Source organism: Antennarius striatus, chromosome 6 (genome assembly GCF_040054535.1).
Source record: "Antennarius striatus isolate MH-2024 chromosome 6, ASM4005453v1, whole genome shotgun sequence".
Taxonomy (NCBI): domain Eukaryota; kingdom Metazoa; phylum Chordata; class Actinopteri; order Lophiiformes; family Antennariidae; genus Antennarius; species Antennarius striatus.
Window position 1 is genome coordinate 9,241,982 of NC_090781.1, and position 124,724 is coordinate 9,366,705.

General features: G+C 39.3%; 4 protein-coding genes across 7 annotated transcripts; 2 read left to right on the forward strand and 2 right to left on the reverse strand.

Moving 5' to 3' along the window:
* Positions 1-7,251: 7,251 nt before the first annotated feature.
* LOC137596235 (rho guanine nucleotide exchange factor 26-like) lies at positions 7,252-32,661 on the forward strand. The gene is made up of 15 exons (XM_068316551.1): positions 7,252-7,424; positions 7,877-9,366; positions 9,930-9,981; positions 10,574-10,716; positions 12,599-12,655; positions 13,278-13,438; positions 15,925-16,077; positions 16,223-16,352; positions 16,916-16,990; positions 17,859-17,948; positions 18,991-19,145; positions 23,927-24,136; positions 30,472-30,542; positions 30,697-30,801; positions 31,000-32,661. The coding sequence occupies exons 2-15, from the start codon at positions 7,972-7,974 to the stop codon at positions 31,140-31,142; spliced, it is 2,940 nt and encodes a 979-aa protein (XP_068172652.1). The 5' UTR covers positions 7,252-7,424; positions 7,877-7,971; the 3' UTR covers positions 31,143-32,661.
* A 41-nt stretch (positions 32,662-32,702) lies between these two features.
* Positions 32,703-55,408, reverse strand: dhx36 (DEAH (Asp-Glu-Ala-His) box polypeptide 36). The gene is made up of 26 exons (XM_068316550.1): positions 54,858-55,408; positions 53,965-54,122; positions 53,742-53,855; positions 53,358-53,577; positions 52,017-52,055; positions 51,688-51,858; positions 51,452-51,531; positions 48,676-48,750; positions 47,358-47,524; positions 47,172-47,253; positions 46,913-47,053; positions 45,498-45,603; positions 43,106-43,193; positions 42,186-42,241; positions 42,011-42,075; positions 41,351-41,494; positions 40,860-40,977; positions 39,945-40,043; positions 37,951-38,124; positions 37,765-37,851; positions 37,603-37,686; positions 37,376-37,475; positions 37,150-37,240; positions 34,282-34,402; positions 33,207-33,359; positions 32,703-33,117 (listed from the first exon to the last, which is right to left on the reverse strand). Exons 1-26 carry the CDS (start codon positions 55,101-55,103, stop codon positions 32,887-32,889), a joined length of 3,210 nt encoding a protein of 1,069 aa, XP_068172651.1. The 5' UTR covers positions 55,104-55,408; the 3' UTR covers positions 32,703-32,886.
* A 4,552-nt stretch (positions 55,409-59,960) lies between these two features.
* On the reverse strand, positions 59,961-75,757 carry LOC137597261 (probable G-protein coupled receptor 149). The gene is made up of 5 exons (XM_068318316.1): positions 74,798-75,757; positions 72,354-72,534; positions 71,740-72,230; positions 61,413-61,556; positions 59,961-60,473 (listed from the first exon to the last, which is right to left on the reverse strand). The coding sequence occupies exons 1-5, from the start codon at positions 75,755-75,757 to the stop codon at positions 59,961-59,963; spliced, it is 2,289 nt and encodes a 762-aa protein (XP_068174417.1).
* Positions 75,758-94,757: 19,000 nt separating this feature from the next.
* On the forward strand, positions 94,758-124,416 carry LOC137596815 (neprilysin-like). 4 transcript variants are annotated; one of them, XM_068317574.1, is made up of 23 exons: positions 94,758-95,096; positions 98,035-98,211; positions 99,577-99,612; positions 100,717-100,878; positions 110,662-110,784; positions 111,366-111,461; positions 111,537-111,655; positions 111,803-111,871; positions 112,359-112,493; positions 112,960-113,061; positions 113,166-113,302; positions 113,463-113,556; positions 115,674-115,802; positions 120,808-120,906; positions 120,989-121,066; positions 121,281-121,384; positions 121,742-121,800; positions 121,879-121,998; positions 122,324-122,457; positions 122,793-122,858; positions 123,345-123,440; positions 123,553-123,629; positions 123,709-124,416. In XM_068317574.1, exons 1-23 carry the CDS (start codon positions 95,054-95,056, stop codon positions 123,806-123,808), a joined length of 2,355 nt encoding a protein of 784 aa, XP_068173675.1. In that variant the 5' UTR covers positions 94,758-95,053; the 3' UTR covers positions 123,809-124,416. The 4 variants fall into 4 exon arrangements, with proteins under 4 accessions (XP_068173675.1, XP_068173676.1, XP_068173673.1 ...); XM_068317575.1 differs by having other exon boundaries at positions 110,662-110,742; XM_068317572.1 differs by lacking the exon at positions 94,758-95,096 and adding an exon at positions 97,302-97,422.
* The last annotated feature ends 308 nt before the right edge of the window (positions 124,417-124,724 follow it).

Here is a 124,724-nt window from a genome sequence, read left to right on the forward strand (position 1 = left end):
CCAATTCGATAGAGGGCTGTTCTCCATCATCTACTTCCTGCAAAGGTTTCAAAGAAAGTGGCAGCTTTTAAATTTTATCTCTGGAGAGGCAAAACTCGCAATTTATGTGACCAGGAAGAGGAGAATTGAAAACAATACTGTTCAAGAAGCAGCTACTGTTTTTTGCTGTAACATCAGATGTCGCTTAAAACTGGAATTTGGTTTCTATAAAATGACAAAAGACCTGAATAACTTTAGGAACATCTGGTGTCACAAAAATGTCCTATGCACTTTAGTTGATGATCAACTCACTTTTTCAAACTTCCTGATATAATGCACTAATTTTTAAATTGTATTTCCTTTCATTTATTTTTTCTTAGTGTTTTTGAAGCACTTTAGTACTTTCAACTAATGAAAAATTGTAAAGTTTCTGAATGTGATTGAAGTTTTTTGCAAAAAAATCTTTTTCTTCTTCTGAAGCACTTTAGTGCTTTCATCTAATGTAAAATTGTAAAATGTTTGAATGTGATTAAAGTGTTTTTGCAAAAATAAAAAATAAAAATTTGCAAAGGTTTAAGCACCAAAGTGTATCACCTCTGTTCCCATTAAAATTAATTTTACATAAGTTCTCTCATTATCATTTATCTTCCTAATTCTCTATCTTTTGTATGAAGAATTAATCAAATACTGTAATCAAAAAGCATATAACAAGTACCCTTGCCTCACCGTAAAATACTTAATTTCAGTTAATTACACAGTATTGTAACATGATTATATTTTGACCTTAAAATGTTCAAAAACCTTAATTTGTTCTCTATCTTTTTTGTGTCTTTATGTACCGATCTTTATGCATGCCATTTGTTGGTATTGAGATATTTTCTTGAGATTAGAATCTCCATTATTTTTATTTTTTTTCAGCTAAAATCTATTGAACTCCAATTTGCCAAAAGCATGCAACAAACTCACTATTATTACAACAGTGTAGCAGCAGGATGGAGTGTTGTACTAAATGTGTGATACCTTGTTTGACTTTTGGCAACCACAGTAATTATTTTCTAGGAGTTAGATACCAGAGGATCTGGAAATCCTAAATTTTAAATGTAGTGCATAAATGCATTTTGCATGACAAGATGCTGTTACAAAAATGTATTTGCCTCAGAAAGATGGATTAATCAAAAGTGGAAAATTATCCTTTAAACATCACAAATTGCAAATTTGAGCAGCACAAAATATGCCATGTCTAGATTGTGAGTGTTATATTTATTAACTGAATATCACTAACAGTTATATTCATGCGAGCATCAAGAACCTTTTTAAGCTCTGACTGTCAGAAAGCTAAAATCCCCTAACTTTACCATCACATTTCACCTCCAGCTTTGATAAAATCCTGCTATTTCTGTTCATGCCCAGTAGTCCGTGTCTCAATGTTGAATTTTCAGCCACACATGATGATGATGATGTCATCATTCTAAGGCACACAGCCAATAAGAATCTTCGGGGTGGGGAAGTCAATCACAGGTCACCAGAAAAAATGTTGGCCGATTAGAACCTATAGCTTTAGTGATCAGCTATAGTTGAAACATGTGAAAGTGCAGCAGATGTGGGTCTAGTTAACCTAGACCCACATGACACATGCATTCATAATGTATGTCATGTTTTTTTCTGTTGTTTGTACATCCTTTTTACAACCATTAAAACTTATAGGAATGATAATGAGAGTTTTTGGCTTTCCTCTGTATTGTTCTTTGAGAGGATGGATGAGGACATGTGTGGGTGGCAGTGAAGGGTGAGGAGAGGGGAAGCAAGGACACTGAGCAAACAGCACAGCTGAGAAGTACAATGGACTGAGTCAAAGGAAAAGGAGGAGAGAGCAAAGAAAGCAGATAGGTATGACGTAAAAAAGTTAGTGGGTGTAGCACTTTCTCTCAATATTAGAGGAGTGAGACAGATCAGGAATGTTGTGTACATGCCTCAGCGCTTAGTGGCTTAAATATTCATATTCAATCTGCCTACTGGAGCAGGTGAGCCACAGCGGACAGAGGAGAGGAGGTTGCAACATGGAAATGTATTCAATGATCGACAATTTCTCTCCTCAGAAACATTTAACTTGTGCTTGACATGTAACAGAACTTTTAATGTAAAGACTTTGTCTTTATGCTTATTTCTCACTGCTTTGCATCATGATTACAAACGGGCACAACGGGTATGCACAACATTCAAACAGTATTTGAATAACATTCACTTTTATTTGCTCAGGATTTCACTGGAGCTTCAATCGCAGAGTCAAACCTACTCCAAGAATCGTGGCTATGAAAAACATTCATCCGCCTCATTGGTGAACTGAGAGCAGTTCCACATCAAGGACAGCTCCTGTAGTGTATAGAGGTTGTTTCTTGCTCTGACACCTAATTACTGAATAAACTAAACAACTCTCAGGGAGTGCAAGCTTCCTCTAAGGCAGTGCAGTCGCTGCCATTACGTCTGAAAGGAACACTCCTGTGAAATTTTAACCCCTACTGTGGCCATAAATACCTGCCTCTCAAACCACATTCATGTCATTGTTAGTTTGAGGATCAAGAATAGTCTTTTTAACTGATGGCTGGTTTTCTCAGGATGCAACTTGGTAAATTTTGAAGATGCACATATGAGTCAGCAGAGTTTAATTTACAGTTTTAATGTTCAGTGCGGGTCAAAGGTTACTAGTTAACTCGAACTAGGTCATTTGTGTGAGGTTTTTACATTTAAACATTTTGGTTCTGGCGATCATAATTTGATGTGAACATTTTGAGACATCATTGTGTAACTTATCCAAGCATTGTGAACATTATTCATGAGATCATGGTATGGAAAATAATCTTTATAACAAATCAAGACAATGATCCAGATCTCAATCTAATGTAGTGGATTATTCCTCGGGCCGTTTCCTACCACTCCAAACATATTGCATTAAATCCATTCATAACTTTTTTTATCTTGACAAACAAACAACGCCTCCTCAGCACAGGAAAATATTTAGTAATATTTCCTACTTGGAGCGTTTAAGACATGAGAGAGAGGGGGAGAGGAAACAGGCTTCAGTGACTCAGTGATTGTCTGTCACTCAACCCTCACATTCACTGTGTCCTCTCAGTGAATGAATCACCAAACACGAGCCATTTGCTCACAGTGAAAGGATCTGCCTCGATATTTCTGGTTTCACCAGGCAGTGTAAACCCCTGAAGGAGTGAGAGCACAGAATTTCCATGAAGTACCAGATAATGCAAACTGATTAAGGTTACACCTTCTTTTTCAGGAGTTCTACGAACTTATTTGCTTTGATTTCTCCGGTCCTTCTTTCACACTGTCTAGACAGAGATTGATTATTTTGCTTTAAGGTATGTGTCATTTTTAAAAGTTTTGAGACATACAGTATGATTTTGACAGGTCTGCCACCAGAGTTTTTACAATGAAGATAAATGCAATTTAATTTATGGCATTTACTGCTTTGGAAAATGAGTTTCTTAGAAACAGCAGCAGACTTTCATTTTCAACACAATACATTTGTTACTATCTCTTAAAGATAGTCTGTTCTGTTTGTTCAATGATGTATTTGTTTTTCTCTACAGTGCAGGTCTAATCATTCTGCTTTTAATTCTATTGAAGCAAAAGAAATAATACGCTACAAACTTTGATTTTTTTGTGTATTTATTTTAGAAATTTTGGATAAATGAGGAAACAGACCTAAACTGAGTGAAGTGCATTTGTTCACATTTCAGTCAGAAATGAAATCAGAGGTCTTTGTGTGAATAGAATTCTAAACAAACTTTCATTTTTCAGGTATTTAAAGCTCCCAGAAGACAATCGAGCTATTTAAAAGACAGATTTCAGTGGAGAGCTGCTGGTCATGTATTTCCGGCATGGTCTGATGCATTTTAATGCAAATGCACACAACAGTCATGAGCACATTAAACCTCACAGGTTAAGCAGCTTAACTACAAAATAATGGAGGCTAAGGCAGTAATCCCCAGCACTTGGTTTAACAAGATATTTCTATTCTCCCCACAATTTGCACCATTTTAGGCCCTTAGTTGTGATAAAGTGAACATGTGCTTGCTTTCAGGCCTATATGTTTGCTCTGTTTTCAACTGGAACAAGTAAAAAAACACATTTTCATACAAGCAAACAGCTCTTGATCTTATTGGCAGTCAATAATTATTTGAATGTAGCTATTCTTATTACCAGAAGAATGGAGTTCTCTTGCACAGTCCTAAAAGGAGCACCAGACAACATTTCCATTTAAAATCTATTCATAAATGGTCAAAGGGTGGCAGTTTCAAACATCAGTCAGTAGCTTGAGTGATAAACTAGACCAGTGGTTCTTGACAATCTGAAGTCAAGGACTTCTTAACCACCATTCAGTTTCGTTTATTATGATTTGAGATGTTTTACTCCAGAAACTGCACACAAATTACCCCCAAATAATCCTATTTCACCACTGCTTCTCAGTGGAATTATTGTGAAAACAGATTAATCATCATGGAATAATATCATTAGTCTGTTCAGTAGCTGATCTCATCTCTGCAGCAAATGTTTGCGTAACTAAAAACATCCATCCATTTTCTACCGCCTATCCGTAGTCGGGTCGCGGGGGCAGCAGCTTCAACAAAGAGCAGCATACTTCTCTTTCCCACATCCGCCAACTCTGTCTGGGGGATCCCAAGGCGTTTCCAGGCCCGTGTTGAGATATAATCCCTCCACCTGGTGCTGGGTCTGCCCCGAGGTCTCCTCCCAGCTGGACATGCCAGAAACACCTCCCTAGGGAGGCGCCCTGGAGGTATCCGCACCAGATGCCCAAACCACCTCAGCTGACTCCTTTCCACTCGATGGAGCAGCAAACTCTAATCTTAGCCTCTCTAATCAAAACCGTGTAAAAACAATGCTGATAAAGCCCATATGCCAACTCACCACCACCATATGCCTCAAACAACAACACCTCCACCAATTAATATGTGTCAAAAATATATATTTAAATTCTTCAGTACGACCTGTTTCCTTATGTCTACTGCAGAAATCCAAATCCTCTCTGATGTTTTTGTGTTCTGAAGTTCAAGTTAACTTTGCTGCATCAAATAGTTGAAAATGAAGTCTCCTCAGATTTCCCTGTCTCTGTTATTTTCATTGTTACTATTCTTCTGACCCATCAGGCAAGACTTATCAAGAGTATTTCAATCAGGGCAGACTTTCTGTGGTTCAGTGAGCTCACTTTTGACTTTCCATTTGGAGTTAATTTTCTTTTGGGGGTGGAAGCATCTTTTGTTGTAACCAAACAACATGAGGAAATGTACAGTACATCTTCTTTCACATCAGGGTCCTGGACTTCCTCTATAGGACACAATGAGGATTGACACATGGTGTCTGCAGTACAAATACTAGCATGGCAATTTTGTTGTGGTCATAAATGCTGATAGCTAGATTAATATGAATTCACTCCATGAACACAGTAAGCTAATTTTTTTTTTTCTCATGGCATCAATATTTTCAGATGTGAGAGTAATTTATCTGTGTTGTATACACAAGGATAAATGGAAAAAGGCCATTTTTGATATTATTATAAAGTAATATTCTTTGCTCAGAATGATGGCACAATTAAATCAGATATATTATCCGTTTCTGGTCTATGTTTACATCACATAAATATTTCAACCTCCTGATCACCTTATAGCAGGGGTGTCAAACGAATTTTCACCATGGGCCACATCACCATAGTGGCTGTCCTCAAAAGGCCAGATGTAACATATTAATGTAACTCCATGTAACTCAATGTAATGTAACATAAAAGTAGCTACTCCTTAATGGAAAATAAGTCTGAATTTATCAGTTATTTAAGTTACAAACATTACAGTTACACAGAAAAAAAACAACAACATGTTTGCTTGTTGTTGTGTTATAACAAATTATTTTAATTTGTCAGTTTAAGAAACCTACAGAAATCCATCAAGTCAAGGATCAAACTATCCAATAAATAAAGAAAAACACAAGTTAGGACATTAACTTTGTTCAAAACGTTTTTGTCTGAGTTAAAACGGGCTTGATTACTGAATTGTGGGAATGTAGTTTTGGTCAAAGCACACTTTTGACCTATGTAGTTTTAGAAACTCTGACTCTTTATGCTCTCGCGGACCACATAAAATGATGTGATGGGCCACATTTGGGCCCCGGGCCTTAAGTTTGACACATGTGCCTTATAGCTTCAAATCTTATCAAATATTCATTTATATTTTCTGATTGCACTGCAGTGACAGAAAATGTGACCAGTGGACCCAATTTGTATGTTAAACATGCTATTTTGTAGGAATGTTCTCAGGTCTCATCCTCCTGATATAAAGAAATAGCGGTGATTGGTAAAAGTTAACATTGACGCCCCAACAGATAGAAATAGTGGCGCACGGAGGCCACACGGTGGCGCACAAACTGCACAACAGGGTATGTCATTCTGCTCTCTTCAAAATAAAACTTAATAAAGGTGACGTCTGAGTTGAATGATGGCTTATTTGATGAGAAGATGTACACTCGGAACCAATCACAGCCTCATGTTATACAAAACAGGTGTCTTTCGAGGTATATATATAAACTTTAAACTATTTTTTTCCCTTTACTCTTAAATGCCAACGCCACTCCCAAAAAAGATGTCTACAGAAATATTTGGTGAACACAGCGTGGTTCATCAATAATTTCACTTTTTTATAATTTCTTTCTATTAAACTCCTATTGATACGCAGCCATTTACAGCTTGGATTATTTGTAGGCTCGCATTAATGTGAAATCAATAAATTACTACGTTCATCATTGATTATTTTAAATCAGTATTGAGGACTGTTGCAATTAAAATATCAACCACGAGGTGGCGCAGAGCGACAATTAGTCGAATTCGAATCTCCAAAAGCAATGACGTATTTATGCAAGTGTTTTCTCAACTCGCTTGATATTCTAAGATTTTTTTTTTTAAACCAACCTGAACGATTGACCTCATGTAAGCGCAACAGGACGTCATGTGATGATTATTTATTACAATCAGATGATTATGTGGTTTACATGAGATCATGTAATTTTAAAAAAATAATTGGAAATGCATTTCCCCACGTTGATCACCACAGCTTTAAGTACAGCAGTAGTAGTGTCTGCATACTTGGGAGTAAAGTTTCCTTCTCACTTCCATCGCCCTTCTCCTCCTCCTCCTCCTCCTCCTCCTCTTCCTCCTCCTCCTGCATACAAACTGCTCAGCGCTGTCAGCGCCGCTTCAAACGCGCACGCTGCTGCCGACCTGAGAACTAACAGACACACGGATTTAATCCCACTTCATTCTCTTTCTATTCCGCTTTTAATGAAGACTGTCAACTTTGCCAAAAAAGGGATTATTTTACAACAGGTGCAATGATCGCGTTCTACAAGAGCTCAACTGATTAGAGGTAAGTTCTGGTTTCAAACCCTTTAGAGAATTAGTTTAATCTGAAAAATAATTAGTGCTATAAATATTGACTTGTGTGTGCCTGGTTGATACAAATAAAATTCAAGAGCAGATTGTTTAGGGTATTCAAAAAAAACCCCCAAAAAACAGATCTTAAACTCACCACTGTGGCCCGTTTTGAATACACTGTTTGAGACGTCCTGCAAGCTGTGTTTTTGAAATAAGGCCAGTTCACCCCAGTGAACATATACAAAAACATTATGAGCTGTCTCTGCTTGCTTGGCCTCTGATTTTTTTTTCTTTGTAATTCAGAAACTTTTGCCTCTCGTGTTCATAAATTCAGCTGCCAGTATCTAGACTTAATGTCTGTTAATGAGTAAACTTTGAGAATTTGGACACTGCTCTCAGCTGTCTGACACTGATTGGTGTCCCTGTCGTTTGTTTACCCTTTAGGGGGAAGATCAGGTCTCCTGAGGGGCTACAGTGCTTGCTCTGTGAACTCAGAGTTTGAACAGAGCTGGTGAAGAACACACAGACCCTCTAAGGTCATGGATATCGGCAATGATGTGGATTTGTCTAATCCTAACATCACCCCTTTGTGGAAACGTCGCACAGATTTACATAAGCCAAGACCCCTCAGCTACCACATGAATGGGGTCACGACCACAAGCTTCCCTGTGGAGGACATCAAGTCCGCTTTTCCGTCGAATCAACCTGCTGAGGGACTGACGGTCACACCCCATTGCCTGGAGAAGAACGCTGCTGTATTGAAGCATGTTTTGCACAAACCGACAAAGAAACCCAGAGTAGTCCGGAGCATCAGTATCAGGCACTTCTCCAATGGAATTTTTTTGTCCAAATTTAGGTCTGATGATAGCAAATCTGCTTCCCTGGACAACAGAGTGTATAACAGAGACCGTGACAAGGGGGAATCCAAAAATGGGGTTACACTATTACCTGATAAGCAACACCAGGACTCCCAGAAACCACTCTCCAGTCCAGGAAGTCTCAGGTCACAGAAAAACCAGAGAGCATTTGAGATGAGTTCTTCCTCGCCTGAAGCCACTCGTCTTAATGATTCTCCTCCTGCCTTGTGTCCATGTCCGCCAAACAACAGCAACTATGATCACAGTCAACTGTCCTTCATTCCATCAGCATCCAGCCCCTCTCCTCCACCCCCGCGTACCCCAACCCCCTCATGCAGCTCCACATCTAGCATCCCCTCCCTCTCATCCCTGGTATCCTCAGACCCCCCGACCCCACGCTCCCCGTCACCTGCAGACGGAGGACAGGCATCTCTCAGACAGTCGTCTGTCTCATCTGCCTCTTCACAGGACACTAGGCATGCCTCTTCCTCTTCCTCCATCTCGTCGATCTCTCCGTCAGTTTCCCCAACTATTTATCCCTCTCCCTCCGTCGTCCTCAGCACAAACAGCCCAGCTGCCCTGAAAATGGGCACCCACCAGCTCATTCCCAAGGGCTTAGCGTCGGATATTCGGCAGAGCAAGGCAACGCCTCCTGGGCTACAAGGACAAGGCTTGTCAGGGTTGTTGGGGTTGGACAATTCAAAGAGGGCATTAAAAACCCTGAGCATGGTGGAAACGGGAGCCTACTTTTCTACAGGTGGAACTCTCAATGAGTGTAGAGATACAGAAAGTGACAGTCCTGGGTCGCTAAGAAGAGGGCTGAGGAGTAAGTCCTATAGGAAGGCAGTTGTAAGTGGAGTAGACTTAGAGGAACCATCGGTTGATCAGAAGGCCAGTCAGTTGTCTCAGCTTGTCATTCAAGGGCCACACAGTGATAACCCAGCTTCAGCAGTCAGCCCATCAAGTCCTGACAGGGTAAGCCTCGACAGCCCTGGAGCAGCCCAGCCTGCAAGCCCCCAGAGTTCAAAGCCCACCAGCCCCAGGACAGACAAGTCAAACACCACCGGCCAAATCAAGGTGGGTGAACTAATTTCTTTCTCCAGAAAAGGTAATGGTGGCAATTGCTGATTTTCAGAATCAACACACTTTTAAATACTTTGAGGTTTTTTACCTTGCTTCCTTGGATGGAGCAGATCAAGATTTACTGAATAATTTAATCACAATCCAGCTGATTGGTTGGAGATTGGTTAATGTTTATGCACAATGATTGCTTTCAGTTTTCAGTGTGGTGGGATGGAGTGTACAAAGTCCAAACTGAACAATTAAGACACAGACTGAGTATTGTGGAACAAAGTTAGCAGCAGTTGCAGTCCTGACAAAGCCTTACAAGGAAACAATAAATGTGACTGTGGGAATCCATGACGTAATGTGACACCATGCCTACAAGTACACACAGTTATACACGGTGGCTCTTTAATTAGACAGGGGTCATTGACGGAGGTCACCAGAAAGGCTATAGACAGGTCACAGACAGGTGAAATAAGGACACAGGCCTTTTTGATCAGTGTGTGCCTCATAATTCCCTTGGAGGTTATCTAGGTCATCACATTTGTTTCATTTGTGTTTCACTTTTCTTTCAGAGTCCAGATAGAAAGAAGGTACTGACCACTCAACGGACTTTTGATAGTGAGGGTGAGACACACTCATCTGTTTATTTTCCACGTCTTTTATTTTATCTCTATGGTGTCTGTTATTCTCGCCTTTTTGTCTCTCACTCATATTTTCAGGTCCTTTCACAATTAAAGGCCAAAACCAAGGATCAGGGTTTTTTTAAAATTTTTACTATATTTTGTGTGAGTGGTTGTTTGTCTTTTGTGTGGCTTTGTGATGCGCTGACAACGTGTCTGGACTGTCTCTCCACAATACACTCCAGCAACCCCCGTGACCCGCAAAAGTAAAAGAAGCTGTTTGAAAAATGAATGATTGAATTATAACATTACATATGTTCAATCCAGTTAGTTTTGATGTTATAATTTAATTTTGAAGAACTTTTCATGACAAGCTCATATCCTGTTGTCACCATTTTTGGTCCCTTTCACTTTTAGACACCTCCTCTCTTTCTGTCTTTACTGTATGTGCTACTGTGGCTTTTAAGTGCTTCCATTTGTTTCTTTTACTTACTGATGACAGTACCCTGCTGTAAATTCCTGTACTTGGTGTAAAAATCTAAGTCATTAATAACGAATGTTTTCACAATGTAAACAAAATGAACACTGTGTTTCAGAGGAGGAGCTGTATCAGAACTACCAGGAGAAGGCTTTACATAATGACTCAGATGAGGATTCCTGTTCCAGAGAAGCCAAACCTGATAGTGGCATTGTGGTGCAGTTCAGACCACTACGAACCTCCTGGAGCCAACTCAGTGTGGTCAGAAATAATTCCTAACTCTTTTTTTCTCACCTTTTCCCTTCTTCCAGTACAGACAAACATACAGTATGTGCTCTGTGACTGGCCTGCGTACTCTTGGAATGCCAGTGCTTTGAGGAATGTTACCATATCCAGTTTGGCAACAGTCTCATGCCCATCCTCCCACTGTTACTGCCCTCCTCCAATCCTCACATTGCTAATCAGGTAGCACAGGAGCAGTTCTTCTTGGTCTTGGGTGTTCAGGGAGGCCGACAGTCAGCCAGACCCACAGGAAGTCTTGAAAGTACTGCTGGGACTGATGCCAATGTTTTGACAAAGTCAGATGGCAAATATGTATAAAATGTTGACGCTACAGAGGAGAATGGTTACTCTGTATTGCGTAATCTAGTTAGTGATCAGAATGGAGGGAAAGAAGAATACAGAGTGACAGGGGAGTGAGTTAATTTGGTTTTCTGGCAAGGCATTCCCATCTGTTTGTTTACTTGTTGAAAAGGGAGCAAAAATCGTACGGATGGAGGAAATTGTGATTAGTTTTTTTAAGGGTAGAGAATGTGGAAATCTTGTTTTGCTGATTCAAATGCCAGACTGACCGGGACTCAGTCAGTTTTATTATTTTCTCCACAGCTGCTATACAGCTGTTGATATGTGGGCCTGAATGTGTTTGGACAGACAGCACATGATCTAACACCGCAGGATTGTTCCTCTGCTTCTTACGGTGTCTTTTATAGGTGATAGATGACACTGGTGTGATGGGATCAATTCATGTTTAAGCGAAGAATTAGATAGATTGGTCGCCCTCATTTGCATCTTGTCTGATATTCCTGTCTTGTGCAGTTCCTGTCTCCCCATTCCTCATCATTTAGCTTTTTGATTAAATGCTACAGCGTAGAATTTTTATATTTCCAGGAATTTTCAGAACGTACATCTGCTACATCCTCCCAAGGGGCTGACATTTCCTGACATGGGTTTTGTTGTGCTTCATAAAAGGAAACAAGCATTCAAACTTCATTAGATTGCTCTTGAATAGTAATAAATTGTGATTCATGTTCATCCATTGATGAGGAACAAAACAATTTTCATTTGGTTGTAAGTTCACTAAATTCTAAACAGCCCTACACTGATAAATTGTTTTGCTGATATTGGGCATTGTAAGAGGAGTAAGAGGAAGATAAATGATAAGCAGCTGTACATCTGAGAGGATGTTATATTTGTTCATATAATTTGCTGAGGGTTGCCAAGCAGGTGCTCAAAAGAAGGAGGGCTCCTCCAGGAGCAATGTCACCTCCTCGTCTTCATACAAAAGCAGGATATGGAACTCAAGGATGTTAGGACAGATCTCATATTGGGATTTTTGCCTTCATAAAAAATGAAAATGATGAGACAAAGGCATTTTGAACCTGGGTTATTTTTGCAAAATTGAAAGGTCGCTGAATTCATTAAGACTCACTGTCAAGTCCATCCCATAGGAATTGTTTGTTTCAGTATTACTGAAACATCTCTAAACATCAACATGTAACACATTCTTTTCTTTGAAATTAACATTTTCAGAAATTCATAGATTACTGAATACACTTTCCAATTTCTACACCCTTCCTGTGCCTCTTTAGTTAGTGAGGACCTTTCTTTTCCCCTTTCTCTACAACAAATGCATTAACAGTCTATTCAGTGTGGTATGCAAGTGCTTTCCTTGTGTGCCAGAACAACAGGCCGCAAACGTACTCACACACACACACACACACACACACACACACACACACACACACACACACACACACACACACGAAACTTAACATGAAACTCTTTTGACTGGTCAAACAAGTTTGCTTTGACAAGAAATCCTTTTACAACTTTAATATCAGTCTATATTGTGTTTACTGTGTAGGTAAAGAAAAGCGGTTTGTCTGACCGGATGAGTCAGGAGGAGCGCAAAAGACAAGAGGTGGGAATAATGTGTTTTTGTGTAAGACTCAGAATAACCCAATGTTTGCACTGCATACAAGATACATTAAGATGTCCAAGCAAAGTGGGCGGCTCTCATTGAGATATTTAGAGATGAACAATGCATCTCCACTTCCTCCCACTGTACCAAAGCTGAGCCAAAATATTCCAGACAGTGCTGCCATCTTTAGTGGAATCTTCACCTTAATGATAAAGAGATGGTTAAGTGTTCATGATATTTCAGTCTGTCTTTATTAATTAATTAAAACTGTCCAAAAATTACAGAAACAGTTTTCAGGAACAAATGATCAGTATAGCTTATATTTTACTACCAATGATCGGGACCAATATAATGACATTAAAGGGTGTAGCATAAATCATGCATCACTGATTATCATATATCTTAAAAGAGATGTACTATAACATTATGTCATTATATTTACCAGTAGAGAAAGCTAATGTACTTAATGTAAGATCCCGTAAAATGAGCATGTAGAGTCACAAATTGATACGAAACAAACAAATAAGCAAAAGCACACACACGAAAGTTGTCACTTCTTTTCAGCCTTACTCTTTTGTTTTCCTCCATCTCTTATCCGTTGCTCTCTCTTGCATTCCATCAGGCCATTTTTGAGGTGATCTCTTCAGAGCACTCTTATTTGCATAGTCTGGAAATCCTAATACGCATGTTCAAGGATTCTGCAGAGCTTAACGGGGCCATGACCAAAACCGAACGCCACCACCTCTTCTCAAACATCACTGACGTCCGTGAAGCCAGTAAAAAGTAAGTGTGCATTTTGTCCTGCACTCATGTTTAGTACTGTATGCAAGTGATTTTTTTTATTTTCATGGTGTGTTCTGAAGTGTTGACTTTACAGGCTGTTAGATATTTCTATGCACGAGTCCAGTAGTGTTTGTCACTGGTTTTGGCTTTCACGACAGTTGGAAGTCTGCAGTCATTTCATGTGAAATCCGTCTGTTAATATTTACTGAATGGTGGCACAGTTTTTTAGGCTAATGCTCTGGCTCCAGTCAGGTTGTTTCCAGTAACAAAGGATGTTGGTTATGCAGCCTGAGCAGCTCTCTGTCTACATGGGAGGTCACATGCACACAGACAGAAAACAGAGCCTGGAAGGATTGAAGAATCAAATGAACATTCTGCTTGAGGAAGAACAGACCTGATGTATCAGCTGTTCACCAGTTTTTATATTTACATCAGTGTAGGAAAAATGCAAAAATCAAAAGTTGTTGCCCTGTGTCTGTATTTTTCTCTCATGATCATTTATAATGCATGTTTAAGACTGTTTAATTGCATTCATAGCACAAGAAATGACATTTCAAGGATCCCATGAACTGACAGACAAGAAGCCATAGCATCATTGATGGAAATATTTCTACAAATGATAGACAGAAGAAATTTAGCGGGAAAAAACGTCATTAATTAAACATTAATTTGACAATGTTCACAAATAAATCTTTCTATAACAACAGAGATTATATTTACAAAGAAGACCAAAAAGCAGCTGAAACAAATTCAGTTAGTTGTCAAATTTAACTTATTTCAGGAAGTTATTTCCAGAAAACTGGCACACGTTATGTAATGGTTTTTTTTTTGTTTAGTTTTTCTTTTTCTTTTTTTCTGAATAGCATACGTAATTAGTGATAATACCAGTGTGATTCCATGAGTCATGATGAGTCACATTGTTGCTTTTAGGTATAAAGACATCATGGAGAAATTGAGCTGCTTTTCAATGTCCAAGTCAGGCCAATCAGTAGATGACACAACATTCCCCCAGGACCATGCTGGAAAAGGGCTACATAAAAAGCACAGTGTAGGATGTGTGCAAAGTGTGAATCAAGAACTGTCTACAAAAACCCACCTGCCAATGTAACATTAAAGTAGTGTGGCACATACGTGCACAGGCTTATCTGTGTAAGTGTTCATGAAATTTACTCAGATTCCATAAGATTGTAGCCCCCTTCAGGAAAATATTTCCCAGCTGCTTACAGGATACAGTCTATACTTGGCTTTACTACAACATCAGGGAAGAAAAACAGCATCAACAAGTAGCACTCCTCACTTTTTGTGCTTAAAATACACATGCATATTTGTATATTAATTTATGCCGGCATTCCCATTTTGCCCGTCTATCCCGTTTCTTATTTCTATACACAGGCCACACCCATTGTTGTATAATCCCCCCTCCCAAATACACAGACATGCATGTCTCCAAGGAAGAGCAAGGTGGCCAAAGAAATGCGAGGGTAGCTTTTAAGATAAAGCTGGGCCTGTAGCACAGGTTTTGGGAGATGTTTACCTGAGAACAGATCGTCTGGAATTGAATTATATTCTCTCAAAGAATTAAGCAGTTATCCCTGCAGCTGGAAGCTCTGCTGTTTTTTTGTACTGGGAGGGGATGGGAGGTTGGTTGTATATTTTAAGAGCAGGCATATTGCTGATTGTACTTCATTTGCATCCTTGGGATATGACATACTGCCTTTGGTACTTTAATATATTTTATAATTGTAACAGAGGCTCTGAGGCGGTAAATTTATTGTCTTTTATTTAGATTTTTAGTTTGTGCAGCTTAGCTTTCTGTGAATCCATTTTTTATTAGCTGATATAAACTCCTCCCTTGCCCTCTTTCTTTTATGACAACATGCTGCTATTGGGATTGCATTGTGGCGCAGAAGGAAGTACGGCCATAAATTGAGTATCCTTGACATTTTTTAATCCCTGAACGTGCCTTAACGGTCCTGGGTTCAAGGACAGGCTAGCATGGGTGTGTGTTTTCTGTTAACCTGATCATTACAGACCTGCTTTGGAAAGGTGCAGTTCAAAGGCTATGGGGTGAAGGATGGACAAGGCTCCATGTTCACAAAAAGAATTGTTTCCTATAGATAGTCTTAGCGGTGCTTTTGCAGATGAAGTAGCATCCTGTATCAATACGACGGCTTCCTGTTTGTCACTCTGGATGATCCTTGCTGAAACAATTCTCTTGAAGCTGGATATGTGTTGTGATGTTAAAACATCTGTCTGAGCCGCTCAGGAAAAGGAAAGGCCTCTGCGTTCTTTTTAATGCTAGGCAGTCTATTTTAGGAGGCGTGGAGTTCCTCTTTCCTCTTACTGGTTTGGATGAAAGATGCTGGCTGTGCTTCCTGCATGTATTCCATGTTCTCCCCAGTGTGGGATGACTAATGATGGGATGTGCCTTACTCAAGCTTTGGCCATTTACCATATAAATACTAACTGTTCATTGCTGTGTTCAGGTTCTTTAAGGAACTGGAGGAAAAACACCAACAGAACATTGTGATCGATGACATCAGCGACATTGTTTGCAGGCATGCTCAGTCTAACTTTGATCCCTACATCACATACTGTTCCAATGAGGTCTACCAGCAGAGAACCCTACAGAGGCTAGTGTGAGTGACCGAACGGATGTTCTTATCATATCCAACATGGCTGTTCTGACACCAGGGTGCTTCACTCTACCTCCCACTCATTTTTTTTTATCTTCTTCGTCTCTTAATGCACATCAAAACTCCCTTCAACCCCCTGAACCTGCAGGTCCAAGAATCCAGTTTTTAAGGAGGTGCTGACCAGGATAGAGGGTGACCCAGACTGCAAGAACCTCCCCATGATCTCATTCCTCATCCTGCCCATGCAGAGGATCACTCGCCTGCCACTGCTCATGGATGTGAGTGCAGTGAAAATGTCCAATAGCATAAGCTTTTGAATTTGAAAAGATTTGGAAATCTTACTCAACAGTTACTTTTTTTTTTTTTGTTGCGATGATTTATTCTACACGGGCGGTTTCCAGTGTCAAAACTGCTTGTGTGATCATCAGACCGTTATTCCAGAATCTCAACTGAATTAACTCTTTCCTCCTTTGGATGTTTTTATTTGTAATTAGTTTCATGTTTCCTTTGGTTCCAGATTTCCCTTCCCCACTGTGCCCTTCTGTCTTCTTCTCTTTTCTCTGCTTTCTTCCTCCTCTCTCTTGTCTTCTATCAAGTCTTTCCCTCGGGGCTTTGGGGTTTCTGCTTGTACATTCAGAGGCTTTTGGATCCTGGGAAAGTTTGGTTTCACTTCACTTATTCCCACAGCTTTCTTTAGACATCAATATTTTATACTGATGGTCTTCGGTGAACACTGATGCAATGATTTGTTTGGTATTGTTGAGTATGACATTGTGTTATCTTTGTATTTTTGCATCGGAGATGAGTGTAACTGATCTGTGACATCATCACTTTGTTGCAGACAATTTGTCAGAAGACTTCCAAAGACTCAACACAATATGAAGAGTGTACGAGGGCCTTGCAAGCAGTCAGCAAGGTGTGTGGGTTGATGTAGCCATAAATGTTTTTAGCTTCATGTCTGAGGATTCAAAAATATCTTCCAGTTTGAGACGAGGATATACCATTGAGTTCTGTCTGTAGAAATGCCATGCTACATTTCCAGAACTTAGCTAAAAAATGTTTATTATATTTTCCACAAATATTGTACACACAGTAAGCAAGTACATAAAGGATGCTTTTTGATTTTTAGGGACATTTGTTGTTTCTAATTTTGCTGTTTCAGTGGTTACAAGCGGACATGGGTCCCTAATGGTTGGGTTCATTTTAAGAACAGATCCATAATGCTATTGAATTTACCTGTACATAATGAAATTGTAGCTTTTGATATTCAGAAACTTGTTAGTTGTGTGTGTGTGTGTGTGTGTGTGTGTGTGTGTGTGTGTGTGTGTGTGTGTGTTTTAATTCAAGGTTTCTTGAGAAAAACCTGAAAACTGCATAGCTGTTGTTGTTTTTTTTACAAACCTTTTTATGTACATATGTCTCAAGCACTGGAGATGTGGTTTTTGATATTATTGGAAGCTTTATGTTTGTTTGTTTGTTTGTTTGTTTATTCATTTTTTCGTTCATTCATTTGTTCTTTCATTCTTTTCTTCATTTATTTATGTATGTATTTATTTAAAAAATAAAGCAAGTTATAGGTGTACCAAGCCCGAGGACACTAGTGTCTAGAAACTACAAACAATTTCCCATTACATGTTACACATTTTTACAATGTCTGAAATATTTTTCTGCATAAGTGAGCAAGATGAAGTTGTAATAATGACAAGGTATTTTTATGTGCTAACAGGCACTGTGTTTATGCATGTGTATGTTCGTGGCATGTGTGTTTGTATGTGTGCGAACAGGTTGTACGAAAGTGTAACGAAGGAGCTCGCACAATGGAACGAACTGAAATGATGTATACTATCAACTCTCAGCTGGATTTCAAGATCAAGGTATTGATCTGGTGTAAAAAAGGTCAAATATCACACACACACACACACACACACACACACACACACACACACACACACACACACACACACACACACACACACACATACACACACACACACAAACACATACACACACACACACACACACACACAAATGATCCTCAAATGCATATTTTGACTTGCTCAGAGTTAGATAAGAAGATTGATAACACCCTCAGATAATGCAAGCAGCATGTTAGCTTAGTATAAACACAACAGTTATCCTGGCTCCGTCTAAAGGAATGAACCCATACTCACCAGCAAAGTATACTAATAATCTGCTGTCCTATGAAGGTTTTTAGTTGTAAGGAGTATATTTTTGTGGATGTGGTTCTTGAGTAATGCAAAACACATTCCTACTCAAGGTTTGGTGATAAACATGTAGAATGAAAACCTCAAAAAACAACTAATAGAAAAGGATGTACAGTTTCAACAGTCCTCAAGGATGGACGGTTGGTGTTTCTAAAAGACAACGCTACAGCATTAGCATAAGAATATTTCTGTAGTCTTTAGAAAAAAAATGCTGTGTTTGCTGAATCCACGAATCTGATGGATTACTGTTACCTCTTGTCTCCCAACACTCACGCTAAGCTGAATTTTGTAGCTTCATACTTACAGAGTGTTATCAATCATTTTATCTGACTTTGCTGTAAGAAAAATGGGTGTGTTCTTTCTTATGTCTGCTTTCATGTTAAAAGTATGTTGAATGATTTTATGTAGTCATGCTGCATAGTAGTTATGCTTATGTAGTCATGCTGCATCGTAGTGATGCCTATGTAGTTATGCTGCATACACACATACAGCAGATATACAGTATCTACACAAATAATGCACACAAGCCTTTGCAGTCGTCACCATTTCTTAAGTTCTAAAGGAATTAATTGTTACCACATTTGGTATTCATAGACCTCGATGAGACATATTCTCACCCTTCATTTAGCTAGCTGTTCATTTACTTATTACCGCTTCCTGTTAAAAGCACGTCCCCTCTTCTGTCCTCCAGCCTTTCCCCCTGGTCTCGTCCTCCAGGTGGATGGTAAAGAGAGGAGAGCTGACCGCATTTGTGGAAGACAACGGTATCTTCCTCAAGAGGACATCGCGGCAGCAAGTCTACTTCTTCCTCTTCAACGATGTCTTCATCGTCACCAGGAAGAAGAGGTGAGTCTTCTACTTACCAGGAGTTGTAGGCGGAACATCCTCTTGAATTGGTTGCTGCGATTGCGTCTTTTTGTGCACATGTTTTTGCTTTCTCTCTCCTGTTGTAACATGTCGAGTGTGAAAGCGTTAACCAACTATCCTTGCGGTGACAACACAGTGGTTGTGTGTATTCCTAGATGCAACCCTGACCTTGAGTTTAGGGCGTGTTTTCTCCACTCTCATGTTTTAACTTGTTGTGAGAATCAAGAATCTTTGGTTCTGGAGGCCCTGCTGAAACAAACATCACAGCGTGAAGAGGGTTCATGCAATTGCAGAATTTGAACATAAACCGTTTCAGACCTTTACCTTAAATGTTGACGTGTTACTCATGAGGAATTGCCCATAAGTCAGCTGGGATAGGCTCCAGCAACCCAGGTGACCCACAAAAGTGGAATAAGCGGTCAAGAAGTTGAATGAAAGACTGAAAAAAATATGTTAAAGATCATTCATTACTATTTCGACATTGCTATTTATTGCTTGTGCTGTGCTTTAACATTCGTTTTCAAAAGTAGGTTATCATTTGTAGGTTATCATGTATATCAGAGGTTATCAGAGTCCAATAAATTGGACTCTGATATAATTATGTTGATGGTGCTCTTAAATCTAACTTGTTGGAAATGTATAGAAAATTTGCTGATATCTTTGCCAAGAATAAAGGAACAGCATTCCATAGTTAATGGGGATTAACGCCTACGGATGCAGAGCACAACAGGTGCCGTTTGCTGAACCTGTTACAACATGTTATCATGAACCTGCGTGTGATTTTCTGGTGTCTGTTGAAGTTTGAACATGCCCCTGTAACGTGACTCATCTGGAACAAATTGGACTGCTTATTGTCAACCCTGCCAGAGATTCCGCTGTCCCCTTCTCTGTTCTCTCTAGTTTTCCACAAAACTATGAAGCAAACTGTGGAGGTTTTCCACAAGCTTCTGTCATTTTCCTTTCTCTGTGTTTTTGTGGGTGTGTCTTCCCTTCCATCCTCCTTGGGGTCCTGAACTCATTTTACCACCATGTGCTGATAAAATGTTCCGACAATTTTTTTTGCAATATGAAAAATAACGTGTGGAATTTTTAGTGAGTGGGCTCGTGGACATCAGGCAGTGCACTGTGTCTGCCGTGTGTTTGGAAGAGGAATTTGGATAAGGAAGGCTCTGGAATCATGTATGCATGTGTGTTCTTTTGAGAGGGAAAGGCGATTATGTTGTTGGGAGAGCAACCCTGCTGCGATGCAAAAAATGATGACACTACATCCAGTAATGATAATAAAAACCCAAGAGCTTTACAGGAAAGTGGCCAGGTCCCCAACCCTCTTGAGATAATGGTGTAATTTGCTTTTACTTGCCATCGGGACTGAGTTTATGGGCAGATTGCTTACCAGCAGTTAACTGGATGTTGCCAAATGCAGTAACACTGTGTGCTTGAATCCTTTTGGCTTGTTGTCTTATTGTTCAGTAGTATGCATTCCTGGGAACACCATGAACATCAGCAGGAAGGGGTGGAAAAGTCAAAGCCACAAAATTTACATAGAAGAGTGAAAAACTGTGACCTGAGGATGCATTCCTCAATATTCAAGGAGAAGAGCGCACATTTGTCTGCTTATCGTATTATTATAGGAGTAAGTCATTTTTAAGACCACAGAACATATTTGTGCTCCTCAGCATTATGTTTTGTGGCTGTTTTTAAAGTTCTGTATGAAGTACCTTTGATTTTTGAACAATTGGTCTGCAAAGAACAATACATTTTACTGTCCCTCATATTTTGGATTCTTGATATTTTTTTAATGTCATACATTTCAATATCATAGATCATAGAAAATCAGTTTCAAATCTAAGAAGTACTGGCATGTTGCATCCTTTATTAGATATGCAATAGACAAAAAAAGGAGGTCAGTAGACACTGATCTTCACAAAATGTGTTTATTTTATTGACTTTGTCCTGTATCCAAAATGGACTTGGACTTTTGGAAACCAAAGTCCAGAGTGGACTTTTGTCACGCAGTGGGAATGGGTTTATCTGCTGCCCTCAATGTGACTCTTACATAGCAGCGAGTCTACACCAGCTGGTTCCTCTCTCTTCTTCACTTCCTCTTATTTTCCTGTACAGTGTTTGGAATCATCTAAACTATCGGTGATAGGGATTTGCATTTCTCTCTCTCCCTCTCTTTCTCAGTTTTGCCATGTCTTTAAATTGTTGTGAAGATCTTGTGTGTTTTTGTCAGTGCTATTTATTGTGTGTGACAATCTATAGTATAATCCAACCCAACACTCTTTGGCCCAATTCCTCTTGTCTGTTGCCCTATGCTGTAGTCTCAACAATCTTTCACGAGAATATTTTACCCGTATGCCTCTGTGTGTGTGTGTGTGTGTGTGTGTGTGTGTGTGTGTGCGTGCGTGCGTGCGTGCGTGCGTGTGTGTGTGCGTGTGTGTGCGAGTCAGTCTTTGTGCTGTCATGAAGGTTCCTGGAAGCTTGTATGTTGAAGAACTGGTTGTGGAATAATCAGACTGTAGCTGCTTCACTGACGATGGTGTGTGCGGTTAGATGTTTGTGTTAACTGTATTCAGAATGAACCCTTGTGTGTTTCGGTTCGACTAATGTGTGAGACTACCAATTAGTTACAGTTCCCTTCCATATTTTGACAAACATTATCTCACCACTGTGTCTCTGTTCTCTATCTTTAACAATCCATCTATTTAAAATTTGAACAGTATTTGAATCATTATCAGATACATTCTGAACTCAGTCTTTAGGATTTCAATCTTTTTCTGGTGAAAATATTTATTATAAGATTTGCTTTCCAAAACTTATCCAGATATTTATGGCTCAAACTGAGGCTGTAAATTAAATGATTATTGATTCTTAAATGATGAGTTTATGTTACCTGAGCTTGACCCAGGAGTATACTCCCCAAAGGCTGCATTGAACCCAGCAAACTTCAAAACTGCTCTTATGTGTCCCTTTAATCACCCATTTTCAGTTGCCCTTTTATGAAACCGTTGAATGATGTCAACAAACTATTGAAATAGAATATACATGGCCTATGTCACATTCATTTATTCATCTGCTACTGCTTTGTCCACTGTTGCGGGGAGCTGGAGCCTATCCCAGCTGGCTTACGTCGTGAGGCAGGGGAAACTCCGGGCATGACTGCAGTGCACCGCAGAGCCACACAGAGACGCAGACAAACACGCACCCACATACTCAACGGTCAATTTGGGACTGTCATAATGATAGAAAAAATGCCTTGAATTTGCGCCGTGATCTGGATTCCTCTGAAAACCTAAACAACTTCTGTCCATCCCAACTCTCTGCTAAAGTTCGTTGAAGTCTGAGATTTTGAAACAAACAGTGACAACAGCAATCTGTGGATGAACTGAATTGGTTAAAGCAAGTTGAAGGTAGAATCTAAATCATAAATGACTATTTCAGATGACCTTGATGTGAATCCTGGGATTTTTGAGGGTCATTTTTCTACATTCATTTTTTATTTTATTACATGTTGTTAGAATTAGGGATAAGGGCCTCTTAAAATTTGTGTTGAACACAAGTGCCTTAAGAGACGAGTGACACACATTAGAAATAAACCGGAGACTGTGTCGCAAACCATCTCTGGAATATTAGTCTAATTACTTCAAACATATTTTAAAATGTTTAAATAATCAATTTTAAAGATTATGGATACATTCCATTGATTGAAAGTGTTTATCTTGCCCTTCCAGAAAATGAAAGTTTGTGGGTTTCAATGAAAGCTTGTCTTAGTCTTCCCCATAAATAAGATCTTTTTTTTTTTGCATGTTAAGCAAGTTTCAGGTCAGTTTGTTCAGCCTAATGGGCATCACACCTTGTGCTCACATTCCTCCTAATCTCATCCATTTTTATAGGTTGCTGTCTTCCAGTATTTTCCTCCTGTAAGTGGATCAAGGCAACCTGCTGTAACTTGATTGATTGTGAACAAAAAAGGTTTATGGGTAACAGCTAAACCCTTTTGAGAGCCTCCGAACCATTATTCTCCTACTAGTCGTGGCCTTTGTCCTCAGTGTGTATGTGTGTGTGTGTGAGTTTGTTTGTATGTTTTGGGGGGTGGGTGGGGGGGTTAAACTTCTACAGATTTTGTCTGTTCACTAAATAACTAAATGTGTTTATTAACCGTCATGTTCAGCTCTGATCCGGTAGCTGTTCGGCTCTGCTGCTGTCTCTGTCTCAGGTTGATAAAACACACGCAGGCTGGCCTTAAGCTCCTGTTTTTCCATGCACGATGAAAACACACACACATGCACACTTTCTCTCAAGGCTTCAGTGCTGCCTTAGAGATATCAATTTCACAATCAGCTCCAGATGTTTCCATCGACTCCGTGCTCTGCTAGATGCTGGGTCATGCTCAGGTAACGTGTTCTCATGAGAAATGTAGGCACGCACTAAAGAAACAAGGTGGCAGCTGAAAGAGTGTGGGGATATGTAGACAGCTGCATTCATTCAGGTGATTTGGATAAACTTTCTAACCTTTCTCTCTGGGTTCGAATATCTGAGGTCCAATGAAACCAAAGACGTAGAACAGTGATCTTAAACTTGATGTCACTGGGAGTGGGTAGATTTGGAAAGGTAGTGGGTACACTGTTTGATGTAACTGAACATGTGCCATCTGCATTATCCCCTTAAACCTGAATCTTCAATAGCCCACTGTGATGGTGGGATACTACCAAATTATAAAGAATGACTCCTTCATGCAAAGTTTCTGTCTCTTTCAGTGAAGACAGCTACAACGTGATAGACTACGCTCTCAGGGACCAGATCTGGGTGGGATCCTGCCAGCCGGAGGATCTCAATCTATCGCCAGTCAGAACCACAGGGAACATGCTGAGCTCACGCCAATCTGGCGCCAACCATCTTTTCCGCCTGTGTTTCCGCAGCAACCACTCCAGTGAAAAGGTGGTCATGATCCTAGGGACGGAGTTGCTGTGAGTCCAATATTTTCATAACCTTTGTCCCTCTTAATGCTGCTGTTTCTGCTTCACTTGTGTTTGAGTTACAAATTCACCTGATCTTGAGTACCGCCGTCTGAAAACTTAATGTTAAACCTGCAGCTTTTCCCAAACACACTCGGCATGCAGGGTGGCGCTGAGTTGATATATTCATGTAGAGCCAAGACAGCACAATTTTCGCTTCTTTGTTGTTTAACGGTGGCTGAGTGGAGATAGCTCAGGTTCTTCTCCCAGAAACGTACTCCTACTCCCTTATCTTCCTTTATGTGATCTAATATGCTTTTCAACCTCAGATAATAAAATCTCACTTCCTCTTTCCGTCGGCTCTTATTTCTAAACCTCTTTCGGGACCTCGGGTCACAGGGATATTTTCTTACACCTCCTCTGTTGTTGGATCCTGAGCCGGACTGCTGTTGTTTGCCTGAACCTATCAAATGCAGTCCATCAGTCCATCTTACAGTCATGTGGTATGTAGGATGCTGCAGATAAATGTGTTTTCTACGGAAAACCTGCTGGTTGCAGCTGAAATTTGTTGCACATGTAGACATTTTTTAGAGCAGTAAAATTCATGTCTGTTGCTGTGTTTGTAAAGCTTAGACCAAGACTTTATCTCCCAGAATCCATCTCTCTTTGTACAGTGAATGGAGCGAAAGCGAGGTTGTTTGAATAGATTATATAACCCGTACAAACAGAGAGGATCTGTCACATATTGACTTTCATAGAAGGGGTGTTTGTTCTGGTTAGCATTGGGATTTATAGCCTATGTGAGCGCTCATATGCGCACACGCATGCATGCACACACACACATGCACACACACGCACGCACGCACACACACACACACAAAGTTTTTACTATAATTAATTTCTGGGTTTCAAGGCTTTGCTCAGGAGTGTATTCACGGGGTCTGTTCCTACTCGTAACCCTGAGTGTTATTAGTCAAAATCTCCGTTTTCAGCTCTGTTGTAGAAAACATTAAATGATTATTAGATTTATTGTTTAACTGTCATCTATTAGATCACAGTTAAACAACAAATTGCTGCAATAGATCCATATCTAAAAAAGAAATCAGAGGCCTCAATGTATGAAAGAATTAAGAATCACTAATTACTATTGGGGGAAAAATAGCAAAGATGAAGACATTTTTTTATTATATGATACCCAGGAAACACTCCTGCGACCCATCACCCTGTGATCCTCTTCGGGCCTCCACTGAAATACATTCCAGCTCCCTGTTGCTTCTTTACAATAAAGCTAGCTTTACTGCTGAATAGCTGTGTCGCCTGCTGATGTTTGCCCTGTGATGTTACTGAGAGAATCAATGACAAAGCAGCTGCGCTAATAGTCTTACTTCTATGGTCTTGTGTAGGAGGGACATGAGCTGAGTTTTATATACCACTCATGTATACATGAGGGGGTCTCCTTCTCTGAATGCCCTCTGGTGTTTGTGATGTAATGGAAATTCCCTATACTCCCTTCTTTGGTAGCTTTAGGTTTTGGGGCCCTAGGCTTAGTTGTGTGTGTGTGTGTGTGTGTGTGTGTGTGTGTGTGTGTGTGTGTGTGTGTGTGTGTGTGTGTGTGTGTGTGTGTGTGTGTGTGTGTGTGTGTGTGTGTGTGTGTGTGTGTGTGTGTGTGTGTGTGTGTGTGTGTGTGTGTGTGTGTGTGTGTGTGTGTGTGTGTGTGTGTGTGTGTGTGTGTGTGTGTGTGTGTGTGTGTGTGTGTGTGTGTGTGTGTGTGTGTGTGTGTGTGTGTGTGTGTGTGTCTAATGTGTAGCACTCTACTCACTGTAGTCCTGAATGATTGCTAGGCTTTGTTAAAGCTGTTGCCTAGCAGTACCCCCATTGTTTAGTGGGATGTTTCCCACGACAGTCCCCACCCCGACCCCCTGATTCCCTCCACCCGTTCTTCCACTCTCTCTGACTCTTCCTCGCTGCCCCGTGTCTCATCTTTTAGACAGCAGCCAATGTCTGCTCTTTGTTTTGTCGTGGCCGCAGGATAACTTCCTCCTCTGGCAGCCATTCATCCCAAATTAGTGATCTAACCCAGCATGACACATGGAAGTGGTGTAACATGAGTCAGCCTATTTTGGTCCTCTGTCACATTGAAAGGAAGTTGGGTTGACAAAATTAGTGATCAACTAAATGACAACACAAGACAGATAGTATTAGGTTAAAAAGTATAGCTGTTGCCTGTAATTGTTTTGGGTTTTTTTTTTAACATTTGATCCTCATGATTATACAATTTAGGATTTTTATATATCAATTCTGCAGAAAAGATAAATAGACAACACTTGTGGGAGGGGATCACGCAAAGCAGAAATGACTATGGACGTGAGTGTTTACATTATGTGCATTCTACTCAGTGTTATCATGTGATCATCAGTTGATGGAGTGGAGAATCCAGGGTACACACATGTTGATGTCACCACGATGCTGCTGGATCTAGAATCCTAATTGGTTCTCGATTCCTCAAGATTCACCCTCACACAAGATTTATTAAAATAAAATAAAAAAATAAAAATAAAATATATTAAAAAGTTTTACTAAATGTTCTGTTGACAAACAAGAAACACAGAAAAAATAGGAATCTACAAAACATGCACAGCAAAAAAAAAAAGCCTCACAAGTTGTAGCCCTTTTATAGCCCTTTTTGGGCTATAACTGACCGGCAACAGTTGTTATTATTGATTCTTAATTTTACAGTGATTAGTCAACATAATTCCAGAAATCATGACACAACAATGTTGACGGAAAATGCAGTATTTTTTTCTTCCTCTTCTGTTCAAAAATATAGCATTACTTTGAGTCTTTACATTTAAAATTTTAAATTAAATGACCAGAAGTGTGAAAAGCAGAAATTCTCAATATGCTTAGCAAATGTATAATGATTATTTTATCAAATTTCTTTTTGTTTCAATGGAATTAATTAACGAAACAGTTCATTAGACAAAGGTAAATTATAGAGACTATGAATACTGAGTGTTGTTTCTTTTATAATCAACAACAATTTAAAGAAAAATTTCATGAATTCAACTTCACTGTCGTATGCTTTGGTTCATCTGAGCTATCATTTCAAGCTACTACAAACAACCGTAAGCTGTGTTAAATCTCTTCTAGAAGCAAATTACTGAATTAATGGACAACCTTGGTTGACAGATGCAGTATGAAGACACCCATACTCTGTTTTTGAGTCTTTACTATGTGGACAGGAAGGCATGGGAAGGAATCTGTTGAATGGACGTAACGGGACAGGTCTGTGTCAAGCATAGATCAGGTATGCTCTAGAGGTCAGATTTACTAGGATGCACCACTGGGGAAAAAAAGTGACTGTATTGCATATTCATCCCTGCTGTTAAGTGCAGCTTATGTTGGGCTTCAGTGCGAAATTCCACACATTCTGACTTGAGGTGGGTCTATGTTTTTCTGGTGGAAGCTGAACTAGAGAAGTTGACTTTTACTCTTGTCCTGCAGTGTGGGCGTTTCTGCTCTCAGTTCCATCTGTTCCCCTGCCTGCTGACCTTGAAGCTGATTCCTTACCTGCATCTGTGCATCGATGTGTGAGGTCTTCAAGAAAATAACTGCAGTGAAATGATCTTTGACCACAGCAGTGATGCAATAAGTCAGGAATTCAGACAAGACAGCTGTACTGAAGATGGCACAAGGACGCCTGTGTGGATGCTTATCTGGCATAGTTTGTCATTCTTCTCTTGTATATGTGTTATTATTTTAATCTGTATTCTATCTTTGCTGTCTGCACACCAGGAAACCTTCCAGTGACCCTTAGGTCATGTCTTGTCTGCAGTCAGTGAATAGTTCTTCTCTGTCAGTGGAACAGAGCAGCCACAGATGTTTGCAGCCAAACAGTCCAGCTCATAAAATATGCAGCTATAACACAAAGCAGCACCGGTTACGTAACAGGAAGAGGATTCTGTACATCTGTTGCACGCTTATGCATTGTGACCCCCCTTCCCAGCTTTGATTCTGTTTCATTCATTGTAATTGATTTTCTCATTATGTCTTTTTATTATATAACAAGGAAAAAATATCTCTGGCTTGACACCTGGGCAGAGAGATGTCATGTTTTTGTCGGATGAGAATTGCAACCGAATGCCGTCCTGACATGGGATGGACTCATAGGAGTGAGGAGATAGTACTGGGACTTAATAGAGGGATGAAAAGCAGGCTACTGCTGATTTAAAGAAGAGGGAAGAAGGTCAGACAGAGGCTGGCATTGCTTTTTATCTACTTGTGTCAGATATTTTAGTCAGCAGCAAGGCCTCTCATGTCAGAGGTGACACAAAAACTTGATAATAGATTTATAATTCTGGCATTCGTGGCATTCTCTTACACATCGTGATGACTGACAAATGAAAGAATGACTAAGGATGGTGGAGGGAGCTTTACTACCATGAATGGACTGACCCTGCACAGACCTGTAGAATCTAAAAGGGAATAGAGCAAACAGCTGTTGCTTAGACATGTGTGCACAGAAACACACACTCCAGGTTTGAAGGACTTTTTTATTATCTTAACCTATTTCGCTATGTGCGTCGCATTCCGCAGATAACCACTAAACACCTATCAAACACATGTGTTTGCCTGCTTGTGTGTTTGCTAGGTATGCAGAATGCATTTATGCTCAGTGTTTTAATAAAGTATTTCAGCTGTTAAGGGATGACAGCACAGACTGGCATGATTGTGTGATTGTGTAATGACACTGTCTGCATGTGTGCAGCTGTCAAAAGCTCAAACATCTGACAGAACAGATTAGACTTATCTCATCTCTGTTTCGGTCTATAGGTACCAAATTTTCAATCTGTAAATTAGGAAGGGAAGATAAAAGTAGTACTTTCTGACAAGCTATATTAAAAACTGGAAGCAGTGTAAATCAGATTGTGCACCAATTTAGTTTGGTTGTGACATGTTGTGAAAGTTTGCATTTTTTAGCTTTGAGTAACATAAATGGATGATTTGCAAGAACTTTTATAATGCCCTGACATTAAGACAGGATAATTTGAAGTTCCACCAAGAGATGCAAGTGAATCAAGTAAAGCTAAATCTTCATTGTAAATGATATGTTAAAATTAGTCAAAAAGTTATTTACAGTTAGATTCTGTGAGGACTGTGACTCAATAGCATCTAGTAGCAAGATAAATTACTGCACCTCTGGAGCCCAGACACTGGTGGTGCTGCTGTCTGATGACTCTACTGAACCTGAAGAGGCAGATGGAGTAAAGAATCACATAAATCTGAGAAGATTGAATAGCTGCCTCTATTCGAGCCCTTGTTTAATGTGCATTGCTGATTAATCTTGGTGTACCGAAAAGCTGAGTGGGCCTCACAAGGTAGTGGTGGAGCAGGAAACATTAAAAAGGACTGTAAAATTTATCATTCAATGCCAAAGGTTGCATTTTATCAGGGATTATATTGTAGTATTGTGGGTGCACTAAATTGCTGATGTTGCTCAAAGTTATGGTTTCAAAGGTGATTGATGTCATGAATGCAATTAGTTGTACAGGAATGACATGACCTCATATTTTACAGCGTGTGTGTCCTAAAAAAAGACACAAACTGTGCACAATCACAATGAGAGAACACAAATGCAGTGTGACTCAGGGGGCTTTTCTTTTTGAGGTTCATATGAGGCTATTGTGACGTGTCTGTGACAGACTGTTCATGTTGTATTCGTCTGCATGTTAGGCTAACAGCGCTGATTCATGAGGGGCCTCCGCGGGCCCCTCCGGTTCATTTCCTGAACTCCCCTTTGTCTCTCTCTCCTGTATTTTCTAAATCCATAGCTGCCTTTAGGAGCAGATGAGAACAGGTGAAATGAGATTTTATTGGAATCTGACCTGTGCAGCTCCACCCACAGTCTTTTTCCCATGAAACTGTGAGAGAGACAGAGAGAGAGAGACAGAGAGAGGGAAAACCAGGTCTGTTCCCTCCTGAGAATCAGCTTTTGTGTTTGATCTCTCCCACTGAAAACACACCTCTGTTCTCTCAATGATGGGAGGACATAGAGGTGGGAGGGAAAACAGAACTTGCTGGATGAATAATGTATTAAATGGCTCGCTAGTTTGTGCTTGCTAAAAACCTGCATGGTTTAAATGTATTTTAACTAACCTTTTCAACTGTAAGTGTTCTAAGAGTAACTATGACAGATCTTATCCCACACCTGAAATACAAAATCAAAACCATTTTACTCCTTCAGCTCAGGTTTTGATCAACTGTGACCAAATTATCAAGTTTTGATTATTTAGTAAAACTGTGATTGGTAGTTGTACATTTGAGTGTGTCTTCATGTGTCCTTGTAGGAATGAGCGAGCTCGATGGATCAGTGCTCTGGGACAGAATGTCAACAACAGCAAGTGTCAGGACAGAACCAGTAAGTCACTGTCATGACTATTGTTAGTCTCTTGCTCCCCCGTGTGGCCATTTGGTGAAACAGCTTTTTCCCCTCATTCAAATTTTTGAATTCACATAATAGCGTATAGAAATGGGAAATACCAATTTAATTTGACTGTTCTTTTGTATTTCAGATGTCATGCAAATGGAAGTGATCAGAACGTACACATCCAAGCAGCCAGATGAGCTGTCTCTGCAGGTGGCTGATGTGGTGTTGGTTTCACAGACCATAGAAGATGGTATGTTTGCCTTTTCACTCAAATTCTCTATTTTTTTCCTGTGAATTTGTCAGTTTAAATCCACAAGGTATTTCCAACTTGTGACCATGGAGACTGTATGTCATTATAAATGAACAAAAAACACAGATCAGAGGCAGTGATCTCGCAAAGAAACAACACATTCTTAAGTTTTCATGTGGTGAAATCTCTCCTGGTTAGGCTGGTGTGAAGGTGAGCGACTACGTGATGGCGAGAGAGGATGGTTCCTTGCCGAGTGTGCCCAGCCAATTACATGCCAGGCCACCATCGAGCGCAACATGCAGAGGATGGACCGCCTGCAGGGGTTAGAGACAAATGTTTGAGCAGAATGACTTGATGATTTTTCATCATCTGTTTAAGAGAGCCTTTTACGGAGCAGTGACCTAGAACTGCAACAGTGGTGGTATAAAATGACCCAACTCCAAGGACAGTTCTGGTCCAGTCCTGAGTGGGCAGGTCTACTTGACTCTTTACATACGGCTAAATATGAAGACTTCCTCTCAGCCCCCTCTATGTATCAGGCAAACTCAGATTCAAAGCCATGACTGCGCTACACAAATGCAGTGGCAGACCAGCGTTTTCCCTAATTACTGATTGGTCTCTGTGCGTGGGATGGAGTGAGTGGGATCTGTCGCACTCCTTTTTTTTTTTTTCCATGGTTGGATAGAAAACTTCACACCCACATCCAGCCACTGCTTTCAGCACCCGGCTGCATGACGATAGGTGTGAAACTTGTAAAATGCAAAAATAAATAAATACATAAATTATACAGGTTTCTTAGATGCAAGTAATGTGACTACACAACCAGCACAAGAAGTAATCTGAAAATGAGCACAGCCTAATGTGTGCTTTGGTAATTAGGCTCAGATCCTGTGATTAAGAGCTTCTCCAGTAACAGAGTAACTATGAAGACTCTCAAAGTGATGATAAGGCAAGAGAGCATGGTTGGCAGCTTTATTATCTTCTGAAAACTTGTATGAATTGTATCTGTTCGTTGTTACAATATGTACAGGAAAACACAATAGGGCTAAGCTGCAAAAGAAACAAATGGATTGTTTGAATCTGTGGCACTTTGTGTAAATATCAAGACTTAAATTACTTGGATAATGAATTAAAGTCAACTGGATGTATAACTAAATGTGTAATTAGCAGGCTTAGCGTCTGCTCTATGCTTACTGTTTGTCACCACAGAATGTCAACAACATGAATTATATCCTAGATTTGTGTCACAGACGCCATTTTTCTCTTCATTCACTCAATGATTTGGACAGCCTGAAAATATCACACTTTGTCAGCCGGAGGTGTTTATATTAATTTCCCCCCTCAGGATTTATATCTGTTGTGTTAAAGAGAGGAGCTGAAACTGTGTGCGTGGCTGATGGTGAGATTGGAAGTAAAAAAGAAGCCCTGCTCTTAATGTGATTGTCCAGTGTGAGTCATCTTTTTACTGCTGCCAAGCTCAGCCAGAGGAAATAAATGGCCCGACCAGCGTGCGATGATAACACCATCCATCAAGCACACCGCTCTGGCCACAGTCCAAATGAAGACCACAACTGTTGAGACACGTGAAGCGAGGTATGAGGGCGACAGGTAGGAAGTCCGGTGTACAGAGCCTGGAGAAAGCAGACGAGGCTTTGCATTTGCACTGAGGGGAAATTGGCAATGAAATATCTTGTAATTGCTGTGAATAATCTATGTACATGTAAACATGTAAAACAAGCTTTAATTGTAACATACATTTTTTTCTCAAATACAGATGTATTTCACTGAAAAATATAAGCTTAATTTTTTTTAGGATGTGCTATCAATAGTATAACTTGGAATAAAGAAAAGTCACTTTTATTCCTCTGGTGATGTTTGGAATTTCAAACAAAAATATCTGGTGAAGGTGGTACATCTTTTCTTTATTGTGCATTTTATTTAGTAGCAATGCTGACACAAGAAATATACAAACTAAACAATAAAATAATGTACAGCAAATATTTGAGCATGAAATGGTCCTAGCAAAATGAATAAGTCATTCAAGTGCAGAACTCCCTTCATAGCCAGCCAATGAAACGGTCATATCTAATCATCGTCATCGTCATCACTGTTGAAGTAAACGTGTTGTCCCCTCTGGGCAGATGGTCGTGTCCTGTCATAGTCTTGAGCGCTGGCTGCAGGCTTCTCTTGAGTGGTGATGAGGTCCACGATGGCTGTGAAGACTGCACAGTCTTTAGACTGAGAGTTTTGCCAGTCCACAGGGGCGGGGTTACGAATTTTGTCCTCCAGTCGAGAATCCAACTCTTTCTTGAGACTCTTTTGAGAAAAACATGAAAGAAAGGTTTAATGAGCAGAAATGAATTAATATCAATGTGGTCGGAGCTTTGTTGATCTGCATGAGCTACCTTGACAAGATGAGCAATGCGTGCCGGGGATCTGAAGACAATCCACTGGTCCACTGCCACAGTCTCCTGGCCGTCGTCTCTTTGGATTGTGATGTCTCCCCCGAAGAACAGAAGTGAGAATGGGGACACCTCTGTGCAGTCGTACAAGAAGATCTGTGGACACATAGATGCGGATGATGACGAGCGATGAAACATGCTCACAAACCCTGTGACAGACAGTGGCATTATTATGACACAGCATGGCTCGCAGCGATTCTGTGCTGTGGGCTAAAAACACCTTATTAGTGAGGAAGGTTTGAAGTGTGTTTCCCTGCCTCCAGCATGAGGAGAACTGTAACCGTACACTGAATATGAACCTTCCAAATGCATCCTGCAAAGCAGATGGCATTTCTTGTTGATAATCAAATGAAAACTACATTTGTCACAAAAAAAAGAGATATAATTACATGCAAAAATAATAAAAGTAATAACATAATAATAACAACAATAGTGATATAATAAGATAATAACAAATAATAATGATGATAATAATAATAATAATAATAATAATAAATAATAATAATAAACCACCCCGCTCCAAAGAAACAAATTAACTGTGGAAATAACAATGGTGAAATCCTACAAAGCATTTTTTTTTTCTCATAAAAACAAAGAAAGCAAAGTGAGAAAAGCACTGGCAGTAATCAAAGACGACATGAAAAGTGTTTTGCTGCAAAATGGCAGCATTCATGAAGAGACAGTGCCAGGAGAACAAAGAATGATGGAAGGGAGGGGGAGAAAAAGAAAAGAGACAAACAGGACGGGAGAGTAGAGAGGGTGGGAGTCAGGCAGCTACCTTGACCATTTCCACTCCACTACTACCTCCTACATTGTGTCTGCAAGCTTTGAAGCACAAGGGCTTTAGAGAAAAGTTGAAAGGGAGCGTTTTCATCAAAAATTCATTCCATGGAAGCTGGCGTGGCACCGCTGCTAACCTTTAACCACAGGTCCCTCTTTCCACTGAGATTCAAAATCAAAAACATACAGACATATGAACTGAATATGAAAACACACAACTGTCCCACTGACAACTCACACTGCTGGTTCTCATCTTCAGGTGGTAGATGAGCCACCGATAGTTGAACTCGGTCTCCTCGGCATTGACAGACTTTGGGTGGATGCAAACTTTTCCATCAGCTTGGGTGTACACCTTCACCCTGAGAAAGAAAAGATGTTGGCATTTCAAGTGTCTGGGACTTCAAGTTTAGGATACCGGTAAAAGTAAAATCCCTAAAACTGAATAAAAACAAAGCAGGACAGGCATTCATAATAGCTACCTAAAGAACACAATGAAAAAGCATTTGTCACAGTTGACAAGGTGAGAAATGAGAACATGCACCTGTAACAGGAACAGATCTCTTTAAAGTAATCCAACGTAAGCTCTCAAAATGGATGTTTGAATCTTACTGAAGGTGACGAAGAATATGTTGAACGTAAAATGTAGTGATTAACTGTTTACTGTTTGTCATTAAAGAAAATCGTCAGTTTTAATCTGACATGAAAGAAGAAGTCTAGAAAACGTTTCATTGTTTTACAATTGACAATTTATTGACTATTAATGACATAACTTGTTGAAACAATGAAAAACAAACTCGTAACAAAAATGTCCATGATGGATTTTTCTCCATCCTCTTATTATTACATCCTGCTTCAAAGCAGTGCTGTATTGTAATTGACAGATAGATAATTTAATAATCCCGGAGGAAATTGCACAATTGTGAGTGTTCGTTTGTCTGTTCGTAAATTCGTTTGTCCACCAAATATCTTCGCAACCGTTGAAACAAAAAGCACATTACTCGGGCGGCAAGGGGATGGAAATGAGATGATGACCTTGACTTTGAGAAAACCAGGTCAAGGTCAAATTTCCACTTTTGTACACTCGGGAACCGGAAAAGATAGAAAGACGGCCAGTTTGAGTAAGACCATAGATCAAAGCTAGTTCTTTGATCTACCTATGCACTAGCTTTGATCTATGGTCAAAGCTAGTGCATAGCTTTGACCTACCCTGAAAGGTCAAAGCTATGCACTTGTCACATACTACTTTCAGGGTACCCTGACCTACCCTTTGTGGGATGTTGCAGTCTCTGACTGCCTTGTTGTTGTAGTTATTGGGGAGGGACAGTCCGTCTACAGGTCTTGGGTACTACTGTAGAACTTGTATCATCCTTTTCCCACATCAGCCTATCTTCTGTATCCTCCTGTCTAACACCGACTGCCCTCATGTCTTCCCTCACTACGTCTACTGTATGTCCTTTATCTTTGATCTTCCTCTCTTCCTCTCATTGGTTGTTCCTCTAATGAACTAATTCTTAGTCCTATCCATCCTGGTCACTCCTAACCAGAAACTCATGTGGAAATAAAAGTGGCATAAAGACTTTTGAGTCTTCAGAGGGAGATATTCTCAGGTACAGAGAATATCTGTACCTGAGAATATCTCCCTGTGATATCATATATTTCAGGGTGGCACTGAAGGTTTCATTTTCGTCGAAATAATTCTACAATTAAATCCATCAACTAGGGGCTGTCACTTTAACGCGTTAATTAGATTAATTACGCTGCAAATTAACGTACTACAAGAATTAAAGCAATTAATCACCAGTGGTAAATTTAGCCCATTGAGGGACCCGTAGGCTGCAGTGACGTCTCTTCCCACCTGCACCACTAGTCAAAAGCAGGGTAACTGACAGCAGAGATGGACGCGACACAGGAGAGCGAGGCAAGCCCACTCGGACCTTTGGGTGGAAAGTTTATTTCTAAAAAGAACAAAGACGGGACTATCAACAAAAACGCAGTGATTCTGCGCTGCCAATCTGCGCTGTAGACGCCTCCGTCAGTCTGCCCCAGGGCAGCTGTGGCTACACACGTAGTTACCATCACAAAGTATGAATGAGGAGTGAATGAGTAATGGATCCGATGTGCAACGTCTTTGAGTGTCCAGAAAAGCGCTATATAAATCGAATCCATTATTATCATTATTATTATTATTATTTGTGGATTTTAAATCTTCTCTTCTTGGTGTATTCTATTGATTAGTCATGCACTACAATTTTGTAATGTCCTAGAATTCAAATCCCTTATTTGGGGGCCTTTAGCAGGTATGAGATTAAAATGCGATTAATTAATTACAAATCCTGTAATTACAAATCCTGGCAGCACTACTATCAATGTGCTTTTGCTTTATAAAATAAAACAAAGTTGTTTTAGAAGCAAACTATGAGGTGCTTACTTGTTAATCCAAGCACAAAGAATGCCTCCTGCTACTTTGGCACAGTGGGAAGTAAACAGGAATCGTGATGCAGTCAACAAATCATCTCTAACATGAAAGTCACACCATGTTACAAAGTCTTCTGTGTCAACCAGACCAAAACAACCGCCTGTCTGAAAGGGAACAAACTGTTTGCACTGCGGGACAGATTTGATGTTGTGGCCGACCTCAGCAGCAAAAGAAACCCCCCAAAACACAGACAATGCTTTTCTTAAGCAACAAATCCTTTAAATACTGCAGCCATGCAGACTGTGAATAAGTGAACAACAATTCTGTATCCCTTATGCAGAGGAAATACATCTCGTAGTTTCACAATGCAACCGAGTCTGACGTTGTCAGCCTGACAGAAGTGTCTGTCTCCCTGTTGTTTTCACCCATCTTGTGCACACAGGTCAGAGTCGCTTCCTTTGACAGCAGCTTTATGAACACAGTATTGATCTTCCACAAAAAAATAACTTCTTATTTTGACTTTTTTTTTTTAAACGGTCGCAGCAAACCCCGAGGATCCAAACAGATCTCAACAAATTGGCTATTTTCAATCTAACATCACTAAGATAATTACTGACGTCTGTATCTTGTGCAGCCCTTCTCTTCCCTTTCTGTCTTTGTTTCTCTCCCACTCAGAATAGGTAGACTCACCCCGGCCTCTTTTTGCTGTAAGATGGTCTGATCATGGCAACCTTCGGGTAAAGCCCAGCTACAATCACTGCCTTGATTAACTTCTCATTATCTGAGGGTTGAAAAGAGAGTAAGAATGAATGATAAATGATAAATTCTTTGCTGTTCCATAACGTGTATTTAAGCATATATGAGAAATAATTTCCATCGCCTTAGTCACAATGGAGAAAAGCTCAACTTTTGTTACCTGAGTTGACGTTAGACTTGGGGTCTTTTGGATCTTTACTGCTGACAAAGCCTGTATGCATTAGATGCTCAGCAAACTGATCCTTCATGTTGTGCAGCATCTGCGTGATCAAAGAACAAATTAGTGCAAAGAGGCCTTACCCAAGATTTCAAGGTTTAATCATGTATTCATTCATGACACACTTCAGCGTGGAGCTCAACAGCGTTTTCACAATCAGTCTGGCTCACCTGGAGCGTGTTGGCAGACAGGAAGTTATCCCAGCAGTAATCCCGCTCATACCTGGCACCGCATTGTTTTGCTTCCTCCCAGCCCTGGTCAGTGATCGGATGATAAATTACTGGATCAATTCACACAGCAGAAATGACCGAAAAAGGGGCAGACAGCTGTACCTGGAAGGCATTGACAATAGTGAGGTGATCACTCTTGGAGTTCCTGGACAAGGCCTTTCTTCTCATGTCTGCCATCTTCTCCTTCCCCTGTAATGAGCAACATAAGTCTGACTTTGCAATAGAGGATTAGGAGGAATAATACAGCAATGTGATGAAGCCTTCATGTCTGTCAACTCAGTACTCCACCAGGGGTATGAAGAAAGGGTCTTTGAAGCTGAGTGAGGCAGCGATGGTAAGTACAGGGTTGAGGCAGCCCAACAAAGCCCCGAACAGGATGAGTTTCCCAATGTGAGGTTCCACAGGCAGGCGAGCCAGATGGAAACCCAGCGCTGTCAGGTTCTCTGAATGGTCCAGGGCATTCTGAATACACAGCAAACACACATTCGACATAGCGTGAGCTCAAACCAGTATTCTTCTTACAAATATCCCCATAAAAGGAAATCCTCCTAGATTTAAATTAAAACTTCAAACGTTACAGCTTTGTCTTACTTTTAAGCGTGTTAACTTCATTAAATTTGAAGTGAGTTTAGTGTCAGGTATCAAACAGGGCTACTAACATTCACTTTTGATGCATTAACCTTGTTATAATTAGCACTGACTTCCATCTATTTCTTCCACCACAAGCAACGTAATACCAACATTTGATCATGTAAGAGATTCAAGACAGAAGACCACACGCTCACATTTCCCAACTGGATATTGTACTTTTCTTGCTGACTGTATAAAGAGATTCTGCCGATTAAAGCTGGAACAAATATTCAATGGATTAACTCATTGATTAGTATATAAATTGTACAAAACTATTTTGCTAAACAATCATTCTTTCAGTCACCTTTCAGGCAAAAAACCACAACATCCAACTTCCAAGTTCTCATGTCTGAGGCAATTTTTTATTCTTTTTGTTTTAGGCAGACAGATTTTAAATATGGACTCAAGTCATAGACAGAGAACAGAGACTAGTCTTGGAGTTGAGATTTGGGACTCAGGCAAAACATTATAAATGTTTATACAGAAATGTTCATTTCTGACAAATTATCTGACAAAATGCTTTGGGAGAAAAAGAAAAAAAATCATTTCTGTTTGTTATTTTGAATCTAATTGCCCAACATACTTTTATTTATAAAATATATCTTTACATTTGTTTAAAGTCAGTACTATCCTGGCAGGAAGGTTTTGCACTTTTTTTTAAGGCCAATTCCTTATGATTTACAGTTTCTATGTTTCTATGCTAACCTGACCTATGTTTGAGAACACCTTTCAGATTGCCACATATCTGGTTCTACATTGAACTGTAGGGGTCTGTCGTATATAAAAGGCTCCCTAAGTGTTGACTTTTTTTCCCCATATGATCAGAATATAAAGAAATATCTTTTCAAGATATCATGAAAACGATGCATAATAACACCTCGCCATGTTGAAGTAAATGAATAGAAATTCCTTGGTCTGGACCCTGATCCTATTAATACGCCTGCCCTCAACATGTGATGGATTTGTCTCGGTTCCTCCAAGTAACATTATGAAATATGGTTTATAACCAATCAATCAATGACAGAACAAAACAAAAAAAACCAAAATACTGCTTCCATACTTCATCACAGAGAGCACTGGCTATGGTTAGCTTGAGATCTACTCCTTCTCCTTCATCCACCTTTATCTGTGGGTCGTCCATATTTGTCTATGACTCACTCTATCCAGAGTGTTTTGTCAGACTGATAAATAGCAGGTGGTTGTGCTGGCTCTTCCTCTTGCCCTTAGGTATTTGGATATGTTCCTTCTACCCAGCTCTGCTCATTGTCCCTCTGTTATTCTGCATAAGCTTTGTCTCTGGTTTCTCCCAGCAGTTGGTTCTGTTGGAGAATGCTAAAACTATTGTGCTGCACGACTGAGAGCTTCTGGGCTTCTGTAGACACAGTGGTTGGCCGTCATTTCATCCTATCCTATCATAAAAGGCAACAGAACCCAACGAAACCCTCCAGAGTAAGCACAGGCGACAATATCGGAGAAAAGTAAGTGATCACGTACTAAGAAAGCAACAGGACTAACAGAAATAACACTAAGACAGCCCATTGTTTAGAAGGTTACCACAGAAGACCTAATCAATTAAATAATATGCAGAAGATGGTCTTAGTTCAGTTTTAACCCAACACAATGTTGTTTTCATGATCTTTACGCAATCTTACCAAGTCTGTGAGGTTCTTGATGGCAAGGCTGACAGCCTTTTCAGTGGGAGGGTCCAGGGCTTTCACCAGGAATCGAGCTATAGACCCGAGTTTTAATATCTAGGCAAAACACATCACATTTCATGAGATATAAATGTGCAAAGGTATGTAATTATCTCTGCCGTAAATTCACATCTGTTGGTCCCATGTTTTACTGTTTATGCTGTTTAAACCAATGTTACAGATTCATTTTTTTAAGTGCTGAGCATGAATAACCACGTTTTCTAGATTTAAAGTATATTCACATCCAAAGCAAGAGATTTCTAAATGCCCCAAACATCTCCCTGCAATAAAGAGTGAGGAAGCACCGACGCTCCTGTCTGACTGATGCGTTGGCGGTGGAGTGTTTGTGTATCAGAGAGCATGAGCTCAGGGTTAGCATGTTGTCAGTGTTCTCTCACTTTAAGGACAGACTGATCCATTAGTGAGCCTCTTAACCATGAGCTTGAAAAACCCCGCAATACACAAATACTTGAATACATTAAACTGAACTGCGGGAACACACACTAACACATATACCCACTGGTGAAAACTAACACAGCTACCCTACGTGAACTTTAGCTTTATCTTCCATTTGCATTGTTTGAAATATAACTGCATGGAGCAGACTATTTGAAACCGAATACTGTAATGGCAAGCAATTAAAGGAGACAGCGACCGTTCATTTAAAAGAGAGAGCTCTCGAGTAGGAGCCATTATGTTCCTGGTAAAAAAACGCTGGGGAGAACGAGCCAGACGAAAACATTCACCAGAAAGTTTGCATGAGGCAGAACGCGCTGTCATTTGACATCAAAGATCATAAACAGCCTCAGTGCCTTTCTGCCCATGCAAAACTCATTCAGAAGCATTCTTCTAATTTCTCTGCACATGCACAACCTTGATATGGAGGCAGAGCTCCTCCAGTGGCGTCCTCATGATTTCAGGTAGCTGATAGGCATCCAGGAGGCTCGCTCTGAGACCATTGTACAGATGATAGCACTTCCCCGGACACACTCTGAACATATGCATAGAAGAGAGGTTGTTGTAGATGTGTTATACTGTATCCTTCTTGTGACAAGAGCTTAATCTAAAATCAGTGGGATGAAACTGCACTCGAGAACCAGGTCCTGCTAATTAGATCCTTGTTCCACTTGGATTTCAGAGCCGACAGGAAACAAGTGGGAAGTATGTGCTCTTTGGCTTCACTTGTGTGTAGAAATGGGAAAGAACAGTTAGTGCACTGAAGGGGAAACTTACAAAAGTAGAGATGACAAAACTCCTCCTAGATTAGGATCGCATGGCCAAAGGCAGTAACATATAGGGTGCAGAATCTCACACACACACGCGCACACGCACACACGCACACGCACACACACACACACACACACCTGCCAGCTCGTCCTTTCCTCTGTTTAGCATTGGCCAGGCTAACCCACTCCTCTGTCATGGTGCTGATGTTGTTGTTGATGTCAAAGTTGGTCTCCTTAATCTTGCCACCATCTATCACGTAAACGACGTCGTCTATAGTGATGCTGTGACAGAGCAGTGAGACAGTAAACAGCAGAGGCAAAGGGGAGAGTAAGGGAGAGAGGAAAAAATAGTGGATGGAAAAAAAGAGCAAATCAGATGGAAAAATACTTCAAAGAATTCCATCAGGAAGACTTGGCCGAGGCAGACAGACACTCTCATTGAGAAATAAAAATTGAAATGAAGGGTCTATATTTAGTGCAGTGATGTGAGGGGAGTGCAGGCGAGGCGGCTTCTCTTAATTTGCTCAGCGCTTTGAAAGCATTAACAAATTGCCTGTCAGAGACTCAGTCTGCTCCGTTCAAAGCAGTATGACAGTGTTCGTAATCAATCTAAGAAATGCATGCTAATTAGCCCCCATCCCACTGCTGAACACAAACATTCAATTGAATGAGAGAAGCATTTCTTTTTTTAGGAAATTCACTGAAGGTAAGAGCCAAAAATGTATTTTCAGAATGAAAGCACACACCAACGCATGCGCACACACACGCACGCACGCACGCATGCACACACACACACACCTGGTTTCAGCTATATTGGTGGCAATCACGATCTTTCTAACTCCAGGAGGAGGCCTTTTGAACACCTGTGAGAGAGAAATATGTGATTGGACTTTTATGATACTGAAAAGGGAATAAAGACACAAACCAAATGATCCGGAGAACGAGCAGAAGACAGAAATGGTAGAATGCTGACCTGCGTCTGATTGACGGTAGGCATGAGGGAGTGCAAAGGGATGATAACAAATCGATCTGAAATGCAATATAAGACAAAAAAAAAAAACCTCAAACAAAGTGCTGTGTGCCAACAGGAGACACTGCTGCTAGTGTTGGATGCTGCACGACTGTCTAAAAATATGACCTCAGATGTCCTCATAAATGATGACAACGCGATAATTCATTGACATTTTTCATGTCACTATATTGCTGATATATATATTGTTAAAGAATAAAAGCATAATGATATCATTTTATCATGGTACTAAATAAAGTCCAATTAATCAAAACCCTACAATGGAGATTTATATTGTTTTTATTGGAGTACGAATCTGTATGATTCACCGACAAAAACATCCATCTACTTGTCCTCAAAATACACAATTTATCATTTTAAAATCTGCTCTTTTATTTTATACAGCCTTTATTTAACCAGGAATAAACCAAAGAGTTATTTTACAACGGGGACCCGGACAAGAACTGCCGCATTGCAAAGTTACACATAATCACAAAAATTAAAAATAAAGATAAATTCAAAGAAGTTAGGTATATTTATAAAATGTCAGGCAACAATAAAACCTAGTGAATGTTCTAACCTTCAGATAATCGTTTAAGGGTGACAACTTTACATCCATCTATCCACCCATCCATTTTCTTGTAGACGAGATGATCATAATCATGCACTCCAGACAAGACACCAGCTCATCATGCGGCACAACTACACATACTGTACTACTGTAAATTGTATATTGGACTAGAACAGAGTCAGGAGGATAAAGTGACAAACAAAAACATGTACCGTAAATATGTTAATTATGAATGATCTCTTCTATGATGCATTCATTTTCAGGTTTGTACTTCACTTTCAGGTATTTTTCAAGTGTGTTACAGTGTTTGTACCTGATCTGAACATCTGCTGAGCCATGAGCAGGTCGTTGAGAGAGCTGATGTTGTCCCAGCCAGGCAGAAAAACCAAGATCGCTCCTTCCTGTCAGTCAAAGATATGTCACAACATTTAGGAACTGAAAGGCAGCCTAAAAACCGTCCGGAAGTCAGAAGAAAGAAAACAAGTATCAAGATCAGCAACAACTGAGTTTGGTGAGCCTGATGTCCTTTGAACAGCTCCCTCACATTCAGCCAGTCAACAGGGGCAGACATATCATGGCAACTTTATAGCATTGCTTCTCAACTAAGGGACGGCCTCTGCTTCAATTTATCAGTAATAGACGTGATTTACAATTTTGTCTCCAAGGACACTGATACCCCCACTCCTGGAAAAACTCCAGGAGTGGGCCATTCTGCTATCAAAGGTGAATGTGTCCTCAATGCATCAACATTTAAAGTTTTACAATGAGCTGACATTAGTTAAAGACCTGAAAAAAAATCCTGTTAAAATTAGCAAGGTTTCCTCTCTTTCTAATTCAGGGCTGGAAGTATTCCATCACAGGAAGTAATAAAAGTTAACTGAGATTTTATGTTATCATAAATAGGAAAAGGTATAAGGAAACCCTTTTCCAATAAATCAAGGACCTAAATTTAAACAAAAATATTCCCAGGATAATATTAAGCTAGTATAAAATAATCATCATGATAAAAAAGATTTGTTATTCATTTCCTGACAGGGTAAGGGAAATAAAAATGGATATATAAAATAGCTTCAGAGCCTTGAGCACCAGCACTGTTACTTAACAAATTACTGTGTTATTACCCTGCTGGTGCCCACATGGGACCGCATGTATGTGCTTTTGCATAGATAAGAGAGACAGGTAGCATGCCATGTTCCACCTTGTTCCAGGGTGTTCACTTACACAAACACACACACACACACACACACACACACACACACACACACAAACACACAAATACAGTGAGCCCTGCTGGCCTACTGTTCAGGATGCACACATACATTAGTTGCAGCCAGTGGGCATTCATCAATGCATGCATGTCAAACCCTTGGTGTCTAATCACAGTCCCCTGCAAGATAATTAAGCAATCTTCACAGTCAAAAGCCTGGCAGATGGCCTGCAGCCTCGCTTCAGAAACTGTATAGACGAATCAGCCAGTTCCCTTTCAGGCTTTTGATAGTGCCACAGTGAATCAGCTGGTTGACTGGTTAAGGGTGGCCATGACTGATGTAGATTATAGTTTCGTAGGGGAAGGAATAATTATTCTGTCTACCTGCATTAGTCACTCCTCATTCTGGACCTGTCTGCTCCTTCTGCTCCTCTCTCATATACATTTTTCTTTTCACAAACACAGATACTGTACATAAGTTCCACTTTGCTCTTAAAGATACACAAAAGTGAGGGTAAAGTGTTTTCCATTTTTTTGCTCCATCTAATCCAAATATCAAACTTATTGACAATATGCTGGAATGACTGGTACCATGTGGCTCCATTTTGTCTTCAAGTTGTAACGCAAACAGGGAATTTATTTAAATGTTATATGACAATGTTTTAAATTTGACTAGATTCCTGCTATGGAGAGAATTATGCTCTTGTTTCTCTCGGTCACAGAAAGAGTAAAAGTGTTCACAAAAATGTTTGATCTCACTAAGTCGGCTGTTCAAGCAAAAGACCTGCAGTCAGGCTTTGTGTTATTTCCTATTAGTTAAAGTCACTGTGTGTTTGAAATTTAGCTTTCCTGTTCATCTTAGTCAGCCTTCCTCGGAAAGTAACTCTCTCAGTTTCCTTATCAGTGTCAACAATCAGTTTATACCATTAGTTACTGCACCAACAATCCTCAGTGATGACCCCAGGATCACAGGGTGTTTCAAGTCTCAGATCATCACACACTCTCACCTGTGTGACTCAGCCAGGAGTAATCAGTCCCTGGCTTGTGTATGAGGAGTGTGACACAACAGATCTCTCCTCTTGATCGACTGCAACCTTTGCATTTTTATGTGACCCACTCACCGATGGTTCTGGTTGCTGTTCTTTCCTGCAACTCTCTGATCTGAAATCATCTTCCAACTGGACTAGAAGTTGTAAATGAAACTCTGATTCCATTGGTTGTCAAATTTGGCCATCGGAAATACTAAAATTGATCTGATATAACTGCCAATCAAACTACATAATATAACTACAATCAAAATCTTACGAGACATCACACTACGAGAACAGAAATGTAAAAATTTTCAGTGAAAGAAACACTCAATGCAATTAGATAACACACATCCACAGAACAAGTTCCAGTCATTCCCACTTTAATCTCAGAGAATTAAAAGTGAACTGGAAGACACATTATTTCTGCAGGTGGTACCTCAAAATCAGACACACAAAATGAACCTCACCTCTTCATTGAGGACAATGTGACGAATCAGTGCATGAATGAGTTCCAGATCAATCTTCTCATCATTGCCCAGCATCTCCACTGTCTTAATGGTGCCGTCAGAGTATCTGTTAAATGAAAAGAAGAAAAACAGTTAAAAACATTTTTGGTGAAATTCTATGGAAATCGTATGGAAGGCTAGAGTCCAAGGAATCCAAAAGACTTTGGTGGTCTTCCGGATCAGTTTAACATTGCAGAAAAGGAACGATAACATTTTTTTACTTAACATCCCCATAACATCTGAGACACTTCTGTCTCATTTGGATCCAAGTAACATTCCAGACTTGGTTATTCAGAATGATTAAATTTACAAATGTCACAGAGCAAATATGAATGGTGCAGACATTTAGTTAACATCAAGTTGTAATTGAAACTCTGATTTCATTAGTTGTCTAATCTCTCCAGCAAAAAAAACCAAAGTTGATCTGAAGTAAGTGGTGTGGAAAAAAACAAACAAAAAACTGTTATCAGATGTATCTGAAGCTAAAGTGAATCATCTGAACTCAGAGTTGGACAAATGGTTTTACTAGCTGTAAATATGCAGTCTTCTTATGACCCATCTATACCTCCTTTACAGCTCATCTAAGAAGTATTGACCAAACAAAGAGGGGAAACTATCCAAGTTAAGGACTTTGACTGTGGAAATGACACATGTGCGTTAAACTCAAGATAGACTGGGCAGCTAGATTGTGAATTACTACAGGAAGAATAAAGATATTGCGATGTTCATATGGACAGCTGACTATTTGTATAAGAGAGACTTGTCTTATTAATCTCTTGTAAGTCACGACTTTTAAGCTGAATGACTCTTAATGAACCGGCTTCCAGTATATGAAGAAAGAGTGGATACACAATTAACAGAATTTCTGCTTTGACCATCAACTGTTGTCGTGCTTTCAAAAAAAGTTTGTAGCGTTATACATTCAATACACCTGCAGTAACAACGGTGACACTGACTAGAAATTGTGTTAATAGGTGAATGTCGAAAAGAAAAAAGGAAGTCACCTTCAGTGAAGTTAGTTCGATCAAAGTATGGATAGGAAACTGCAATCCACAGTAATTGCTATGTTTGTTGATCACTTTAAATATACATGCGCTTGATCAACAAGAGGAGTAAATAATATACAGTAATGCCTTTATGTACTCAACTCTGCCAGCCACCCATGGCGTAGATAAACCTCTTCAGTCAGGGATGCATGAATAAGTGCTTACTTGACAAATCAAGTGCTCAATTGTCTCTGTACTCGGCTTTTAGTCAACTTGACGTTCATATTCAACGTGTGACAATAATTGTCTCATTTCCCAGCTAAACAACACAACCACCAGTCTGGTAGCTTCAATGCCAATTTATATAATCTGCTCTCCTTTCCAACTCACCTGTCCTCCAATGTGCGAGCATAACAAGGCCAGCTTTCCTGATATTCAATCTCTTTCTCCTCCTTCTCAGGTCTGGAGTTTCGTCCCTGCCAAAATTTTTTCTTCCATGAAGGGCGACGGTCCTGATTCTGGGGACGATACCTGACAGAAAACACCAAGTAGTTAGCTTATTGACTAATAATAAAAGGAGAAATTTTAATGATAGCACATGTGTCAAGGCTGTGACTGTCTTTATGAGAGTTTGGAAGCTGTGATCTACCTGGTTAGTTCCACAACGTCCTCAAGAAGGAACTCTTCAACTGGAAATGTCAATCCAGGAATGTGGATCATTGGACAGTGGTCTATAAGCAGTTCAACAGAGGAAGAAATGAGAGTGAAGATCAATAGTAGCCACTTACACTGTATGATTTTTGCCACACTGGATGTCATTTAGTAAGTAATGTACCAAAATATTTTGAAAACTTCTGTGCGTTGAGGGTGGCGCTCATGAGGATAACCTTGAGGTCATCTCTGAGGTCGAGTAGATCCTTCACGATGATGAGCAAAACATCTGATTGCAGATTTCTCTCGTGAATCTCATCCAAGACCAGATGGCTAATACTGGACAACAATCTGATGACAACAAGATTCACTTAAAACCTTATACATATGAATGTGTTCAAATTAAACGTACAGATTCATAATGACATCACTCATGCAGTGGAAGGAAAGAAACAATCACACTAACACTGACAAGTATAAACATATCTGCATTCCATATAAATCCACATCAGCTGGTGAACTGACTGCCATACACATTCACTAAAGAATAGAAGCAAAACACAGACAATGAGGTTTCACTTAAAGGACATTTGGAGTGCAGTGGGTGCACACAAGGAGACAATAAAAAGTGTGTATTTGGGTGTTCAATTCTGTACCTATGAGCATGGCAACCCATACTAATGCTTCTTCCACAGACAGTAGAGTCAACCACAAACAAGGCAGTCAGAGACTGTAACATCCCGCAACACCCCTGAATTCAAAATTTTACCCTGACCTACTTTCATAGGTCAGGGTCATTTAATAAAAGACACATGATCCAACATGTGACTAGTGCATTCTATTTGTCATGAGTTTTCAGAGATGTATACCTAAAAAGGTATAAAAGTGAAAATGTGACTTTGACCTAGTTATTCGAGGTCAAGGTTTTGAATTTTTACCACCTTGCCCCCCTGAATACAACGCCTTTTGTTTCGTCTTTCTATCTTATCCAGTTCGTGAGATATGTGTAAAAATAACTCAGGATAGAAAATATCTCAGACCATATATCAAAGCACCAGCTTTGATCTAAGCACCAGCTTTGATCTATGGTCTTACTCACATTGGCCTTCTCCCTCATCTTTTTATCTTATCCGTTTCCTGAGGGTACAAAAGGTGAAATTTAACCTTCAACTAGTTTTCTCAATGTCAAAGTCATCATCTCATTTTAATCCCCTTTGCTGCCCGGGTAATATGCTTCTCCTGTCATCTTTCTATCTGTAACGGTTGTGAAAATATTTGATGGACGAACACACAAACACTGACAATTACTATACAACACGGCTTCGTGGGATGTAGTCAATGAAGATAAATGAGAGAGACAGTGCAAAGACGAGAGAGGAAGGACAGATAGAACAGAGACACAAAGAGGAGAAGAAGAATAAAAATGGAGTATATATGATAAGGATGAGGATGTAGGGATGATGTTAGAGGTGACAGTGGAGAGGTAGTGGTGGCAAACTCACGGGTCCGAACGAAGCCATTGAAGAATGATGCCTGTTGTACAGTACAGGACTGAACCTTGTCTCCGTGGTAACCGGCTATGAGAGGTGGGAGGGGAAAAAGACTTTTAACACAAAACACATTGCAGCTTAAAAACACATTTTAATCTCCCACATCCACATTATGATCTGAAACATCACGATTTGTCCATGCCACCGTATTTTTATTCTGAAGAGCAATTTTGTCTTTTGTTTCAGAATATCGTCAGAATTTTAAAACGCCCAGAAGCACCACTGTAATAATATTAAATACACAATTCAGAATCTGCGTCTCTACCAAGGTCTATACAATAATAAGCAATTGAATAAGTATTCTGTGCAAAATGTCCAGGCTTTCCATTCATTCATACTACAAGGAGATTTATTGCAAGGTTATCTGATTAATCACATATTAAGTAAATTGAGGTGCCTAAGCACAAACTTGCATAAGCACATTTATGTTTTATCACAGCGATTCCCTTGCAGGCACAGCCTGAAGGTCGGGTATAAAAACAGCAGCAACCCCAAGGCTCTCAGCAGGTCAGTTATTATTCTTCGTAGGAACATCTCCCAGAAAAAATATTAATAAAAATAAGCAATAAACATCACACATTGTGCTTTCAGGACTCTGAAACAGTTGTATGCTTTGGCTCATTTATAATCTAGACACACACTTGCCGAGAAGGTACGACAATTTCAGTGTTGTGTGTTTAACTAAGGTGGTAACAGTACAGTATTTTGTTCTTTTCATACACAGACCTAGAAAAATTACCCGAGTCTGCAGGAGAGGCATATAAAAACGCATCATCTCACATCTGTTTAACAAGCAGAACCACACAAGCAGAAATGTGATGTCCTTCTTACCCAACTCTGTTGGCTTTACATTGCCACACTCAATACCTAAACGCGAGAAGTGAACTTCCAATATCCTTCACAGATGAAGTTGTTGACATAAAAGGTAACACAGCATCCATTATGTGGAACAGATTTGGGTATCTAAAAAAACAGCAGTCAGAAAAATATGCCAGGGAACTCTAAAAAACTTTTCTTTTTCACTTGAAAAGACACAATCCCTGAGATCGACCATTATGACCAACCAAAGACATTCAAAGATTTTTTATGAAGCTTGGTGGAAGAGTTGGGCATGTGACAAGGAAGAACATAATCAAAACGTTTTAGTTGAACTTTTTTGAAATTTTTTTTAGAAAAAATTCACATTTGGGCGTCAACTAATTTAAGATTGAGGGGTGTGACATGAGCTGAGGAAGAAATCATTGCTTTTTAAAAAAATTTTCTTTATCATTGCAAGACATGCTTTATCCACCTTGACTGTCTACCTATTTACTTCTGGCTCCCTGCATCAGTCTCCAATCATATCACACCAACCCCAGTTGCTCAATTTCATCCCTTTTTTCCACATCAATCATCCCTTCTAGACTTCATTATACAGAACTCAAACTGCTGCACCCTCTGGTCTCGTAGCTCTCTGCTCACTCACTCCTCTTTGCCTTCATCCATTTCAAAATGGACGAAAGCAAAGAGGCAACAGCGAAACTCCTGTACACTAATCCTTCAAATGAAAATCAAACTTCCTGTGTTATTCATTCATCCTGTATAATTCAATTTTTCAATATAATTGAAACCATCCATTAAGATATCTCACATCTTGATACACGTAGCTGAAGCCACATGTGGCTTTATTGTATAAACATAAAGAGAATAACTAAATAAGTTCAAAACTGCCATTGGAGATCACAATAAATTAGCCTTTGTTCTATAGACTGCATGTGATCATTTTAAGCCATATGCAGTGCCTGTAGAGAGAAATCAAACTGACAAAAAACACCTCTATCCAGGTGCCTGACTTAATATCATTTTTAAACAGCTGGTAGGCACAGCCAGCACAAGCAGCACGAGCAAGCTGTGGCTTTAATAATGGTGATGATGCAATTTGATTTTTATTTGTCTCTGAATGAAAATAGAAAGGGGACAGTAACAGAAAGCTAGATAGATCCCATAATGAAAAACACAACCTTTCGCCTCATCTATTTGTTTGCATGATATCAATACGACTCTCAAAACATCATATGTTACAAAAATATGAAATACCCCAAATTTGTGGGTGAGGCACCATTTCCCTCTGGGGGCAGGAAGGCCTATCCAGACGATCTGAGAGGTCTGGATTGTTCAAATTAGAGCACTAAACCAGAGATGGATTTTCACTCTGTACAAATCAGCGATTTATGAAGTTTTATCTAAAAATAAATTCTCTCTCTCCCTCTGAACTGCAGAATGAAGACTGTGACTGTCTAACGGCAACTGTCTAGTGGACGTTGACCCATTGTAAGACAGTATTACAGTAATGGAGATGAAGGAAGATAAATGTGTGGACAATTACTTCTACACTCTGCTAATGGTACTTTAATTTTTTAATAAACTCTAAAGTGAGTCACATCCTGTAATGGAATAAGTCTTGGGTCTGCGGCTATACTAGACTTGCTGGCCCAGTTTGCAGGCTGATGTGACGTAAACAGACACTTTCAATTTTTCTTTGGTTTTAGAGCTGTTTTATCTTTTGTTTCATCTGTTTATGTGAAAGAATTTTAGCCCACTTATTCACAGCACATTGTCTATTATTGCATGGAACCACAGCTAACTTTTGGTATGGTTATATAAACACACCTGTCTTAAATAGCTGTTGACAGCTATTTATACAGCCATCCTTTCACTATATGCAAGATGTGTAACAAGGCTTCTTTACCTTTGCAGGCGGATTTGGTAACCGCAGGAATTTCCATTCCCTACACTTTCTGCCCTCTCTGCTGCTACACGCTCTGCTACCTGAAAGAAAGCACACGCAAGCAAAGATATACAAAAAAAAATCACAATTTTGTAAAAAGACCGACTTGCATGACTAAACAAAATAACAACATATACACTGTATGCACATAGAAACGTATAATCCTATGCAGACAGACCCAAAAATAGCATCCATACCGAGATGGCGCTGATGCGACGAGGCTGAGTACAGACGACACGACACATCGAGCCCATGCCTCTGTTGATATAGTCATCCAGGATGAATTGTGTGACCTGAGTGGTTTTTCCACAACCCGTTTCCCCACTCACCACCAGCACCCGGTTTGAGTTGATTAGCTGCACTAGCTCCTGAGGACGTTAAGATGGGAGCAGGGGAAAGGAAGAGGAACAGGTAACAAATGAAATAGAGGATAAAAATAAGATTTCAAGTATGAAAAGAAGAAGCTCCGTTTTACCCAAAGTGGTGAGGTACATGATAAGAAAGAAAGAAGCAATCAAATACCTACCTCTTTCTTACCATAGGATGGTAGTTGTTCTCTAAATTTCTGAAGACACAGAGAGCAAAAATTGGTAAAACAGCTTATCACGGTTCTGCATCAAGGACAAACACACGCTCACATTTCTGGACATTTTGGAGTGATCAATTCACCTAAGCTGCTTTCTTGGAGGTGGGATGGGCCCGAGAACCCAGAGAAAACTTAGGCAGACATGGTAAGAACAAACAAACCACACAGAACCTTCTCGCTGTGAGGAAACAGTGCTATTCATTGTGCCATTTTAATTTTGAGGGGAAAAACACAGCCATGCCACACAACTATTATCTAAAATGCCAACCTTTTCCCTCAATTCTGAGGGAAATATTATAGAATTGCCCTGAAGAATGCAGCTCAAAAGTAAACACCTGCATTGGATTAAATCTGTTATTTACTCTGCAGTTAAAGAGTTTCACACCTTGGGAAGCTGTTGTACCAGCAGATTGACAAGAATCACAGGTCTAATACGGTCTAATGTCGTTGACACAAAGGATAGGATAACAGAACTTGTTGAAGGTTCACAGAATGCTGGAAAAAGATGTTGGTTGTTTCCAGTCATCTTTGTTGAAAGTATTAACAAAATGAAAGGTTGTAAAAGGAAATAATAGTGGGAGACCTAATAAAACATCATCAAGAAATCAAGAAAGAAAACTTAAAGCAATATGTCTTGGAAAGATAAATTGCACAACAAAACAAATTAGTTTGAAATGTGTGGAAAATGAAGCGAGTCTTTGAAGACATCCCGTAAAGAATCGCAAAAGCCAACCAAAAGCTGTCCTTATCACCTAAACAGAGCTGTGAAACAGAAAAGAACAAGGTTACAGAACGCCAGAGTAAAGCGATCAGACTGTGGATGCCTGAATGAAATTGATTCTCAGATGAATCTGCATTGGTCAAGGTAATGATGCTGTAACTTCTGTCGTTGTATCTTTAATGAAAGTGTAAGATGTCTCATGGTTACAAGGCCTTAACTTGCAAAGTTGATCTGGTGACAGCCAAAAAAGACAGTTCAAGCCGGACTGATGAAACAGAGTGACGACATTTTGATTAATGATAATTCTGTTGCATGTCCGTGATTACTTTTTTACTACAACATCAAAGAGTCGAATGCACATCCTGTAAAATGGTGATTCCAGCATGTTTTGTATGTATGAGAAATATAAATCAAATTTTATGGACAGGGGAGCCCTGGGGAGGGGAACCAGTCATTAAGATCCAGTAACTGACTTGCAAAGCTTTGCTTCTGACTGGCTTGGTGTGACAATGATGATTCTCAGGAAGACAAAGTTCTGTTTTAGTAATCATTATGCTCACCAGCATTTCTCTGTACTTGGGATCTGATTTTTTGTTCTGCATATCTCTCTTCAAACGGTCATCCAGTGAATTGTCTCTAACTACTTCTTGAAATAAAAACTCCACATCCTTGTCATTCCTTCTCATTTTCTCTTTATCTTCCTCCTCCTCCTGCTGCTGCTGCTCCTCTTCATCCCAGTTTTCAGGCGGCTCATCTTTAACGACTGCAGCAGAGAAGTACCTAAAAAAACAGAAAAATGAGCATGAAATTGTGAAAATATCCACAAAACAGCTGGTTACAGGAAAGTACTGGATGTTTGTGATAGCTCAGAGCAGCATTAAATATTTAATATTCTTTGGAGAAAGTTGTGTTTTTTCCAACATTGTATTTGTTTGCCAAGTTACCGTTGTGTTTTGTGAGTAATCTTCTTCTGGTCTGGATCAATTTCTTCATCCTCATTCTCATTTTTAATGCCAGTCTTGAGTTTATCTTCTTCAGGTGCATCCCCATCAAAATAACTGCACATATATGAGTTAAATTGAATGGTAAAAATTAGTCACGGTTGTCAAAATGAACACAAAGCCCTTTATGCTAAAAATTACATCATTCTCTGCATGCCGTCCTTACCAGTGGTAATCTCTATTGACAGCTGCATGCCAGTTTCCAGATGTGGAGGTTCCTGGATTCCTGTCATCTCTCTCTGGGCCAGCTTGATCATTCTGGACTGAGTTAAGCAGCTGAGTGATGTGCTGCTCTCTAACCTCATCCATCTGCACCACTGCACGCTGCATACAGCCAAGGGAAGATAAATGTTCAGCAATGAATTTGGAAGAAAGGAAGCAGTGTTTAGAACTGACTTGTGTCAAGCCTGCTAATTACCTGCAATCTAATAATGTTAATGCTTAAAATTATATGGGGGAGGGAAAAAAAGATAAAATCAATGGACTACCTTTTGTCTTGTCAATTTGTCAAAACAATTGAGAGCTTGTGTTTGTTTTCTTTCTGTATCTAGCAGAAAAATGTTAATATGTGCATTCACGTACCACACCTGAAGTTGTGTTTCCTACCACATGGCATTTGCATATAAGTACAGTGCAATGATGATCCCGAGTCAATAATACAGCAACTCCGATATAGTTTCTATGTTGTGTAAACTACATGATAGTAATTACAAGGTGTTTACACGCCAATGAATTTCCTTACATGAATGAAATTTATTTTGTGATTTCTACTCTATATACACAAAGCGGCTTTCTTCAGTTCTGTCACTCACATGTACATAGGCCATTTAGAATCCAATACATCAACTGAATGTTTGAAGTTTTCCCTCATTTAAAAAATTAGCATCCATGGAATGGCTATTGCTGGAGTATCTGTATCAGATGTATTAGATGATGCGATTTATTCCTGTCTAACCTCTCCCTGCGTTTAAGGTCTAAATCAATATCTATAACAAGACATATTTACATCCAGCCATGTTTCACAAGGTGTACGAGCTTGGAACAAAACGCAATCCATACCGATCTTCGATCAGCCTGTTTTCTCCTGACGGCTCCATATCTTGCGTACCACAGACCAATCTCACGGCCCTTGAGGTGTGGTGGGGGACGGTCCCGTTGTTCACCAGCTCCTCGGTTCCTGTCAGACTCGGAACTATGTCCTCTGGATCGTCCTGCGCCTGCTCCTCTCTCCCATCTATCTCCGTTTCCATCTATGTACCCTCGGCCTCCCCTTCTGCCTCTTCTTCCACCTCCACCATAACTCATAACGCCGTATGATAATAAATACCGCAGGTAGTTAGCACTCGGGTGCTGTCAGGATGAGTAAAACCGTTGTGTTGTGCCACCACTGACACGGACACGCTACGTAGCTAACTGTGTTAGCAGTGTTGAATGAATTTGCGAACTACCGACTACAGTTATAAACATGAAGCTACACCCACGGCTTCTGAACACTGACTTATTGTTAGTTAAATGTACACCTAATTTATTTTGCGCCAAAAAATTGACCTGTAAAAAAAAAAATAATTATCCTATCAAACAGTAAAAGTTCCGTCGCTTTCTCGTTTTCATCGTCGTCGCACAATGTGACGTCACGATACTCGTTCCTGTCGCAGCGGCCAAGGATTGGTTGACGCATATTTCTTCTCACACTGTAATAACAGACTGACAGACTGTAGTCCATCATGGGGATGACTCATAAGGCGACAAAGAATCGTTCATGCTTATATTTACAGCTACATTTGCGTGCAAAATTATTCAACTGCTAACCACTGCGTACCAGCTGTTTGCAATAAACAAATTTGACAAGGATAGTATAAATAGCTCCATACAATAGATATTACTACTGTTCTCCCCAAATTACTGATTATAGCATTCAAAGTCATGAAGACAAACATTTTGACGACCGTGTTGTGTCCCTTAGCTGCTATCCACTGCTGCAAACGTGATATATAGCCAGACAATAGTTTTTAGGAGGAAGACAGAGAAAAAACTGCCCAAAAGGTGTAAAATAAACAGCTGGTGACCAGTTTTCATAAAGTGTTTTGGTAAACATCATAGACGATAAGTGATGGATGTGTTCTGGCAGTATTCCTGGAAAATCTCAACCCATTCCCAAGAGGGCATAAGCCTCCTATAATTTGATGTCCCCAGATGTGGATGTTAAAACCACCCTGTTCAAATTTCACAAAAGATTTTCTGCAGCAGGGGTGTCAAATTCATTTTCACTTGTGGCCCTATCAGCATAACGGCTGTCCTCAAAGGGCCAGATGTAACTTATAAATGTAATTAATGTAATGTAAAATAAATGTAACTTCGCCACAGCGAATCAGTTGCCCCCATCTAACCCTGTCTTTTGCATCCTCTTCTCTCACACCAACTACCTTCATGTCCTCTTTCACTACATCCATAAACCTCCTCTTTGGTCTTCCTCTAGGCCTCCTGCCTGGCAGTTCAAAACTCGGCATCCTTCTACCAATATTTTCACTATGTCTCCTCTGGACATGTCCAAACCATCTCAGTCTGATCTCCAAAACCTCTAAACCACCATCTTGATCTCTTCTCCCTGTAACCTCACTCTTCCACTTGGGTCCCTCTCATTCACACACATGTACTCTGTCTTACTGCGGCTAACCTTCATTCCTCTCCTTTCCAGGAAAAACCTCCACCTCTCTAATTAGACTTTTAATTACACTTAATGGAGTTATTTAGATACCTCATATTGAGGTTCTTAATCAAGCAAATGCACTGAATTTGTCATTAATTATTCTCTCTGAAACCATCATTTTATACAGTGGTATTCTTTTTTCTCAGTCCAAATTCCCATGATTCAGATATTGTATATTTATATTACAATGAGCTTTGTTAAGAATTATTATTTAGAATATGATTATGAGGCAAACAATGAAGAACACGAGCGCTACTCTTACTGTGCTTAACTAAAGAGAGTAGTTGATAGTGTCAGTCACAGTTCATTTTAATTTGTGGGATTCCTAAAAATAAGGGGTAATAATCTAACCTTGCTGACTTGAGACATGTCTTTTAAAAAAATTGTATCGTATAAAAAATACTTACATGGGTGAACACAATTAGCAGGCGGCAAATTCATTCAGTCGGTTCTCTTTTGTGTTTTATTTCATAATTACTTTTATTGTTTCTATTAGTTTAAAGTCTTATTTGAATTTATAATGAATCATGTATGAAAAACTTCTCATGAAACCACCTTTCAGCACAGGTTGTTTGAGATATACAGACTCATTAATGATGTATGTATGATGTATTAAAAACAATGTCAATGGTGATACATTCAGGCTTACTTGCACCTGATTGTATCATCACCAGTCAATCAGTGACAGGAAAGTTATTTCACAGAAACAAATACAAATTGGCATAGTTTCTAATAACTCTCTTTTAAATATTAATTTAAATCAGGCTTTTCTTTATTTTCCTGCTTTGGTAGTTGATTTATAATACCTCTCCCTCTGTTTTTCATCCAATAACATCAGGTATAATCTCCAAATTTCTGCATATACACAGGTAAAATAAATAAGATACATTAGGAGAGGGCATATCCCCTGCCCCCCGCAAACTGTATTTCCATGAAAGATTCTTTCATCTTTATAATGAATGACGTATCAACATCATAATAAGAAAACAAGTGCATTTGTATGTATACCTGTGGTTGAAAAAACCCAAACAATTTGCTAACATAGAAAATATTTGTAATTTGCATTGTTTTAACAAGCAAAATAATGGATTTTGCAAGATGTGCTTCAGAAGTCCTTCTCACTCTTTAGTCGAGAATAGGTAGAAATTATTGTCATGGAAATACAAAAAAAATTTAACTGCATAAAGAAAAAAACCCACTCCACCATATGGTGGATGTGTATGCCAAGTTTTCCTGACTAAAATCTGAAATGGGCTTTGAGTTATGACATTGATAAAAAATGTTTTAAGAGAGTCAAAGTGAGTGGTAGCTGGAGCCCCCCACTCCATTCTTCCCACCTCCACCTTCCCACTGATAAGACCTTGATAGTAATATCAGAATTAATTTGGATTAGTAACATTACTCACATCCTAGGGGAACAATTAAAAATGATGACTGCTAACTCTCTGGACCAGTCATTTTAAGTAGTTAATTATTGTACTTTATTTCCTTTTACCATTGTAGAGAATCCAGTACGAGTAGTTTTTTTAGCCACCAGCTTTCAGTCCAGATGGTTTATGTAAATTAGTACACATCCAGACACTTGCTGAGCTCGTTTCCAAGTTCCAATTTCTCACCAACATGTTTTAAAATGGTTTATTGATCATGATTCTGAGAGCTCCAGAGCAGGTGCTGAACAGCAGCTCTTCTCTTAACAAGTATAGAAGATCTAATTGCTTCCGCTCTGTTAGGCTGCTGAGATGAAGTTCTGCTCAACTGTAAACCACTGGCACCATTAGTAGCTGAAATGCTTCACAGTGATTTCAGCTGGTATCCATTATTAGTAGTGTATATTTTTGATGTGTAAATATAACTGTACATTCTGATATATGTTAATGTTTACAATATTTGAATATGTAAATTTCATATGTTGCAAATGTACATATGTATATTACTTCTGTATTTATGTATGACCCCCCCCCCCGCTGCCACGATCGCACAAATTTCCCCACTGTGGGACAATAAAGGTTTATTATTATTATTATTATTATTATTATTATTATTATTAATTATTATTGCTCATATACAGTATATAATTTTGTTTTATATTTTGCCGAGTAGCACTTGAAATATAAATGGCTTTCTTTGGCATGACTTATTTGAGCTAAATCTTTAATGACGTTATTAGGAGGGATGATGAATGGGTGGCGCTAAAGGATGATTCAAAAACTGCAAAGTGCCAAAGATGTGTTTTATTATATGGCAAACAAACAGTTGACATAAAAAAGACACAAGATAAAACAAATATAAAAAACTTTGTTATAACATCACTCTGAAATACCTATTCTACTATGTTACTGAAACTATATGGCACAGATGTACACACAACTGTTCATCTGAGGAACAGATATGTTGATGCCACCTAATTCCAGCTAACCACTTCAAAATGACACTGAATGATAATACAGTCTATTTTATTCACATCCTACATCAATGCGTGTGTTTGACCTAAGGTGAGAGGCCATGGCAACTCAGTGATTGGATGAACACTACATTGAGTACGCAGAGATAAACCCCTAAAGTGGTTTCGGAATGTACAATCATACGCTGCCCATATACTACAGTAAATTATGCACGCTGGCCTACATGTTAAAATTCATTGAATGTATCCTGAAGCCAGAAAGCTGCTCTGCATAAGTATCCTGTTGACATTCTCTTCATTTATTACTTGCATTCTTTTTTATTTCCTCACTTTCCTTTCTTTTTCTACCTTTTCTTTTGCATTGCTAGAGAACCGACACAGACATTGCTAAAGGGCTTTCTCTCTTATTTGATGGCACTACTGCTCATAGTGTAATACATGGTAGACATAGCAAAGGAAAACCTAGTGTATATAAAGCAAATATATGCAGAACAAACACTTTCAAGGAAGAGAGATATGAATATGTCTATGGTGCCTGGCATCATAAACCTTATATTATCCTTATATATGGCTATCTCTCGCCAACAAATATGCGCATCAACCAAGGGTGAGTCAGACACATGGGTCAAGTGACTCCTTGCAGCTGAGTCATCAGTGACGTATTTGCAGATGTCAACAAAAATGGACCTCTGCTCCTCCGTTCCCACTGAGTTTTTGCTATATCTATTTCATGATAGCAGGCTGCCCATGGCGAATGTCTGACAAGGAATGCAGGAATGCAGATGGTCTACTATGTTCCTTTCTACTCTCTTGTTCCTTTGACTCCTCCCTTACCAAATACTTATCCCTCTTTCTTTACAGACTTTTCTATCTACATGTGCTGTCAAGATGGCATCTGACAAGAAAGTACAAGAATAACAGTCTTAGTTAAGTCACCACTATTTCAACTTGAATGGTGATCAGTAGGAAGTAATTGTGGAAGGACTGGGAAATTTGTTCGTTTGTTGTCATAGATGTTCCTTCAACTGCCTCTGTAGATTTTGTTACACTTTTGTCACTCTTCTTTCTCCACAGTTTGCTTTCTGTAGGCCTCATTGAGTAGTTGTATCTCCTCACGATAACCTGAGCTCTCCTGTGTCTGCCGTCGGCTGTTCTGTCGGTGCGCCTCTACAGTATCGGGTATAGTGATATTGATGGTCTCTGCCTCTGGGTTGCCACTACCTGGGATGAGCAGAGAGTAAGAAGCTGTCTCACCCAGGTCACAGGAGACAAAGCGGTTTTCTCTCCGAGAATATCGCAGAGAAGGTGAGCGAGCATGGATGGAGGACTGGCTGATGTTGGAGACAATGGAGACGGTGTCCATGGCCTCCTCATTGTCACAGATCTCCAGGACCTCAAGGTGGATCTTCACATTGGTGTCCCCCACACTGCTTCCTATACCCATACCTATTCCCATATCCATGCCCATCCCTACACTGCTATTATTCCCATCTGCAGCCTGGTCTCCGGAGGCTGGGTCATCTGCACTGGGCTCATGGCCAACTGATTTAGAGCGATACACGTCCACCTTTGAGGAAACAAGAGAATTATTCATAAACAAGAGGGGACAAAACTTTTTTTGGAACTAAAATTCAATCATTCATTCATCTTCCGTACCGCTTTATCTGCCATAGCGGGTCACGGGAAGCTAGAGCCTAGCCCAGCTGGAGCCTAGCCCAGCTGTCTTAGGGCGTGAGGCGGGGAAAACTCTGCCGTGGAGCCACACAAAGACAGACAACCTTGTACGCTCACACTCACACACAACGGGCAATGTGGAACAGCCAATTAATCTGAAGTGCATGTTTTTGGAGATATGAGGAAGCCGGAGAACCCGGAGAGAACCCACGCAGACACAGGGAAGAAAATGGAAACTCCGCACAGAGAGGAACTCGAACCCGGAACCGCAAATTATTTTTTTAAATTTATATTTTATTCAGTAAGCTCAGTTTCACTTAAGTAACATTAAGTCAGCTCATATTTCATTTTAGAATAGTGTGAACACCACAAAGTCTTACTTTACATCTAGTCAAACCAAATCATCCCATAGACATTGTATAAGGCCGGTTGATGTATTATGTATGATTCACCTCCCGAATCATTTCAGTTAAATCTTACATTGAGGTGAGAATTTCAATAGACAATAAAACATGTGGAAAGGTGCAGTGAGTCAATATTTATGACAGTTTTTCAATAGATATCATTGTCATTACTAACAAATTAATTAATTAAATGTAATTGATTAAATTGCCATATCTGTGTATCAGTGACCTAGAAAAAAATTAGCTGAGATTGGCATAAAGACTAGCAGCAGATGTCTATTCAGAGTGAAAAGAAATGACCTTCTAGCATTGTTGAAACACTGTCAATAGAATCTAGATAGATTTATGCACAGCACATGCAACATGAAGCATTTAAACAAAAAGTAGCTTGGACAAGTTTGATTGTTTATGTTTAGGAAGGCTGTTACCTTCTTGGCATTGTTAGGGGAGATTTTGAGTCCGTCGCTGCTGACCTCATAGGTGGACAGGGAGAGGGTCTTCCCTGTGGGCGCTTGCAGAGAAACGGTGCCTTGAAAGGCACACAGGGGGATTGATAGACCACCTGATGACCGCTGCAAAGGACAACCAGAGAAGACAACAAAGGTTTAGTCAACATCAAGAAAAGCATCTGTATTTTGTGGAGAATTTTATTTCAGATTTTACTGAATTTTCTTTTGGCTGTTGCATCATGCCATTTTCAGTTCTGTTCCTGTGCTCAAAATAATTACATCTGGTGATGTATTGTAATTGTGAATGTCTGTGTGTTCGTCCGTTAATCCCTTAGTTAGCTAAATATCTTCACAACCATTGGAGATTGAAAAATGACACAAAAAGCACATTACTCGGGCGGCAAAGGGGATGAAAATGAGATGATGACCTTGATCTTGAGAAAACTAGGTCAAGTTTAAACTTTTGTACACTCAGGAACTGGATAAGGTAGAATGACGAGGGAGAAGGCCAGTGTAAGACCATAGATCAAAGCACTAGCTTTGATCTATGGTCTGAGATATTTTCTATCCAGAGATATTTTTGCACATATCTCAGAAACCGGATAAGATAGAAAGATGAAACAAATAAAAATATTCTCTTCTTTTCCGTTCGGCTCTTCCCTTCTTGTGTGTGTGTGTGTGTGTGTGTATGTATATATATATATATGTATATGGCTGATTCATCTGAGTCCATTTTTAGATTTTTAGTCATATTTCTTGTTCCTCAGTCTCATTATTATCACACAATGCATGAAAGTGAGCGACTATAAATATGATGTGCTTAAGAAAATACATATGCGAGTGTAATTGTGAAGGATCAGGGAGGAGAATGTGGCAGGTCCCATTAAGCATTCTGAATTATTTACATTAGTTCAATACAGTGAACTGAATCTCACGAGGATTCCGAAGAGCAACAAGAATGGGGCCAATCTAGTACTGGCCATATTCATGTTCCTGTCCTTACATCATTATGAATAGAGCTAAACAGGAAGGATGATAGATAATATCATATTGTTGAATCATATAAATTTCAGAATGCATTAATGTGATTTCCAGTTTGTGATGGGTGTTTGTGGGTTCTATTGGCTTTTTTATTTCATGCAGTAAGATTTATTTCTCAAAATATGATATACTGTGTACAAGTTTTGTAAATATTTTTGATTTTGCAAAAGTAAAATAGTTTCATAGTTGGGGCATCAGTCAGCTGTTGGTCAGATTTTGTTACCCACATCCCATACTGAACACACCCCCTACCAAAAAAGTCTCGCCTATATATTTGAATAAGCTCACTTGAAAACCTCGCACTGTTACGCTTTTAACTCCAACCACTACCTGTCAATCAATTGCCCAACCAATCATGGCGCATCTGCCAGAAGGAATCACTTGAACAATATGGCGTAAGTCATTGGGCAGCTTTTTGTTGTGGTTACGTCTTTCGTCCACACGACAATGCAGATATCCGGGATGAAAACGCTGGCTTGTCAGCGTTTTTTAACTGAAACTTTTTCTATCCGGGGGGCGTCTCCCTGCAACGAAAACCACTGTGACATTAGTGTGTGACCCATGTCTACGTCTACACACAGAATGGACGGGGTTAAAACTAACTAACCATCACTAACTATATACAGTGATACCTCTACTTGCGAATGTCTCTACTTACAAAATTTTCTACTTACGAAATTCCTCAGCAGGACAATATTACCTCTACTTACGATAGAAATTTCGACTTACGTAATGTAAAAACACAGTATCGGCTGATACTCAAATCTCCCACAGGTTCCTGAACGCAACATTCTCATAGCTACTCTGCCATTGGCTATTACGTATCTTCCTCGCATCCCATTGGCTAAGAGGGATGCCACTCCACCTCTGTGTGGAGCTAGAACGGTGCTTATGAAGTGTCTCGGCATTCGGCACTCGACCCGTGAGGTAGTCTGATAGTTTTGCACAAATATAATAACTTTTTGAGTACGTATTCGCTATGGACCCCCAGAAAGTGACGGAGAAAAGAGGAAAAGAAAAGATGAAGAAAATAGTTTTTTTGTCCATACAAATAAAAGCAAGAGATAATAGAAGAGCATGAGAAAGGGATGCGTTTGGTTGATCTCGCCAAAGAATATGGCCGTAATACATCTGCAATTGCCACGTTATTAAAACAAAAGGAAGTTTAAGGAGTTTAAGGCATTTCGTGGGTGGTTGGAGAAGTTCAAAAGGAGGACTGTAATTCACTCTGTTGTTCGGCATGGTGAGATAGGAGCGTATGAACCAAAGAGGGCAAAAAACAAAAGGGACAACTGTTAAAAGGTAAATGACCGTCATTATTTTTCTTTACTCTATTTTTGTTTTTTACATTATGCACAACTCGCATTTATTGTGTAATAATCTAATCATAACATGTATTTGTTACATGATTTGATGCATTTTTATGCTTTATAAAACATTTATGTCGGAATTTTTGTGGGATTGTGGCATTTGCATGGAAAACGTGTCTCTACTTACGTATATTTTCTACTTGCATAATTTCTTCCGGAACCAATTAATTTTGTAAGTAGAGGTACCACTGTATAGACTACCCAGTCAACATAATTTTAGAGTGTCATAACTGTTCCAACAATTTTCACGTTATTGAGCAGAAAGTCCAAACAGCAGAAACGACACTGAAAACGGCAAAGAATTCTGAATGAAACTAGCTGGTTAGCACTAACAGTCTGTCCAGCTATGGTTTCCGTTAGGAATGGGACAATCGATGTAGTATCCAAAATGCTCCTCAGGCATTCGAGAAAAACGTTCTTTAAGTAACTACATACAGTTCTGTTCATGTAGTCAGCTAACAGAACTATCACTTCTCTAAAATGGCTTTTCCACATGCTCTTTTGACAGGTGCCTTTTCCTTTAACGTTAGCTCCTTTCCCAATCTCACCATTAGTTAGCTTTATTAATTATGATTAATTAGCCTGCTAACATTCATCTACGTCTTTGCAATACCCACCCAGCGCAATCCATGATTTACCAACACAAAGTCGCTACGTCACCATGTTGATACTTGACTACGCTGGGTGCGCTTGGTTTATAATACCAATACATTTGTTTTCATGTTTGATATGAAGTCTGAATTTCCAGTTTCCTGCTAGTTAATACATATAAACTGATAGTATTCTATCAGCCTCAGCTGTCCATGTGTGCAGTACTAATTAACAACATTCTTGCAGGCTAATGAGCTGAATAATATGGTAATCATCATAATGGCATCATTTGATCATGTGAACGTTAGCATGCTACCTGTAATATTAGATGTGCCATATAATATTAAATAATATTAAATGTGTCATATTGTGGTGATACATTGACCTTAGTATTTTTTCTATTGATTAAGGCTGATTTATTTTACTGCATTGAAAAAATCTCATTTCTTAACATTTATTTATATGTTTTTATTTTTCTGTGTGCTTGCAGGAGGTTGAATGAGATTCACCATCATTAATTTGAATGCGCATTAGATCTCCACTTTGCCTTTGGGAGCTGACTTGTGAATGCCCCTCCAGCTACGTGTTTCTTAAGAGAAAAAAAGTATGAAGTCATGGAGAGGGTTAAGATGTCTTTAAGCTCTAATTCCATCTCTCCCTGTGGGCGCTGAAGGCCACAGGGGCTGACAGTAAGGAGGATAGACGCTGGGTAATGAGATCTAGCCTGCTAACAAGGAACAAAACACATCCAGGAAATGCTGTAAACCACAAATTATATAGGTTTGGCTTTCATCTGTTGACTGTGTCTGGGCTATATGTGCTTGTGAGATCTATAAATCGTACTGTGTTTGCAGAAGCGGGAGATATCTATTTGTAAAAGCGATGTGTGACTGCACCTGAAAACTTTTATCTTACTTGCTTTTATATTCTCGTACACAATCGAATGAAACCTATGGGACGGTAGCTAGTGTAGAAACTAAGAATTAGACTACACACACACACACACACACACACACACACACACACACACACACACACACACACACACACACACACACACACACACACACACACACACACACACACACACACACACACACACACACACACACACACAAGCTGTGAGCATCTTATACATCAAACTTATAAGCAGAATATAAATATATGAGAACAATACAGAAAGTGTGTACATTTGCATGTGTGCACATGCATACTCGCATACATCCATACAGTATTTGTTTCACATTTTACAAGCTCATAGTGCTCTTGCTCTAAAAGCCAAGCCATCATTTGTGAGGATAATGTCTGTGGCTGCTGCTCTGAAACAGAGTGATGATCTTTTTTTTCATCTGTGTTGTTATCTCTGCAGCCAGAATGCATTATCATTATGCCTTTACTGTTCTGCTTTTGTATAATTGTTCAAACAGATCTGACAAAATATAGAAAAAAATCAAGTTTGTGGTGTTACAGGAGCACAGGTGGTCATCCACAAAGAAAGAGATGTATTAAAAATGGGTAGGTAGATAGTAGTCCATGTGCCTAACAAGCTGTGTTGTGTATGTTTTGTGCTCTTAGAAGTGGCATCTAAAGGAACTACAGAGTGACTGAGCAAAAAATAAATAATAAATAAATAAAATAAACCATTTTGTGAGCCGAAGTTAGGGTCCTGACAGACAGCCAGTACTACATTTTGCGTACATAGTATTCCTTTGGTTAATATTGAATTAAGATATGACTCCAAATAACCACCATGCCCAAATCCAGGCGAGCTAATCGTCGGTGGATAAAGTCACATTAATGCCGACGGTGAAACCTTAAACACTACCTATTATCTTATCAAACCTGCTAAATTGATGAAATTTTGTCCCAGGTGAGATGGGCAGATTTGCGAAGTCTTTCCAGCAGCACTGGATTAATATTTGGCTCTGAAAGACAGGCAAGAGACAGCTACTACACATGCTAATAAAATACAATGACTGCTGATCGATTTATTTACACTACTACACCAAGCCATATCAAAGGTAGCATGAAGAGAGGAGAGATTCAAAAATCCCTTTATTCCATACTAAAACAAAACAAAAGCAAAACAGTCAACCAAACATATGTCTCTTGCGCAATTCACTCTCCATCTTCCCCCACAGAGCACAAGCCCCCCCCCCCCCCCCCCCCCCCAACACCCCACACCCTACTGAAAGCCTGTCCATCAAGCGATAATATGAATGTTCCACTCTTAGGCGAGCTGGATCCTCACACCCAGCACTCAGAAAACTGTTCTTCTTTGTCAACCAGTTGGCCAACTTAGCAGTTTCTGACAAGAAGTTCATGAGTGTATGCACCGTCTTTTTTCTTGCATAGTACTTTGGACCAAAGATAAACAAATCAAACGAAAAAACCTCCCCAAGGTTCTGAAACCAATCTCTTTGAAGTCCAAAAAGTGCTACCAATCGGGGACACAGAACAAATAAATGTATTAATGTCTCATCCTGAAAACAGAAAGTACACCCCCCACCCCACCCCCCCTCAGCTCTGGATCAAGGTGTGCTCTGTATCTGTTTGTGGATATAGCCCCATGTACAACCCTCCACTGGAGGTCTCCCATCCTCTTTACAACGGGCGGCTTGTACAGGCTCTGCCAGTTGCCCTTCGGGGAGATATCTGGATCAAAAATTCAGACCACCTCAACTCCTTTACCCCCACCAAAAGTTGCAGGTTCAACACCTTAGTACATGCACTCTAGATTTCTTTTTTCCCAGCATCCTGAAGTTTATCCAAGTGGAGAGTGGCAAAACACAACAGCTGACCTCCTCCTTGCTGCCACTCTCCCACAGCTGGGGTGACAGACACAGCCGGGAAGCTGTAGTTCCACTCCTCACTCCATTGGCTCAACATAGTCCGGTTTCCTGCAAAAGTTCTCATTGTTTCTGGCAGGGCAGTACATACTTCCTCCACCACCCTGTTGATCAACCTCATAGAGGTGATTTTGCTCCTCTCCCTCAGGACATCCAAAGAAGTTGTCATCTTCATCAGGTGGACGAGTTTTGTGCAACCAGCCACCCTGACACTGGCTCGCAGGCTGGCAGACTGCAGTGTCTGAGTCTTTGTAAAGTTATTAAAAACAAAAGGTTCCTCAAACAACCACATGCCTGGAACATTGCTTGTGGCACGTGTGATTTTAAAAATCTGTCATGCCAGCAGAACAGAGTTGTAGAAAGGGGTTAATCCGTTAGTATCCACGTCTTCAGGTTGTAAAAGGAAAAGCTGTTTGTCGTATCCCAATCTACCAGCTCTCCTCAGGAACAGTCTAGCTGTGTTGATCCAGCTCGAGCCACAGTCATACAGAAGTCTTTCGATGGTCTGGACTCAAAAAGAGGCAATTTTAGATGTAATGTGTATCAGACCCTGCTCCCCCTCTGCCATAGGTAGGTAGAGAGCTGCTGCCTAGACCCAGTGCTTACCATTCCAGAAAAAGTCCTGGATGGCTTTCTGAAGTTCGTCTATCAGGCCTAGCGGTGGTGTCAGAGCAATTAGTCTGTGCAAAAGAGTCGAGGAAACCAGATTATTTGCTACCAGAACCCATTTACGACAACTGTGGTAGCAACCATTTCCATTTAGACAATCTGGCACACACTTTTTCCTTCACTGCCTCCTAGTTTTTTGCTTGAAAGCCCTCAGTGCCCTAAAAACACCCAAAACGTTCAGCCCCTCTTTCTCCCACTTAAGCCCTCCAGGAAATGTAGGTATTACCTGGTACCTCCACTGCCCTAACAACAATGCCTCACTCTTTCCCCAATTAACTCATTCAGATGAGGCCCTTTCATATGAGGACAGAGTATGCCTCAAATATTGAACATCCTCCTGTGTGGACACAAAAACACAAACATCATCGACATGAGCAGATGCAATAGGAAGATGCTCAAAACCAATGGATCCAGGTATCGAAATACCACTGAGTCGCCCTCAAAATCTGCACAGCAAGGGTTCTAAGGCAAGGCTGTAGAGTTGTCCAGAGATAGGACAGCCCTGCCTAATCCCTCGCCGCACAAGAACCAGCCGACTCAGCCCTGCCCCCACCTTCAACAAACACTGTGCACCGCTGTAAACTGACCCAAGACATAAACCCATCACCAAAACGAGGTCCGCATAGAAACCCATTGCATGACTCCTCATCTCTCCTGGGTCAGTAGATCTTCCTCCTGGAAGCTGAAGGTAGGTCATTCTCTTCCACCAATCTCTCCAGATTGAAGAATAAACAAGCTTGGGGCATCCATGTCCTTCAGCTGCAGGAAACGGGACCGGACCGGCGCCCCCTTCACTATTTCTTGGAGGACAGAGCTGAGCTCCTGCCTCTTCTACTGCAGCAGGTGTCCTGTATTTAGTCCTGTGCCCCGAAATAATCCCTCTTGTAAAAAACTAATGTCCGCTTCAAGCTGTTTAACAATTGTCTTGAGTTTAAAAGTTGATAAAGCGGTGTACTGCTGGCAGAACACCCAAATCTGTGTTTTTCCTACCTCCCACCAGTTTCATTGAATTAAAACCAACTTTTTTCCCCCTACATCTCTGCCAGAAGACCTCGAAACTCATACAGAAATTTCTGTCTTGTAGGAGTATTTTATTAAAGCACCAGTAAGAATTAACAATCCCACCTGGTGAAATGATCATATCTACACATATGAAATGGTGGTCTGTAAAACCAACTGGGGTTATTCTATTATTGGCTAGCAAGGAGGTGAGACACTGTGAAACGTACAGCCAATCTAGTCTAGGTGCACACCCTATCATTGATGACCTTTAACCATGTGTACTGTTTGGATGGTGGATGTGTGACCCTCCATGCATCCACCAGATCTGCCAGGTTGATGATGCTCTTCAAGTTTTTCAAGGATAGTCGATGAGTCTCTTTGCCAGTTCTATCCAATGTAAAATCCAACGTACAGTTAAACCCCCCCCCCCCCCCCTAAAATTAGCTGTTCTTGATGAAGCTCCTTCAATCCTGTTCTAGCATATTGAAAAAAGCCGTCCTATCTGTTCCCTGATTTGGAGCATAGATGTTAGAAAGAAGAAGACAGAATTATTTATTTCTGCTCTAAACATGAGGAGCCGTCCCTTCACCACCTCAGAAGGCTATAAAACCTTTACGTTGTCCTTGAATCTAAAATCAACAGCTCACACCTGCGCTAAAATTATTGGCATGGCTGAGGAAAGGGACCCCTCCCACCATAATGCCCAATCTGTTTTATCAGAAAAAATAGTGCGAGTCTCCTGGAGAAACATCACATCTACTCCTTTTTGAGTTATGATCTTAGACACTAAAGCTCTTTTCTGAATATCTCTCCCTCCATTGATGTTCAAAGAGCCGATTTTAAATGTCTCCATATGGAAGACATGCTGTACATGGCCATTTAAATTGTCTTACTTTTTTGACTATTTTACCTGTTTTTTCCTTTTGCAGTGTTATGATGTGGTTTTTTAAATGATAACGCTTTCTTTCATCCAACTGATCAAAACCTTTCCTTCTTTTAAGCACATTTACTGGATGGATGATTTTATAGGTGTCATCGAAATAATCACTTATTTCTGTTGATCTTTTATAGGTTTCATCAAGAAACTGAACGATGTCTTCCAAAGAGTACAGATCCGTAAGCTTGTTGGAAGACTCACCCACAGAAACTGTGTGTGACTCAATCATCGTCCTTCTCGTTCTCAATTGACTCGTTGCTGTGAGACACAATCTGTATGTCATTCCCATTTGCATTTACTGCATTTGAAGTGGAAACAGCAGCATCAACCGTCTGAGAAAAAACCTGAGTGATCTCAGCCTGGGACCTGCTGCTGCTGGTCTCCACAACCGACAGAGTCCATTTTCTAACAACTCATTCGGAATAAATGGTGGAACACCTGATACAGTGATCAGCGTGGATGGTGCCGACAAGGGGGACACCTGAACAAACAGCTGATTGACGAACACACCACGATGTCTATCACCTGATAGACACTCTGTTCGTCCTTTAGGAAGACAACAATGGTTTTATTAATCCTCGAGGCAAACAAAACATTGTCGTGACCCACCTGCTCACCTACCACCATTAGAACATCCTCCACCGACACGGTGTTATAGGGAGGGACAGAGGTGCCGGAGTGTCAGAGGTGGTGGCTCGGCAGGCACCATTGCGCCCGAAAAGCCCTCACAACATGAGCAATTACACAACTAACAATCACAAATGAAAAAAAAAAAAATTAAAACACTTACCTGACCATGTACACAGTACAGAAAAAATAGAGAGGGTGCACAAAGTCTAACCACAGGGTTAGAAAACATTCAAAACTTCCGCACCACTCAATCCACTACGCAATCACACTCAAGCAAACTGGAAACAGGAGAGGAAAAGAGAGGAGAGGAGAGAATACAGGAAACCAACAGAGTCAAAGACCATTAAAGGGAGTTACTTTAATTACTTTAGGAGATTATGTTACTTCTCTTTTTTTGCTTTTCCTGCTAATTTAGTATTAGCAGGAAAATATTAAATTACTCCTTTCAAATGCTTGAAAGATACTGCTGCTGTCTTTGTGACTGTACTCAACAGTTGGGAAACAAGTATGGAAGACAGGATATCCAAAGACCTGGAAATCCCGCCACCACTGCAGCAACTACAGAACAATTGAGACTGAAAATGCTATCTGGCCTATCTGCCACTCTTTCTCTCTGTCTCTCTCTCTTTTCCTTGGCCTGTCTCTATCCCCAGTATATTTCCTTTCCCACCCAACCGGTCAAGGTGGATGACCACCGTCCAGAGTCTGGGTCCTGCCCAGAGTTTCTTCCTCATTGAGAGAGTTTTTCCCCACTGTCGCTTATGCTTGCTGCTGAGGGTTCTGATGGGTTTCTCTGTCTTTTAACGTGCTTTGAAATGTCTGCTGATGTGATTAAGCGCTATATAAATAAAGGTTGATTGAAATATGTGCACAATAATTTTGAGTCTGGCTGCATAAGGACAGCATTCTCCATGGGCTGTGTGTATCTTTATCTCTGTAGAGGTGTTCTGAAATAAGACAGCACCTAATTTCCTTTTGAACCAGATTGATAATCTGTTCATTTTATAGTCCTGAGAGAGGACTCTATTCTAAATGGTGTTTTCTAGAGTGCTTCACCATATGTTTGATGTAAATGAAGCAGTGGTTTGACTAGTTCAAGTAACCAACATAGTATGAATGTGGAAAATCAAGACAAGCCAGCCATAAATAGAGAATAACAGACACAACCACTTAATGACATCAGATTCATGAAGTGATAAACATGGACAATGCTCTACCTGTCTGGGTGTTCTCTCTGATTTACTCCTGCACCACTCCCAGTCAGTCAGTTCGATTTTCCGGCACGTTTCATGCGACAGCCTCCTCTCCGACCCCTCAAACACAGACAGCATGTCGGTGAGATTGCAATCCTGCTCCTGGTCATGAGAGGGCACGCAGCAGAAGTCCCCATCATCTCTGTAACTCTCATGGGGAATTGAAGGACAATCAGCCAGTGATTCGCCTCCACCAGCTGCAGCTCCCAAAAGAAGATCTGCATGACAAGAGCTGTCCACAGGGCAGGTGGTGCTGAAATCAAAATCAGGCCCCAAAGTGGAGAAACCACCACTTTCTAGAGCATCTAAGCGGGTATTAGGGAAGTCACAATTGAAAAGGCTGTGATAAGCTGGTTTCTCAATGGGCAGGCTGTTGGGAGACATGGTGGCATGTGATAACTTGTACACCCCATAACCTTGTTGGAAGGAAAGGTTGAACTCAAATCTTCTCACTGCTGTAAAAAAGATGAGAATATTTTTACTGCACTATTATTAAGACGAGACAAAATAGGAAAATCTGCTCATTGTGTAAATACTTGCTCGTGCATTGTGGTAAATTATATTATGTCATCATTTACTTGAGGGTTTTTGTGTTGGGTCCCTCTTGCAGTTAATGAAACAGCCACATGGCAAGTGGATCCAGCGCTCGGACAGCACAAATAATGGAGTGACCACTGGAGCCAGCAGTGTGAGGAAGTAGCACAGAGTCTCTAGGGATGAGTTGTGTGCATTCAGAGCATGGCGCACGAGTACCAAAGTCTGTGAATGATAGGTAAGATGAAATTAATTCACTGAACAGTTGGTGATTCATTATGAATGAGGGAGTGGGGAGAGGGATGGTGGTTACAAAATATTACACCTCTTACCTACACCCGGTGTTTTTGGATTCTGATTTTTAAATTCTATTTACACTTTTCGTCATTGCAATAGGGACGCCTGAGAAAAATACAACACAATGACTTCCTATTTCACTGGATAAAGGTATATAAAAAGGTAGTAAATCTATAGAATTTTTTTTTTCTGTTGCCAGAAAATGAAACTGCTCTTTCATACATTTTTTATGATTTGTTCTTTGTTCGGGTCAGGATTGTGCTGATACTGAATGCATTATCTTTGTGGGAAATTATACACCACTCACTGCAAGCACAGAATTCAGTAAAAAAACAAACAACTTAGGCCTAGATTACATTGAGATTCATCACTACATGTGCAGCACTTAATCAAACCCTCACTAAAGCCAAACTAGTAGCTCTGAACCTGTAATGTAAAATAATTGGATTTTTAAAGCCAACAATTTAAATCTGGTGGAGATGTCTGGATATGAATGAAACTGCAAATTGCACAGTTGTCAATACAATCCTTTTAATATGGTTGTCTCTACACCTGGATACACCTATTACTCTTTGACAAGTGAAAGAAAATGTAAAAAAAAAAAAAAAAAACTAGAACCAAGGCAGTCACAGACTGCAATGTCCCACGACAGCCCTGAATTCCAAATTTTATCCTGACCTACTTGCATAGGTCAAAGATCAAATCTAGTGCTCTGACATACTTTCATAGATCAAAACTTTGATCTACAGTCTTACACTGGCCTTCTCCTTCATCTTTCTATCTTATCCGGTTCCTGAGTGTACAAAAGTTGAAATTTAACCTTGACTTAGTTTTCTCAAGGTCAAGGTAATGATCTCACTTTCATCCCCTTTGCTGCCCGAGTACCATGCTTTTTGTTTTATCTTTCTATCTGCAATGGTTGCGAAGATATTTGGTGGACTAACGGATGGACGGATGGATGAACAAACACTGTTACATCCCCCTTCACAGGATGTAAAAAAAAAAACAACTCACAAAACACCAGATCTCACAATGTTGAAGAAATTAAAAAAGTAGATATTGAGAATTATCTTCATATTAAGACCTTGATCTTCACATTACAATTATATAGTTTTTTTGTCATCTTATTTGTCTAATCTGTGAAACTTGTGCATCAACCACATGCAGCACTTTAGCTAATTTTCAGTGCAACTTTGGAACAGCATCTGTGTTTCCCCATCATGTCAACTGACTGCACAGCATCCATCATTTAAAATGTTTCTCTTAGGATGAGCAAGAAGAAATATTGCAGCAGTGGAACTCGCTGCGTGACGATCACGTACTGCATTTCGTAAGGAGACACAGTGACTGATGTCCAGGTACTGATTAAAACCTGGTAACATATTATCATCGACACCCCAAAGAACACCAGTTTAATAACACTGGCTACTTAATGAGACCACAGACCATGATAATATGATTTTGTCAGATTATTCATTGTATAGAATACATACCCGAAAGTTTGTCTCGGGGGGCATTTAAGGATGTATGGAATTAAAGAGTTTAATAATGTTGTGTTGCACTAAAGGCCCGCACAAGTTTCAAATTGGGTATTAAGCAGTCTCCTGGTACTCAATTAATTACTCAACAATGAGCTCCTTTGAGTTTCATTTGAGGAAAATATAGTTGGCTTGCCAAAATAGGCAATCAATCCCTCCATGCGTCCCTCCATCTCTCCATGCGTCCCTCCATCCCTCCATGCGTCCCTCCATCCATCCAGCCATCCATCCATCAGTCTATCCATGCATCCATGATATGAGTTTAAATAACAAACATGACAGGAAAGCAAATTGGTCACTTTAACTACAGGTGAAGGAGAAGAAATCTGAAATATTTTTATTTACTGTATTGTCATAGTCATTCTTTTAATCTTTTAAAATGGGTAAGAAGTTGAGAAATTTACAATACTTTACAATTATACCTTGATAAAAATATAGGCATACCATCAGAATGGAAAAAAACAAACATTAAAAAGACATCCAACAATGAATTAATCTAAAAACGTATTTATTGACAAGCAGGGGGAAAAAATAAAGAAAACATAGAAAACATGGCTAATCAATTAGATAAAGCGGTTTGGCACATCATCTACATTCATTGTCCTGTTTTTGTTGTGCTATTAAAAAAAATCTGCTTTTTACAAGCTACTTACCATCATTGGCATCCATAAAATAACTCGAACGACAGCCAGGATCAGGGAGAAGCGCTTTTGCGCAAACACCACTGGAGTGTCCTCGACAGCGGTTGTCCGCTGTACTCTGACAGATTCCGGGGAAAGGCTGTCCTCTTTCTCCCTGATCCCCGTCCTGGATGAACTTGGTCTCAGCTCGCTATAGGCACCGAAACTTTTATTAAGACTATCCCTAGAGAATGATTGGAGATCACAGAGGGGAGCGGAGCCACTTAGTCCCCTTTCCATACTAAAAAAACTGGGATACAGCAAAGTCCTTTGCGGCTCTCTGGAGCATAACAGCTGGTAGGTTAAGGGGGTGAAGAAAAATAGCAAGCCGCAGAAACAAAGAGAATACACAGAGAAAAGCAGCAAGATGTAAAAACTGTCTTTGTCTGGAAAACACCCGAAAGAAGCTGGCGTAATGCTGCCCCATCCGCATAAAGGTAACACACTGACGGCGAGGCTGACAGTCCAAACACCGGCGATGGCCCACATGACTTTTAGGGGTCGACGGACAGACTGAAGCACTCCAAATCTCTTGGTCACATAAAAAGTGTACGCTGCAATAAGGAATGCTTTCATATTGCTAGAAACACCCTGGAAAACGTACAGAAGTCCAGATAAAGTGCAGAGGCTGCCGGACCCTCCATCTGCCTCCCACTGGAGGAGCACGAACAAGGAGAGGGGCACCACGCTGAGCAGGTCGTCCACAGACATGGAAGCCACGATCAGACATAAGGAGGTTTTTCTACTCATCCGGAGAAGAGAGAGCAGCGAATACACACCTCCTGCAAAGGTAGCAGCGGCGATGGTTACGCTCAAGCCGAAAAGGAATAGGCGAATTTGCCAATCCACCCCCGCGGGGTCTGTCTTTTCGTAGGTGGCCGTGGAAAGGTAGCTCAGGTTGGGCGCCGGGGAGCTGAAGTGCGTCGTGGACATTTTTTTTTTTAAACTAAATTAACTTTCCTGTCTTTTGGCACTTTGAACTGGTAAAACAGTGTTAAGTAGGCTGTAAAGTTTACTGTGCTGCATAGTGGTGAAGATTGCGCCGCATCCCTAAAAACAAACAAAAAAACAAGAAATTAAAAAATTTTAAAAAAAAACACATAGTGGAGATGATGAAAGAGACGCGAACAAACATCCTTCTCCTGTCTACATGGAGATGTAACCCAGTACCGTCCCGACTCAGAGCCTCCGGGTTCCGCGGTGACCAGCGCGTATATTCACCGTTCGAAACACGCAACCAGGAGCACGTCTTAATTCCAGCTGCCGATTTACGCGCTGTCGTCACGGCCGCGTCCGATCACGTTAGTCGTCTAGGATTGGGCAGAACGTGGTCTGGTTCGTTACGTTATCGTTTGTGTCTGTTCACTACACCCTTAGACTCAGGTCGGGACAAACGCTACGCCCACTCCCATTAAGGACATTTCACCACAAATGAATTTTCTGCCAGTCCAGATTTATGCTCCCGTATTAGAAGTCAATCATTTTTGGGGTGATTCTATTTAAAAACCATCTGCACATATGCTCTTGTCTGTGCAACCCAGACAAGCTTTCATGATTTCTTTCTTTTTCTTCCTTTCTTTCTCTGTCTCTTCAGACACTTTTACAAAAAGTTGCTGATTCAAAGGTGTCTTATTGCCACGTGGGTAGGGGTATGGACCCAAATGCAGGACACCGTAGGCACAATTTATGCCCATGATTTAATAATAAAAAAAAATAAAAAACACTGAAATTTGACTACAGACCAGGGCAGGAAGGCAACCAGAACGCAGGCACAAAAAAAAACAGAACTACAGGACAGACTTCAGAACTAAACTACATGAACAGAACATCAGAATAAGACTCCAGGAAACCAAACTTCAGAAACAAACCAGCAAAGAGCTCTGATAGAAACTGGCTTAAAAAGCATCATGGTCTATAGCCTAATTGACTCCAGGTGAGAAGACCAGCAACAGGTGTGGAGAGAACCAACAGGTGTGGAGAGAACCAACAGGTGTGGAGAGAACCAACGGGTGTGGAGAGACCCAACGGGTGTGGAGAGAGCCAACGGGTGTGGAGAGAACCAACGGGTGTGGAGAGAACCAACGGGTGTGGAGAGAGCCAACGGGTGTGGAGAGAACCAACAGGTGTGGAGAGAACCAACAGGTGTGGAGAGAACCAACAGGTGTGGAGAGAACCAACATGTGTGGAGAGAACCAACAGGTGTGGAGAGAACCAACATGTGTGGAGAGAACCAACAGGTGTGGAGAGAACCAACAGGTGTGGAGAGAACCAACAGGTGTGGAGCCGAGCATCCACCCACAAGTTTGGCCTCTCTCCCTGCCACACACCAGCACAGCCACACTGAACCGTGACACTTGTATTCCATGTTAAGTGAGGAACTTGTGTTCAGTGTTTTTGGTTTTGTTTTGTTTTTTGCATGGTCACAGTTTATTCACATTAAATATTTGACAGTGATCACAATGTAGAACCAAAACTCCAAATTAATTTACATACTTTTACATACACAAACAAAAAGCACGAATTTGGGTTTTTATCATGGCATATTTTAAATTCTGTTCATTTTGATTCACATATATTTTGCTTATGTTCCTAAATTTCATACCTGTTTTTGAAGTGTGAGTTTGTAAGATCGACTTTATGAATAAACATGATTTTAAAAATCAATCTTTTCCTTCTTTCTTTTTAACCTTTCTGGAATGTTGGAATCAGAATTAAATTTAAACGCTAAGATTTCAATGTGACCTTTAGCTTCGTTTCTTTCTGAACCAGACTGACAACATTGTCAGTTTTCTTGTACATGAATGTACAGCATGTCTTCTATACCATAATACCACACTGTCAGAGTGGAACAGCTTTTAGAGACAAGGAATGCTGGACACATCCAAGACAATGGAGTGTTTTACTTCAAGATCAAGTTCTCCCAGCTTGCTCATTTAAATGCACCCTGATGATGGAAAACATTTTAATCCTGTTTGTCATCAGTCACCTTTTTAAATGATATAATGAATGATTCTGTTTAGATGAACAGTCTCATTAGCTATCCCATAAAATACAAAATAAGCAAATACAAGGAACTTCAACATTTGTTAAAAGCCACCAATTAAAGATCAAATGCTGTATGTCTCTGTAGATGCACAGAGCAGACCTGTGGGTGTGTGGATCCATGGGGTGTCTTTATCTCTGCTAAAGTCTTATACACTCTGTACAGTAAGTGGCCTTGTGGCATCCGCCCATGTTGTGTTCAAGGACTCTCAGGCTGAAGGACTCCTCAGTGTTTAGATGGTTCATGGATGCTCATTTGTCCTCATCATGGTTCATATAAATAAATAATACTCCATGTGGAACGTTGCTTTGTTTGTCACTGTTGACAGGATGTTGGACTCATTCCCTTTATGCGAATGCACTCAGGGCTTTACATGATGACAGCCAGTACATTAAGTTTATTAACCTGATTACATATTCTCACTCACTGTTCAGTATCACTATCTGATATCTGTACCTTGGCTCTTTCAGCCTTGCACAGTTTATACCAATGTGACTGTGAAACATGACTGTAGGGCAACTTCATGTTTTGCAATTGAATTAGACTTTGCACTAAGTGACTTACAGCTAATGACTAGACTCTCCAGGGGCCTTGAGAACTCAAAGGAAACATGAGGACAAAACACAACAAATAAAGGTGTACAAACACACACACACACACACACACACACACACAACAGAGCTCAGCCTTGCACACAAATGTGACCTACATTGTGTGTGTTTGCGTGTGCTACATGCAATAGTGTCTCATGCCAAGCATAAAAAGACAGAAGGTGAGAGTAAAACAGAAAATATTGTCACATTTCTCAGCTCCTCTCTCACGCTCCCTCTCTGCAGTGCTGCAGCGTGGCAGGAGGTGGGTCTGGGCTCGTGGGCAGAGCCTGGTCTCCACACCTAAGCTTCATTGGGCTGATGACCTGGGGCTCATTTACTCAGCGCCGGAAGATTTCCTAGTCATGTACTCTGTGCCAAGTTGCTGACCTTGTCTTCCGCCACGTGCTCTAGCCGCGAGCTTTTTACCTGTGATTCTCTTGTTTTTGCTTTACACAAGTATTTCTCTGAGTAGAGATGGCGATATGAAGCCTCATGTGGCTTCGAACCACTTTAGGCGGCTGGTTCCACTAATGGTTCATTTCTTGACTCTTCATGTGGACATGAAACCATCTGCTGGCCTTAGATAGCATTACAGGCAGCTGTTGTGTCTTCATATGTGATCCATTTTGACATTTTTTGGCTCTTGGAAATGACTATGTATGACCAAAAAAATGTATGACCAAATAATTGACAAAGTGTATGATAATACATAGGGAGAACATGCACACTCTGCACAAAGCGGGACACGAACCTGAAACCGCCTTGTTGAGCCGCATTTTGTAATAACGGTGCATTTTGTAATAAATGTCGAAAATGTCATAAGTTATTACATATAATGCGGCAAAATTTATTACAAAATGCATTGGGGGAGTTTATTACAAAATGCAGTACTTTATTACAAAATGCGGCTTTATTACAAAATGAAATGAAAAAGTTATTACATTTTGGACTATTTATTACAAAATGCACTGTTATTACAAAATGCGGCTCAACACGCCTTGCTGTTAGTAAGGTGGTTTTCTGTTGTTACTTTGTTAGTCAAGCTTCTCCCTCTAATGTAATCTTTTGTTGTTACTTTGTTAGCCTGGTTTTATCCATCAGTAGGAGGTTTTCTGTTATTATTTTGTCAGTCTAGCTTTTCCTTTGAAGGTGATTTTCTGTTGTTACTTTGTGCTTAATAAACTTTTCACTCTTGTACTCTGCATCCGGGGTCCTGACCTTGCTTTTGCCTTACGGCACATAACAAGTATCGATGAGAAATTGAGTCATGATGATCACATAGGATCTGTGAGAAAATCTGAAAACGTAACACTGTCAAAAAATCAGAAACATAACACTGTCAAAAAGGATCATATGATGTATTCATGAAAAATGAACTGAAAATAAATGTTTGATCAAGGTTACAAGATGAAGACAAAGAAAAGAAGAAACAAAACTGCAGAAGAACTATTTAGTCTATGAAAATGTTTAAAATGAGTTGTGTTTTAAAACAAATTTGCGTTTAAATCCCAATATTTGCAGAGAACTTGAAGTGCTACAGTACACTGTCAAAACAAAAATGGTATTGAGAAAAAGCAAACACTGCAAAGCTGATTCGACGTTTCCAGTCCCCTTAGATTGTGGAGTCCGTTGTAGAGGGTGATGACTCCTTAAATCTTTGAAATGAGGCCTGTTATGATGACTGATAACAACCTTGTCTTAACACATTTAAATGTATTTCCTAAAATATGGCATTTTCATTGCTGTGTCCACTTTAATAAACATTTAATGAACTCTGATGAAGACAAACAGAATCATATTCAAGCTGATGAAGAAAGAGTTGCATTATTGGCAACGGTCATTTATGTAATGTTAGCTTAGAAATGAAAATGAAACAATGGGAATGCTGTGAAGTAAACCCTTATTATGTCTCTGCCACAATTCATCTGAAGTGTAAAATGAAATCAGCTAATCAATGTCAAACAATTTTAATATGTTGCCACACTTCAGTACATTAATTATTCAATGTGTACATACGTACACTCATATTTCTATACATATCTGCGCAAATTACATTTACTTGTCTGCTGGTTTCTGTTAGTGCATCTCAAATTCAACAGAGCACAGTTTATAGATTAGAACTGTAAAGTAATTTGAATCTTAAACACACACAACATGTATACATACAGCCTAAAGTGTAATGTGATCCAAACTCACATCGCGGATGAATGAGGTGGCTCTTTATACAGAGACACAGACACAGAAGCAGAATTAAAAATTATTTCTGCATCTGAAAGTGATAGTGCCTATCTGGAAAATGACGATTATCGTCAACAATGTCTGTTGTTGTTGTTGTTGTTCTCCATCTAATGAGATTGGGGTAGTGATACCCCCCCCCCCTTGTCCAAAGTCAAAAAGCATCTGTTTAGTTTTGTCCACAATGAGAGTCGGGTTGTCAACACATCCTTCCCGGTGTTCCATGTCACTACAGTCATACATTTGCAGCATGAACAACAGGCTGAGCATTGCAATCCTCAGGGATGCTTAGCCATGCTCAGCGTGATGAACTGGGCACAGCACAACCCATGGTCTGTCAGTCACAATGTCCTAAATGCAGTAACAGAGGGTGATGCTCAGTAGCAGCAGGGAAAGATTCCTTGTCAACTACATAGGGGTTATTCTGTTGCATGGTGAGCTAAAGTCATGGAGCCGCAACATGAAATGTAATAATACACATCAGCAACATGGACAGATAATGGTTAAACCCTCCTCTGCTCTCATCTACAGTTCTGATAAATCCACCATACATCAGCTGAGCACCACTCTGTTGGATCATAGTTGAGTATCTAGTCAAAATTAGTTAGATATCAGTGAACAGAAAATAACATTTTATCAGTAGCTGACCATGAATATGAATGCTTCTGAACTTGTTTCTGTATGTGAAAGTACCAGACTGTTGCACACTGGGTAGTGCTGTCGCTGCACAGCAAGACGATTCCGGATTTGGGTCCCGCTCTGTGCGACGTTTGTATGTTCTCCCCGTGTCCACGTGGGTTCTCCAGATTCCCCCCACCTCTAAAAACATGAACTGATCAGTCCATCTTTTGGGTTTATTTTCTTTCTTTCCGAACATGTTATTACAGCAGACTGCAAACTATTACAGCAGGCTTGATGCTGCAACATCAACAACGTCTAAAAAAAAAAAAAAAAAAAAGACAGTTGACGGGTAGAAGCCATTTGGCTTGTAAAATCCCGTCCCCACAATCAACAACATCTCATTACAAGACGTTATCAACCAAATTCATACATTAAATGTCACATTTCACAGTGATATTTTTCAAAGGCATAGCACATGTAGTTTAATAAGCCATAATAATCTGAGATATTAACCATCATTTATGTCAGAAGTATAACCTTGCAAAGTCAAGTTTTTAAAAGCTTTTTAAAGGCATATTGAGTCCCAAGACTCCTTACTTCGTTGTCCAGTTTGTTCCAAAGTTTGACATCAGTAAAAGATAATGAAAATGTCTTTAATGTAGTTCTTGCTTTCTTCTGTAAAAATGCTGTGTTTCCTCTCAGTTGATAGCTGGATTCATTATTCTGAATTTGTGCTAATATATTTTGTGGTAAACAATTATTGGTTGCCTTATACATGAGCTGAACATTTCTACAGCTTATGATGTCATGTTTTGTCAGTAGATTAGATTTAATGAATAATTGATTTGTGTGAGCTCTATAATGTTCATTGTGAATAATTCTTATGGCTTTTTTCTGGGTCAAAAATAGAGGTTGTAAACTACTTTTATATGTGTTTCCCCACACCTCAGCACAGTAGTTCAGATAAGGCAGAAGTAGTGCATAATGAATTTTATAAAGCGCCTCCTGATTTAATAGTTTTTGAGTTTTCCACAGTATGGACACACTTCTGGCTAGTTAATTTTGCAATTGTCGTACATGAGATTTCCAATTTAGCATCTCATCTATGATCACCTCTAGTATTTTCTATTCAGCATCCTGCTCAATATTTACTTAATTCACCATGATATTAGTATTGTGTTTACAGCTTTTTTCCCCCAAATAACATATATTTAGTTTTTGTTAGATTCAGTGATAATTTGTTTATATCAAACAATAATTGCAGGATGGACAATTCCTCATTTACTGTCTGGGCTAATTTATGTACTAATTTATATGTATCTCCAAGGATAGTTGTATCATCTGCGAAAAGTATATTTTGTAGGACTTTTGAAACCTTACATCAGTAATTTATGTAAAGTATAAACAATTTTGGACCCGACATTGACCCCCGTGGTACCCCACAAAAGATATCTATTGTTTTTGATGTACTCCCTCCCAATGTGACATATCATGATCTCTTATGTAATTTATCCATTCAAGTACTGTACCCCTAAATCCAAATTGTTCCAATTTCTCAATTAGAATTTCATGGTCAATTGTGTCAAAAGCTTTTTTGAGGTCAATAAAGATTCCTATGGAGTACATCCCTTGATCTATGCCATCAGTGATGACTTCAGTTGTTTCTGTTAATGCTAATGCAGTGGAATGATTCTTCCTGAAGCCATACTGATTGCCATACTGATTAAGAAGATTATGCTTTGTTATGCATTTTTCCAGTCTGTTATTAAACAGCTTCTGTAGAATTTTTGATAACTGTGGTAGTATTGAAACGTGTCCATAATTTGTAAAATCTTTTGAATCACCGTTCTTAAATACTGGTATAACTTTGGCGATTTTCATTCTGTTAGGGAACACCCTAGTTTGAAATGACAGGTTACATATGTGTGTCAGTTGGGTTAGTATTATTTCTAGTATGTGTTTGATTATTTTCTTATCAATTCCATTAACATCAGTAAAAGTTTTTGCAATGCATTGCTTGACCAGGTGTCTTATCTCTTTGTCCGTCACTGGGGCCAGAAGCATTGAGTTAGGGTTTCTTACTCCATTGTTATCAAAATAATCCCAGTGCAAGTGTGAGACAGGAATGTTATCTGACAGCTCAGGCCAAACACACACAAATAATTCATTGAATTTATCAGCAACCTCATCCATGTCCTGTAATTCCATTACTTTAATATTAAAGTATTCTGGAGAGGATGATTTGCCCTTGTTTTTTTTAATGATAATGTTCACTGTGTCCCGTAGCTTTTTGGTGTAATTTTCTGCTACGAGATTACTATAGTATACTTTCTTGCAAGTTCTTATTATAGCATTTAATTTATTTCTATATTTTTCATATCTTACTTCTGCTTGTTCTGTTCTTTGCCCAATATATATTTTTTATTCTAACATATTGTCTTTTCGACAGGCATGACTACATAAGTGATGTAGTCATTCATGGTTTCTTCAGTCCTTAATTTTAAATGTGGACTCTTTTCACCGGGCAGTGCATATTGTATAGTTTTTTATTTTATTTTATCATGAAATAATCATATGCCGTGTTAACATCCTCAGCAGGGTAAACATCAGACCAATTTTGAGTTAATAGGTCATTTCTTAATGATTTCAGTCTGTCTTCAGTCTTGACTCTCTTGAAGAATGTTTGGACTTGTTCCTGACACACTGTTTGCTTCCAGTCATAGTTGGCAAATATTGGGAGGTGATCACTTATGTCATTGATCAGCAGTCCACTTGTTGTCTCATTCAACATAAACATTGGTGAAGATGTTATCAATTAAAGTAGCACTATGATAAAGTAGCACATTGATCTTTAATTAACAAGCAGTTCAAGACTAATATGGCAGTGTCTGTGTGTGTGTGTGTGTGTGTGTGTGTGTGTGTGTGTGTGTGTGTGTGTGTGTGTGTGTGTGTGTGTGTGTGCGCGCGTGCTCTTTTTTTCAATTTCACAGGTTTTTTTTTTTTTAGGTTTTTAGGATTTACTGGGTTCAGCGGGGCGTAAGTACAATAACAACATACTGTATATGTGCAGTCACACACACCACACAGCTGAATGAGTGGGAGGTGGGGGGTTGGGGTGGAGTCGAAGGTCATCCAAAAGAAAAGCTGGGAGTATGCATCTCAAGTAACCAATCCAGCAGGATACCCTTATCCGAATTTCTAATATGATGAATATATGTGCAAAAAAGTCATATATTAACCCATATATTATACATTATGCAGTCAACTGCACCACGGTGACTTTTGGACATTTCACAAAAACAAAACAGAAAAAACAAAACAATAATTCACACTGGACCTTGGATATGTGTGAGAATGTATTAATATGTGAAATGGTGTAACTACACAACTCAAATTCAAGACATGCTCCACTCATATGAGATCATATTGTGAACTGATGCACAAGCAGCAGCTTCCTTTGTTGATTGAAGATTGGGTTATTAACACTTTCAGATGTGACATGAAAAATGAAAAAAACAAATGTAAAAATGTCTGTCCGTCTCTCTCTCTCTCTGTCTCTCTCTCCATCCATCCATCCATCCATCCATCCATCCATCCATCCATCCATCCATCCATCCATCCATCCATCCATCCATCCATCCATCCATCCATCCACCCACCCACCCATCCATCCATCCATCCATCCATCCATCCATCCATCCATCCATCCATCCATCCATCCATCCATCCATCCATCCATCCATCTATCCATCTATCTATCTATACATTTATATCTATGTATCTATATATCAACATATAGATGTAGATATATAAAGTAGATTGATATAGACATTGTATGTATTCTTATTGATCTACAACGGAAAAACATTGAGTCTGGTGCAGGAGTACTAACAAAGTGAAGTAGCACTAAGGATAAAAAAATAAAATGCAGTACATTGTGGTAGGAAGATAAAGGAGATATCATAAGGCATCAGTGCTCTCTCAGTAGACTGAAAATTAAGATCTAAAAGTAATTTACAGTCTATACTTAGCAATGGACAAAAGAGTCATCAAGTGTAGTCAAGGGTAATATGTGTATTCAACCTGTGTAATGTCACATTTGCTTGTGTAGCAGTAAGAGGTCTGGCTGAGTCTTAACGGTTGAGGAGGCGGCACTTGATTCTGTGGTATGAAGCACTATCCTATGTTACACAATGGTCCATATGAATAGAATCATTAAAATTCAAGAGCAGCCCTTCCAGCATGAGTTTATTCATCAATTATTTTACATAATGGAGAAATGTATCCAGATAGAATTGATACCAGGCACAGTTTTCCCAGGAGAGATTTTACCCACTGGCAGACAAAATAACATTATGATGAATGCAAATTTAATGGGGAAACAATCTAAATACCAATATGTCATTATTTTTAATAGTGATTGCATTATTAAATTAACATTTACTCTGTAATGATGTATTAAAGAATAGAAAGGTCTTTTGCAAATTGCAACTGTTTTTATTATTAATTATTTTTTCAAAGTTTTTATGCTGCTGATGATGCACACTCACTGCTGAGCAGGCTCTGAGACCTAACCTTGAAAAGCTGCAAATACTAAGTATTAAATTTGATGTCAATGATTAACTAATAAGCTCTTCAATTAGCAAACTCTTTGCCTGTGTTTATTTTACATGCATAATCATTCTACATATTATTTTAATATATTACTTGAATGAAATGTAACAAATAAGTACAGAGTTACAGATAAACAGAAAATATTTTATGGAGTCGTAAGCTGAAAACATGAGGGTCCAATACCTGAAGTAGGGTCCAGAAGGATGAAGCAGTTAGAGTGAGTGAATGAATGAATCATTAACCTTTTATTTACTCCTACATGCTTAGAGTTTAGGAGGGGATTTCCTTAGGGGCAGTATCACAAATCATGAATCACTTTAATTGTCAATTTCATGTTCAACAACAAAATTGGGTGCTGCTTTCAGTGCAAATGCAGATAAAAAAGAGATAGACATTTGGTCGTGTCACATTCCATATTTCAACATATTTCAGAGGAGTTTGTTAGTGTTCAACAGATTTATGGCAGTTGCATAGAAGCTTTAGGCAACAGTCTGCTGGTTGAACACCAGACATAAAAACAGGACTGTCTTTTAAAGACATGGTAAATTATTAACTTATTATTATTGTGTCGCTAGTTTAGACAAATTATCTGCTTTGTCCACCAGATGGACCTGTAACACTGCAGCAATGCTGGCCTGATGCACCAGAGTCAATGTAGAGAATAATAAATCACCAAGATTTCCAAAATGTGTTCCGTAAAGTGAACAACAACATAGTATTCTGAACTCATACCTGATTTTTTGAACTCTTGTTTTTCATGTGAAGGGATACTGACAATCAAGACCAGCTTCAGACAGGCCGCTGCTACGGTTCTATAGGTACAGAAATTATGAAAACATCTGACTTTGAAGACACATTAGCCTTTTGTTTTTTTAAATATCTCTCTCCAAGATCTTAAAACCGCCGGCCCGACAGCTAGCCCCACGTTAATGGGCTTAACGGATTCCTGCAGAATGACTGGCTTTCAACAGTCAATTATTTGTGTGTGCGTGTGTGGGGGGATAACATCTGGAGAGAAGACATTATCTGTTACATGCTTGCAGAGTGAAAATTGTGGCAAACATATGTAGTCTGAGTATTAATGCAGAAGTAATGAAGATGATAATGACTGGTTGTAATTTGTTTTCTCATTATTATTATAGAGTGAAAGATGACATTGAGAGGCAGGAGAGACAGAGAGAGAGAGCCGATTGAAGGACAACACAAGAAGGACAAGAAGGATTTAGCCAAACAAGAAGGTGGCTAAATCATCTGTTTTTCTGTCCTTTAGTTTCACTGCTCTGCCTGTGCAAGATGTGTATATGTTTCTACATTAATGAGCAGCCCAGAGATTTTCATTAAGGCCCCATTAGTATTCTCCCTCCGTCTGGGTCCCATTGTGTTCCCCTTCATCCCTCTGATGAAAGCAGGCAGAGAGTAGCAGTTTACATGGCTCACTGTCATAGAAATTAAGGGACACTATATGTCTGGAACTGCTTTTAGAATCAACTGACTCTTTTGAAGTTAGGCATCAGATAGGGTTTACAGAGAGAGGCATCAGCTTGAAAGAAGGAGGAAGATGGGAAGGATGTGAGAAGTAAATTACAGACTATGAGACAAAGGCGTTAAATCAAAACTTTCGGTTTTGTGCAGTGTATCGACAGATGAATGTTTTAATTTTTTTAATCAAGCATATCATATGGGACTTAGCCTTAGTCTAAGTGTTTATTTTTTTGACTGATGTACATACATATGCTTGGCTGTCATCCAGACACTCCTGACAAGCATGACTTGGCACACTTTTAAAAACCTTTCAGGTAGAAACATGCCATCAAACCTGAGCAGTCCCTTAAAACACTGTCGATTTCATCTCGGTGAAGTATATTGTCAGTCTGGGTCTTTCCATCCCAGACACATGAGTTTGAAAAAATTGACTAGCTTAAAAAGTATTTTATTTGAACATAACTAAAAATAATATGAGTCTTTCACTACAGGGGTTTACAGATTTTGGTGGAAGTTGATGTGCTTTCATTAAAGAACATTAGGGAGTAGAGGCTTCCTTCTAATCAAAAAGAACCCTTAAAACACATAGATAGTTCTCAGTAGTTAACTTTAATAGGTATTAATGTACTGCCTGCTACTGTGTTTCACCTTCATGCAACTTTGACCCTATTTGCTACATATTTTCCATGATTTGTGCTGTCGTCTCTTACAGCTGAAACTGAGCAAAATGGAAAATTCAAATCACATTAGTCCCATGGTGCATGAGAATGAAATAAAAGAAAAGAAAGAGGGTCACTTTGTCTTGACTGTGTTGACAGTTCAATGTCAAATACAATAAAACATTTCCTGTCAGCATTTAGGTCTGAACACAAGCGAGAGAAGAAACGGTGAGTGTAATCCCAAGTGGAGGTGTAGGAATGTCACCGGCAGTTGACAGATCCTGTTGGCACATAAAGACAAACACTGCCCGAAAAAGCATGACGTCCATTTGTGGAAACAAAAAAAATGTGAGCAGCTGCTTCTCATGAAAGTGTTTTTTGGTGAAAAACTACACTACCTGCAAAACAACACCAAATACCACAGCGATAATTCATGGAAAACGTATGTACTGGGAGTCTGTCAAGGCATGCCTTACACTTCCATCAGATGCCTCTTTCCTTCATACCACCTGCATTTTTACTTTACAATACATGGTCATTCTATGTGGTGTGATGACAGAATAAGTATGCAAAAGAACCTAAACTGTGTTGAAGTCAGTTCCTTCTACGATCAACACATTCTGTGCTTGCTATAAAGTGTCCTGTCAAATTTCATTATCACTGCAGCTAAATTGACATTTTGGGCATACCTACATGCATATGTTTTATCAGAAAAATATTCATAGCTGCAAAAACGCAAACTATATGGCTTGTATTTAATATACTGACAAGTTACAATAGTCCTTTCACAGCACCCATACATAAAGTGTTTGTAAAACTTACATAACCTACATAACAACATGTTTAAATATCATCATAACATTTACGTACAGTACATAATTTGCATACAGCTATTGTACATGAAAATATTGACTATCAGTAACAGCACATTTTGGCTCTGTTGACATATTTTCAGCATAGGTTATGCATGAGGTAAAAGCAGATGCCAAATCAAAGGGATATGCAAGTGGCATTAATGGCATTAGAGATGGAGAGGGTTTTAAAGTGGAGATGACCCTTGAAAATGATGACTGTTGAAATGAAAAATTTTTTAGCAACACTGTTTATCTGAAATACATGGGGAGTAATGGAAACAGCGGTTTTGAGTCTCATGCCTATCCTTTCAACATCAACAATTTTCTTGCTGATATCAACTCAATGGCAAAAGGGAGTCCTGGCAAGCGAAAAGGATAACACACAAAGACAGGAAATGTTTCTTCCAGTGTGTCATTATGATTGCAAGTGAACTGATGATTATGAAAGAAGAGAAGCACATGAGGATGACACAGAAAAAAGATAATACATTTCAAATAGCCCCCTTATAATTTAAAATCGTTCAAAGATGATATATGTTTGTAACTGTGTGTGCAAATGTATGCAGTATATGTGGGGGGGCAAACATTTTATTCCTATCAGCTGAAAAGTTGAGTCTTGTTTATAGCTAGTTTAATTGTAGGTACCATAACTCAAGTCATGTATATCGCCAGAAAATTAAACACAGTATAAATACATAAAGCATAAGGTAAAAAAATAAATTAAAAAAATGTATATGTAAAGAAATCTGCTTCTTCATATGAAAGCTTATCAGAATTTTCCTTCATCTACTTCAACATAAATGAATAAAAAAGCTCTTGACTTGTTTGTGCCACAATGAAAATATTATGTAAGTTGGCACTGGGGTGCATTTTCCTCTTTTATTTCTGTCTGTCTTAGCTTTTCCATTTCTTGCTGTTTCATGAAATCCACTAAACCTTAGTCTGACAGACCCTCTCTGTGAGTGACAGTTATGAGTGTATTGATGTGCATGGGTGGTTCTGTTCTTTAGTGATAGACTGTAGATGTTTGTCACAACAGGCCAAAAAGATCACATCCTTACATTTCCCAACATCTAAGTGATCCTGATTCAACCAAAGACCCCTCCACCACCTTTTACTTACACTGCAGTTTAATAATCATAAAATATATTAGCTGATATAGTGTGCTTTGTGTCTTTAAAGCAAAAGACAAACTATTTCTGTGGACTGTTTCTTCCCTGGCAAGCAGTTGCTAACATTTGCTACAACATGATTGTAAAACCACACACCCATCATTAACAATTATGATGATAAATCAAGTAATTTTGGGCTTGCTTAGCAAATAAATTCCAACAAGAACAGTTCTAACCACATCTGCTGAATCTTCGGGGAATGATATGCGGCTAAATGTTACTGACATAATGTGCATGTTACTACATGACGGTGTAGTTGTAAAATGCTTGAAGACCCAAAACTGCCTGTGTCTGCACACATGTGCCTAATTCTTTTACTACCTGCATCACCAGGGGCACAGCGCAATAAAGATCCGATATTCACCAAAAGTCCATTACATGCTGAGTTTATCAACACTGAATAAAGCTCAAAAGACCAAGACAGAATGGTTAAAGGTTTTATGTGAGGAGCATGCCAGAAAAATGTTGGAAAATATGATCACAGAGGTTGCACTGTCAGCAAACGTGAAGATCTCTCAGATGTGTTGACAGCTACTGTGAAAGCTGTTGTCATTGTTGTCATGTCAGCATCGCAGATATTCAGTAGCTAAGGATACTGATGGAAATCTTTCAGCAGGGATTCAAGCTATTCAACTCATGAAACAATGAAATGTGGCTGGTGTGATGTTGAAGTAGTCGTGATAAGTCAGAAGGAATAGCTTGAAAGAGACCAAATGCAGAGTCTTACGTGCAACATGATATATTTAGATTTATCTGTTCAGGTCAGACTTTAAGGCCATGACTTCATCTATGAAACATCAGTTTAGTGTGTATTGATAAATCCATGGTTCTGTCCATGGTGCTGAAGGAGCAGGTAGATTTGTGATAGACTTTTTCTCTTAGTCCCACCCTTGTGTCATTTTTTCCCCCCGATCTAAAATATCTAAACTATATGCTATGGGGATATTAAAGAGATACACTGATGTCTGTAGTATTCCAATAATACAAGTGCACTTACTTTTAAATACATCAAACACTAATCCCTATTCCGATTACCAGTGTGATACACGAACACCATCAGAATAGTTAACTGACACATGCTCCACCTTCCAAATGGTTTTATGAAAATTTATTAGTTAATATCCATCCATCCATCCATCTTGAAGATGAGATGATTATCGTCGTTTTGTCTGCAGCTGCTTATCCAATATGCGGGTCAAAGATTTGCTGGAAGCTGTCCTGGCTTGCTTTGGGTGAGAGGCAAGGTACACTCCAGACACTTCGCCAGTGCATAGCTAAAAATAAATAAATAAATAAATAAATAAATAATTAAATTTAAAAAAATAATAATAATAAAAAATAAAATAAAAAATAAATAAATAAATAAATAAATAAATATATATATATATATATATATATATATATATATATATATATATATATATATGTGTGTGTGTGTGTGTGTGTGTGTGTTTGTGTGTGTGTGTGTGTGTGTGTGTGTGTGTACTTTTTAGCTACGCACTGGCGACGTGTCTGGAGTGTACCTTACCTTGTGTGTGTGTGTCTGTGTGTGTGTGTGTCTGTGTGTGCAAATGTATATATGTACTGTATATACTGTATATACTGGCAAACCTCGGTTTCCGACCACAATTCGTTCCAGAAGGCTGTTCGAATACCGATTTATTCGAATTCCAAATACATTTTGCCCATTACAAATAATGTATTGGTCTTAATCCGTTCAAAGACACCAGAAAACGACCTTTTTTCAACATAATATCCATCAATTTTTCTGCCTCTGTATCCGCGTACTATATGTTATTTCATAATCTCATTTATATATCAAATTGTATAGGAAGGAAACATATCAAAGAAACTGTCGCCTCACAACACGGCGGTCCGGGTTTGAGTCCTGCTCTGTGTGGAGTTTGCATGCTCTCCCCGTGTCTGCGTGGGTTCTCTCCGTGTTCTCCGGCTTCCTCCCACCCCCAAAAGCATGCGCTTCAGGTTAATTGGCCGATCCCAAATTGCCCGTAGGAGTGAGTGTGTGTGTTCATGGTTGTATGTCTTTGTGTGTGGCTCCGCGGTGCACTGGCAGCGTGCCCTGAGTGTCCCCCGCCTCACACCCTGTTCCAGTTGAGATAGGCTCCAGCTCCCCGTGACCCGCGACAGCAGATTCAGCGGCAGAAAATGAATGAATGAATGAATGTAAAAGAAAGAATCAAACACGAAAAAGATAGTGCTAAGTATGATCCTGTGACGCTCTTATTTTGGGACTTCCTGTTGTACCAAGAAGTGGTTATATGTAAATATAATGCTCTTGTTCTGTTGAGTGTGACATGCGTAATATACCAGTTTTCAGTTGTGTGTTCAGGTGAGCTCAGTGGGCTCCGGTTCAATTAAAAAGAGAAACACTCATTTTGTTCCGCTTAACATTCTCCACTCAGATTCTGGTACGAGTTACCGTTGTTTACGGTACCGTAACTTGTACCATAGGCAATGGAACGCAAATTACGTGAAATATTATTGAATACAGTAAACTAAAATAAAAAGCACATTACAGTTAAAGCATAAGAACAGTTTTCTTCGCTGACGCAAGAAAACAAACCGCTCTGTCTGACGAAGCCGTAACAGCTCTGTGTGTGTGTGGGATGGACGAACGTGGAGACAAAGGCCAAAGGCTGCTTTGGCGTTATGGTCCGACCACCCGGGTAGACGTCAGCTTTGTGAGTTTCGTCCTGGTGAATAAAGGATCGGGGTTCCTCACACGACAACTTGAGGTCCGTTTCAGTCAAAGAATATATACCGCTATGTTTGATGAAGCCAAAACGGTGCTGTAAGTGAGAGACATGGACAAATGTGAAGACCGGAGCTAACTCGACTAGCGGCCCCAACTTCCGGCTAGACGCCAGCTTCGTGACAGCGTGAGGTTTTCAAGTGAGCTTATTAAAATATATTGGTGGGGTTTATATATATATATATATATATATATATATATATATATATATATATATATATATATATATATATATATATATATATATATATATATATATATATATATATATATATATATATATATATATATATATATATATATATATATAGTAGGAAGTGTCTGCACACAGTCATTGCTCATTTGGGTGCAGCACTAAGGACCTGCCCTCCACTCACCCCTCCATCCCCCACTGCATGCCTACAGACCCCTTGTGTTCTGTGTCTTACGGGCCTGTACACGCTATATACACTTGAGATTAAAACAGTGTGATCCAGTGTGCGCTTATAATTTCCCTACGGGGATTAATAAAGTATGTACATTTATATTAACACACACACACACACACACACACACACACACACACACACACACACACACACACAGAAAGGGGCCTGTAGGAATTCAAATGAGGTAGAGGTAGAGGAGGTAGAGGAGATAGAGCAGCGAGCAGCGACTTCTAGTTGTGCCCCAAATAGTATGGGGGACGGTGACTTGCTCAAGGGCACCTCGACAGTGCTCGGGAAGTGAACTGGCACCTGCCAATGCCGAACACACTCCAAATGTCTTGGCCCACCTGGGTGGGACTTTTGGTCCCCAGTCCAAGATCTAGTAGACTGAGCTACTGCCGCCCAGTAGTGTAATTAAAAAGACAGGAACGAAGTTAGTTAATTCCATCAAATATCAGTAAACTCCTCCTACCTGACCCCCTGAGCATCAGTTGATTTGTTCTTTGGATAACTTAATTATACTAAATAAAGTCATTACCCTAACAATATAAGTCTAGTTTCATATTAATCCAATCAATCAATCAATCAATCAATCAATCAATCAATCAATCAATCAATCAATCAATCAAACAGGCAGTCCAGCAAACTCAGAAAGTTTAGGACAGAGTAGATAAAACATATACCCCCTTTTCCTTCGCATCCACTTGGGAAAATAATACCCAACCATCTAAACCACAGGTGTTGAACTCAAGGCCCGGGGACCAAATGTGGCCCTACACATCATTTTATGTGCCCTGCAGGAAAGGTCATAGTGTCTAAAAATAAATAGGTCAAAAGTGTTCTTTGACCAAAACTACATTTTCACACGATGCATTAATCAAACCCATTTGACAAAAAAAGTTTTGAACTTGTTTTTGATGTTATTTGTCTTTATTTACGTGGATACTTTGATCCCGTAACTTGAATAAGTAATAAATACAGAGTTATTTAACATTAAGGAGTTGTTACATTTATTTTGCAATACATTTAGTTACATTTAGTTAGATGTATTAGTTACATCTGGACTTTTGAGGACAGCCATTATGATGATCTGGCTCTCAGTGGAAATGAGTTTGACACCCCTGATCTAAACATATCAGCAAAATGAAAAAAAAAAAAAAAACAAGAAGTCGATTTGGTCATTTACGATTTGGTCGACTAAGCTGCACTAAAAACCTGTTGGTAACAATATAGTAGTCCCCTCGTAACAACAGGATTACAGCTGGGATTTTGCGTAAATACTAAGTGATTGAAAGCTGCTGACAACCTGTATTACACTATATCACCTCATCAGCCGCTCACCTGAGCCTGCACGGCGGAGCCACTGAGGCGCCACTTACGGCAAGGGCTAGAAACAGGTTCAGTGGTAAACACCGCCCTGACGGAGGAGGCAACGACTCTGCATTTCGGGAACTTCAGAAAACTGCCTCAATGCTGTATAAATATGGAATCTCCCGCTGTCACACAATTGACCAACTGCGCCGCGCAAGAGTGTGATGGGTCTTCCGCGATGCTTTGTAGATAGATGTGGTACAGTACTCTACATTAGGCTGTTACAGTGAAGGCTGTCTGTGCATTGGCGTGTTGGTGTGAATGACAGTCAAGAAGAGACGGTGATAGGTTTAATCTAAGGTGAAGCAAAAAAAGCCTGTTACATATCGATGAGCATTTCTCGCGCTCTTCGTATAGTTGATCTTTGCCTGAGCAGCGGATGTGATGCCCATATACACCATCGACCGAAAATTTCCCGACGCATCTGGTAAGTCACTCACGTAGCAGGAGCGCTTCTTTTAACGCTGTGCCATATGTGCGTCTCCCCCCCCCCTCTTTCTCTTTCTCTTTCTCTCTCTCTCTCTCTCTCTCTCTCTCTCTCTCTCTCTCTCTCTCTCTCTCTCTATATATATATATATATATATATATATATATATATATATATATGTGTGTGTGTGTGTGTGTGTGTGTGTGTGTGCGTGCGCATGCGAGTGTTTGTGTGTGTGCGTGTGTGAGTATATATATATATATATATATATATATATATATATATATATATATATATATATATATATATATATATATATATATATATATATATATATATATATATATACATATACTTAGGTACACACACGCACGGGCGCGTGTCGACTTGATGATAAGCGTACACCAGTGGATCCTGCCAGGACCCTTAAAAATTCCTGACGTGCAACAGGAGACGAGGCGCTGACGCACACATGGGACCTGCTTGTGGCTCAGTATTGAATCAATGTGTTTTCTGCTGTTGAATATTTTTTTTTTACCACTAATATAAAACATCTTACTGTATTTTGGTGGAGCAGAATACACGTTACTAAGTATTTTAAGCTGTTGTGGCTCTCCTCCATTCTTCGAGCTGATAATGTTTGAAGTTATAGCCCTTCTAAGTTTTTTTTTGTTTTTTTTACCTTTGCTGTTCATGTTGTCTGGGAAAGAAAAAAGAAGCATTCAAAAAGTTAAGTGTTGGGTGTGACGCACCTTTAGGCATTGCTCGTCATAATTAAAAAAAAATATTTCTAGGTGAGTTTACCTTCTTTGTATGGGCGTGTGAATAGAGAATATCGTGCTGCTATCCACTGAGTGAATTATGCGTGTCATTTTGACGTGTTCAACGACATGACACATCATGTTCACGCTCTATATATACATACAAATAAAGGTTCATCTGGGAGGTAACTTATCTGCACTTATCCTCCACTCGCTCACCGACAAAGCAAACATCCTTAAGCAAAACTGTCATTGGCAGTCAGCTTATGTATGTTTTGAATAAGTCTCATAAGTAAAAACGGCTACAAGGCAATACGGTGGAGGAAGTTGCAATGTGGGAGAGGAGCAAACAGAAAGTGTTCCTACAGATTAATACCCAGCATGCCTCAGCATACTGACAGGGAGTCACTTAAACATGATTTAAGGCCTCTCATTATCCTACTCTGTTTTTATGGTTTCTTTCCTCCCTCAGTCTGTCTGCCCATTCCATGTTTCTGTCTTTATGTCACTTTTCCTTTTAAATAAAATTTACAGACATTCTTTGTCATGGCATCCAATGTGCCAGAATCAGAGAATAAATATTTGCATTCTCTTCTAATAGTAACATCTGAAATGGTTTTATTAAGCCTACGGGACTGCTGTCAGAATGATATGTTTGGTCATGAAAAAGAGTTCCTTCTCTTGCAGCTTGACAGAGGATAAGAGAAAGTTGTGATAAACATCAATTTGTGTCATTGCTGTCTCGCCTCTTCTTATTACACCTTCAATTACCCATTTTTACAGCCATATTTCCTATTCAATACATGTCTGTTGTAGAATCCATTATCTCAAACGTTCACAATGCTAATGGAAAATTATCCATTGCAATTCTCTTGAAGTGCAGGAGTGGAGTTGGAAGAGCTGAGAGCTGTGGTTGGTGTGTACAGTAATGACCAAATAACAGGCACAATAATGACTTTAAATATGGGAGTTTACTGTGCATTAGGTTATTGTTTATTCATAAAGAAGAATGATAGGTGATTTGACATTCAGCAAGAGTGGTGTGTGTGTGTGTGTGTGTGTGTGTGTGTGTGTGTGTGTGTGTGTGTGTGTGTGTGTGTGTGTGTGTGTGTGTGTGTGTGTGTGTGTGTGTGTGTGTGTGTGTGTGTGTGTGTGTGTGTGTGGCTGTATGCCTGTGGCTGTCTGCTCGTTCAAAGGAAGCTAAGAGACTTTGTCCTTTGGTCAAGCTGCGCTCTCATCTCAGCCAGTGTGCTGGGAGATCCCACCCATCTGCAGCTTGGAAAAGGGTATGTTGAGAGCATGGCCGTGTGTGTGCATGTACATGTGTGTATGTGTGCGTGTGTGCTCATCAGTAAGGGATTAAGGATTAATTGCCTTCCAAGATAGACTTAACAGCTTGTTACATGAACTTTGTAAAGTTATCACTTAGCCCCAGAGAGGAAAACAACACTGTTTCATGAGGAGCAGAGGCAAGATCTCTCTTTTTTTTTTCTTCAGAAATCTTGTGGGTTTTCTTTTATTGTTTGTTTCTTTTGTTTTTGCTTGGAGCATACTCCCACCAAAGGGTAAGAAAGTTGTTAATTGTTCGCACCTTTTTTTTAAAAAGAAGGGTTAAGAAAGTACTTTTTTCTAATTTTTTATCTTTCTCACCGTAAACTCTTAAACTATCTTTCTTTAACTGACACCTAAAAATGTGGAGACCAAACTGAATTTTAATTGATTGATACCATTTTCATACTAAAGCAGTTACGTTTCTCTTCTATACTTTGGAAGTTTCAATCAGTAAGTGCGGCATTTGCACCTGATGACTTAATTTGAATATCAGAACTGTATGTTTAATTTTCTGTCCTGTACTTGTGTCTGTTACATTTAATTTCTGGTACATAACTCAAAATCAGCTTGTCCATTTCCCATGAAAGTTTCTACACACAATTGACAAATACGGAAGTAGTCTCATTTACTATGTAGGGATAATGGTTTTTATGCCATTTCTACATTTCTACTGTTAAAATTTTGAGTCATTTTGGAAGTTGTATTAGTTTCCTGGAACATAATGCAAAATCGTCATTTTATCAATGTCAAATACTAGAATGTGTCCCGATAAATATTTAGATCATTAATTGATTACCTTACTGATTTATTTTCTGTCTCTACTGTGGTTCTCCTTGTGTCCTTAGTTGAGTTGATACAGCCAGCAGTTGAAAGAGGAGACCTGAGTATGACAGAAACCAATACCCCCAAGTCGGCCAAGAAGCCTCGCTGGACATCCCTGGAGATTGGCCTGATTACCATCGTCTCCTTACTCTTCATTGTCATAGTTGCTCTCATTATTCTCTTTGCGACGCAGAAGACTGGTGAGTGCTAAAGAGGCAGAAGACTCAAGAATATTTGACTTCATCAGAATTTGACATATTTATGGGAACTACCCTGTGTTTAGGATATCCATGAGCTTTAGTCATCACTGCAATATTAAATGAATCTTCCATGAACTTCAGTCTTACCTTCTGTACTATGATTTTGTTCATGTGAACAGAAGATATTTATATGAGGTGTGGTTGTAATCAGAGTACAAAAGTTCAGCTTATGAATCAGAGAAAAGAGGAGTAGTGTACAAAGGTCCTGTTTTTTTCAATGTCATTTCATCTTTTCTCAGTGTGTTAGCTTACATTTCAGACATGAAATGACATCAATTCACATTAAGAGAATAGCCGATTTAAAATGGGAAGCTAATCAAACCTTGAGAACAGTGGCACAAAGTGAATATTAAAAAACCCCAAAACAAAACATGGTGTTTGCACTTGGAAAGCAGAATGATTAAAAAAAAGTCCACTACTATATCAGGGCGGCACGGTGGCGCAGTGGGTAGCGCTGCCCCCGCACAGCAAGGTGGTTCCGGGTTCGCGTCCCCGCTCTGTGTGGAGTTTGCACCTGCGACCTGCGACAGTGCATAAAGCAGTAACAGAAGATAGATGGATGGACTACTATGTCAAAGCACAAATCAGTGATATGCTATCAGAGAAGCTATCAGCATGTTATTAACATGTATAAGGAACATTTATATATTCCTTATTGACAATAAATCAACTCTTCACTAAGAAAAATGCTGAGAAATTAATTCTAATGATACTTGCTTGTCAGCCTAGTAACTTATGCGACAGGTTGTGGCTACTACTGCTTTGGGAAATATTGACTGTGGAGATTTTTATGGATGGTGAAGTAATATTTTATTGTGGGTTTTGGACAGAATCATGCAAAGACAGTCAGATGTTCTGACAGCCTTAGTGTGCATCTGAGCATCTGAGAGTTGTGCTGTTGTTAGCTTTTCTAGTCCTAGGAAAAATAGACTAAGGACTTAGTATTCTTACCTGAGATGCGTACTCATTTGAGTGCACATTATATGCATTCATACATCATAATGTGTACCGAGCATTTATAATTATATGAGAGTTTTGTCTGTTTGTGTGTGTGTGTGTGTGTGTGGGGGGGGGGGGGCTAAGGGGTATTCATATGTCAAGTCAGACTGAGTTTGATTTAAGGGATTTACACCCACATTATTATTCCTCATACAAGGAAAGAAGCACATATGAGAATGAAAAATGTGATATGAGGAAAGAAATTGACAAATAGGGAAAGGGGAAGGTGAATAAGAATGTTTCCTATTATGACGGATAACTGTCAAAATCCCACTAAGTGATAATTTGTTTTTCATTTTCATATAGATAAGATCTGCACCACAGCTGACTGCACGCAGTCAGGTAAGCATTTGCGTGTCACCTCTTTGTGCATTTTTCTTCTCCCATTCTAAAGACTGATTTTCCACACAGAAGTACTGAGTGGTAAAATTGAGGCCGTGGCAGAAGCCCACAGATTTCGGACAAACTTGGAAAAAATGGACTCTTCAACTGTGAATGTGTTGCCTCTAAATCAAACAAACAATGATCAAACAGACCTGATTAACAGGAACATACAGGATTAGTGTTCTCCGATCATCTCTGGACAAATGAATGAGAAAGATGGAAAGCTAAAAATACGTAAAAGCATGTATTTACAGCTTAAGCAAATCCATTCTGACCTATGTGTGTAATTTAAATTCAAACCTAAGGATTGGTGGAGGTTATAAATGTTAGTTCTCTTTGGGCACATGGCTTCTTGAATGAGCTGATTTGTTTTAACAACGGGACATACCTGCCAATGGGATAACTGTACAACTGAAAAATATCTATTATGGTCTTATTACATTTAATCACATTTTAATGTTACTACAACCTTTTATCACCCCCAATCTCTTTAATATAACATAATGCACAATTACTTGGTATCTCATTTATCATTTAATGTTGAAAATGAGACATTTTATATGTTTGTTATTGAAGGATTCATACATATAGCTCGACTTTCCAAGGATTCTTATTAACCCCAAATGCATATATTAATATTAACCTAACAAATAAGATCTCTCAGTTAACTCGTGCAATATCATTGCAGCTCATAAAATGAATTTATGACTAAAGCAGAAATGAATTCAAGTACTGTCATAATGCTCAATGTTCTTTTTCAAAGGTCTTTCACATTTTGATAAAATGTTCCATTTTTTCACTGTCCCGGAATATAATATGTTCTCTCCTAACAATGAATTTTCAGGAAATATTTTAGTCTTTCACGTGGTATAGGCCGTTTTGGCTTTGATCATCGTATAGCTATGCTACTCTTTTCCATGTTGTCAAAAAAAAGTAGAATACTGTAATACATATACTAGCACTTTGTAGCAGTGATGTTGGTTTATTACACATTCTTTAGAGAATTTCTTTAGAGAAGCTTTTCTACTTCTCATCAGCTTTGTTACCACTTCCTCGATGCAGCGTCTCGTCTTATTGAGAACATGGATATGACTGCGGACCCTTGCGAAGATTTCTACCAGTATGCCTGTGGAGGCTGGCTGAAAAAGAACATCATCCCAGAGACCAGTTCTCGATACAGTACTTTTGATATCTTACGCGATGAACTGGAGGTCATTCTCAAAGGTGGGATATCCACACACACATCCACACTAACCAAAGGTCCAAATAACAGGCACAATAATGACTTTAAATATGGGAGTTTACTGTGCATTAGGTTATTGTGTATCCATAAAGAAGAATGATAGGTGATTTGACATTCAGCAAGAGTGGTGTGTGTGTGTGTGTGTGTGTGTGTGTGTGTGTGTGTGTGTGTGTGTGTGTGTGTGTGTGTGTGTGTGTGTGTGTGTGTGTGTGTGTGTGTGTGTGTGTGTGTGTGTGTGTGTGTGTGTACATTGCTGTTATTTTTTTGACTATTTTCTGTAGACATCAAAGCGAAATATGTTGTGTGGATTTTTATCTATGGTGTTTTGCAAGTGTGCTTGTGTCACGATCGACACAGAGTGGATCAAGTATCAAGTTAGGCAGTGTTGGTGTAGAAGCTGTCTGGACAGCTGAGCCATGGGAGTCAAATATTCAATGGCCACAGACTTTGCATTGGCAAGTGACATTTTTCATGCATTCACAATTTATATGCCAGATATAATTAAGACAGTGTGGATTCACTGCAGGAGAAACCAACTGATTCAGGAGGCATGAGAAAGATTCATCCTTTACAAGAATGAAATGTTATAGGCTCAGATAGTTTACACCATCTTGGAGGACTTAAGTCTGTCTACTGTTGATAGAAAAACATTCAGTCCTGTGTGATGAGTTTTTTTATGCCCCATGTGAAAGAGGGCATATTGGGTTACCTTGGTCTGTCACAATTTACATGCATAACGATGTATAGTCCAGCTACACCTCAAAACCTGCAGGACAGATTTAAATTAAATTTCATATGTGTATTGACATGCACATAAAGGTGAGCATCATTTGGTTTCTTGAATTTCTTCATATCGCTCATGTCATTCCATGTGAAAGAGGTTGTTTTTTTTTCTTTTCAAGAAAGACCACCTCTATGTCCTTGGACACATATTTTCTTGCCTCTTTGTGTTTTTCTTCCACCACTTGCTTTTTTCTTGTTTGCTAACACTGAAACACGCATATTATTTTTTTCATAAATATAATCCTCATTTAGAACTGATTATTCAATCCATGATTATTATGCATGATATTTTGTTTTTTAAATAATTCCTCGTAACACATTATTGTTTGAAAGGGTATGAAATGTGTTGTTGTTGGTCCAACAGAACACACGCTTCTTTCTAGACCTTTTCTCCTTACATTCTGGAAAACAAATGCCAGTAACTTCAAACATCCAATTTCTTGTTAAATCATTTTTTACAGATAACTTTTTATTTATTTTTTTCAATTTAGACTTTGCTGATGTACCTTGCCTTGCTGAACTCCCCATTGTTGTCAAAAGAACATTGGGGACTTTAGCAATTCTGTCTCCACAGGCTGATTGTTAATGTGTGTGACTGAAACAAGGCCTTCTTTATGAGTTAGAGGTGATAGGGTTTTTTTAGTTATTTAATCTTGATTTCTAGGGACAGCTTTTGGTGTCCCTAAAAATCATTAATTTTCATAAAAATAAGGCACATTGACTTTTGTTGCGTTCTGCATTGCTTCATGATAACTCTGTAGTCTTACCACCCATAAAAAAAAATAATACACAGGGGGGAAATGGATAATAAACATCCCTCAACAAAGACTCATTATTGTTTTGTTTTTTACTTCAGTTTGTGCATGTACGTACATCACATTTGTGTATGATGTCCTTTCATACTTTTTATATTTGTTGTGATTGTAGAGTGAGTGATAACTCACACATGTCTGCAGCTAAAGAATATTGGGAACAGATGTCTTGGAGTCGTTGACTTATGGCAGAAGGAACAGGGTAGCTACAGAACTCCTAATCAATGGTTTAAATCTCTGCCAAATGTCAGTTGTGCTCACTCCTTCAGAGTGTCTGGTGTACAATTTGTAATGTCTGGGATGGCACTGTAGTTTGTATGCGTCTGTGTTTAAACAATATAAAAATACGATGCTGTATGTCTGCTTTATTTGATCATTTACAGAAGCAAACATAACCTGTTAGCTTTCAGGATTTCTTGTTTTCCTTCACAACTACGCATTGAAATTGAGGCCCTGCCAGTGTGAGGCCTCAATAGAGTTAGGACCTTTACTTTGGAGGTGACATCAAGCATGCAACCTCTGATCCGAGGGTTGATTGCTGCCGCCAGCTTGGATACCGCTGCTGACTGATAGACAGATCCCTTTTCTGTCAATACCTTCAGGGCCCGTGAAACAGCTGGAAAGGCTGAATAACGGCAATAAAACAGGCTTTGTAAATGTGTTTGTGCCTGAAAAGCAGTGTAGATTTGTGGTTGATTGTAAATGCCAAGGATTGTTCTTGTGGCTGTAAAAGGCCATAAATGTCCTGTGATTGTGACCACATCTTCATGTGTACAAGCATGTGTCTATGAAGTTGTGAGTTTTTGTTCACCTACCCCTGCTCAGGCATGTCATCCTGTGAAATAATTCGTCCAGTTGCCCATATAATTACTAATTACAGACTAATTTGTTTCTGGGAAAAGTACGGATGTTGTTAAGCAGACAGGGGAAGATTATTTTGATAAAAATAAAAATAAACATTGGGGAACATAGTAACTTAGAATGAGCATGTGTAATAAGATAGGTGACATCTGCTTCACCCTGCTCTATGAATTTGAGCAAAGTGCTCTACTTTTGTGCTTACTTAAGGTGTCGTAGTCTTTTTGAAAAGGTGGAATCTCTAATTATGAATTATTTCTCAATGCATGACCACCTCTAAGTAACTTCTCTCAAATCTGCAATCTGATATATCACTATGGGTGTGCTTGTGGTCTGTGGTCCATTAAGTTTCACATTTGGTCCTCCGAGGGGGAAAACAAAAACAGAACTTGCGTCAAACAATTATAATTGCACCTAGACTTTATAGATAAAGATTTATTCACATAGCCTCCTTGATATCAACATTCCAGTGAGTCTCATTGCGCAATATCGTAAATACTGCATTTGTTATGAGCATATCCAGTAAAGATAGTGGACTGAAGATTAGCAGCCAAATAAAATATTATTAATGATTAATGCAGGAGTTTCTCTTCAACAAAAATATGTTTAATCCTGAATTGAATTTGTTTTCTTTGGTAGAAAACTTATGAGCAAGTCCTCCTTATGAGTAGGTCCTCCACCAAGGTAAAAATCCCTCCCTATGACTGCCTTACAGATAAGACTGCCACCAATATGCGTACTACTAGTACAGTGCATGCACCAGAAGTATACCAGAATTTGACTTGATGGTTGCATTAAAAACTCATGAATCTTATAAAATGTCATAAGGAGATTTTACTTTCAGCATAATTTACGACCAAGAAATACTCAAAGAAAATGCATCGTATTGATAAATTAGAAGCAAAACTCCTGCTGAAAACATGGCATGAGAAGTGCTTAATGGAAAGAGAGTCAGTCAGGGATAAAATGACAGTGCAGCGAGGAGAAGCTCAAAATTCTGTTATCATGCTGAGTAGTTTAGTTTAAATGTCTCAAGCAAACATCAGGTGGCACAAAATACATTTTCAAAAAAAATCGACACATGCACACAGAGGCAGAATAAGACAGACAGACAGATTGAAATTAACATTAACACCAGGAAGTCAGTAATCCAGTCACACACATGATCTGTGCCCTTTTGGAGGAAGTGCCCTGTGAAGGGTCCCTATCTCAGGACTTCATTAAAATTGAATGAGCACATAAATAGCACACACATGGTAAAACCAAAATGAGAGGATTATATAAGTGAGAGGGCAGAAAGAGGCTGAAAATGAAAAGCAATCATGCAAGGAGTGAAGTGGAAATAGAGGACATACATAATATTGAGTTTGATTTATAATATTTTGAGGCTGTTCAGTTGAAGCCAGTATACCGGATTTTCAATAAATAAAGCAATAAATAAAGTAGTTGAAGGACACAATCATCTGCTGTGACATTAATATATTAGAGACCAAATTGTAATAGTTATTTTAAATATGTCTTGAATTGGCTTTACTCTCATTGGTCTGCCATCAAGTCAAGAAAATTACAAAGATTAAAACATAACACCCTTCATCATTATACTTTAATCCCATCTAATGGTGACATATTATATCTGCCTCAAGGAAGTGTTTCCTGTCAGCTGGCTGTTTATTTTAGAACCGCTCCCCTTTACAATATTAATTCTTGGATGTAACTGAGGTGTGAACAGTAAAAATGAATCTAATTTTAAACAATGTTGTTCATCATCAGAGTTATATTAGATGTTTGACACAACCCATGTGTCGCTAAATACCTCCAGATGTGTTGTAACTTGTCTGTTTAATCTGAAAAACGATTGAACTAAACTGAGCTAAGCCCAAATGTTCATTCCCTTTACTTTAATGTAGAACTCTTAATTAAATCATATGAATATAAAATCAATCAATCAATCAATCAATCAAGTTTTATTTATATAGCACTTGTTGCCAGACATTTTATTTTCAAATGTCTGGCAAACGACATTTGAAAGCACTTTAACACTTTATTTAACCAATAAATACTGGATAAACACCAGGAGAAAAAGAAACACTGACATCACAGGACATACCACAAGACATACACTACAGACACATGCAGCATTAACAGGACTTATATATTAAACTATAACTAAAATATAAACAGTATAAAATTACATTAAATCCATTCAACCGCGTGCTGACCTCGCCACCTCCCCCCTGCTCCTCCTGAGAGAGTCATTGTGCCCCCTGATGGCACGGGGCACAATGAGCGACAGTGGTGTTGAAAAACTCCCTCATTGAGGTAGAAACTCCGGGCAGGACCCAGACTCTTTTGTGCGGCCATCCGCCTTGACCAGTTGGGTGGAAAAGAAATAAAATGCTTTTCCGCGTCTCCATATACAGTATGTTGCAGAACATGATCTGCCGAGGCACCCTTGAGCAAGGCGCCGTCCCCCCTACAAGCTGCTCATTTAACTCTGCCTCACCTGTACTGCTGATACTAATTGCATGTCTATAGGCCCCTAGTGTGTTGTGTTTGTTTCAGGAACCAGTACACAACGTTATGTGCAGTGATTAATACATATATACTACATGTATAGAAATTATCTTTACACTCATCACGTACATGATGAGTGTAAGGATAATTTCTGGGGATCAAAAAATGTATTGGCATAATTTAATATATCTTATTTTATCTCAAAAAAACCTAATATCAGGCTGATTTGGCTGTATATGTTTGGAATGCTAAAAACCCGAGTAAATCTTCTATAATTTTTATTAATTTGCATTAATCATTCTTTAAAGAGCAAAGGAAATTACCTCATTCAGTCAGCAATTAGAAGGTGCAAAGGATACACTTTTACTATAGATGAAACGCTTTTATGATGTTTTCATATTGAAAAATATAAAAATTTCGAGGGAGGGTGTTGTTCGACATAAAGTACAATACTGCTGAAGCCAACGTTGTACTATGGACATTATAGAACATATACCTATATATACAGATAAGCCAAGAGGCAATACTCAGACTGATTAACAAAAGATTAAATGTCACAATGAATGCTCGTCATCTGATAACTTTTAAGTTTTTTGTGCAATGAGAATTAACACATATACTGTATATATTGATTAAAATGCATTGATTCTAGGGTTGAGCCAGGTACTCGTTTCACACGAGAATCCGGTACAGATAAAGCATTTTTGACGAGTACTAGCATTATACGAGTAAAATTTGTCAATACTCGTGCTCGTGCTGAAGGAAAATACTCAGAACTGACTGTCTTCATGCTCTGTGATTGGCCAGTGAAGCAAAGTCCTTTCAGAGCTCCTTATTATTATAAGTTGAAAACATTTATTCCTGACAACAAGTCTAAAACAGATATCCGGCCTCTCCCACAGTCCCTGACTGCCGGTACTACACGGATCTTACATCAGATGCAGCTGAAGAAGAGCAAATTCTATCTTGGCCCAGTCAAATTTAAACAATTCAGATTAAGAATATGTATGAGGGGATGTGGTGTCTTCTGGACCAGTCCGATCGTAACAGGTTTACAGCCGCATGTTCTCGACGTAGTTTCCGTCTCCGGTCTCATCCCGTAAACAATTCTGCCTCCTTCTTGATCACCCCATAAGTGTGAAGACTTCCATAAATGGAATTGTTACCTTGGCTGTGTAGGGGTGTGTAGGTGTGTGTGTATGTGAGTGTGTGTGTGTGTGTGTGTGTGTGTGTGTGTGTGTGTGTGTTTGTGTGTGTGTGTGTGTGTGTGTGTGTGTGTGTGTGTGTGTGTGTGTGTGTGTGTGTGTGTGTGTGTGTGTGTGTGTGTGTGTGTGTTCAAATGTGTACAGACTTCAAGGGTGTGAAAAGATTAGATGAGTTCTGTGAGCTCTGTGTGTACTGGGATAGGGTTCAAATGTCTGTAAAGATTAAATGCGTGCGTGATTAAAGTTGACTACTGTGAAGCTAGCAAAATAGTAAATAGCATTAGCAAATAGCATGTGTATAATGTGTAAATCTCTTCACCAGTCACACACAGCGTCCTTCCCTCCCTACAGAGACTGCAGCCAGAGTAGAGCTGTTGCTACCCCACTCTCGCACACACACAGACATTGACTGATCTCTGTGCAGGGCTTCACTGTAGCTTACATTGCTTTCCTTAGGTTTTCTTCAGCTTGCCCCTATTTTGATCTATTTAAAGTTACTTGGTGAACTTGTTTCTTGTTTTGTTTTGTTGCGCATACGTGGTGCATTTGACCAGAGCTGAAAACTCCCTGTGTCGCATCGGTCACTGCCTCCACTCCAGTTGTTTCTGTTTTTTTTACCTGCTTGCTCTTAGTTTGACACTTTCACACTTCAGTTCAAACTTATAATTTATATACTGTATAGATATTTTAACTGTTACATAGCACGCACGCACGCGCGCGCACACACACACACACACACACACACACACACACACACGTGCTCTCTCTGTCTTCTTGTGATCAAAAACATTGATTTGAATCTCAATTTTGAGGCTATTCTGTAGTTTTAAAATAAACAATAAATATATCAACATTTGATCAATCTATATCAATTTCAGACTTAAAAATAATGTACAGATTTAAGCCCCACCCATTTACAGTCGAACCAAACCCACTTCTGGTTCAAGTCCAGTCCATTCCGATTACAGGTATGGATACAGATAATTTAGATGGTGGAACAGATACAGATGTAGATACAGATACAGATAGTGGTGTACGTGCTCATCCCTAATTAATTCATAAAGATTTTGTGTCATCAAGGTATATTGAGGTAAAATTCATATGAACTTTAATGTCCTTCTAGGGTAGCATTACAATTCAGCTCATAAGTGTCCACATATGCCTTTTTTGCCCAGTGTCTTTTAAAGAACGGTGACATGATCACTGACCATTACTGAAGTGAGAAGGTCTTGCAGGTCATTGGATGTTTTCTTCGGATGTTTTGTGACATTCTGAATGAGCCATCGCTGTGGTGTTGAAAGTCTTTCAATTTGTACTTTGAGTACTCTCACTGAGAATCTGTGGCATCACAGAGCCTTACAAAGAGCATGCAACCTTAGTCAGAGTGATACATTTCATGAAAGTTTTTCTCATCTCTTCTGAATTTCTCCTGGTTTTGACATGTGTGCTACTGATGAAATCTACCAGCTAAAATGGTAGATTTCTTTAAATGGTCTATGGAAGTGATAATTTGATTGAAGGGGGCTGTTAATAATTCAGACCTTAGTGTGTCTAGTCCAGATACTAATGGAGTTGGAGAGTTGTTTTTTTTTTGCATTTAGCTTATAACAGAACAAATGCATGTTCATACGGTTGCTGTGGATGTAAGATAACTTGAAAGGATCATTAAATGATCCATTTTGTATTTAGATGCCTTTTTGTTTTAATTTAATTTTCAAGATGAGTACATAATTTAACATGAAATGGAAGTTTGTTGAGTTGTTTCTGAGTTTATCTTATGAAATGTTACCGAGCAGAAGAATTAATTTGTAAGAGATCACAATGATACCCTCCCAAATCTCTCCCAAACATGAAATCTTGATCACACATGACTGTCAGCTCACCTAGGATTTGAGAGCTCAGTTCCTCTTAGAATTGTAGCTCTTCCATGAGCTTTGTTTTTATATGTTAATCGAGCACAGAAGAGTCCTCGTGCTTTGCTCTAAATAACAAATCATCATATTTTTTTAAGTTGAAACTGAGATTGAAATACCTGTTCAGTGGTTAGGGTATTTTCTGATTTGAAGGTCAGATGACAGTGTTTCTGACACTCTCAGAGTGACACGCTTCCAGGTTTGTGTTGCACATCGATGATCTAAATATTTATTTGAGCTCAATGTCATGTTTAATGTTGCTGAAAAGTGCCAACAGATGCTGGAAGAACACACTTTAAAACTGCAGAATGCAAATTGATGCCTCAAGGCAACGCATGAACAGACTACTACTAGTGCCATTTCAATTCCCGTTAACTGAGCAAGTTCACATTGTTTATAATGCATTTTGATTAGCTGTCTACCAGGAAATGCTACCTAGCCTGAGGCTGAGTTAACAGTTGTCCATATGCCTGCAACAGCTGTTGAAAAGGTAATGAAATAAGACAAGCTGGTGGTCACCTTGGTTTTGAAATTCACTGGCCCACCTTCAGGGTTACTGCTTCTTCTATGGGTCACAAGTTTCACCCTGACTGCCACTGTGAAGAACATGTAATCAAAATATGCATTGTACAGTGGCATCTGAGAAACCTTCCAAATAGCATTATGAACTGATTAGTGCCAAACTAAGAAATGGTTTGTTTCTACTTGGTAATCTAATCATGCATTAGCGTATTAGCTGCTGTTTCAGTAAATGTTAGATGCAGTTGATGATATACCAATTCTATATTTTTCTTTCCAAAGACATGTGGGAGAGTTGCTATAATAGAGAAAATGTAAATATGAAAGTGTTTCTTCTCTAAACATTAAATGTAATTGAAAAATTGACAAAAATTGGGGTAGGACACAAACTCAGCAATACCTGTATTCTGAGGATATTCCTCACACACTGAAACCACTGAACATACTATGAAAGTATAGAAATTAATAGCTTTGTCGCCATCAGTTTCACTACATCCCGCTTCAAAGCGGTGATGTTCTGTAATTGTCATCGTTTGTGCGTTCGTCCGTCCGTCCGTTAGTCCACCAAATATCTTCGCAACCGTTGCAGATAGAAAGATGAAACAAAAGCATATTACCCAGGCGGCAAAGGGGATGTATATGAGATGATGACCTTGACCTTGAGAAAACTAGCTCAAGGTCAAACTTCAACTTTTTTTGCACTTGGGAATTGGATAAGATAGACAGACGAGGGAGAAGGCCAGTGTGAGTAAGATCATAGATCAAAGCAAGTGCTTTGATCTTTGATCTATGCAAGTAGGTCAGGGTAAAATTTTGAATTCAGGGTTGTTGCGGGATGTTGCAGTTTGTGACTGCTTTGCTTCTAGTTGCATTTGTTTATGTATGACTATTTGTCCCCTTTAAAACCAACCACAACCTGTTTTCCTTTATACATTTGAAGAAAGGGCCATGCCTTAATTAAAATGATTAAATGCATCTGGATGACAGCTGGATGCTATTTTCAATGCACAAAGAGTTTGTACATTGTACCTGAGGTTGTTTACATCCCACTCGCCTTTCTGTTCCCTCTGCTTTATGTCTGCTTGTTAATATATCAACTTTATCTTTCTTCCTCTTTCTCCCCCGTCATGCTTGCCTTGTTTTCTATACTTTGCTTGTAGGTGTTCTTGAAAAAACAACGGAGGGGGAAGCAGCTGCTCTCATCAAGGCTAAGACACTTTACAAGTCCTGTACAAATGAGAGTACGTCAGCTGGAATTAGATGCAAGACAAACTATTCCTTTTGTAAATTCAATTTCCCTCGAGTGAATATTTTTCTGATTATATTGTTGTGCCGCTAGTCAAGTGATTTGCAAAACTATCTATAAAAACTGCTCTAACAATTTTTATATTACTAATTTTACATTTTTAATATAACTATTAGTTTTAAAAGCAATGATTACTATTTTTCTTCTTCACAGTCTTTTGTGATGCAAGTGACGGCTTTTTTTAAAAAAGCTTCTTGGCTTAAAAGCCACCTGAAAACTCTCATGTGTGCTTAAATTTGCATAGATTTACTATGATAGATAGATAGATAGATAGATAGATAGATAGATAGATAGATAGATAGATAGATAGATAGATAGATAGATAGATAGATAGATAGATAGATAGATAGATAGATAGATAGATAGATAGATAGATAGATAGATAGATAGATAGATAGATAGATAGATAGGAAATTGCATGGTTTAGGAGCGGCACAATTAATGAATAAAACCAAGGTTCCTTTTCTTTTTAATTCATTCTTTGAAAATAGACTATTGGAAATGCTGAATATTTAAAATCATTAAATGCTGACTGTTTTCTTATATGCTGCTTTCAAGGTTTGATAGAGAGCAGAGGAGGGGCTCCTTTGCTTGACACGTTGCCTGATGTGTTTGAGTGGCCCATAGCTGTTGACCACTGGGAGGCCAATTACAGTAAAGTATTCTCGTCCATGTTCACTCTGCAGATCCAGGAAAGTCAGCTTTTAAATTTCCATATCTGTTCTTCAGGTGCTGCATGGAGATTGGAGGATGTCATAGCTAGGCTGAATGAAAAATATGGAACTCAGCTTGTGGTCAATTTTTTTGTCGGCACCGACGACAGGGACTCCAATGCACACATTATTCATGTAGGTCTGCGGCTGTTGTCAGGAAGTCCTTTTCCATCTGTCTTTCTGCTTCACAGACCTACATTGACACTGACATTCATTTATCATATCCATCCAGCTTGAAAATTCATCACCTACCAATTTCCTCAAATTTGATTTCTTTGGCAGTTTGACCAGCAGACAAGCCTCGGCCTGTTGTCCAGAGATTACTATGCTTGCACAGGACCCTATGCAGAGGTAGGCATATGCTTCCATGTGTTCATGAAGACTAGTGCCATTGAGTCTGGTTTCCATATCCTCTGGACTTTGATTCAGGAAATATGATGCCCAACAAAGGAAGAGGGCATCAGTTGAAGCATCGAGACCTTAATTAAGTTTGTGTTTGTTCGTATGTATAAATTTACTTGCAAGCTGTGCGTGAGATAAATGCAGCAAGAGAGGATTAAAATCAGAAGAGAAACAATCTAGACCAGATGTGTGACACCCCCTGCTCTGGTTTTATTTTACATTGAACCATGAACTCTTGATTAATATGCAGAAATCAGCTCTTAAATGCACTCAGCTTGAGGCAGGCAAATCATGTGTGGGTGTGTGTTTCTGTGTGTAAGTCCATGTAGTTTTGTTTCTGTCATTGGTTCAATTCAAACCAATAACCTTCTTTGATTCCTGCTGAAATAGGTTCAGATGCAGATACTACAAATGAGTGTGTGTGTGTGTGTGACAGGCATGTCGGGCCTATGAGCAGTTCATGACTGACTTGGCTAAGCTGATCCGCACCGACCGGGGACTGTCTGTGAATGACACCCGCATCAGAGAGGAGGTGACACGAATCATGGACCTGGAGAGGGACATTGCTAATGTAAGACCTCTGGAAGAGACCTCAGTAGTTGGTCAGATCTAAAAACTTTCACTTGTATTACTGTACTAAGGAAACCATGTTTTTAACAAGCAATACATGCCGTATCTCTCATTTCTGCTTTACACAACAGGAGTTTGTGGAAAAAAAAAAACAGCTTCTGACAGTTTCTTACTCACGTCTCTCCTTCTTTATTTGTGGCTCCAGTTGGCAGCAGCCGATCTGCAAACCCTGATTCTCTTGACCCATACACAAATGTTCCACTGTCCCCATTTGTCATGGTGCAGGTCGCCTCTGCTCATGGCAGATGCTTCACTTACCTTTCAGTCAGCTGCTGGCTTTTTACAAATCTTTCAAGCTCATCCACTGACATTCAGAGACCTAAAACTTCTCAGGATTGCAAACATGCTTGTTGTGGCTGAACCTGCAAAGTCAATGCATGTGTTTTCTCTGTCTTGCACTTTCCAAGGCGACCGATACTCCGGAGGACCGCAACAACCCAGTCTTGCTTTACAACAAGATGGAACTGGGTGACCTTAATGCCAATTTCACCCTTGAGGTTGACTCAAAGGTAAAAATACACGTCTGCATCTGTCAGAATGTTTTTTCTCTGTCCTTGCCCTTGCAAAGTTTTTTTTCTCCTTTTATTGCTCTGCTTTTGGTGTTGTCCTGAAGGTATTTGACTGGAGTTACTTCACCGCAAAGATAATGGATACAGTTAACATCAGTGTTCCTGACACAGAAAAGATCATAAACTACTCCCCCAATTACTACAAGAGACTCAACCTTGTCTTGACCAGATACACAAAGAGGTTTGTTTCTATGAGTCTGGTTCTGTCTGTGTATAATTTCCTGTTTATGTGCACTTGTGTTGTCTAGAGTGTACTGCATGCAAACTGAACAACTCCATTATTATAATGTAGTGGTTTTGTGACCTAATAGAGCCTTTGGTCACGCTTCCTTTTCTCACAGGGATCTGCAGAACTACCTGGTGTGGCGTTTTGCTATGAATATGGTTGTGGGCTTGAGTAGATCTTATAGGGACACCAGGAAAGCTTTCCGCAAGGTATGTCACTCCATTGAATAATGTTGAATTGTAAGTATTCCAAAAACCTGATAAATATACATTGAAAAGCATAAATTGAATGTGTTTGTGAATGAACCAAAATATGTGTAGTGAAATTTAATTAAAATTTTTAATAATAGATGGGAATATCCATAAATTTTAATTTTACAATTAGCAAGACTGCGACTACAATCTGGAGCATTGTTCTTAGTGATTACAGTTTGCATTAAAAGTTAATTTAAGCATTGTGACATCACCACAACACATACAGGAATGACTGTAAAATGTTGTCACCATGGCAACCATCCAATTGAAATATGTCAGCCTATTTCCTAATTTGCCTTAAACTCAAAGCAGAGCTGACACAGTTTGGATTGCCAGAGTTCTTGTGTTATGAAGCAAATGTTTAAAAATTTGAGCTCAAAATGATAATATAGGGGAGGCAGTTTTGTCTAAATGATATAATAGTTGTCAAGAAATATAATTCAAAATGTCACTGTTGTTGTGGTTTCAGATGATTTAGTCTTAAAGGTCTCATATTAAACTCTAATATTATTATACTCTAATCAATTGCACACAGCTGCCAGATGTCCAACTACACTGTATTAGTAGTTAGTTAGTGTAGTAAGTTTGTACTAACTAGGTGTCAAACTAACTAGTTTTTGAACTAACTTTTAAACTAACTAGGTTTTGAACTAAGTAACTAGGTTTTAAACTAACTAGATTCGAAAACTAACTAACTAGGTTTTAAACTAAATAGGTTTTGAACTAACTAACTAACTAACTAACTAACTAACTAACTAGGTTTTAAACTAACTACATTTAAAACTAGCTGAAGAGTTTTTATGAATGAGTGAATGAATTGAATTCAATTTGAAATGTATTGAACCCAAAATTACTCCGTGGTCCTGAATTTCAGCAGCCTAAAAGTCAGTCAGATGAGCTCGACTGAGAACACATATTTCAGGCCTGCTCCATTAAATACTAATGAGCTCTTTCTGTCTTCACCTGTTACACACCCCTCTCACAGAAAGGACGTGGCTAACCATAGCATGGGTTCATATTTACGATGGATGTACCAGGTGCTCTCCAATATATGAACATGGAACTTACAAACATTTGTAGATAGGAACAACCACTGACTGATGTCTAAATGTTCATAATATGCCATATTGCAGTTCGTATTTTGAACCGCGCACAACACCCGAGTAATTCTCCTTTTTACCTCAATCCACGAGAGCAGCAGCGCTCGATGCGTGCATCTCCAAAGCATCTCCCTCATCTCACCCAGTTATAAACAATTCAGCTTATGAACAGCCTCTCGGAACGTGTGTTCTTGTCTGGTGTGCATCATCAGGTGTGCAACATAGTGAACACACGCACACATGAAGCTGCCCCTTGTCTGTGTATGTATGTGTAGCCTGCCTATGTGTGCGTGTGTTTGCTATGACTCCGGAGACACACAGGACGCGAACACACGCTCACATAGGCAGGCTACACACAGCCACACAGCTGAGGGGCAGAGGTGCTTATCGACCGCACCTTAGTAACATGAAACTTGCTTAAAACACCGTTGTGGAGTGGACTGAAGTGGAACCAAATATTTAGCCAAAAACAAGCTGTCTTCACCATACAACTGTAAATAAGACTAAAAACGTGGTGACACTAACCTGTGGCACAGGTGCAGTTAGTGGTTCCTGTATGGTTGGGACTGATCCTTTTATGAGGATCATTGTCGAGACAAAGTCACTTTTGTACTGACCCTCATTACTGAAGCAGGTGAAGTGAAGTGGTTCGCACAAACAAATAAACTTGCAGGAAATGTAGCCGGTACGTTGTGATTACAGATTTAACACAATCATTTCACACTTTGGGGAAAATGGATGTCAGCAAAATCTTTCTTAACAATTCATCAGTAGTTGAGATATGTTTGATTGGACAGAAAGCACACCATTCATACAGCCATGCTGGTAAAAATACTGCATGCATGCATGGGCATGCATGGTTATGAAGTGAAAAAACAAACAAACTTGGTTTAATAAATAATTAATTATTTATTATTCCAGTTTAATTATCCTACATTATAACTGGTAAGGTTCCTATTCCTTTTCCCACAGGCTCTGACTGGCACAACATCAGAGGCAGCAGTGTGGCGACAGTGTGCACTTTATGTCAACAGCAACATGGATAATGCTGTAGGGCGACTGTATGTGCAAGAGGCCTTTTCTGAAAAGAGCAAAGAACTGGTCAGTGACTGGATTATTAAATTGTTTCTTCCTTTGGTTTATCAAATTATCTCTCTCATGCTACCCTTGTGTCTCGTATCTCTACCACAGAAATGTATTTTTCAAAATGTCTGTGTAGGTTCTTAGTCATCCAGGTCCAGGCAAATCACGAAGAGCAAGATAAGAATCAACTGGACTTGTTTAAAGTTGGTCGAAGATGTTTCACCTCTCATCCAAGAGGCTTCTTCAGTTCTTTTTCTTCAGACCAGAAGAAGCATCTTAGATGAAAAGTGAACCATCTTCAACCAACTTTAAACAAGTCCATTTGACTCTTTTTATGATCTTCTTTATATTTTTGAAAGTACCTGCTAAACGCTACCAAGCACATTGTCTTTGTTATGATGCCCACACCTCTCAACATGTAAATGACAGCTATGGCCATGCATGTGTGTGCACGCTTTGGCAGTATGTACCTCATAATAATAATGGATTTGATTTATATCACGCTTTTGTGTGGACACTCAATGTGCTCACAGTGATTCCATTATTCATTTGCTCCTCATTCCTACTTGGTGATGGTAGATTACATGTGTAGGCACAGCTGCCCTGCGACAGACTGATGGCAGCTAATCCGTGCCATTGGCCTCTCCGACCACTACTACAGTGGTTCTTAACCTTGTTGGAAGTAACGAACCCTGCCGGTTTCATATGCTCACTCACCGAACCCTTTAGTTAAAAAAACATAAATAAATAAATTTAAGATATAAGTACAGTATATGTTTTACGGGTGTATTTAATGAATTGTGCCACCTTTAATTAATGTCACCTTTTTCAAAGAACAAAACCAAGACAGTGCATCAACTCACATGAAATGACCTGCAAATCAGTGTGACTTCTGCTGTTGTTGTATAGAGATCAGATCAGATATGCGTGGCTTCACCTCGGCAAGTGCTACTCTTATGTCATTTTCACAGCAAAGTCTGTTTCTTTTGTTTTCCATCCAGCTTAAGGATGTGTTCCTTTATTTTTGCCAATGCCAGACTAGGGTTGTTCAACTTCACATTGCAAATCTTGCAGAACGCTAACTCCCATCACGTTCCGTTATACAGTACATGTAAATTCACGTTAATAATGATAATAATGGATTAGATTTATATAGCGCTTTTCTGGACACTCAAAGACGCTTTACAATGGATCCATTATTCATTCACTCCTCATTCATTCTTGGGGATGGTAGACTACACAGCTGCCCTGGGGCAGACTGACGGAGGCGTGGCTGCCAATCTGCGCCTGCGGCCACCGGAACAATCACACACATTCACACACCAGCGAGTGCCCCACTGGAGGCAAGGGGGGTAAAGTGTCTTTCCCAAGAACACAACGACAAATGACTCGGCAGGATAGGGAATCGAACCTCCGATCTTGAATCATTGGACGACCCGCTCTACCACTGAGCCACAGCCGCCTGTTGTACATATTTGTTCTACCACTTTCTTTTTTTGCTCAACATAGTTACTATGAATTAAAATATTAAGAAAGCAATCAGATGACGTACCATCATGGCAGGCATAAATCGACTACTGAGTGCGCAAAATCCCCTGTAGCACAGGTAGGCTAATCAATGTAGAGTCACATGATCACCTGCAGCCATTGATGGCTAAGGGGGTGTGTCATCACGAATTGACAAGATGTGTCAAACGTACACAGTGATTCGTGTATGTTCTTGACTTCCTTTTCTGCCGAACCCCTGAGAACGTCTCACCGAATCCCTAGGGTTCGATCGAACCCAGGTTAAGAACCACTGCACTACTGGAACTTTCATACACATTCACACACCAGCGAGGCAAGGAGGGTAAAGTGTCGTGCCTAAGGACACAATGACAGATGACTTGGGGAGTGGGATTTGAACTGCCACTCCTACGATCTACCACCTGAGCCACTGCTGCCCCAGACTGTATGTGTACCTGTATACACCTGCCACAATACACCAAATACATGTTCGAATATACAGTGTTTTGTATCAGCCTGCAGGGTTGACCTGCACCTGACACATGGATTACACACCTTATGTACCAGTCACAGATATATTTTATTTGTGGAATGTAACTAAATACATTTCAGGAAGTACTGTCTATGAGTTGCTTTTGCTCTTTAATGTATACTGCTTAGTATTTACAGTGCAGGAGCTTTTTTCCCCCTCAATTTCGCATTTACTAAAATTAATTATTGAAGTAAAAAATTAAAAGAGACGAAATTGTAATAGTGAAACAAAATTGTGTAAAACTTCGATATTGAACAATAGATAAAGCCTAAGTTATACTCCCATAATTCAGTGATGATCTGTATTTCCAATGAAGCACCAAGAGATTAAGCATGAAGAAAGTAGCCTTTGCTTTGCAGCAGAATCCACCATTGGTGCAGATGCATCTTGCACACATTATGCAGAGCATGATCATATTGAGTCTCCATTTGTTGGTGCTATAATCAAGTTAAAAAAATAGTGAGACATCTTAAACAGTCCTGCAAACACAGCAGAGCTGAAAGTTCACTGTCAAAGAAATGAGTCACTCTTCCAGGGAATACCAACATGTTGGAATGAAACTCTCAACCCACGAAAGCCAATACTGGCACAGCAGGAAGACTACTAAGGCATGCTAAAATCAGTTTAATATGACAGGCTGGCAAAGTTAGAGACACTGCTGGAGCCATGTAGGTAAATTGATATCTCTGCCCCCAGGGGAAATATAATTAATTTAATAGTCACTTTGTGGCAAGCCCTCCCTGACATCTCTTACTAAATTCAACATCTAATTCAGTTAACAGAAAAATAAGATCAGACATCATTATGTAATAAATGTAATCCCTGTAAATTTATGTCATATTTATTTATTTCGACATTGTTTTTATCTGCCTCTGAATGTACAAATCACTAAGCACTTTTTAAACTTGTCATGAACCACTACTAATTACTAAATATTTGTTTAATTGATTGAAATTTTTTTAAATAGATAATCATACATTTACATTTTAAGACGGTACTCTATTGACATTTTTGTAGTTAATAAGTATATTATTTATTAACCAGAGAGATGAAGTGAATAATAATAATAAGGAAATAAGCAGTCACAGACTGCAACATACTGTGACACCCCTGAATTCAAAATTTTACCCTGACCTACCTTCATAGGTCAGGGTCATTTAATAAAAGACCCATGATCCAACTAGTGCATAGACTAGTGCATATGGAGAAGGCCAATGTGAGTAAGACCATAGATCAAAGGGAGTGCTCTGAACTACTTTTATAGATCAAAGCACTAGCTTTGATCTATGGTCTTACTCACACTGGCCTTCTCCCTCATCTTTCTATCCTGTCCGGTTCCTGATTGTACAAAAATATTAAATTAGACCGTGGCTTACTTTTCTAAAGGTTAAGGTCATCATCTCATTTCCATCCCCTTTGCCGTATATTCTGTATTCTGCTCTTTGTTTCATCTGTCTATCTGCAACGGTTGCGAAGATATTTAGTGGACAAACGAACGAGCGTAGAAACACACAAACATTGTCAATCGCAATACATCACCGCTTTGAAGTAATGCAATAATAATGTACTGTATTACATAATAATAATAATTAATAATAATAAATATTTTATTATTATATTTTATTAATGTAACAATAGATTTCACTGCAATCACACAGCAAAAAGTAATTTGAACATACATACCACATGGTGAGAGGTGTTTGAAAAAGCCCGATGGTTTGTGGTCTCTATTGGTTTGTGGTTAACCACCCTGCATTGTCCAAACAGTCATGTATTGTGTTTGTGAGGAATCTACTGATATTATGAGTCACTGGAATGCCTCTGTCAGCTTGCTGTGGTCTCAAAGCACAAAGGTGGTTACACAGATCTTGACCGTGACCTCTGCTATAACTGCTTGTTTTTTCAATCTTTACTTTTACTCCATTGTCTGTTTTTGTTTTGTCTTTTTTCTTGTTTGTTTTTTAGAAGACGAAAGTTTTTACTGTCAGATAATTCGGGTGCAATAAAGGCTTTGCACAATATCCTACTGTTGTGGTGGCGGCTGTCAGTCTGACTGTGTTTAGGTGGAGTCTTGTAAATGTTGTAACTCAAGACCAATAGATCGTGAAGACACATGTTCCCACTAAGCTTCTGATCTGCATTTTCAAACACCTTGTTCTGCAATCTTTGTTTCACAAGTAGGAAATCCCATCATTTTATTCCACTACCATAATGTGCCTTTATCAGTGTGTGCACAAGTATACTCTATAAAAAGATGTATTAAGTTAAGGCATATGTTTGCCTAATACTGGTACTTGTTTATTATATTACTACTTTTAGCAGTACAGAATTCAACCCCCAACTGTTGGCTACATCTGTAGCTGTACTTGAATGTTTAAAGATTTTAAGATGCAAAATGAAAATCATTACAGTTTCAATAATCAATCAATCTGAAAATTTGCAGCCAGTACAGCAGGCACAGAGAATTTTGAGAAATGTTGAGGGAAGTAGAAAAGTAGCCAAAATGTTTTTTGCGGACGTGTCCAAATTTCCATCATCACTTTCAGTCAGTAAACAAGATGTTATTCTCTCTGGCATTGACTCTCACCGAAGAAATAATAATGTAATATGATATTTCTGTTAACGCTCCATCTGTTAAACGAATCGCATTATTTTGTAGATTATATTACCTGAGGTCGTCACACTCCTACACGGGGAGTGTGACCCCTGAGTACTTCTACAATATCAAATAGCATGTGTTGATATGTGATATGTGCAATGATGAGGTCTGACACAGGGAGGTCCGTTTTTATGATTGTGTTGCACAATATGTTAAAACATTATTATGTGAAAGCTTTGAACTGAATCCTGTTTGAAAACCTTATGAGAAAAAAAAAAGTACATCTATAGTCAGTGTTCACTAACTGACAGCCTGTCAGGGTTTCTGACTTATGATTGGGTGAATGTTGTTTCTGTGTTCTTTGTTTGTGTGCATGTGGGCATCAGATGGAGGAAATGATTAAAGACATTCGAGAAGTGTTTATTAGTAACCTTGATGAACTGACCTGGATGGATGCACAGACCAAGAAAGCAGCTGAGGAGAAGGTATTGATGACAATATATTTTATGACATCTCAATTTCTTGTTCTTTAGGATATATTCTTTTTCATCTTCTATTTTCTTGTAGGCCCAAGCTATTCGGCAAAGGATAGGCTATTCTGACAACATCATGGATGATGAATACCTTAACAAAGAGTACAAAGATGTGAGTATCTGAAAAAAGCAATTATGAATGTTTTTTTTCTTTCGCTGATTTAGTGATTAACAGAATACAGAGTGAGCTCATTGAAGCTGCATATCAGTTCTATCAACATATCTGTGTGAGGAATTCACTTTCATTAGTTTTTCTGGATAATATATGAATGATTGTTGATAGCTCTTCTCAATCTGTTTTTTTCCCCTCTGTGTGTTGATGTTAGCTGCTCTACAGTTCAGAGGAGTACTTTGAAAACATCTTACAGAACCTGGAGTATATGCAGAAGAAGCGCCTGCGGAAACTCAGAGTCAAAGTCAACAAAGACGAGTGAGATTCTCCATGGAGAACAGAATTAAATAATTACCGGGCAAAACGATTTATTCAGTATTGGTTATGATTAGTGACATATTTAAATCAGTGAAAAAACAACAACAAACTTTTTCACATATTGTGCATCAGAGTGACAGACCAGCTTGCATTTAGCATACTGCATTCAGATTCTCCCACACAAACTCCTACTGGCAGATACAGTTCAGCATTCCATTAAGCAGAGTAGGAAAGATAATTTTAGATTTTATTATTAACCAGAGGTGGTTTTGATATATTTCATTGAATTTGATTTTTGTGCACAATAGTCCTTTTTTATAGTTGTATTGTTAAATCCACTCTGATTGTCTTCTCCAGGTGGGTAACTGGTGCAGCTGTTGTTAATGCCTTTTACTCATCCAGCAAAAACCAGATAGGTATTTTTTTCTTTCAAATGCATATGCAAACAGACTGACATCTAAACCTACTAAGTCTTTTTTCCCCCCTTGTATTAGTGTTCCCAGCAGGAATTCTCCAGCCGCCTTTCTTCAGCAAAGGTCAAGCTAAATCTCTAAACTACGGTGGCATCGGCATGGTAATCGGTCATGAGATCACACATGGTTTTGATGATAATGGTGAGATTTTCCGCACTGTTGCTCTCTGTTTCTGCCAGAGGCAGCTTTGGCAGATTATATTGGTATTTGGGTTGAAATATTTCCCTCTCTGCAACTGGTACCAGTTCACTTCAACTCCCAGTACTCATTTTCATTCCATTTTATAAAACGAAAGATTCTTTTACATACTAGCATCCACCTCCAGCTGCAACCCAGAAGCGCAGTAAAAATCACAACACACAAAGTGCTATGGTAGAAAGAATAATAGTTTAGCCACAGTGTTGTTTTTGGTTGTTCATTTAAATTCCTGCAGCCATTATTTAATGTATTTGTTTCCTTGTTTAAGGCCGTAACTATGATAAGGATGGTGACCTGAAGGATTGGTGGACACCGGACTCCACTCAGAGGTTCCTGGAACTTTCAAAATGCATCGTCAATCAGTACAGTAACTTCTCATGGGACCTGGCCAATGGCCTACACGTAAGAAGTCCTTGTGAATTTAATTTTCGCCCTTTTGCCCTCGTTTTGTAAAGGTTCATGTAAAAGTTTTATAGAATTGACAGCAGAAACTCAGACATCATCACAAACCTTACAATTTGTTTGTTCATTTCAAGTCTCAATTTCAAGCTTATCTGTTCTCTCATTCAAGTTTGTTTTGCCATTTCAAGCTCCCTGCCATTTCCAACAATGAATCTTGAATCTGAATCCTTGGGGGAGGTGATTTCTTGTATCCCAAAGTGTGATATGTTGTTTTATGAACTCTCCTTCTGTCCTTGCCAATCTCTGTTATCTCCTTCTTTATGTATGTTCTGTAGTTAAATGGCAACAACACCCTTGGGGAAAACATTGCTGACAATGGAGGGATACGGCAGGCATATCAGGTAATGAGCCTGAAAACAAAACCATAAAGTACCTTTTAAGAGCCCGTTTTAAAAATGACAAAGATGTGATTAAATATGTGGTTTGTATCATTGTCAACCTAAAATCATTAATGAGAAAGTGCTTCACAAAATAAATCGTACTAAAATAATTTTCCTTAAATACTACCCCTCATTTGTCTGAGGGGTAGTATTTATTCAAATAAAAATTGTCAATGCATGAAATCCTTTTGACCTTCTCTATTCTATCCAGTCACAAACAAAAAGTTTACAAGCAATATAAAAGGTATGATGAAGACAGAATAACTAAATCGGGAATAATTTGTCTAACCACTGAATTCAATGACTGATCTACTGTAGTTACGATGAGGACTTCAAACAACATCTATGAAATATTGGATAATAGTCTAGTATAGTATAACATTGTGTAATTACAATAGTTGGTATTATTAAGTAACAACTTTAAAAATGTCAATATATGTCTTTTAGGCCTATGTAAATTACGTGAAGAAGAATGGCAAGGAACCGGCCATGCCCGGCATTGACCTTTCCCATGACCAACTCTTCTTCCTAAATTTTGCTCAGGTATAGAGTGATGATGGATGGATAGATGGACGGATGGATGGAGGGATGGATGGATGGATGGATGGATAGGTCATAACAGTTTTTTCAGTGTAATCTAATGTGTCTTTGCCAGGTCTGGTGTGGAACTCATCGACCGGAACAGGCTGTGAATTCCATCAAGGTTGACGTTCACAGTCCAGGGAAATTCAGGTACATTAACATCAATGCTTCATGCATCAATTATACTTTTAAATACAGCCACTTCAACCCTAACCTCTATGCACCACAGGGTACTGGGCTCTCTTCAGAACTTTCAAGAATTTGCCAAAGCGTTCAGCTGCAACAAGAGCAGCTACATGGTCCCTGACAACATTTGCCGTGTGTGGTGATCCACGATCCTCTGTAATGAGGACATGTTTGGTATGGATTACCCTTGTCCTGCTGCATCTCCCCTCTGACTGTTGGAGCGTCCATTGGGGGGAAGGGGGGGGGGGGCTTCCCTGGAGCAGAAAAAAGCTCCCCTTAGCTCTTTATTGGTTGGACCAAGGCAAGTGGACTGACATAGTATGCACTCCTTCCAAGATATACAGTGGACTGTACCCTTTCAGACAGACAGGGCAATGTCTCTCTGACTCTGATACTGTAGTACATTAAATCAGCCTGATTATTCTGCTACTCACTTGGACAAAACACTCCTTGTGTTTCTTCTCTGAATTTTCATCTTGTTCTATTCATCATTTGTCAGCCTGCCATTGTGGGTGTGCATTTAAGAGAGAAAGAAGAGGGGCATACAGACAAATGTGTGAACCAAATGGCATATGAGAACACCACACACCCACCCACACTTGTAACAGGGCTGAATCACTGTCATGTATGTGGGATTTTGCTGTATACCTCTCATAAAACCTATGGTGTACTTTCTGGCTGGTGGCTTCTAGAGAAAACAGAATTTATTTTCTTGAATATAAATAGAGCAGGAAATGTTTAACAACAAACAGTGACCTTACTATATATATATATATATATATATATATATATATATATATATATATATATATATATATATATATATATATATATATATATATATATATATATATATATATATATGTATGTATATATATATGTATATATATATGTATATATATATGTATATATATGTGTGTGTGTGTGTGTGTGTGTGTGTGTATATGTATATATATATATATGTATGTATATATATAACACAGCGAATCAGTTGCCTCCATCTATCCCTGTCCATCTATCCCTGTCTTACCTTCCAGATGACACACCAAGTACTGTCCT

Bases quoted from the DNA above. Each gene is read 5' to 3' on its own strand.
- dhx36 (XM_068316550.1), bottom strand. From the start codon at position 55,103: ATGAGTTATGGTGGAGGTGGAAGAAGAGGCAGAAGGGGAGGCCGAGGG. The intron at 51,859-52,016 runs GTAGGTATTTGA...TAACGTCCTCAG, and splicing joins CATCCTATGGTAAGAAAGAG to GAGCTAGTGCAGCTAATCAA. The intron at 40,978-41,350 runs GTGTGTGTGTGT...GCATATGTTCAG, and splicing joins AGGAAAGGACGAGCTGGCAG to AGTGTGTCCGGGGAAGTGCT.
- LOC137596815 (XM_068317572.1), top strand. From the start codon at position 97,314: ATGAGGAGCAGAGGCAAGATCTCTCTTTTTTTTTTCTTCAGAAATCTT. The intron at 97,423-98,034 runs GTAAGAAAGTTG...TTGTGTCCTTAG, and splicing joins GAGCATACTCCCACCAAAGG to TTGAGTTGATACAGCCAGCA. The intron at 113,557-115,673 runs GTATGTCACTCC...CTTTTCCCACAG, and splicing joins CCAGGAAAGCTTTCCGCAAG to GCTCTGACTGGCACAACATC.
- LOC137596235 (XM_068316551.1), top strand. From the start codon at position 7,972: ATGGATATCGGCAATGATGTGGATTTGTCTAATCCTAACATCACCCCT. The intron at 10,717-12,598 runs GTCAGAAATAAT...TTTACTGTGTAG, and splicing joins CCTGGAGCCAACTCAGTGTG to GTAAAGAAAAGCGGTTTGTC. The intron at 13,439-15,924 runs GTAAGTGTGCAT...TGCTGTGTTCAG, and splicing joins GTCCGTGAAGCCAGTAAAAA to GTTCTTTAAGGAACTGGAGG.
- LOC137597261 (XM_068318316.1), bottom strand. From the start codon at position 75,757: ATGTCCACGACGCACTTCAGCTCCCCGGCGCCCAACCTGAGCTACCTT. The intron at 72,535-74,797 runs GTAAGTAGCTTG...TATCATTCACAG, and splicing joins TTTTATGGATGCCAATGATG to ACTTTGGTACTCGTGCGCCA. The intron at 61,557-71,739 runs GTAGAGCATTGT...TGTCCTTTGCAG, and splicing joins CAGAGAGAACACCCAGACAG to CGGTCATCAGGTGGTCTATC.